This window comes from Episyrphus balteatus, chromosome 2 (assembly GCF_945859705.1).
Source record: "Episyrphus balteatus chromosome 2, idEpiBalt1.1, whole genome shotgun sequence".
In the NCBI taxonomy this organism is placed as follows: domain Eukaryota; kingdom Metazoa; phylum Arthropoda; class Insecta; order Diptera; family Syrphidae; genus Episyrphus; species Episyrphus balteatus.
Window position 1 is genome coordinate 55205979 of NC_079135.1, and position 144179 is coordinate 55350157.

The following is a 144179-nucleotide window of genomic DNA, read 5'->3' on the forward strand; positions in this document are numbered from 1 at the left end:
TTTTAAAATGTACATATATTTGAATATTGTAGGTGTTGCCGTTGTGTTCAAATATTTTTTTTTGTGTTTGAAGTCAATTAATAAGAAAATTGCATCTATCGCTTGAACTATGGAAGATTGTCACTCACTCCCATAAATTTTTTTTCCTTGAATTTCCTAGACAATCTTTTGGTAGCAATTAATTTATGAAATTTGAGAAAAAATTTGTTTTTGTTCACAAAAATCTTCAATTAAATTTAAAAAATCAAAACGGCAACACCGGCAATTTTTAATCTATAGACTTTAAAGTATTTTTAATTACCGACGACGTTTGAAAAAAAAAAAATCATCAAAATCAAAACGGCAACACCGGCAATTTTTAATCTATAGACTTTAAAGTATTTTTAATTACCGACGACGTTTGAAAAAAAAAATCATCAAAATCTAAGCTGGCCGGGTTCCCTAATAGTGCCAATTTTTGAGCTTTAGTTACTCCACTATAATAAGTATCAAATAAAACAGAAAATCAATATGAAATTTTAGAACAATTTCAAAAAATAAGAACACAAAATTTTTTGGAAAACACAAATTACGGGCAGTAAGTTGTTCGTGGAAATTGTGTGAAAACGTGAAGGATTAATTTTGTTATATTGAAAATAAACGAATGAAAAAAAAAACACATACATATAGGAAAAAAAATATGAGTCTATTTTGTATAGATTCAATAGTAGCAGCTAGTTATCACTCAGAAACTCCTTTTCGATATAATTCGGGGTTATAATTCGTATTCTTATAAAAGTCACCTAAATAAAGGTAGGTACAGCATTTCAAATCCTCATAATAATATCGAAATTAGTTTTTTTTTTATATAAATTTAAACACGTGTATAAAGAATAAAGCAGTAGGCTATTAGATATTATATCCACCTATATAAAAATAATCAGTTCTTGTGACGTCATTCACTAAGAAAAGACAGTACAAGAAGTGAAAGTTTTCAAAGACTAATCGCCTTATGTAACTGTCTTTCGCGTATAGCTATATAAATGTAATATTTTTCTATTTTATAATATTATAAGAAAAAGAAATAACCTAACTACGTCAGCCACAATAGATGAAAAAGAAACGAGCGGAATAGAAATCATATGAAATTGGAATAGTGGAAGTTTTGATGTATTACAAACATACAGCAAATGCAGCACATGCGCAAGATGTTAAAATCTAAGGTCCTTGCAGACGTCATTGAAAGTAGGTACCTAAGATAATTTGATATAAACTTTCCCCTAAACCAACTAAAACTCTTGGGGTTGATTTGATTTTAGTGTGGTGGTTTCCCCTGTAGCAATGAGCGAATCGTTCCAATAATATGTAATATTTTTTATAGTAAATTTTCCATTTACCAGATTTTTCTTTCTTTATTGTATATGTATATGGTATACATGCAGCATTTTTGGAATAAAGAATTTGCTTAATGAAATAAAGAAAAGCTTTCGAGCACCTGAGTACTATCTTTGAATAGTTTTTACGTAGCATACGTACGTAAGACAAGAAGCCATTTGTCAAGATGAAGATTGTAGGTACATGTGTAGTGTAGTTCTAGCTCTTTGTTTTAATGTTTAAAGGATTTATGAATCCAAAAATTATCACATTTGCATGGAGCTTAGATTTTCCTAAAAATGTCTCAAAAGATTTTCATAAGAATATATTCTAATAGAAATAATTTAATTTTTAGCTGGAGTTACTCCACAAGACAGGGTTTTTTGTTTTTATATTTATTATTTATTTTTATATTAATTATTTAAATCTTAAGAGCTGCTGTCGAAACAAGTAGTTAAGTGTCTTCATTATGTATGAACCAGTGGCGTAGATAGGGGGGGGGGATCAGGGGGATATATCCCCCCCATTGGAATCGATAAATTGTACAGTATAACCAGTCATGAACAAATAAGTTGAAGAAACGCACTCTGAAAAAAACGCTATGGATTTCAAGTTCTTGATTAGCTTAAAGGTTATAAATATGGTTTACCAACTATCGTTGTCATTAAGTCGGTGTTTCAAAGAGTGAGTTTAGACTTGGTCTAAGCTATTGAGCTCGTCAAAGATTGAAGGGATCAACTAAAAATTAAACGGGCAGAAGACGACTCATTTTCGAAAATGTTTGTAGTTTTGAAAAAATAGCTGAAGTCCTTGGCGTTAAACATAAGAGAATAGGGAAGCGACAAAAGAATCATTCGAACCCTTCGGTTCAAAGAACAGAAAAGAATATTTTCGTGTTACTGTTGTCAATCTTTTCCTCGATTTCTATGTAATGGACCTCGGAGAAAAATGTACAAACCATGAAAACATACTAAGGGTTTTCGGTTCTGTCAAAGGATTCTTCGTCTGAAATAGACAAAGCAGCTAAAGAGTTTAATGAAACTGTTTAGTTTTACCACACATTTGGCTCAAGGACCATCTTCTATTCTTCCACAGAGAAAACTAGACCACATAAAATAGAACAAACTGTTGGCAATGCTGTACAAATTGTACCAGAAGAATCCTCCCGTTGAGCTTACAGCTCCAAAAAGTAAAAATGGCGGATTTGAACTTCCGCCTTTTACAACTTGATTTACTACCAGCCGCCATTGTGAAAAAATCACTTAAAATTAAATCTTAGCTTAAATCTTAAAAACTAACTTAAATATACTAAGATACCGATTAAACATAAAGAAAATAAAAAGAAGAAAAAACTATTGTAAGTAGTATAAAATAATACCTTTCTATGTAAATATATTAAATAATTTATTTTAATAAAAGGTTAAAACTTCTGCTTGAAGATTCAAACAAGTTTTTTCAGTCGGAACCAATACGTTCCAACATTTTTTAACAATAGTGCACCCCGATCAAAAAGGCCAAAACCACAGCAACTAAAGTATGCCGCCAAAAAAGACCCAAGATGCCTTCTTCAAATCCAACAAGACACGCAGATCACCAATACAAGATGAATTCAATTGCTGCTCATGCGACCAACCGGATTCCTTTGAAGACATGGTCCAATGCGACAGATGCAAATCGTGGAGCCATTTTACATGCGCCGGAGTCGATAGTTCGATACAAAATCAACCTTGGACATGCGCCACGTGCACGACAGGTAAGTCTACTCATTTACCTATTAGTACAAAAGTAGTTTTCGCGTCTGCTGGTCAGGATATTATCCCAATAGAAAATATTAGCCAAACCCCTGTCGTCAATATTGCTTTAAATACTACGTCTTCATCAAATATAAACGCCTTAACCTCCGATGACATAATTTCATTGGTGCGTGCTACGACAATCGATTCGAATCAAAACGTCACATCAAGCCTAATGCATGAAACGAATTCTGCAGTTTACACTACATCTGGGGTGGAACCTACAGCGAATGCAATTGGTCTTGCCTCTACATACGATGCGTTGACGTATACTGTAGATTCCGTCAATGCCTGTTTGCCTCATGCTTCTTTAAATGCCCCATATGATCAGTCTATATTCACTTCAGCCAATAGGGTATTTGTATCTTCTGCCTTTGGTGGAAAAACAACATATACTACAAACGTTAACCCATATCCTAACGAAACCCTTCCAATAAACAGTCGTCTAAGCTACGCAGCGTTTCCGTCATCGAATGTTGCTTTGAGTCTCGCAAGTACCATCAACCCAATATCATCATCAGTCCAAATTACATCTTCCTCTGCTATGAGTAGTACCCAACTTCCACAAAACCATATGCCTGCTTCCCATGCGACCATCAAAAAATCCAATGTTCAGGGTAATACCTCAAAGAGTTTGTGGTCCGTTAGCACCAGAGGTTCTGCAAAGCTAAAACTTGAGTTGCAGATGTTGGAGGAGGAGAATCTTTTGAGGGCGAAGCGTGATCAAGAAGAACTGAAACTGAAAGAAACACGGGATAAGGAATACTTGCAGAGAAAATATAAACTCCTTCGTCAGCTAGCGGATAATACATCAGAATCTGAGGAGGATGACGCCTCTTCATCAATAACGAAAGTTAAAAGCTGGCTGAACAAAAATCCGAACGACAATCTCGCATCAACAACGATCAGCTATCCCCCAGCGAGCAATACACAGATTCCACACATGCCAAAACATGTGCCTCCACCGCAACTTAAGAAGTCAACATTGCACCATCAATGCGCGTGGCAACCTGAGCAGCCCTCTCGACCACTAAATCAACCACACAACCATGCCTTTCCACCACCGCAGCAACAGCACTCGTTTGCCATTCTACCTTCGCAGCAACAGCAGTCATTTGCTCTTCCACCACCGCAGCAACAGCAGTCGTTTGCTCTTCCACCACCGCAGCAACAGCAGTCATTTGGCATTTACAACACCCATGCTCCTCTACCACCCCAACAACAGCATTCATTTGACATCTACAACTCATATCGCGGCAACTCTTCAACTCAACAGATGTCTGGCCTACCTCCGTTTGGACTGTCCAACCATCATGGACTTTCAAAAGCCAATATAGCGTCTCGACACCTGATATCACGAGATCTACAAAGCTTCGCAGGAAGCCCAGACGAATGGCCATTGTTTATTTCGAATTTTTGTAGAAGTACCGAAATATGTGCCTTCACAGATGAAGAGAACCTTGTAAGACTACAAAAATCGTTGAAAGGAAAAGCTTTGGAAGCAGTTCGAAGTCTTCTTATTCAGCCGAGCTGCGTGCCTCGCGTTATATCTACACTCAAAATGCTATACGGAGACCCAGAACTGGTTGTTCATGCACTGACACAAAAAATACAATCAACACCAGCTCCCAAAAGTGAAAAATTGGAGACTCTTGTGAACTTTGCGCTTATTGTCCAAAATCTATGTGCAACCATTGAGGCTTCGGGTTTAGTAGCCCACCTTAACAACGCAACAATTCTGAATCACCTAGTACACAAACTGCCTCCGACTATCCGCCTTGATTGGGCGAGACATAAACGAGGAATACCAGATTGCAACCTGTCCCATTTTAGTATGTGGATATATGAGCTTGCTGAAGCTGCGAACAGCGTTCTTTTACCTGACATTCCGTCATTCACATCCGAATATAAACAACAAGGAAAAAAAGACGCTAAAAAAGGTTTTCTCAATGTCCACGATGATTATGCAAGCCCTGATGTCCTACAAGTAATAAAATCCAGATGTTGTATATGCCAAGGAGATTGCGAGTCGGTCGTCGACTGCAAAGAATTTTTGAAACTCAACCGTACATCTAAATGGGCAGCAGTAAGAGAGCACCAGTTATGTCGCCGGTGCTTACAAAAGCACAGTAATAAATATTGCACTTCCACCACTGTATGTGGCAAAAACGGTTGTACATATAAGCACAATAAGCTTTTGCATAATGATGAACAACTGACATCTAAGGCTGGACAGATTCTACTCCATAGGCAAATGTACTGCAGCGCTCACAGCAACAACTCGGATCTCATCCTATTCCGTGTTGTGCCCGTAGTGCTTTACAGTAGAAGCAACAAAATTTACACCTTCGCCTTCCTAGACGATGGCTCCTCTCTATCTTTAATAGACGAAGATATTGCTAGAGAGCTGAAGTTGAAAGGAACTCCACGGCCTCTTTGCTTGCAATGGACTGGGAATACCCACAGGTACGAAGATAACTCAGAAATAATTTCTCTTCAAATATCTGGCACAGCACCAAAAGCAGAAAGATTTACCATTGCAGATGTACACACGGTCAAGAAGCTACAGCTGCCTGAACAATCTGTAGACTTTGTTCGTCTTCAGCAACAATATAAACATTTGAGTGGATTACCAATAGAATCATATGAGCGCGCGACACCACGATTGCTTATCGGCCTGAATAATTCCAAGTTGAGCCTTCCCTTGAGGTATAGAGAGGGAAATTCGAATCAACCAGTTGCGACTAAAACACGTCTTGGTTGGATGGTGCATGGCTGTTTTGGTGCAAAACCTGCCGACATGACATGCCCTTACGAATTTAATGGCTTTCATTGTTGTGAATGCGACGATTCTGAATTACAGCGTTTGGTGAAAGGGTTTATTTCAAGTGACACCTTTGGAGCTACGAACCTTGAAAAGACAATTCTATCAACTGAGGATCAACGTGCATTACAATTGCTAAATACTTACACCATTCGAAGAAAAGGGCGCTTCGAAACATGTCTTCTGTGGAAGACCGATGAAATACATATGCCCGATAGCCTTCCAATGGCCAAAAAGAGATTGTCCTGTCTTCACAAACGCATGAAAAGAGAACCACATTTAGCTGAAACACTTGACAATAAAATTAAAGAATACGTGTCCAAGGGCTATGCAAGAAAATTGTCTGCTACCGAATTATCTGTTGAAAACCAAAAAGCTTGGTATCTTCCGATCTTCCCGGTTTACAACCCAAACAAACCAGGAAAGGTGAGGATTGTGTGGGATGCGGCAGCTAAAGTTCAAGGCGTATCCTTAAATTCAATGCTACTCAAGGGTCCAGATCAACTAACCTCACTAACCTCGGTTATATATAAATTCAGAGAAAATCCCATTGCAATTTGCGCAGATATTATGGAAATGTTCCATCAGGTACAGATAAGGAACGAAGACCGCAGTTTTCAAAGATTTTTATGGAGCAAAAGCGATAAACAAGAGCCAGATGTATATGTGATGAACGTAATGACCTTTGGGGCGACATGCTCCCCTTGTTCTGCCCAGTTTATAAAAAATAAAAATGCTGACGAGTTCAGTCAAGCATTTCCTAGAGCTGCCCGTGCCATTAGGGAAAACCATTATGTCGATGACCTAATGGACAGCGTAGCTACCGAAGAAGAGGCAATTCAACTGGCCAAAGAGGTTCGATTTGTGCATAGTCAGGGTGGGTTTAAAATAAGGAATTGGATTTCCAATTCGACGTCGGTCCTCAAAGCACTGAACGCAGAACCCACAGATAATAAAGATTTAAACATCGATGTGGAACTGACCACAGAAAAAGTTCTGGGAATGTGGTGGTGCACGTCAGTAGACTGCTTTACATATAAACTTAGTAAAAGCATAAATAATTCCGAACTGCTTTTCGGTGTCCGGCGTCCCACGAAACGTGATGTTCTTAGGATTCTTATGATGATTTTTGACCCTTTAGGCTTGATAGCCCATTTTCTTATGTACGTCAAGGTTCTATTACAAGATATTTGGCGCTCAAAAGTGGACTGGGACGAAGAAATCAAAGATTCTGAGTACACGAATTGGCTGAAGTGGGTCAAATTCTTGCCTTCAATGGAAACGCTCCAAATTCCTCGATGCTACATCACTCATAACCCAAAAAGCGACTTTGAAAGACAGCTACATGTTTTCGTAGACGCTAGTGAAAACGGATTTGCTGCAGTAGCATACCTGAGAAATGAGACCGTTGATGGAATTGAGTGTTCTCTTATCGGCGCTAAAACAAGAGTTGCTCCTCTGAAAAATCTTTCAATACCCAGACTTGAGTTGCAGGCTGCTGTTTTGGGTGCCCGATTTGCCCAGAGTATAGAGCAGTCGCATAATATGAGCTTTTCGAAAATTGTTTTTTGGTCAGATTCAAAAACTGTACTCAGTTGGATTCGATCGGATCACCGAAGGTATAAACAATTTGTGGCCGTCAGAGTAAGCGAATTATTAGATCTCACTGACATATCAAAATGGCGATGGGTCCCCACGAAGATGAATGTAGCTGATGAGGCAACAAAGTGGCAGAAGATCCCAGAATTCAAAACCACGAGTCGGTGGTTTACTGGACCCCAATTCCTTAAGCTACATCAGGAACATTGGCCACAGGAAACTCCCATTAATGAAAACGATACAGAAGAAGAACTTAAAACATGCTTCCTCAATATCCACACATCTAGAGAAAATATATTTCGTTATAATGAAAACTCTAACTGGATACGGTTGCTGAGAAGTACAGCTTTCGCACTCCGCTTTACTTATAATGCGCGTAGTAAGAAATTTAAATATGAGAGATCGGTCGGACCCCTTTCCCGAAAAGAACTTCAGTCTGCCGAGGTTGCACTTCTTAAAGAAGCTCAGTATAGTGTGTATGCTGAGGAAATCGCAGACTTACAAGCTAACCAACTGATAGAACGATCTAGTATATTATACAGTCTTTGTCCAGGTTTGGATGAAAATGGCGTCATGAGGGCAGTCGGAAGGATTCAGTATGCAGAAGGGGTCGATGAGAATATGAAACGCCCAATTATCCTTCCAAGAGATCATCGAGTGACCTTTCTAATTATTATGCAGGTACACTGTAAGTACCACCATCAACACCATGAGACGGTAGTCAACGAAGTTCGGCAAAAATTCCACATATTACAACTGAGAGCTGCTCTAGCCGCAGTAAGACGGGCCTGTCAGGTATGCAAGAACAATAGAGTTAAGCCACTTCATCCTATTATGGCCCAACTTCCACCAGCCCGGCTTGCTTCCTTTTGCCGTCCGTTTTCTTTCGTCGGAGTAGACTACTTTGGACCAATGAACGTAACCATTCACCGAAGAACAGAAAAAAGATGGGGTGTGCTTCTGACATGCCTCACAACTAGAGCGGTACATCTTGAGGTAGCACACTCACTGTCATCGGACTCGTGTATTTTGGCGATCCGAAACTTCATAGGCCGTCGTGGAACCCCAATCGAAATGTACAGCGATAACGGGACAAATTTCGTTGGGGCTGAGAGAGAGCTTCGGGAAGCACTTCAAAATATAAACCAAAACAAGCTCATAGAAACCTTTACTTCAACATCAACTAAGTGGAAGTTCATCCCTCCAGGATCGCCGCATATGGGAGGAAGTTGGGAAAGGCTAGTAAGATCTGTAAAAACTACACTTTACCAAGTTATGCCAGACCGGAATCCTTCCGACGAACTTCTCCGTAGTATGCTCATCGAGGTAGAAAATATCGTTAATTCACGACCGTTAACATACATCCCTATCGATAGTGAAAACGAAGAGGCACTTACTCCTAATCATTTTCTGCTAGGCTCTTCGAGTGGTTCTAAACCACTAGCAATATTTGATGACGACATAAGGGTGCTAAAAAATAATTGGTTAATATCTCAGCAGTTCGCGGAACACTTTTGGAAACGATGGGTACGAGAGTATCTTCCCACAATAACTCGTCGTGCAAAATGGTTCGAGCCAGTAAAACAAATAGAAGTCGGTGACATAGTAGTCATCACAGATCCAAACAGCCCCAGAAATTGCTGGCCAAAAGGTCGAGTGGTACTGACCAAAACTTCCAAAGATAACCAAGTCCGCAGCGCCTTTGTCAAAACACAGTCGGGTGTTTACGAAAGACCTGTGATTAAACTAGCGGTCCTAGACCTTACGAATTCTCAAGATGTAAGTCCACGGAAGGATCTACCTGGGGGAAGTGTTGGCAATGCTGTACAAATTGTACCAGAAGAATCCTCCCGTTGAGCTTACAGCTCCAAAAAGTAAAAATGGCGGATTTGAACTTCCGCCTTTTACAACTTGATTTACTACCAGCCGCCATTGTGAAAAAATCACTTAAAATTAAATCTTAGCTTAAATCTTAAAAACTAACTTAAATATACTAAGATACCGATTAAACATAAAGAAAATAAAAAGAAGAAAAAACTATTGTAAGTAGTATAAAATAATACCTTTCTATGTAAATATATTAAATAATTTATTTTAATAAAAGGTTAAAACTTCTGCTTGAAGATTCAAACAAGTTTTTTCAGTCGGAACCAATACGTTCCAACAAAACACAATAAGATTTCCTTATGGTTTTCATCCAAAAAGGAAATATTATTTAAGCAATCGGGTTTTCCTTAATTCTTTTGAAATATGTACTTTTGTAGCGTTTTGCCAAGAAAAAAAAAAAAAAAATAACATCATGTCGGGGATCGAACTAAAGACCTTAACTCTCTAGTGGCACATCTTCCACCTATACCAACTCAGTATAGAAATATTGGTCACAATTTTTGTTCTAGTGCCAAGTTGAAAAATTCGAAATTATGAAATTTTTACTAAAATTTTAAAAAGATTTTCTCCATGAAAATAATATTTAATAATTAATTGTTGATTTTAATGAAGTTTTTTCATGAAACAGTTTAATAAGAAAATCTGTTAGTTTTAAGGTGGTCCTGGTCATATTTTTCTCTGTGTGAAGAATTAAAAACTCAGAAAAGATATTTGACCAGAAGGAATAATACTTCCTTTATGAAAGCGCTCGATAGGTGCCCCGAAAAAAGTTTTCATACTATGAACTGACCATTAAGAAAAAAAAAAACAATAAATAAATATAAAGGCTTGGCCACACTGGAGGGTATGCGGTAGCGGTACGGGTAGCGGTGAAGGTACTTGTATGAAAAAAATTCCAAACTGACACATCAACGTTCAGGTGTGGAATTTTTTTAGTACAAATATCGTTACCGCTATACCGCATACCCTCCGGTGTGGCCAAGCCTTAAGACTTTTATTCCTTTTAATTAGATTAATAGGCCAATCACTGAGACAAACAAATTGCTTAAGGTCTCATAAAGTTGACCAATTCAAAATGCAGTTGAGTAGAATCATTGCAAACTTTCGAAAAATTTTTAACATTTGTCAAGACATTACATATATTATAGTTTTAAATTTGGAGGTCAAAACTGTCAAAATAAATTCAATTTGCCTCATTTAGACTCTAGTCGAAACAGACTATTATAGTCTAATGCATGCCTAGAATACTGCTGGCGCGAAACGAAAATTTTAATAAAATTAAGCACAATGCAATCTTGAAAGAAAACTTATGTAGTTATGCTTTTCGATTACACTGGTCAACAAGGTTTTTGCCACAAGAACCAAAATATACTTTTCTAGTAGTTTTTGATGTGCTGAACTCGAATCTGAAGTCAGAAAATTGTCATTGGCCTCCGTTTTTGAAATATTACCGTTATAAAATGCTAAAAAACGTCATTTTGGCTGTTTTCGAGGTTCTGTTTTAATGTGGGGTAATTCATTACAAACAAATTTGTAAAGGTGATTATAAGAACAGATATTCTTCTTTCAAAAACTGTTTAAATCTTTCCGATATCTCTTTTAATGCCCGAGATATTTAGAATTTAAGTAGCGGTCTTTGAATCAGAAACAACACTGGCCAACCAAATCAAAATTTGTTTGCCACAAGAACCAAAATATACTTTTCTAGTAGTTTTCGGGGTGCTTAACTCGAATCCGCAATCAGAAAAATTCTGTTAGCCTTCGTTTTTGAAATATTACCGTTATAAAATGCAAAACGGTTATATTTCAAGAACGAAGGCTAATAGAATTTTTCTGATTGCGGATTCGAGTTAAGCATCCCGAAAACTACTAGAAAAGTATATTTTGGTTCTTGTGGCAAAAATTCTGTGACCAGTGACTTAAACTTTAGATTAAATTTAGTTTCTCTTTAGCTTTTTAACTGAAACTTAAGATATCTCGAGCAATAAAAGAGATATCGGAAAGAAAAAAGTATATTTTGGTTCTTGTGGCAAAAATTCTGTGACCAGTGACTTAAACTTTAGATTAAATTTAGTTTCTCTTTAGCTTTTTAACTGAAACTTAAGATATCTCGAGCAATAAAAGAGATATCGGAAAGATTTAAACAGTTTTTGAAAGAAGAATATCTGTTCTTATAATCACCTTTACAAATTTGTTTGTAATGAATTACCCCACATTAAAACAGAACCTCGAAAACAGCCAAAATGACGTTTTTTAGCATTTTATAACGGTAATATTTCAAAAACGGAGGCCAATCAAATTTTTCTGACTTCAGATTCGGATTCAGCACCCCAAAAACTACTAGAAAAGTATATTTTGGTTCTTGTGGCAAAAAAAAAGTTAAATTTTGTTGACCAGTGTTATTTAGAGAGTTTTTTTGACGTTTGCATACACATTTCACTTTCCCGCACATTTTTCGCAGACGAAAAGAGTTTTTATGGCACACTTTTTCTTAACCTTTTTTGGTAGGTATATGTATGTGTGTATATTTTGACAAAAAAAGTTTTCCGAAGTTTTTTAAATTTTGTTTTGTTTTGATTTTGACAGAATACTCGACGTTATTTTTCAATTGTATTTTCGATTTTACGCAGTACGCAGCTGAAGCGAAACGAAATTTGCGAAATTATCCCATTCGAGCTCTAATGATTATGTCATAAGTGTTTGAAGGTGGCCATATTGAATTTTTTTCTATTTTTTAACCGACTTCCAACTCGTCAGTATTTCTTTTTTTTGTGTTACGTCATAACTTTGGATTGAGTGAACCAATTTCGATATTTCGTCCAGTTTTGATAGAATCCATGGAAAAGGTAAAAATCTATGTTTCCTTCCATGGAAGTCGGTTTTGCTACTTTTTTTTTTGATATAAATGATTATTTTAAATCAACCTAAGAAACTTTTTTGTAATTTCCTAATTTTCTTAATTTATCGACAAAACCTTAGTAATTTTATGTTTATACTCGTTTAATAATCTTATCAAAATTTATTTAGGACTCTTTTCTGAAAATTGCATCGCGTATATTTCGAAATATTAACATTTCAATGCAACCATGCCAAACTAATTTTCGCTTTTCTAATAAAGCTTTTTTAAAATCTCATTTTCTCCTCTTTTTTTTATACTAAATATTTTTGAAACATTTGATGATTACCTATTAAAATCCACAAAATAAACAAATTTAAAGGTAGAGGACCGGCCTGCCGCCCCTTCATCTGGTTTGTGCTTCATTGAAAAATTCAGGGCAAAATATCAAATGTCACACCCGTAAGGTCTACTTTTCACACTCGTAAAAGTATGAAAGGAAATATTTATGATAGTTTTTCACTGGCTTGAACTTTTAAGTTCACCAATGAGAGAAAGCTTAATTTGGATAGCCATAGCCTAGATGGTGTACACATCGGTTTTTCCATTTTTAATCCCAGAATCTATGATTTTCACCGAGGCGAAGGTGGGAAAGTGTATGAATTGGCAAGAGCGCCGGTTTTCCACATTTTCTTTGGTAAAAATGGCTTAAGTCCGACTTAATTATTTGCTGCACTTGTTGTACTCCCACTACCAAGTTTATTTTCTCGAAAACTTCAATTGCTGTCAAATTCTCACGAAATTAACTTCATTTTTTGTCACTTTTGGCGCTCTCTCGACCAAAAGTTTCCTTCCTGATCGTTTTAGCTAACCATACTTGTCACCTTTGTAATTTAAATACACAATCGGACCTTTCTAATCCTCCAGATTTTTCGCGGTTGGACAAGCCCTCTTCATGGTAAGCCTTAATTTTGCCCATTTCTGCCTGTGTCAAGGGTTTTTCACGCTTTATTTAAAAATAACCGACAAATTTTACTTATAAAATTTTTATAATGGGTTAAAATTAATTTGCCAATTGTTTTGCTTACTTTTGGTTACATTTGATTTCGATAAACCACACTTTTAATGTGCCTTTATAATTATTTCGCTCCGGAAACGCAAAAAATAATTGTTTAAATTAAGTGTAACGAATTAAAGAAAAATAAAGGGTGGCAAACAATCTAGTATATACTTGTCTTCTTATTCGTGCAAGGAGTAAAAATTAAATATCCTTTATATGGTTTAAAAACGAATAAAATCGACTGCCTTTATAATTATTTCGGTGGGTGTATTGAAATTTATGGTTTTTTCGTACAAATCTATTTTTAAGGAATTTTATTTTGGGTCCAATTGACGAAAAGCTATTCATTTGAGGGTATGTAAGTCAGTGGATTTCAAATATGTAATAAAATTAAAGAGTTCCAAAGATTTTTCTGAAAAAAAGTTATCAATAATTATTTACAATATCTATCTTTGATTTTATTTATAAAACGGAGGTTGATGTTACTTTCCATAAAACCCAGTTTAAATTTAGATTTTCTCACTAAGAAACACAACTAGCTTAGGAGAGGTTAAAAGTTGCAATTTTCGTTGAAAAACAAATAAAATAATTACTTGTTCGATTTTTTGCATCACAAACGCAAAATCTTAAAATATTAGTTCCGTGAATTAACCAATTTGTGGAGAAATCAACTTTAACGACCATATTATTCACTAGTTTAAAAAATACATCTGGATGTAAAGAAATTGAAATGTCAAAAATAAATCCAAATCCATAATATTCACTATCACACAAAGAAAAAAATAGTCATTTTAACTATTTTTAACTATTTCCATAGTTAAAATCGGGATAACTATTTTGGATTTGGATTTATTTTTGATATTTGACAATTTTACATCCAGATATATTTTTTAAACTAGTGAATAATATGGCCGTAAGTATTTTCTAAGGTAGTAGGTAGTGAATTTGGCCATTAAGATGGCTGCATTTACAAAAATTATTTTTTTTTTGATTTTTTTGACTGGCAATTTTTTCTTGTATAGATTTAAAGATTTAATGAACGTTTAACGGATATATTATTTACTAGTTTAAAAAATACGTCTGGATGTAAGGAAATTTAAATGTCAAAAATAAATCGAAATCCATAATATTCACTACTTAAATCCAATCTTAAATCCAATTTTTTAAACTCAATCTCCTTATATCTAAACAAATTTAAACTGCTCTGTGGAGCTCTATTTAACTTTATAAATACAGATGAAAAGTTCATTTTCACAGTGTTCTGTTGTTTTTTCAAGTATTTTGTGGAGGAAAAATAAAGATAAATGCAAATTATACAACATTTATTGAATAATCACATAATTTTTTTGAGTGAATAATATGAACAAAAAATTAAATCATTGGATTTGGATTTATGAAATTTACATAGGTTTAAGTGATTGGATTTAAAATTTACTTTTATCCAAACTTAATCCTCAGTGAATAATATAGCCGTAAGACTCCACTGATTTCGTTAAACGTGTATTGATTACGTCTGTAAACCAACTGATATACCTTTTGAAAAAATAGTTTATATTGAAATGCCATGCATTTACACGTGCTGTTACAAGACATTGACACATTTGGCTCACTACTCACTCTCACATGTTTATATTCATGGTAACAGCTTTCGGACCTAGGTCTTTCAAAATGAATCATGCGGCAATGTGGCTTTGAAACAAATGTACTCTGTTGGAAAAGGGGGATGCCACTATATCATATCACACACATGTGTAGTTTTCTATCCAATTTTTTTTCAACAATTATAGGCAAGAAAAAGGAAAAAAACATAATAACTAACGCGACAATCAACCCATCCATTAATCCCGATCTTTGCGCTCGTCAAACGAGCTAGAGTATACCCTTACAATAACAAAATTCCATATTCTGGCATCCCTTTTGAAATAGAAATAGGAATACTGAATACAATAGACAAAGGATAACCAGTTTCCTAGAAGGTAGGCCATACGCTAAATCCACAGATCGGACATAAATTCGTATTCGGAACACCGGTCGATGCGATGGTAATAATTGTGTATGCTGCTGCTTCTGGCTGATGATGATGTGCGTTCTAGGGTTACTTTCATTATAACGAGGGGTGAAAGAACGATAAGCAACCCGAGGGTAACATTTTTTTTGCTGTCTAATTCTAATTCCTATTTCATTCCCCTCGCTATTATATATAGGATCAATAAAGAGGTTTCTATTCCAACACCGCGATGGGGACCATAAGACCGGGACAGGGACACATTTTCCATGTGAGAATCTACTTTCTCTCTATCGCATGTGTTATGGAAAAAACTAAACTAAACTTTTCAAGAAATTCGTTAAGTTTTTTTTTTTTTTCGTTACACATTATCTCGATGTTCTTTAGGGGAAATCGTTCTCTCTTCAGAGATTTTCATTCTATGAAAACATACAACCACTATGATGTCAATTTTCCTCTTCGTTAGATTTTCACACACAGTCTGGTGTTGCTCCTCATAGAATTTTCCTCACCCTATATACATACACACGACAACAACAAACGCATATTGTACGGAAAAAGGACGCTTTTCACGCACATTTTCCTCTCATCCCGGGTTTCTTTTCCATCGTTGGTCGAGAGTTGTATAGTTATCAGTGAATCGACACAAGAGAGTTAGAAGTACGAATCTGTAGCCAGCCATTTTGGATTTTCCACGTTTTTTTCTCAAAGCGGATCTAACAAAAAAATTATTTTTAAGAAATTATTCTTAAGAAAATCATTTAACAATTTAAAGAAAATCTGGAAAATTTTAAATTATTTTTAGGAACAAACTGGATAAATCAATTTCCTAAATAGTTTAATATTCCTATTATAGACAGATATAAGTCATATCAATTACGCGTGTGTAACCGGTAAAAAAAAGTGTGAATATACGTGAATACTAATAATATTCACTTAGTGAGAGGAAATTTTTTTCTGAAAACTTAAATATTGTGAAAGTAATTCAAAATAAATAATAAACTACCCGAAATTGAAAATTTGAAATTCATTATTTCAAAAATTGTATTCAAATTCATCTGCTAAATTTATCTGTGTTTCGGCCGTTTATCGTTCGTTCGTCATCTGGTCTTATATTCTAATGTTCACAATTTTTAGCCGTAGTCTTGTTCTCCAAAATTGTTCGTGTTTAAATATTACCAAATTTTGTTGAATTGAATAATTTGATCAACCATATGTGTATTATTTGTTCACAATCAAGTAGTACGCAAATTTAAAATATAACATTCAGTGAGTTTGGTGAATAAACTGACATACATAAATATAGAAATTCTCTTTTGTTAATACATAAAAAAGATCAAGTCTCAAAAAGGATATCCCTTTTTCAAGTTCGTGGATAACATTGATAAAAGCAAGGTTATGCCATCAAATTCTGACTTTCCAGAAGACGCACGTCAAGATTCATCCTCGACTGGTTCAGAAAGTTTAAGGTAGGTGTCTAATTTTATTTTCTTATAAACTGAAAAATGTATTCTTTTGTGAAAAAAAATAAGTTCTCAATTATTTATTCAACCTTGAAAAATCGATTATTATTAGTTACCTTTACTCTTGTTCATCTTCTTTTTCCTTTTCATTTTTTACTATAATGTTGTTACATAAAATATAAAATGTATACCTATTCTTCACATACAATATATTGTAGAATAAAAAAGCTTATTTTCGTCCCTTAACCTTTTTGTGCTTTTCGCTTGAGACGTATACAACTGCTTTTTACTACAAAAGTTGTGGATATCGAACATTTTGGATTTCCTTTCATTAAAAAAGGCCTTTCTTAAGTAGCTAAAAAAAACTACTACGTATTACTACTATTGCTGAACAATGAGTTTTACATATAGATACAAATCGAGAGTTGTAGATTAAGGTATTAATTGAAGATCTTACTACAAATGCATTTTGTTAAGTACAAATACATTTTTCTGTACATTTGTGCTCCCTAGAAAAATATGTGTACAAAGTGTTCTGTTTTGACTGTCATGTGTAAGACGTTAGGAGTTTATGCCTTGATTTACCGTAGAACGATTTACACTCAGTCACAAAAGTAAGTATACACCCCTAACTTTGTTTAACCAAGACCTCAAAAAAAAGAATCTAACACATTTTCGAAAAAAATTTAAATGTGGTTTTATTTTATTAATCATTGCCTACATATTTACAAAAAAAAATTTGTCAAATAATCAATACTAAATGAAAAAGTGACAAAAAATTAAACACAGTACAAAATTTCGCATTACAAAAGTAAGTATACAGAGAAGAAAAAACTATGACAATCGATGTTAAAAGTATAAATATCTAAATTTTTTTGGGAATTAATATATTTTAGGCTACCCCCTAGACTTGACGAGTCAAACTCACTTGAAGGCATTGATTTTACTAGATTTTTTGCAACTTTTGGGCCGAATCTTTTCCACTCTTCCTAAAAGACTCGTTTCAGCTAATCCTTTGAATGCTTCCTTACTTTTCTCACCAAATGGTCCAACAGATGCTAAATAGTATCCAAATCGAGTGACTGGGGGACGTTTGGATCTGGTTTTGAAAGTTTTTGATCAAAAATTCACTCAAAAATACCGAGTTTTGCTTAGGGCCGTTACCTTTATTGAAGAAAATCAATCCATCTTAGCCTAATTATTCGACACTCTGGTGCAGGTTTGTCTATAAAATATCTAAAAAACAATACTCATCCATTGTTTCCTCAAGGAGACCAAATAACCCACACCAAAAGCTATAAGCAAAAACCCCCATACCATAAATCACTGCCGTTTTTACCAGTACCTTCCTTTCTTTTCGGATCTACTTCTTTTATCGGTTTTCTAGAAATATTGCCACATCCATAACTCATATACACGTAAGACAAAGTGTACTGCTCAGATGGACCTGGTAAAATTTGGAGAAAGATACAAAAGTAACAAAATCCCATCAAAAAGCTGGTACTGGTAAAAACGGCAGTGATTCGTTTATGTTATGGCTTATGGGGGTTTATGCTTATAGCTTTTGGTGTGGGTTATTTGGTCTCCTTGAGGAAACAATGGATGGGTATTGTTTTTTAGATATTTTATAGACAAACCTGCACCAGAGTGTCGAATAATTAGGCTAAGATGGATTGATTTTCTTCAATAAAGGTAACGGCCCTAAGCAAAACTCGGTATTTTTGAGTGAATTTTTGATCAAAAACTTTCAAAACCAGATCCAAACGTCCCCCAGTCACTCGATTTGGATACTATTTAGCATCTGTTGGGCCATTTGGTGAGAAAAGTAAGGAAGCATTCAAAGGATTAGCTTAAACCAGTCTTTTAGGAAGAGTGGAAAAGATTCGGCCCAAAAGTTGCAAAAAATCTAGTAAAGTCAATGCCTTCAAGTGAGTTTGACCTCGTCAAGTCTTGGGGGTAGCCTAAAATATATTAATTCCCAAAAAAATTTAGATATTAGATATCGATTTTCATAGTTTTTTCTTCTCTGTGTATACTTACTTTTGTAATGCGAAATTTTGTACTGTGTTTAATTTTTTGTCACTTTTTCATTTAGTATTGATTATTTGACAAATTTTTTTGTAAATATGTAGGCAATGATTAATGAAATAAAACCACATTTAAATTTTTTTCGAAAATGTGTTAGATTCTTTTTTTTTTGAGGTCTTGGTTAAACAAAGTTAGGGGTGTATACTTACTTTTGTGACTGAGTGTATGTACCTATACCTACTTTCATATAAAGAGAAATGAATACAATAACGAAGAAAAAAAAATAAAAAACAAAAAATAAAAAAATATAAAAAATTATTAAAATTATCTTTATTTTAATTGGAGCGATTGAATAACATTCAATTTATAATTTGAGTGACCTCAACTCCAAAAAAACTGATGAGCCCACTGTCGTACCTGGGCGAAACGCTTTATAAATTTTTGGAGTTGAGGTCACTTGATCTTATAAATTGAGAAATGAATACGGTATATTTTATTTGTGAGAAATGTTTATGAATTTCCCTATGATGTATCTCATATTAGAACCTTTTAAATAATGGGTCATATTCATAGATACTGTCTTAGCTGCTCCTAAGAAAGACTGAAGTTTATCCTATTCAAATAAAATATTGGATAAACCATAGTCTAAGATAAACTGATGTCTAAAAACGAATATGAATAAACCCCAATATTTGTCACAAACATAATTTTAGAAGGTATTTTTACTACTGCGAGCATATTTCACAGATTAATGTATTGTAGTTCAGTCCAACATAATTCATACACAAGAAAAAAAAATTCGTGTGTGTTGTTGCGTTGACTACGATCCGAGGTATTGAAACCAATTTTAAAATATTCGGCCATACATTCCGAAGGAACTGGCCACAGAGGCCCTCGGTCTGTAAAGAAAAAAAATTCTTGTGTGTTGTTGCGTTGACTACGATCCGAGGTATTGAAACCAATTTTAAAATATTCGGCCATACATTCCGAAGGAACTGGCCACAGAGGCCCTCGGTCTGTAAACACGATCTAGGCAGAAAATTGATATGATAATTTCTGGATAGATGAAGGAATGTTTGCTCTGATTTAAAAGCTCAGTACTCTATAATAGCAATTTCAATATTCATCTGTCGCTCATTATTTTCAGTATGTTGGAGTAAGGTCCTTTTAAACAGAGCAGGCCCATCAGGGAAAACCTCTGTGTCACCTTTTGATTCTAGCTACTATGGCTGGGATTGTCCTTTTACAAGAATCTTTGTTAGATACCTTAACAGGCGGTTTGCATTTTTATAGCCCAGTAAAAATAAACATATATTTTTTTGAAGGAAAAAATTAGTAGCTGCCAGATTTTTGGAACACATAAAAAGTCCGAAGTTTCTGTTTATTCCACTTATTCAATACTTGGTATTGCCTCCTCTAGCACATATGAAGACGTCTGTTCATTCTGCGAATTAACTTTTGAAGGTTTTGTTGTAACTCTTCTTTCAACGCAGTTTTCAGTTGATCAAGACTGCTTGGAGGTGAATTTCGTTCGAGAATGCATCTTTTCAACATTTCCTAGACATGTTCTGTTCAAAGCTGGCATATTAAAGTATTGAAGATATTCTCAAACCACTCTACCATGCATTATCGTGCATCACACTAAACTGTGGACTAAATCCTTGGGAACTCAACGAAGGTCTAGGAGAGCTTACTAACTCCGTACGTGTTGTAAAGGAGATTTTACTCCATGAAAATGTATGACTCTTAACTAAAAGGTTGACAGACAGATTCAGCAAATCTCTCCCCAAATCTTCTCACAAACATTTTATTCAATAACTTGAATTTAAGATCACTCCTGTCTCATTTGAGAAAATAATCATGAAGTAATAAGAGGACTTTTTCGTAAAATACATAGGGTATGCATTAAGTTTGAGCGGGCGTGTATATGTAAAGTTAGCCCAGCTATAAGATTGTAGAAAATTTTTTCTCTCAAACCTTATATCAACATTTGTGGCGATTGATGAAATTATTGCGAAGTATCTTGCACTTAAATAATTTCCATATTTAATTTTAACTAAGGAACATTTTTAATTCAGTCACAGATTCTGTGCAAAGTTTGTTTATCGAATGTAAACAAACTTTTGAATATTAATGGGTCAAAATCGTGGAGGTGGAAAATTTGATATATTTGTTTCGGTTAGAAAAGTTTAAATTTCTTTTTTTATTGCATCTTATATACCCAAAAACAGAGTTTCCGGACATGTTCATAACTCAAAAACTGATATTCAAATGACGTAAAAACACATTAAAGTCAATTATTTTTAAGTATTTCTTTTCTAAATACTACATATACACAATATTTTTTATGAATTGGTACATCTGTTGCAAAAAAATTAAGTTTTGTTATTTTTTATACATTAATAAAAGTTGTTCCAAGAAAAATGACGCATAAAACCAACATTTCTTAATGTATCAATATTTTAATCATCTAACGTACAAATTGTGCTGCAAGCAGTTTTTAAAGCTGATTTTATATATCTACATAGATTTATCATTCTACGCTTATATTTATGGATATATATAAAATGTATGTAAGAAGCTAGTTTTAGTTTAATATCAAAGTAGCGTACATCAATTAACCGTCATTCCGGGAACGCTTGTTATAGGGTATAGTTAGATTGAAATTTTATTTACACTACAATAAAATCTCAAAAATATTTCGTTTTACTTTGTGACATAAAAAATAAAAATAAATTATGGTCAAAACGTCATTTCCGGGAACGCTCTTAGGATCTGAATAAATAATGTATTCTTACACTCATAATTTTGCATTTTTTGGTTTTTTTACTCAGTATCCTATCGAAGTATGGCTGTAATATACACTTTTATCAAAAAAGTTACAAAAAAAAAACAAAAGAAAAAAAATGACTTATGCCCTAAGTGTTTCGGACGTGCATATAACCATTTTTTTTTTTTTTGTTGAAATCGGTCTCTGATCCAAGAAATAAAGTTATATTTGATTTATTTAAGACCCACTATCTTAATATAATAATATATCATTCACATTAATACTATTTCTAAACCCCTAAAGTCGTTTTGAAGAGATCACCACCATTTCGAGGAACGTTTTTCTAGTACCTACTAATTTTTGGGGTTTTGCAGTAAATTGAAAAATATACATTTTTGTGCTCTGCCCGTTCATGAACCGACAAATTATGGCTAAAGCGAACATTTGAGCATAAAATTTTTATCATAAAACAAAGTTGATTTTTTAAGAATTCGGTCATCGAAATTTCCCACCTCCATGATTTTGACCCTAATACTTTAATAGTGCTTGAAAATGAAATCAAATCACTTCTGTTTAAGAAATCAATGTAGAAGATTCAGCAATTAAGTAAGAAAGGAACCATGTCAGCGAAGTATGGTAAACTTATTTGCGGACCGCAATCAGCCCCAATAAGTCGCCTTAATTTCAATGAGTTCGAAAGGAATATCATATCTAATATGAGTATTTTTTTTATTTAGTGTAATCTGAAATGCAACCAAACATTTATTTGCAACACAGAAAAACTCTTGTATCTACCTTTCCGCATGGAATCCAAAGTGCCCCAATATCTCAAAATGCATTAAAAAAGGGCACCATTGACTTGTTCAACTTCCTCATTACTTTGAAATAATTGATCCTTTAATTCCATAATAACTGACATCGACAGAGAATCATTTGTTTAATTTTGCCTCGTATTTTGCCAAAAATTATATTATTAGGTAAATGCAAAATAAGTAAATCATACAATTTTCTACAAGAAAAGTTATGAAGCTCACAATTCGTTATTGTTGATTTTATAAATATTTAATAGCTGAATTCATCATCCAATTTGTGTTTACTTAAGAAAAGTAATTTTTAAACATCACAAAAGATCTATTTGAAATTTTTCTTGATTCATTTTACAGATCGCCTAAGGAATCTATGGTAACGCTAACCAAATGAAAAAAAAAACTTAATTTTCTCAAAATCGGCTCTAACGATTTTGATTAAAATTTGTATGTTTACTTCAATAAATAAGATCGTATAGTACTTAAAAAATTTTTGAACCGTTATTAACTGTTGGTACTTGTCATAGAAACCTTTTCGTTTTTGACTTATTCGTAAGGAATTCAATCGACTTAAATGAAAATAATAATACAAAAGCTTTCTGAGGTGATAATGTCTTATGAACACTGGCTCCATGCACGAAAAAGTGTGACTCAGGTACCTTCCACTTCCCCTTAGCAATATGGTTTCGCTTTCGATAAATTACAATTTAATTTTAAAGGCCAAGTCTTATGAGGCTAAGTGCAATTTAAGACATTCAATACAAATAATATGTATAAAGTCAGCAGCTCAGGTGCACATGAGGTCGAAGTTTCGATTCCTAAGAAGGCCAATACTTTTATTTTTTTTTTTTTGTATTTTCTTATGACGTTATCACGTACAATTTATCGTCCGTATACTGACTTTAAAGACAACCAATTTGTTTAACTTTGTTTTTATGTGCCAATAAATATTTTTTTTTCGGCGATCAATAACAACATCTTTTTTTTTGAAAAATATTTTTTAAATAGAAAAATAATTTGTTGTTTTTAAATCAACAATTTTAAGAATTATTGTTCTAAAAATTCTTTCTTGTAGGTACTAGAAAATATGACATTTTCCAATTTATACATATAGGTAGATTCAATTAATTAAGATACATACTGCAAAAACCGACTCTCTCTGTAAAAAAATAAACTTATAATGAAATAAAATAAATTTATCTAGATATGTTTGATAGAACATAATAAATAAATATATATAATTATTTATTAATTACTTGAATAATGTTGAATAAATCGATCGTTTTTAACTGAAATGATTCAGGCGCAATGGCAACAAACATAAGACCCGATAAAATGGCGAAAATATCTAAAGAACTACATATTTTTTAATTCTATTATTCAACTTATTTAATTCCCTTTAAAAAGTTAATATTAAAACTGCCTATTTTAAAAACCTGTCAGTATACAATTATAAGAATTATTCTTTTTAATAACCTATTTTCAATAGTTAAACAAAATATAATAAATGAAATAAAATGAAATTAAAATAAACGCTGCATTTTGAACAAAAACTAAAAAAACGACGCATACATAAGAGCACCTATAGAAAAATATATCTCATTTCATGAACACGAGTTTTTCTCTTTGTCGTTTAGTTTTTTTTTTTTTTGCTTCTTAAAGCTTATGTGTACACTCTTTAATAGTAAAATTAAATGACTCTCTTTGTTTGAGGTTTTTGAACTTTGAATATTTGAATGTAATTTAATAATGATATAGGTACACTAAACTCTTATACATCTATCAAAATAAGAAAACTCACACAGATACACACATTATACTGCTTCGATCAGATATATGTAGCATTAAATAAACTTATTATACGCATTTGAAGGTATATTCAATGAAAGAGCTTTGGAATTTTTTAGATGTTGGCAGACAATAGAAAGTGGCAAGTAGGTACCTACCTAGTTTAAAAATAGAAAATCCTTCATAAATCGACACATTTATAAAAATGTACTTACTTATAAATGTGTATTATACTTACCTACCTACTCACTATATATTAAAAAAAAAAATGCATGAGATTTCTTAACAAATTCAATATCAGAACATTCTTTAACGTAGTATGATTTTCCATTGAAATAATTTACTTTTGGAAGAAATCCATTGTCAGGGTCATGAAGAAAACACTCGCAGCTTAGCTATAAATGGTGTTAATTCAATACTAAAATAGTCTCAAAATACACACAATCAAGAGAAATAGCAGACTCTGCATCACTGCAGAGTATCACAGAGCTCTTGTATCATAAGTATCTCACTTACACCATTGCAAAATTAGTGACAACGACTCAAGCAAAATTTTTCACGTAAAAAAATATATATTTTTTAACAAACAAAATTGTTACTGGGAGGGTTGGTGAATTTTACTCCCCCTCTGGGGGCTTTAATGAAAGATTGTAGTTTGGTGTTGTTGATGAAATGACATAGACGTACCTATTTTTTTTGTAGAAGTGGGGTTGGGGCTGTTTGTTGATTGCGAGCAACTTAATCAAGAAATCAAACGAGAAATCATTTTTTTTAATGAATGAACCATCCACTTTGTCTGCCCGACAAATATTAATCGAAAAGAAATAAAAAAAATATATAGGTATCTACATATGTGTCCTTAATTATGAAAGTATACTTAGTCACTTTCTGCATGGTTTCAAGAAAAACAAACCTTATATTTTTATTATAACCGTTTAATGTTATTTCTTTCTTGACACAATTGAAGAATTAATAAACAAGTCTGTTTACTGCAATTTTACTTTGAAATAAGGTTTAATCGGGATCGGGTCAAAATTCTGGCTTCAAAATTCTGCTTTTCAAAATTCTGCTTTTTCAGCGAAAATTCTGTTTTTCAAAATTCTGCTTTTTTCTATTCTGTTTTTCAAAATTCTGCTTTTTAAAATTCTGCTTTTCAAAATTCTGCCAGCATTATATTTGAACAAAAAAATTCTGCTAATTCTGTTTTTTTTTTATAGCATATGCGCTGGCTAAAGTAAAATACACCTCATTAATGTAATTCAACATTGGTACTTTCCTAAATTTTTTTATTTAAGTGTCGCAAATATTTTTTGAAATGCATATACTGACTTTCTTTCAAATAAAATATGTATACTAATTGGAACCGATGTTGTATATTCCTTTTCTTATTCAAATTTTTGATATTCATCTTTATTTGATAAATTAATAAATTTTTAGTTATTTTCGGAAATGTTTAATATTAAAAACCTTTTCTTAATATTTTCAAATTTATTCATTTATAAAACAAAAATTAATTCGCATTTAAAAAATGACAAATTATGTAGGTAAGTAATCAAATAAGCAGATAATTTTTCAAAAAGATGATTTTACAGAATTCTGCAAAAAATTAAAAAAAGGTTTGGAAAATGTTAAAAAGCGCGCGCTTTTTAACATTTTCCAAACCCTTTTTTAATTTTTTGCAGAATTTTGAAAAGCAGAATTATGAAAAGCAGAATTTTGAAAAACAGAATTTTGAAAAACAGAATTTTGAAAAGCAGAATTTTGAAAGCAGAATTTTGTAAAGCAGAATTTTGAAAGCAGAATTTTGACAAAAGAATTTTGACCCCGGCAGAATTTTGACCCCAACCCGGTTTAATCGTTAAATTATACCTAGTAAGTTTTATTTTAGTTTTAATTGTTTTGTTTTTTTTTAGGAAATATGTAGGTACATAAATACTTACACTGCCCAACACAAAAAAATGTTCCTCCATGTCTTATTCAATTGATTTTACTGATTCCAAAAACATTACGAATTCTACAGCAACTCTGTGTTTAAATTATTCATACACAAAAATGCATAAAAATTCATATATTTACTTAGGTATTCATCCGAAATTCCAAAAATAGACTCCGACTCCTAAAAAGAAACAAATGTAATTTTAAGGCTTTCTGAGACCAACTACCTATATTGAATTTTTTTATAATTTATATAATTTTTTCTGAAAAAAAGACCCTTAAAAGAGACTTTAAAATTAGAATCAACATGTACCTACCCAATAAAAAATAAAAATATGTATTTCAAAAACAAGAGCTACAACAATACAGAAGAAGCCAATGATATTTGGGTAGTATCCATAAAATTTGATAAGACTCTGAAAAATTTTTAAAAGTTGAAAATTGTTATCTAGTGCATTTATACTATATTGAAAATTAAAATACAAAATTAATAGTTTTTAGCTACTGCTGCGCACAAACGACATACCTGGACATAGTTGTAAAATAAGAGTAAAACGGTTGTTTTTAGTTCCAACTCCAATGTTTTCTTGAAACCGTTGTTTGTTTTGGCTGACCCACCAAGAGGAAAATAAAATTTTCTAGCCGAAAATTAAGTACCTACATAGGTATAAAAAGGTATTTATAAACAAGCTAATTTTGTCAAACACGATTTGAATAATATGTCCTAGACGAGTTCACATTAGCTTCACTACGCGCGCCGCTTCATTTTGACAGCTATGTGAGTCCGAAGATTTTAAATGAAATTAAAATTTTCTGCCTCATTTGGTTATCTCTTTCTCACAGTCAAATGCAAATGAGAAATCAACATAGAAATGTCAAAATAAATCGGCGGAGGGAAGGTTATGTGAGCACCGTGTTACATATTGTAATAAAGGCTTTATAAATGAAATAATCGGTTTTGGTTTCACGGATTTGAATAAATTTGACCTATAACTTTTTAATTAACGTAATGTGATTACTTTCCTCCAGTTTTTTTAGGTTTTTTTTTAACTGTCAAACTGACTAAAATATTATTTTTTTTTTCTTAACCTCTTATTAACGTACAAGAGTTAGTAAAGTCACAACTTGTGTTTTTTTTTTATTTGATTGAAAAAAAGAGTAGTCCAAAGGAAGGGGTTTCTTTGCCCCAACCAGCGACAACACAATTGAATTATATCTATTAGAACCAAAAGTCTATGACATTGGAAGAATATTAGGATAGATTTTTACGAAGAAATATTCAAAAAAAATACGGCAGTGCCAGTAATTAAGTATTCGGACGTGTCTTGGAAAAAAGTAGAATTGCGGTATCCCCATAAGTTGTTGTTGTTGAATTCGTAACATCAATTTGTTCATTCTTTAAATAAAAGCATTCACCAAGTAACGGTGGGTTTTATGAAATTTTAATTTATAAAGTTTCACGTTTTTAAAAGGAAAAACGTTATTTAGGCTTTTTTTTTTGTTATTGTCATACAAAAATAATTTGAAACAAATTGAAAAAAGCTCTCCAGCTCTCGTTAACTATGTGCCGAAACCCAAATAACATTTTGTGGTTAAAAAGCGGAAAATAAACCGGATATTTACTCTGGTTATTTAACGGATAAGTTACTAAACTCGTTAAAAAAACGTCTTAAAAACGTTCCAGAAACGTCTCCACAACCGAAAATGGTCAGTTATTTTTTAACTTTGTCTAAATCGGGTTTTTAAAAAACCCACTTTTTTCTACGAATACTGGGTTTTTAAAAACCTAATTTTTACGGTTATTAAATAACTGTTTATTTTTGGTTAAAGAAAAACTTGAAATAAACCATTTACGGCTATTTTATAACCGTTTACAAACCGTTAATATACAGTTTAAAAAAAACCTGTACTGAGTTATTTGACGGTTTTTTTTATAACCGTTTTACTACGGTTATTATAAAACCTGTAATTTACGTTATTACAGGTTTTTTTGAAACCTGTAATATAACAAGTTCTTATAAAACCAGTTTTAAACGTTATTTTACGGTTTTTTTTATAACCTCTTACCTATAGGTTTTTATAAAACCTGTAATAAACGTTATTTCACGGTTTTTTTATAACCGTTTTCCTCCAGTTTTTTTAAAACCCGTAATAAACGTTGTACAGGTTTTTATAAAACCTATAATAAACGTTATTTGACGGTTTTTTTATAACCGTTTTCCTCCAGTTTTTTTTAAAACCCGTAATAAACGTTGTACAGGTTTTTATAAAACCTATAATAAACGTTATTTGAAGGTTTTTTTATAACCGTTTACCTACAGTTTTTATAAAACCTGTAAATAACTTCGTACAGGTTCTTATAAAACCTGTAATAAACGTTACTTGACGGTTTTTTTATAACCGTTTATTTATAGTTTTTTATAAAATCTGTAAAATGTTATTTCACGGCTTTTTTATAACCGCTTATTTACAGATTTTAAAAAACCTATAAAATGTTTGCTTACCAACATGCTGAAAACCACAAGATTCTTTCCAGCTGAAAATTTAATATTTGAAATAAGAACGCTGAAATTTAAGTTTAGTGAAACATTATTTAATGAAGTAAAACTAAAACTAAAACTTAAAGTAAAAGTAAAACTAAAGCTAAAAATAAAAAATAGCTTAACTTAATTATGTTGTGGATTGCCCGTCAGAGGCAGGAGCTGGTGTTGGAACTGGTATTTCTGTAAAGAGAAAAATGTTAACTTAAATGTTGATTATAATTTTATTTTTTAACTTACGTGGACGGTTTTCCCATTCGAAATGGGGCTTGCTTCAAAAACCCTTTAAAAAATGAAGCACCCTCGGCTTCACTATAGGTGGGGTACCTTGATCGGACCGCTTCCAATATAGTTTTATATAGGAACTTGTATTGGCTGAAACTTTTTTTGGCATTAGTCCCCAGCCAAGAATGTTCTGCCAGTAGTGGATCTGTAAAAATGCACTTGCAAATAGTGCGGATCGTTTTCATTCCGTTGACCCCCCCATATGAGCTCAACTTACGGACCTGAAAGAAAACAAAAATATGTTTTAAAAATAATGTGCTTTAAAGTGTGTTAAGTTTCGCATCTTTGAGTGCAATATGACACAGACTCCTAAACTTTTAAATTTTCTGAATTAAAGCTGAATACTTCTCTGAAGAAAGGAGACGACAAGTGTGACATAATTATTTATTATTTGTTAAAATCATTTGTTGAAATAAATGTAGCTGATGTAGGCACAGTCCCAGCTCTCGTTTATGAGATATTCCAGGTTATTATTTTTATTTTAATTTATCTCAAAAACGAGGGCTGGCAGGAAGATTCTGATTTCGAATTCTAGTTCAGCACATCAAAAGTGGCTTTGTTTAAGAAAATTTAAAAAAAATCAATTTTATTGGTCTGTGTTATATTGCATTCAAAGATTTCAGGATAAAAATAACCTATTAACATAAACTTAATATTTTTAGAGAAGTAACAAATGAAAATGAAATCAATATAGAATCTATTGATAATTATAAATTCAAATATTTCATATATTTTGGTACTTACCAATTTTTTTTTTAACAATCCATTTTGATGGAGTTTTTCCTCCATTTCCTCATTTTGTTGGACAGAGGTAAGTGGGAAAATTTCATCAAGTTGCAGTTCCTCATCCACTTCCTCTGCATTGTCATTTTCAATTTTGGACGCCAACAAATTGACCGAAACTTCGGACTTCGCCATGAATGCCTCCAGCATTCCTTGCATGGCCTGCACCTTCACCTCAGTGGAACGCTGTCTTTCCAAAATTTCGTCTATTTTGGACTATAGTTCCTTGAATTGGGTACTGGTGCTGGGGCCTATAAACAATTTAAAATAAGAGTTTACTATAACTGCAAAAAAAAAGTAATACGGTTAGTGAAAGAACTAATATGCTATCTCAGCTGTTACTAAGAGGGACTGGGGTTTATCCTATTCAAATAACATTGGATAAACCCCAGTCTAAGATAAGCTGGAGTTTAAAAACGACTTTGAAAATAGTTATTTTATTTATTTTTCAAACTCAGAAGTTATTTTCCAAACTCAGAAGATATTTTTCAAACTCAAAAGTTATTTTCCAAACTCAAAAGATATTTTTCAAACTCAGAAGTTATTTTCCAAACTCAGAAGATATTTTTCAAACTCAGAAGTTATTTTCCAAACTCAGAAGATATTTTTCAAACTCAGAAGTTATTTTCCAAAATCAAAAGATATTTTTCAAACTCAGAATTTTCCAAACTCAGAAGATATTTTTCAAACTCAGAAGATATTTTTCAAACTCAGAAGTTATTTTTCAAACTCAGAAGATATTTTTCAAACTCAGAAGTTATTTTTTAAACTCAGAAGATATTTTTCAAACTCAGAAGTTATTTTTCAAACAATATTTAAAATAAATTATAAACATATAACAATATTTAATTAAATTAATGATTATTTGACCAATTATTTGAACTATTAATGTTTATCTTGAATCGGGCTCTTTTGGTCACTTCCTTTTATATGCAAATAAAATAAAAAATAAAATAGTATGAAATAAAGATTTTTATTTGCATATAAAAGGAAGTCCGATTCAACATAAACAACAATATTTAATATTTAAAATAAATTATAAACAAATAACTTACCTCTTAATAATTTTTCACAGATAGATATTTTTTAAAATTTAACTTATATTTTTTCACAATAACTTTCGCGCACAATAACTTGTCACAACCAGCCACAAAAGAATACTGAGAGATCTGAGAAAAATGAGAGTCAAAAATATGATGGGCGACGCGCGACGCTCGAGTATGGTGAATGTGTATGTGTGGAGAGTTGTTGGTTAGTTGAAATTGGGTTGGAACTTAGTTGACAAATAACCAGGGTTGTTAAAAGGTAAATAACGAGTTGATTAAAAACTTATACGTACTTATAGTAGTTATTTAAAAACTTACTTTAAACTTAGGATTTATAATGGGTTAATTTTAAACCACTAAACAACTTTAATGGTAAAAAGTCAGTAATTTAAAATCTCGTTTCAAACTTAAGGTCAAATTTGGTTAATTTCTAGTCTATAATTAGCTTTTTGTGTAAAAAAGGAGTTATTTAAATACTTACTTGAAACTTGTAATGAAAATCTGGTTATTTTTTAGCCCATAAAAGACAAATAAAGAAGTTAATTAGAAACTTACTTTAAACTTAGGATTTATAATGGGTTAATTTTAAACCACTAAACAACTTTAATGGTAAAAAGTCAGTAATTTAAAATCTCGTTTCAAACTTAAGGTCAAATTTGGTTAATTTCTAGTCTATAAATAGCTTTTTGTGTAAAAAAGGAGTTATTTAAATACTTACTTGAAACTTGTAATGAAAATCTGGTTATTTTTTAGCCCATAAAAGACAAATAAACAAGTTAATTAGAAACTTACTTTAAACTTAGGATTTATAATGGGTTAATCTTAAACCAATAAACAACTTCCATCTTAAAGTGAGTAATTTAAAAACTCGTTTCAAACTATAGATAAAATTTGGTTAATTTATAACCAATAAATAACTTTTTGGGTAAAAAAAGAGTTATTAAAATACTTATTTAAAACTTTGAGATCAGATTTGGTTAAATTCTAACCTAAAAACAACTTTTTGTGCGAAAAAAAAGTTATTAAAATACTTACTTCAAACTTGGAGTCAAAATTTGGTTATTTTTTAACCCTTAAAAAACAAATCTAGAAGTTGTTTAAAAACTTATTTATGACTTTGTGTCAAAAACGAGTTATTAAAATACTTTTCTGAAACTTTTGAAGAAATTTGGTTATTTTAAAACCAACTTCAAACTGAGGTTATAATTTAACCAAAAAAATTGGGTTGAAAAAATAACAAGAATGTAACCTGGGTTTTATAAAAGTAAATAAATAGCCAAAATATTTCCTTAGTTTAAAAATGGAATTTTTGAAACTAATTTATGACTTAAAAGTTTATTTTACGTATAATTTTAACCCAAAACAAACCTTCGAAAATACTGGGTTTTTTTTCTAACCTAAAATTACCCACAGACTTTTAACAACCCGTTTATAGCCGCTTTATGACCGCGGTTATTTGCAGTTATTTTATAACTTTGGTTATTTTGTAACCGAGGTTTGAAATTGTTACTTGGGAACAGTGTTCAAAACTTCAAAAAGATCGGCGCAGTAGTTTTGAAGTAATGAGGAACACGAACTTTGAAAAACACTAAAAAAAAGTTCATATGTAAGTGAAGTACCTACCTATTATAATTATATTAGAGAAAAAATAGTACGCATACACCACAGTGAACTTTTTAATTTGTAATTTGGAAAAAAGAAATCCACATGGTTTTGAACTATGGGTGGGCTAAGGAAAAATAGTGACGTAATTTGTTGGAGTCACCATGGTTAATTGAGAAAAAGTGTAAAAAGGAAATTTTTTACACTGAAAAAAAAAATTTTTTTTGATTACGTATTAAGAAGTTGGTAATTTGAAAGAAGTTTTTTCTCATAATTTTTGAACAAAGGGTAGGCTAACGAAAAAAATGATGGAATTTGTTGGAATTAATTAGTTGAGAAAGGTTTAAAAAGTACTATTTGTGAGATGAAAAAGAAATCACATCATACACCATTTTATATGTGTTGTACCTCTTGAAAAAAGTTTGGATATAATAATGCTTATCATGTAGCTTTTCTAGGTCCTCATATGGCAAACCAAAAAAATTTTTGATATTTACACTTGAAAAAATATTTGTATTTTTTCAATTTTAAAATGAAATAAAACAAATCAACTTAAGCTTCTTATAATTTATTTTATATGGACTATATTCAATCAAGTAAGAATTCTTAATCAAAAAAATAACATTTGAGTCGCAGCAATGCATACACCAAGGGATTTACTTATTCCAAATTATAAATTAAAAAGGTCACTGTGGTGTATGCGTAATATTTTTTTCTTCTAAAAAATAAATGAAACTAGTTGGCCTTTATAACCAAGTAAAGTTGGGATGACGAAAATAAATGGTGGTTTAGGCTGTGTTAACCTTGGGCAAAAGAACCACAGTGTTAAATCAACGATTTTTACACTTAACAAAAAAAAATTATTTTTTGTGGTTTTTAGGGGGAAAAGTAATTAAATTCGTTATAAGTCTAGAACTAGAACTAAGGATGGGCTGAAGAAAAAAAAGTTGGGCTATTCTGAACTAACCCTTTGCAATCGAACCAGGCAGGTTTGAAAAGAAAATTAGCATTTGGGGTGCCAACTACACATAGCCCATCGATGGATGAAGTGGAGGAGAGATAAATGTGTCACAAGTCACAAGCGAACAACACAAATTTGCTTCTATAAAGCTTTATAGGTGGTAATGTAGCTCCTGTAAAGCTTTATAGAAGGGATATTGTTTGTTGGGCACTTGGGCCCAACTGTAATGGATACTGGAGCCTAGCTGCGAGGACTATTTTTTCTCAAACTAAAAGATAATAATTTATATTTGTTTGAAGGAATCATAAAAATGAAAAATTTTGAGACACTTCTAAACTTTGAATGAGATACATAGTTTTGAAACCATTGTTGAACCATTGAACTTATAAAAAGGTGTTGGTAAAGCAGCAATCAAGAAGGTTCCCCTTTTACTAGCTTACCACACTTGCGTTTACATTAACCAAATTAATCTTTTCATTTGAGTGCCGGCAAATGGAGCAACGCCTTTGACCACCACTTATTCTTTCACTTCAACCCAGGTCGTTAATGTAGAATTCTCCTTTCAATTTCAATATTTATGAAGATGTAGTTCGATTAAAAACAAACTCCAGGCTTGAAGTGTGTTTAAAATCCCCGCATACAGCATTCCTTCAGAAGGAATTTGGGGGAGTTATTTGCTGTTTCTCCGGAGTTACCTCCAAATATTAATATACATATTTTGACACATTTTTCACTCTTCTGAAATTGTCCCGAACTTTTTTTAGTCGAAAAGATTGTTATTGAAAACAGGAAGAAACAATACTATTAAAAATCGTTATCAGTTCCGATTTTAGGGGCAAGGCCGCGCTGAGACCACAGGTTAAATTCGCCATTCTTAAATTGCTTATTCATCTGTAGGTTTATCTCCAAAGTTATAGACAAAAGAAAGTAGATTTTTGTGGAAAAAATCTTTGCGGCTATGACGTTTTATTTTGTATTTGTTTGGTGAAAACACTACAAAAGAACAGTTGCAAAACAATCTTTTTTAAGGTTCCAATTAACATTTTTTTATTTTTTGGAACAACCTTTCTATCAAAAACCTAATTTCAGAAATATAGAATAAAGCATGTCTCTGCTGTTACTATCTTGCGTTACAACAATGAAATCGCCATCAAATACATTTTCATTGAAAAGAACCCGGACAATGCTTTTTTGCGCTCTTACGCTTACGCCTTTTAAAATGAGAAACCAAAGAAAACAACAAAAAAATCACCTTAATCTTCATACTGCTTACAATAAAAGTTAATTCATTGTAGTAGGCCTCATCTACGTAATCAAACAAGTTCAACAATTTACTCTCACCCATTCATAAAAATGCAATTTTCAGTATCACACTGAAGTGTAGGACATCATAACACAAAGGATGCTCTACACACAACAAGGTGGCTCATGGCACGAGGCCCAATGAATCGCCAGCAAAAATTTAGTTTTTAAACTCAAGGGAGAAAGGGCAAGGGAAGGAGCAGCACTGTAGTTGATGTCACCATTGCATTCTGTGTCTATAGCCTGAAGTGGTGTATCGTGTCGATAAGGAAGGCAAGCGTACAACACATTGCGTTGCGTTGCATCAGTTTTAAGGTATGCGCACCACATACAGTTACAAGTTCTCATTTTACGATTAATGCAACGGAGGGCGTCCTGGTCCTATCATCACCTCAATGAGAAGGGGCAACAAGGCATAAAAGGATTTTTTGCAAGGAATCACACTAACTTGGATGAATGCTGATGCATTTGCCTTGCACTTGGCACGCATGCGTCTTGTGCCGCGCCGCACCACCACCCGTTTTTGGTCTTGCCTTGTACTTTTAGATTCATCGTCATCCTCATCAGCTTCGTGTGCTTGTGCATTTGAATGGACTCTTGCATAGATACCTACAAGTGCAACATCAGCAGCACCAAAGAAACAAATTGCACTTGATGGGGGAAATGTTGAATTTGCATAAATGCGAAGCATACGGAATAGATGAAGGGATGATGATGGGATTTGTTATGGACTTGGTAAGGACATGGACATGGCGAGCACAGACTTATCCTATTGGGTATTGTTGCTTACAGCCAGATTGATTGCAGGAATTCTATATACCTACACGGGTTTATATGGTGGCGTTATGTTTCCTATCATGTTGCATTTCGTATATCCTCTTTTTGAAAAGAAACAAGGGTCATGTCCATGACAATAGTGGCTGCATATGCAATCCCTCTTTTTTGATTATCAAAAAGCCTCGATGATAGGCTTTTGACTAGATTTTTAATCCTATGGTCACTTTTTATTTGAAGGTGGAGTCGTAGCTCGGGTAAAAAAAAAAAAACAAAGGCATGTGCAATGTGCATTGCAAGGAATATCATAAATGATAGGGAAATTTGTCGATTGGAAACAACACCAATCATTACTTGAGATTTTGTTTTATTTACTTACGAGTATGTTTTGACAATAGTCAACATAAGACCCAAATAAAGTGCGTGTTCAGATGCAAAATAGAAACCATAGGTACCTACATAAGTGGTTGTACTTTTTTTATTATTTTTTATTTTGGAGTAACAATGAATTTTAGAATTATGAAGGTCTGAACCAAAGATTTTTTATTTTAGATTTTTTCAAAAGAAATTTAATTTTTTTATAGTTTTTTTTTATTATTTGAGGTTGTGTGGCATCATTTTATATTGAATATGCCATAGAAAGGCAAAACGTTGTTTATAGTTTGCACTAACTACATACAATGTAAGTAGTGCAGTTGCCTTCTTATGAAATTTCAATACCAAATAAACACGAAATAAGTTAAACAACAAAAGCCAAACCAAAGAAAATATAAAGAAAAGAATAATCACCGAAAGTTTCTTATTCTAAAAAAATATTGATAGTTAAAATTATTATAATTTTCGTTTTAACTAAACTAAATGTCCACGACAATGTTCTAAAATTTTTAATGATCCAAATATTTGCAAAAATTTATTAGTTCAAAATCAAATTAATGTTAAAAAATTAATCTCATAATATAGTACCTACATTATAGACGCACAACAAACTTTGTCATGTCTTAATTTATTTATGTTTATTACTCAGTTGAACCAAAATGATTTTTTCAAACTTTTGAGTCTAAAATTACTTACCAAACTGTATTTATCAACTAAATTCTTAGGACACTAAAAGAATATGCTTTTGGTTTAAAAAGAACCTAGGTATACGAGGTGTGTTGTTAATTATATAAGACATAAATATCTAGAACTGTGAGCTTACATGGTGTAGTTGATAATCCAAACAAATAGCAATTCAACCTTCAAATGAATTCTAAGCTAAGCAATTTAAAATTTAACTAAATAGTTAATTGAACTCTTTTTTAATTTATTGGAGTGCTAGAGCTACTGCATTTATCTAAGAAGTAAAATGCATATGAAAGCAGATACTTTTAGATAAAATATGAATGTTCGATTTATTAAACAAACAGTGATAGCTTTGTTTGATTTAGTTTGTAATTTTATTCTTAAAATGTTTGTATTACTGATTTTTTTGAGATAACCTTTAGTTTTCTAGATATTCGAAGAATAATTTTATAAAAATTACGTTTTTCTGTCATATTTTCGGGAGCTTTGCATTTATTCCCATGCCTACTTTATATTTTTCTCAAGATTTCTATTTCCTGATCTCTTATCCTGCCACATATTTATTAAATCAGCAATAAATTTAAAGAATTTAAAAGCAAATTATGAAAAAGAAAAAGGACTTTTCCAGTTCTGAGATCGAATTTAAATTCAAAAGATAAAATTCTTTGAGAAATGTTGTAATAAACCTCAACGTTTTTTAATTACAACTATAATAAATCACTGTTAGTTTCTTTAAAACCTTAAATTATTATTTATATATTTGAATTTAACTATTAAACAGCTGTTACTTCGAATCCTTTGGCATTCTATACCTACCACTTATTTAATTTAGGAAATCGTTTGAATATATATTGTTTAATTTTGTTTTTGTTAAAAAAAATATTTCCAGTAAGCAACCAAATTAAAAATAATACATACATTGGTTTTCATTGGAAAAATTCGTTTTAAATATAAACATACATATATTCGGTGATTTATAGTTGTATGTAAGTGCAATGCCCTCAATATAGGGAAACATTCCTTGCTGATATTTTCTAACATAATTGTATGGCTCTCTTTGTCTTCCCCCAATTGTTATTTATAATTTCTAAAAATATTTCCCATTTCCGCACGATCAGTTCCGCTCCTGAATGGCCCCCCATTATATAATATTAGATGAGTAGCATTTTCATTCTCTACATGTACCTTCCGTATGCCATCTCACAATGCATTGCCAACATTGCCAGATACTTATAAAAACAAAAAAACAACTTTTTCTGGCTTTTTTTTCAGGCAATTTAATTGAAAAGTACTTCATTCAATCAATAGCCGTGATTTATAAATACACTAGGCTCTCAATTGGTATCATTTTCATTGAGCCAAATGCCAAAATTAAGTTTTTTTAGTTTGATAAACGGATGTCTTTTGTAAGTCAGTAAGGGTAAATATTAAAGATGGAGGGAGCATAAGTTGGAGTGTTGGAAAATAAACTAATATTAGCGAAAAAGAGATGAGTACATATACAGGGTGTCCCAAAAGTTAACGTCGAAACGAAAACGGTAGATAGGGTAGGTGGTGACAGTTATCAGAAAAATAATTAAAAAAATCGAAGCCATATATTTTGTGAGTTTTGGGCATTTGAATAAAAGTCGAAAAAATAGTCACCCTGTGACGGTTTTTTATGTGCCGTGACTACAAATCTTAATTTTTATCAATTTTTTCTTTTGTTACGGAACCTTGAATAACCCTGCTACCAAATGCATTAAAAAAATTTTACTCAGCTGCATCAGTTTTAAAGAAAATTTCACTTTTTTGCCCAACTAAGTACTAAAAAATATATACCTACAAATCAGTTTCAATATTGATCCTGTAGGTTTTATTTTGTAATCTTAATCTATGTACATATATTGGTCATACAAAAATACAGCTTACATATATATAGAACCTCCATTAAGTCTAAGGCACTGCTTCATTTCCCCCTCTTGTTTTCTTTTTCCAATTAAATACATCTCTTGATGATCTATTAGAAATATGAAAAAACGTCTGATTTGGCAACGCTGTATTCAAAGTTGACTTTTGCAAAAGGGAATCCAACATTTAGGGCTAGGGCCCCACATACTATATAATTAACATCAGAAATTCCTTTATAAAAATAAACATAATCATTAAAATACACGCATGCACGATCGCAAGCAAAACACTGCGCTCGCACGTCTATAACAAAATATATACATATATACGCTCTAGACGGGCGGGCGCGGGTGGGCGTGCGTGCGAACCATAATAGTAAACAGTAAACAAAAACCACGTGCAGGGGAAAGAAAACGGAAAAACTACTTTCAATTCGATTTGGATCAGTCTCTTTAGAGTTTTCTTACTAAATGTTCGGCCTAAGAAAATAAAAGATGAAGACTATTGACGATACTATTTTCGTATTTTAGTCATAGACTGATATGCAATGAATGATAATATCAAAAATTCTTGGTTCGGAAGGAACCCCAACGAACAGGAAAAAAATAGATGTAGGTACACACAAATGAATTTGTAGGGCAATGTTTTTTTTATGGAATTTAATATACAAATTTTATTTAAAAAAGTCTTTTTCTCTTACTTCCGAAATATCCTAAATTCACAATCACAATATTATGATTGTAAGTAATTGAAAAAATATATTTTGACCATATTTAACTAGAATTGAACAAAAATTTGCCACAGATGTACGCTTTCATGAGATGAACGAGTAGTTTTTAATCTTAAATACCATCCTCCATCAGCAAAATCATTGGATCCTTCTCCTTGGATCCTATGAGAAATATGGTTTTCGGGATGAATCAAGAACCTATGTACCTTACCAAGATATTTCTGGCTTTCAAATACCTAGGTATAGTTAATTGTATACTAAATTCATCTTCATTCAATTCGAGGATTTTCAATTCATAAAATTGAGAATTATTTCAATAAATAAAATAAAATAAAATAAAATAAAATAAAATAAAATAAAATAAAGTAAAATAAAATAAAATAAAATAAAATAAAATAAAATAAAATAAAATAAAATAAAATAAAATAAAGTAAAATAAAATAAAATAAAATAAAATAAAATAAAATAAAATAAAATAAAATAAAATAAAATAAAATAAAATAAAATAAAATAAAATAAAATAAAATAAAACAAAATAAAATAAAACTTTAAAAATTAAATTAATTAATATATAAAAAATATGTATACTATTCCTGCTTAACATATCAGGATTCTAATTACTGCATAATTCAGTTATTAAAAGTTACAAAGCATTTTGATATGTGTATGATTAAGATCAAGCTCTTTTTTCCCTTCAAGACAGTGCAAGCAAAACTGCAGGTTGTGTCATAATATGATGAAAATCAGATTGTTTTTTTGGTTTAGGATTTAAATATTTTTGGAAATAAATAATTATTAAAAAAAAAAAATGGTATGTTCTGGCTAGTTTTATTTCATTGCTTGTATGTAATCAATCTTCCAAAGCAGTAAGGTTGACTAAATAAAGCACTTCGCTATGACTGAAATAACAACCAGGCCTCAATTTCATAGGGCATTTCGGTTAACACAGTGTTAGTTATCCTTAATGAATTTTTATCTTCATAGTAAACTCAACCCATGTAATTAAATATACAATAAACCTGTTGTTCAGTTGCTTGACAGCATAGCTATTAAATTTGGTTAGTAAACTTTAATTAAATCCGAAAGGAGTTGTTTTTAGTGGTTTTTAACTTATTAGAAGAATTTTGTTTAGCTCAAGAAGAACACTGAACTTCAAGGAAAATTAAGTATTCATTATTGAATATAGAACATATTTAGAGATGCAAAAATAGTCATGAAAAAATTGATCTTATTAAAAAAAAAAATAATATTCATCTTATAATCCTGCCAAGGAAGTTCAACAAATCTGTATTGCTTCTTCATTTTTCGCACAACGAGTTTTCTAAAACGAAAAATTCCAATAGGTATTAGAAAACGAGACCACCACCATCGCAATAAACAGGAGGCGAAAGGAAGAAAGAAAGACACGAAAGAAGAAAATAGAGAAAAAAAAACCAAATAGGCACAAAAGGAACAAAATTTACAAGAAGTACTTTGATTCTAAACAAGGCTAAGGCCAAGGGTTCCTTTTTCCGTTCTCTCCGTTTCCCTTCACCAACAACCCTGCACAACATACAACAAGGATAAGGATAACGATGTTGATGATGATGGTATATCGTTGGTGTATTCTGCGGGTTGCGGTGTGAAGTTTTGGTCTTCTTTTCTTCCTTCTTCTAAGACCGACAAATTTCGGGTGTATGATGGTGTGTAAAACAAATGGCAGCAGCTCCTTCGCCGTTTTTTTTTTTTTTCATTTCCAACACACAATTTCAACTCAGCACTATTACTCCAAGTGAACTTTACTTACGACAAAATGGTCTTGTGTGAGTGAGCTCAACTACTATCAAAACCATGCGAGGGGAAATTGCCAAAAATTGTCTTTGCTTAGAAACCACCGTTCTTCTTCTTCTTGTACTTGTTTTAACATTTTTCTATTGGGGTTGCCTCTTCACTCTTCTCTTGAGTTTTACACTTGGGCATGGGCACTCTTGGCAATGTTTGTATGGTGGTTAATATGTCGAAGATGGAGAGCTCTAAAGTCTTACTTTTCGATTCACATTTTGTTTTTGTTACAAATACTTGAACACAAATTCGGATAGTGACGGTATACGTATACACACCCGGAGATCCAAAAATTTTACACATTGTCAAAAATACTTCGTGTGAAGATGGAAAAGAAAAAAATACAAGCAATATTTTCGTTTAGTTTGGTAGCCCAATGAGTTTTGTATTTGAGCGCTCTCGTTTAGTGTCAAAAAACGTTCCTAACAGAGAGCAGCGTACGAAACGCAGTTCCGTGTGCCTCTTTTTTCTCATTTCTCAAAAAAATTCACATTTCCCCCGTTCTCCGGCTAACCGTTTTTTTTTTTTGTAATTTTGTGTTATTTTTTTTGTTTTACAAAAAATATAAAAATTTATTATTTCGGGTTGCGTGATTTGTTATTGTATAAAAAAAAATTATCAAAAACAAAACATAAAAACAAATCAAACTAAAATTGGAAAAAAAATATAAAAGTAGGTTTTTTCTCAAGTCGGAATATTTAGATACCAATAAATGTGGATTAAAATAAAATATTAATAAAATAACCAACTTCCCAAACTAGAAAAATGTTAAAAAAAATTATTTTATTTAAATGAAATATCCAACAAAAACCCAAATTTTTCTCCGCGTTTTCTTCATTGAAAGTTGATGGGCCAAGTAAAAGTGAGAGTGTGTTTAAATAAAATACCTACACCGTAACATAAAAGTGTAGGGGAATTTGGCATATTCTCATATACAAAAATAAAAAATAGAGAAAGGAATAATACCCACTTCGTTGTCGTTGTCGTCTCCCACATACTAATAATTTTTTTAGTCATGACCGTCAATCTATGAACAGTCACAAAATTGAGATAAGTGATGGTGTCACAGAGACCAAAGTCGAACTCGAAATAAGGATTAAAAAAACAACACTGAAAATCGATCAATGAAAGACCCGCTGTAATGGCTGTTCCATAATATCTACAATTTTCAGCAGCCCCTACTTCAACTGTCAGCTGAGTTTTTGCCATCATCATCACTGTTTAAAACCTCTCAACACTTTGACAGATATCATTGTTACTGTCAGTGTTATCAAATCTAATCAAATGGGATTTGCATTTTTTTGACACATCGCACCGGGTTACTATTAAGTGATACTTGTATTATTTTGTATAAACAATTCGTTCTCTTTGATTTTTTTTTGTTGTTTAAATTCGCTCTAGGTACATACTAATACAAATTTATTGAAAAAGCACAAAAGACCTACTTTATTAATAAATTTTAAGAGGAGATCTCATTATGGCGCCGACTCTCCCTCTCTTTAATACATAACTGGCGCCCAACAGAGAAGCACAAAAATAACAATAGAACGTGACTTTATTTTTATTGTTCCTCCCACTTTTATGTCTCGAAATTTGTCCTCTCCCTTGTGTATACGTAACTTTATGACTTTATTTTTTAAATTTTTGTTTTGTATACACTTGTGGATAAATTTAAACAAAAAACAACAATTATTTTTTTTATATTTTAAATTAATCGCGTTTTTTGTATCTCTACAAAAATTTAAAAATTAAAAAAAAAAAAATTATCAATAACAAAATATTTTTCTTTTATTTTTTTCATTTTAGATTTTCCTTTTTCGAAATTAACGTGTAAAAAAATATTGAATTAAAAAATAAACAACATGAACAGCAAATTGAATGCTCCCTTCTAAATAAAAGTTATAACAAAAAGGAAAATATTTATTAAAAACCCTCTAAAAAAAATTGTTGTGTAAAAAAAAGAAGTCATAGAAATAAGTGTGTCACTCCAAAGTTGTTTACTATTTTTTTTTTTATCAAAAAGAACCTTGTTTTCTATTCATTATTTGTAAAGTTAAAAAAAAAAAACAAGTGTGAAAGTCAAACGTTATTTGATATATTATTTATAAACTTTTTGAAACATAAAGAAATATAAAGTATAAAACACAAAAATGACATCCGAATTAGACCAATTTGCTGATTTGGAATTATCCAAAGAGGATCGTGAACAAATTTTCGATCCACCCTTAGATCGACAGCAGATGGAAGGTGCTGGCGCTATAAGGTACAAAATATTTATAAAAATTTCATTTATTCACTTCTTTATGAAAACTGTATTTGTGCATGGATTTTAGTTTGAAAAAAAAACGAAATGTTTTTTTCGCTTATTTCTTTAAATATTTTAAATTATTAATCAAAATTTCAAAGCATATACCTACAAAAATAAGAGGGTAGGTAGTTGGTTTAGTTTGCGAGTTCCAAAAAAAAAATTAATTTATTATGATATTATCAAAATCTTACTTGATTTTAATAAGAATAGAAGATCACAAATTTAAATGATGTTTCACAATAACCATACATTTTCAGGCTAGTAGGTGCCAATGGCAGTGGCGTAGCGAGGGAGGAAATGGGAAAATAGGCCCCGAGCAGCGTTTTGGGAGGGCGGCAATTTAGAGCTTTTAATTTTTTTGTTAATACATATAATATAAAATTTTTATTTCAGACCAAGAAATTCATTGAACAAAAATTATATGCATCAAGCATTCCAATTTGGGCATCAGGAGATTTTAACATACATACATATATTAGACAAAATGAAGAGCAATTTATTTTGTATTGCCTCCTTAGCTCTTATGACAGCTTTTTATGGATTTCTCAATGACTTGATGAGTTTATTGACTGTATCCTGAAGGATTCTTTCCCATTTGTCTATCCCTGAGGTCTAAAGTGCTGTCACTAACTTATCGCTTAAGCACGTCCTATAAATACTGAATTGGTTTTAATACTTAGATAGACCCTGCCAACTTTCCTATGGAGTTCGGAAAGTTCCCACGATTGTGACATTTAGCGATATGATCATAAATATAAATCGATCAAAAGGATCTAAATTATCTGCCAGAATATCGGAGATCTAGCGCTTCAAAGATAAATCTCCTTACGGGCACACAAATTAGCTCGCCTATATCTTCAATTGGAATGCCCCTACCCTACCTCTATATCATAACATACCTTCCCCGTTAGCCATGGTTTCTGCAAAAGTAGATTGGGCGAACCGCTCGCAAGACCTACTGTAGGTATAAAAAGTTTGAACTATGGTGATAAACATAGTTGTATAAAAGTTATGCAATACTGCAAGCACGTTCGCACTTTTGCATAAACGGCCACAGTGCTACATAGCTCAGATGTTCATGGACATGAACACCAGTTAAACAAAGATTTCGGAGATCACTTCTTTTAAAGCTGAGATCACTTCTTCCCTAAAGCGTGGACGTTACTCGTGCAAATTTTTGTTGTCCTTAATACTATGAAGTGCCTCAATGTAGCACCTACATAATATGTTAGACTTTTTTTCTAAACTTGTGCATGCGAATTTTTTAAAACATTTTGCAAAACTTGATTTTAAAAATTCGATGTCTCCTGAAGCACTTTTAATCGTTGCATGAAGCAAATAATGGTCCTTATTTGAAAACTGGTCATTACGACCATATCTCTTTTTTTAATACAGATGCGATAACTTAGAAATTAGATGAATTCATAATGATGTTATAACGTTTCCCAAAGATAAAATGTCATATATGTACATTGAGAACAATAAATCAAAGAAAACCACTTTCATTTAACTATTTTGAGATAAGCTTTGATATTAGAGCGCAAAAATATTTTCCTACATACAAAATAAGGAACCTATTATTTCTATTCCACCCTTAAATTTATCCGAAAACGAATTTCGAGTGAATTTTTTACAATATTACAATTTTTTACAAACCAACTTTTGATTGAAATTGTAGTGGAAAAAATTTCATTGTCAACTTTGAAAACAAACAGTTTTCACCCTAAAATTGAATATGTTTCAACGTAGAATCAAATATGACCATGCTTAACGCCATACGTTGCGTTTTTCTATTAGTAAGTGATCTTTGAAATACGAATTGATCTCTAAGCATTGGGTGATAAAAAAAAAATATTTATTTTTACTAAGAAGCAAATAAACATGTTATTTTAAAGTTGAAGTGAACCAGAAAAGAGTATATTTAACCTATTTTTATGGTAGCACAATAGACGTAATGGAAAATGGTTAGTGCGATAGACTCCAGAGGTTCAGAGCTCAAATCAAATTTTTAAACCTTACTTTCTACTGCGAGAAATTGACAAACTCTCCGAGAGTATCTCTGCATCTCAAATTAGCCGTTTGGACTCCATTCTTTTATACTTTGTATACGCACATAGCAATTTTTGAAAGTTGTAAGCCACTTCTGCCCGGCTCTTCATTGACTCCTAGTGACAAAAATGTACGATTTTGATAATATTTTATTCAATCATATTGGACTCAAATTTTAAAGTTAACTGAATAAAATATCTGGAGACTCTATCACAAGAATGGTTTAACCTGATCTCGTGCAAATCTTTCATTCCCATAATTGAAATAAAGCCCGGTTAACATTTCGCGTGCAAAACAAAAATGATTATAACTTAACTTTGAAAAAAAAAAAGAATTCTTTAAATAAAATTTTATTGTTAATCGTTTCAATTTTGGAGAATTTGGTTTTGTTTTTAAAAATTAATGACTGTCCAATTTTTTCTACATCTGAAAAGCTTCTCATTTTTTTATTTTATTCAACAAAACAAAAGAAGAAGTTTGATTTTGTTGTACCTACGTTTTAAATGAAAAATGAGTAACTAGCTATTGAATTGTAAGTGAACATTCTTGTTAAGAATTTTATTGCACTTGAAATGTAAACTATACTAAACAATATTTACTTCGGAATATAAAACAAAATTCTTCCTTAATTTTATTTTATAAGTATCTTTTGGTTTCTGGCCAATTCTCTCATTAATAATCTTAATTAAATTCAAATGTTTTAAACAAATTGTATAATATTGTAAAGTAATAAGACAATTAGTTCTATGAGAATTAATCTCTAATTTACAATAAAGCTATATGCTTTATTATTATTTAGTGGAGGCTTTTTTTGTAGAAAAATTTAACTTGACATAATTTCTAAGAACTGCTTTTATTTGATGATATAAATATATATTTGTTAAGTACTGTATTGAACTATACAGAACCTTTCGTTATCAACTACACTGGTCTACAAAATTTAATTTTTTTTTGGTGGCGAGACTATGATATACTTTTCTATAAGTTTTTGATGTGCTGAACTCGAATCTGAAGTCAAAAATATCCTATCAGCTCTCGTTTTGGGAATATTACCGTTAGAAAATGAAAAAAAAAAAACGTTTTTTTACCACTTTTGATGTTATGCCTTAATTTGAAGAATTTTTTTAAAAATATAAATCACAACGGTTTCTATAAGAACTATTTTCCTTCTTTAAAGACCTGTTTAAATCTTTAAGCCAAAAAAACTGACGATATCTCGAACAATAAAAAAGATATCGAAAAGATTTAAAAAGATCTTGAAAGAAGGAATATAGTTCTTAAAGAAACCGTTATAATTTATATTAAAAAAAAATGTCTTCACATAAAAGCATAACCTCAAAAGTAGTTTTTTACATCTTCTAACGGTACTATTTCAAAAACGGGAGCTGATAGGACATTTCTGACTTCAGATTCGAATTCAGCATACCGAAAACCTATATATCATAGTATATCATAGTCTCGGCACCAAAAACCTTGTAGACCTGTGCTATTATTTCGTTTAAATTTATCTTTCATAAAGCTTTTAATTGAAAACAAACCTATAATGCTTACTTACTTTTTTGCTTGTTTATTTGGATAAGGTTATATACTTGAATGCATTGATCCTGACTCTTTCTTTGAAAACAGTCGAAAATTGAATAATTTAATTTTGTTGAGATTTAAAGCTTTTTTTTCTTCAATCTCAATATTCTTTTATGAACATAATAACATAGAACTGGCTTTTATTTAGGCTACTGTTAAAAATGAGAAAAGATTATGTTTTTATTTTTGAATTTTGAAATCTAAACTATTTGACGAATATTCACAGATTCAGTATGTACATGAAGAGTTTGGAATAAAACTGATGTATGTATGTTTAATTTTCACATTGGGCGCCATTTAATGTGTTTTTGTACGAAGCTTTTTCCCATATGATTGGAACCCACTTAAGTCAAAATTGCAGCCAAAATGGCAGGAAAAATAATGCTTGTAATGCATTCCACGCTCGTGTATTCCAGTTTAAAAGACCTCCACAGTTGAATCTAAAAGGACTATTTATACGGTACAATTGTTTCAAATATTTCATTTGGAAAATATTAAGGCGGTATTACATTGTTAAATTTATAAGGCTAATATGGCCAAAAATTCTTTGCAAAACTGACATCGGAATCATCAGCAGTTGCGCCATGTCAAATTTACCTCTATAATTTTTAAACGAATACAATTTTTCGATTCTAACCACCTGCTCATGTGTGAAAATTACACTTGAGCTTTGTAGATTAAAGCTAGATTAGATTGAGAGAACCTAAGCATCGAATTTGGGTAAATCGTAGTTATATATTGCACAAAGGACCAAAGGAGGTAGTTTGGCACAAACATGGATAGTAGGTTGGGGTAGGTTTCAATTTAAAGACTGTAAGCTGCATTGAGTTTTTGAAGTTAAAAATTCTACTTGATCCAGGCTAAAAATTTCAAGGTTACTACAAGGAATTGATAGAGCCTCTTAGAGCAGTGGTGTATTGAAGAAGGGGCTCAGAGTGTACAAGCCCAACGCAAACATCCAACATAATGTTATTATTTAGATGATTTGATCATAATGTACATGACATGACTTATATTTTTTTAACCAAGAGTTAAAATCGAAAATCAAATATAGAATAAAACAGCAGTTGCAGTGTTTAAACGAATATTGATGATAGTTTTTTATTGTTTTCTGTATAATTGTGGGAGGGATACCAAAGATCAATAAAATTATAATTCGAAAAGAATTTAATTTTGAATATTATAAAAATATAATTCGGTTTTTAATTTTATTAATTATGAATAATGGCCGAATAATTCATAAAATTATGAGAAAAAGTGTCACGCCCGTAACGATTGAATTGATAAGTAATTTCTTTAATTCTTCTTCCTTTTTTCTCGGCGCTGTTATGATCTCGATGTCGAGGGGATCATAACCTTCCCACGTTACTGCTTCACACTAGTGATCCGCCTGTGGGGTTCGCCGGGTTGACCTCAGAAATCGGCGGCAAGCCTCCCGGTTTTGTATTGTTCCGTTTCTGAGGCCAACTGAATGCTGGTGTTTTTGCATTTGCTTGTACCAGGAGTTTTTAGGCCTACCTTTCTTTTTATTTCGTAATTTCTTTAATATTTAAGTAAAATACGAGTATGTTCAATCTTCGCATACATATCTACATATAATCGCACTTAAAAATGGGTCATTCCAACTGTTTCATAGATATACTTATTTTGAACCATGCTTCAATTTTATTATTGATCTCTCGATCAAAAGGTATTAAAAAATACTTTATCTCTTTAAAGACAAAAAAAAATGGATTTTTATTGTAGACTTTATGTAAGTCGATTTTTTTTTATTCTTGTTTTCGGCGCAACGTGTCGGAGATGGTTATCCCCTTCATCAGACCTTTAAAACAACATATAGGTAGCATAAAATTTCTAACCTAAATTTAATTTAATACTTACAAACATTTGAAAATAAAATCAAACAATTTTTTATATAAAAATACAAATGTAGAGTACATTTTTTAGATTCTAGCTAAATAGCTATAAATGTTACTTAGTCATCATCACGTTGCGCCGAAAATAAGAAAAAAAATTGACTTAAAGCCTACAATAAAAATGATTATTAATATATTAATAAATAAGTAAATAACTTAAGGAAAAAATTGAATGGTTTTAATTAAGAAAAATCATTTTGTTCAAGAAATTGGCCCATTGTCTTACAACATGTTTGTGATGGCATATGCTACCATCCTGCTGAAAGTAAACATCCAACTAACGAAGAAATCATTGAAAAGCTATACAGATTGATACTGAAAATCTATACTGATGGATGCTGATCGATTCTTGAGACTTATCGGAAACGGGTACGTTTTCAATTTCACCTGCAAATCTTGAGCACTTTCTATTAAATGAAGCATTTCCCGAGTTCCCAAAACTTCTCACTATGAGAAGAATCATATCGCAATCTCTATAAACATTGTCACAATAACTATATGACAAACTGAGAAGATGAAAAAAAACAAAGAATCTATCCACCCCTTCTCTAACTTACAAAAAAAAAAAAATATTTTTTTTTCAGTAGTGCCCAATTTTAATACAGCAATAATTAAGCCCCTCGTTTGATTTTATTGCAAAATAATTGAAAACTACTTAGCGGGTACCCTTTTCCAATCTTAAGAAACATCAAGTTTTGAACACATTTACATATACAAATGGTTTATTAAAAAAAAAAAACGAAAGCAAGAAATAACCTTCACAAAATGAGCTAATTTTCCAAAGAAAAATTTATTAGGCAGCTATGGTTCACCTTCCGCTCCTCTCAAATCTCAAGTATCGTTCAGTAAAGATTCACTACCGATTATCATCTTTCACGTTGAACTATTATAACTCACCCCTTCGTTTCGCTCTCGATACATGTAACTTGTTGTTATTATTACTATGCATATAAATTGTATCTTTGTTATTATTAGTACCCAATTGTCCACCTAGGTAAAAGATAGAACTTCATTCACTAGATCCGTTTTTTTTTTTCTTTGACATAACATTTATACACTTTGACAAGGGTTGGAATATGATATCTCTTTAGTAAAATATTTGGTTAAGGGCAGTTAGTTTAAAGAAGAAGGTCGTAGGAGCTTATACTACTGAAAATAAAAATCCCGAAGAACCAAGACGAAAAAATAAGTTGGCAATGGCAAAAAAACTATGCTGGAGATTATGATCGAACTAGTTCTGAATGTTCATGCTGTTCATTCCTTGCATCACCCTTTTTGCCATACATAAAATTTGTATCCTCAATTCGTGCGTGCTGATGCTGATCATCTTATTCAAGATCACCCCCCTCTATATATGTATTTCGAAGGAAACTCCTCTTGTCAACAAGGATAATTCCGTGAAATTCTAAAGGAATTCGTACACAAAAATATCACTGTTTCGTATGTTTATTGTTGTGTGTTGAAAAGCAAATGATGTTTTGCTACATTTTCAGCAAACTAGGTACAACATTTCTAATGTATTTGAATTCCCTTCCTTCAAAAAATTCAATTCTTAATTGTTAAAACAAGTAGGTCGAACAGTGCAGATTCATTCAAAATAAAAATAAAGAAATGAGAAAATATTTATGATATCTATTTCCCATCGATTATGTAAGTATGCAAATTACTTTTGGGCAATCTCATTTTTACAATGTGTACTTGTATACGTTGGTAAGTTATTTTGTTATTTTTTGACTGCTACAAAATGTTTCTTATTTTTAGCTCACAAATATTTTTTTTTAAAAGACTTCAGAGCCAGACATCGTGGGTTCAAACCCAGCGGTCGGCTCAGAAGTTTTTTCTAAATCGCCAGCTTAACTGAAGCCACCTGTGCGATAACATGAGACAATTCACAATTGTCAACGATGTCTCCCCTCTGTGCCAAGTAGTTATGTGTTATAAGTGTTTCTGTTGTTCTTTCTATTCTTTGTCTCTCTCTCTCTGTTGTATAAATGTCTTGTGCTGTATCAGCCAAATGGACTTAGTTTCCGAAGCTGTAAGTGTGTCTAGTCCGTAGATTCATCTTCGGATTAAATTATTATGTAATGTAATGTAGAATTTTGTTTTCAATTCCGATTCAGTTTTTCGGCTAACATTTTTGGGCATTAATTCCGATTTTAAATTGATTATATCTTCTTAGTTAAGAATAATAACATTTATTAAAGGAATGGTTTACATTTGACAGTCGAAATCGCGCCGAAACCTATTGGTTGGCTTAATTTATGTTTTTATTTAATAAATGGATACACCTATCAAAGATATAGACATACATATGAAGTAAGATATCAAATGAAAAAGATAGTGTTTTTACTCAAAAACATCTCCAACCATTTTGATTTAAAAAATCAATTGTTATGCAACAAAAAAAATCGTAATTTTAAAACTAAAAAATTAATTTTTTAGGCCGTTATTAACGGTACTTACCATATGACGGTTTTCTTGAATTCTGACTTTCTCATAAACGATTCAAGCGATTTCAATGTTGTTGTAGCTTCAATATAAAAATTTTAAAAAAATGTAAAAAGACATTTTTCGTTTAGGAGTTGTTCAAAAAAATTGTTCTTAGTTTTTCAAAAGTAATTCAGTTTAATTAGGTATAAAAGGCCAAAAAAATGAAAAAAAAAAATGTTTAGATTAATAATATTTAGGTCCTGTATTTTTATCTATGCCATGCCAATTTCAGTTAAGAATTGGGACCCAAAGATAAATACAAGACTTATATTAGTTGACTAAGCTCCCTAGTTTTAGAAAAAATCGAATCCTTCGCCTCGACAATTCATTTGGTTTTTGTATTTTTTTTTTAAATATGTAATAATATTGCCCTCTATGAGTAGAATTAGTTAAAAGCGGCATGAAAAGGTAAACTAAATTGAGAATATATAACATTCATGAATGAATTAAAAAGTTTATTGTAACATTTTTTCGTGTAGCATCATCATCAATAAAAATCAATAAATGAACAAAAAATAAAAATTAAAAAAAAAAAAAAAAGCAAATAAAAAAACATTTGGATTTTTTCCATGAGAAACTTCATCGATACAAAATGAAATAAAATAACTAAAATAAAAAATAACATACGAATTAACATCCAAAGAACGCCGAAAAAGAAAACGACACAGCAAAAGCAAACCAAAGTAAAGGAATTTATAAAAAAAAAAAAACATAAGAACACCTCAAAACACATTATCAAGGTTCCAAGTCCCGTTTTGTAAAATTCTCGGAAATCTCCACGGGATAAAACAAAAATAAAAAAAGAACCTAAGTTAATCCCATAAAAGAAGAGGTGTTTGCACAAACAGCAGTCAACCAGGCAAGCATACCAAAAAAAAAAAAAAAACAAAATGCATATTCCTTTTTTTCTGGTCGCCACTGCGTCGCCAGGTATTTTCTAAGCAAAACGCTTCCACAATTCGAACACAAATACTAATACAATTTATTATAAAACTTGTATTTTTAAACCTACACAATCTTAAAAGGCGCTTCCCATACCTAAAGGAACAATACTACCAGGAGAAGAAGGAAGCAGAGGAGATTTTTGATTTTTTTTTTTTTTTCAAAGCATTTAATGTGTCCCATACTATACGTCCTATATAATTCCTAAACTTTTCTACATTACTTAACCTACTACCTGCTTAAATGCAGCACGGCAAAGTATATTGAAGTAGATGAGAAAAAATTGGGGAAAACCCACGCCAGGCATCAATTTCATTTGAAAAATTTCAACTTTAGAATTTAGAACCTTTTTTTTTTGTGTGAACAGTAGAGTCTTGATATTTACGACAGTTGCTGAGCAAAATCTTCTTGATATATGAGTCGAAAACTTGTGAACAACAAAAAACTGACAACAATTGCATTTGTAAACATAAAGAGATAGTACAGGTCTGCACTATCTTGATCCACCAACACGTTCAACAACCTTGTTGAATTGTTTATCTTTTCCATGCTTTCTTAGTCAATGTGCAGGCGTACGTGTGACGCCTGTGACTTATGCATATAATAGTTAAGACTTAAAATACACATTTTAACTGTTTAGACCGTTCTAAAAAGTTTGATCAAAATTGACACCTTTTATTGAGGAGACAAACAAAAATTGTAGTGTTTTGTTGTGTAAAATTGATTTTTTTTTTGAAATATAAATCAGTAGGTCTAGGTACCTACATTAGTTTTGCCGCTGTATTTTGATAATAATTATAATAACAATACCCCAAACAAACAAATTATTTGAAAAGTTTTTTTTTTTTATAAATTGCTTATTTTTCCTTCCAAAACCAACGATTAGGTATCATAATTAAAAAAAAAAAACTAAAATCGTTGATGGCTATTTTATAACTTTTTTATTTTTTAACACAAATTTCTATGCAAAATTTTTAAGGAGATATTAATATGCACCTAAGACTATAATTTCAACACACATGGACTTTTTGATTAATTAATAATAAGGTTGCGCTTTTTGAGTAAATATCCAAATTTAATTACAGCAAAACCCGGATAAGTGCCTCTCGCTTAAGTGCCTAACCCGCATAAGTACCTTTGTTTTTTTAGAACCAAAATTTTAAGGATTTTTTCACATAAAATTCATCTTTTAAGTACCTTTCGCTTAACTGCCTTCCCCGCTTAATTGCCTGGCTTTTCAAATACTTATAATTGAATTTACTTGCAAAAAATTCTTTTAAGTACACGTTTGAAACAAGTTTGAACTGTAAGAAAAATTTCGTTTCCTTAACCGCTTTAAAATTCAAAAATTCTACTAAAGTTAGAAATTAACTAGTTAGCTATTTTAAACTTTCAAAGTAATTTTGTTTTGTGAAGATTATGTTTTTAGTAATCAAACATGTTTTTTTTTAATTATGAAATAAATATAGAGATAACTGCCTATGAGCACTTAAGCGGGTTCTTGTAAGTACCTTACCCGCTTTAGTGCCTATCAAAATGGGACATTTAAGGTGAGGTACTTATCCGGGTTTTACTGTATATGTATTATATAGGTATTCAAAATCCAGTACCTATGGTGGAGTAACGTTTTAAAGATTTGTTCTAAATTTCTAATGAAAGTATTCAAAACAGCTTGAGCTAATCTGTCTACCATGGAAGTAATGATTCTTCAAGATGTGTGACTCACGTGTTACTCACGCCCAATATTTCATTACAATTCTTTACAAAATATCTTTAGTTCCTTGTGTATTCCTTAACGCACTTAAGCACTTGTAATAAAAACTCGCACAGAATGGGCAGACTCATTTTCTGAAGGTGGATTGACATGTATTTAAAAAACATGTATTAACTGTAACTCGTATAAATGGGGCATTGGGATCTGTCATGCTTTCAAATTCTCGTTATTCAATACATCTGTTAAATGTGCCTGTTCTGAACAGCTTGGTACAGAAAAGTTTTTGATGTTTAATGTGAAATTTAGAGCTCAGCAAAGCATTTATTAATATTTAATAACCTCATCTGGAACTGTTCGGAACCCAAATTTCTACACATACTTTGACACAAAAGTTTTGAACATTTCTGGTGTTAATTTTGTAGGCTCCTAACGTAAGTGGTGCATGAGGGTTTTGGAAAGGTTGTGGTGGGACATATCACAAAAATTGTTGGGAAACACCGGCACTAAACCTTTAAAAGAAATTGTCAAATTTAATATTTCTGAATTGAAAAGGCAAACATAAATAAAAAAACAGGCAATCTCGTGTAAGACCCGAAACGGCAATATCTGTTACATTTTGGCAGCATCAAAAATCATTATTCTTCTTCCTTTATTTGATGCTATTATGATCTCGATGTCATGTCGAGGGGATCATAAATCTCCCACGTATCTGCTTCATACTAGTGACTCGCTAGTGGGCTTAACCGGGTTGACCTCAAAAATTGGCGTCAAGCAGGCTAGTACTAGGAGGTTAGGTTAGGTTAACCAAACCTTGTACTAGGAGGCCTTCCTTTCGTTTTAATTTCGCATCAAAAATAATTAATTTTTTCAAAAGATAAAACTACACAGTGGAACTTCCATAAGTCGAACTCTCAAAAGGAAGAAGAAAAATTCGAGTTAGAGAAACCCATAAACTGTAAGCAAAATTTAAAAAATTAAAGTATTTAATTAATTTTGTAGTTAATAAATTTATTTGTAGGTACATAATGTACAGTATACCTACCTAAGTAAATTCTATAAATCATTTTTTATAGAATTTTGGACAGGTGAAGAATTTTTAACCTGAACTCCATTCAAACTGCCCCAGTGTGCGTCACCACGTTTCAAAATTCTTTGCGAATCTGTTTTTCAATAGCTCAAATCTTTAAGCTCTTGTTTAACCCTCTTATAGCTTCACATTTATTATTCTATTCTTTGCTCAAGCTAAACATGTGTGTGTAGTTTTTTAGAGGTAGGTTAGGTACCTAACCTTCGTTTTAACACCAATTTCAAGCCGGAACGACTAAATAAAAAAAAACTTATACCTATTCTCAAAAAAAAAAAAAAAATAAAAAAAATTGAGAATGAGATTGAGGACGACTACGGGGATGAGAATGAGGACGAGGCAACTAAAAGGAATGGGAACCAAGTGGGCAACATGTAGAAAAAATACAACAATCACTTTGAACATTTGGGTATTATGCCGACACGCATTCTGTAACAAAAGCATATGGAGTGTATGTGTGTTAGAGATCAATGTAGGTATATGTGATGGATTCGATTCTACACACATATTCTAAGCATATCTATGTTCATTCAAAACACAGAATTTCCATGATAATCCCAAAGAGATCCCAGGTAGCCTGCATCATCACCAGTAGAATCACCGATTAAGTGTGTTTTTTTCCAGGAAAAAATCCTCACCTCAGTTATTAGTGATGATGTTAAGCGCGGGCGCAACACGCAAATAATTTTCAATAGGAGGGGTGGTGCGGTCATTTGGTGATGGTTTGAATTCTTGAAACACAAACATCCTGTATCGTTGATCCCTCTTCTTGTGTCTTAAACAAGACACATGATTTTTCTGAAAGATTAAATCCAGGATAGAATTACCTAAGACAGAAAAAAAAAATAAGTAGGAATTCGCGCTCATTTGAAAATTGGGTCGAATTTCGGAAAGTCTTTTTTTTCATTGTTTTATTTGATTGTGGATATTTTTAAACTTATTTTTGAATGTCGGTATCTAAGCTGCTTGTTCTTTTTGAAATAGTTAATTGGATTATAAATCAATGTTATTTGCGAATTTTTTATTTTATTTTATTTACTTTTTTTAGATATCATAGATCGTATGGCACCTATGCAATTCCAAAGTAGGTAGGTAGTCATTTAGTTTCAGAATTAATGCTTTAAACATAATGGGGGCTATTAGTTTTTTACTGGTTTATACACTTAGGGAAAAAGCGACAGCAAAACAACGTAATATAAGTAAAAACATATTGATTTAACAATTATTTGGAATGATGTAGCGTTGAAGATGAAGATTTTAAAATCAACGTGAAAAAAAATAATACTTTTAAGTGGGTTCCTTCTTGAAGGCAACATTAATCAAAGAAGTTGTTGATCTTTGAAACAAACACGTTTGAATTTCAATTGGTTTTGTCCAGCAGTGTACCTAAAAGAGTACAACCTTTTTTATTGGGAAGGTGAGTACACTGAAAAAAAAATCGCAACGTAATATGTAATAAGGTCAACGTTAATTCAATGTTGAAAATAACTTACATAAAATACCTTAATAAAAGTTGAAACCACTTTAAAAAAATTAAAATTTTATGCAGGCTCCAGCTTTATTTGCAGTTTATCACAATTTTTTCTATTATTTTTAAATTGGTTTACAAAGTTAGTAGGTAAAAAAAATACTTTAAACTAACCTAAAATTAATTTCAACGCAAAATCAAAAAGGTTTTCGTTAGTTATGTGGATTTTCCTTCAGTGTATAACATCTTAAATTATGTTCCTATATAAACTTTATGTATGTACCTGTTCCTCTATTCTTGCAAAAAAAAAAATTATAGATATTTCGAAATATGTATGTACTTTTGGACCACTGTGGTTGTACCTATGTGCCTTAATATAATACCTAACTTCACAATTAACTCGAAGAGCCTATGTAGTAAATTCAGTTATTCAAAATACATTTACCTAATCATAATTCCAAATTTCACCAAAGTCAAAACCTTTAATTGCAACATATGCTCAACATTAAGGTGTAAAAAAGTGTGAAGGTGTACGTAAAAGTGCATCGCGCACGAAGTCCAACTGCAGCGGCTTGTATTGTTTTTTTTTTTTTTTTTGTTCAACTGAGTTTTTTTTTAATGTATTTTTTCGGAAGTTCAATGCCCTAATTCACCGGTCATTTACTTAAATAGTGTCTTTCAGGGTTTTTTTGGTCGGCTAAGGTGGTTCGCGCGCGCGTAACTACCATGGACGGCAGGTTGCAGTATCATTCCATTGAAAAAAAAAGCAAACAGCTTGATGTTTCCCTTCTCAGTTTTTGGCTGTTGCACATTACCTCCAAAAAATGAACATACCCGGGACAGGGAAAGTACCATGGTTATGCGAGACAACAGACAAGTTTCAGTAAGAAAGCGCACGCATGATGTTCTTCATGTTGCTTGTTTTTTTTTTTTTTTACTTTCTTTTTATCATCACCTTCTGCTGTTTAATAAAAAAAAATGATGGGCATTTGGATATTCTATCTGAAGAAGCAATTTTAATTCAATAGAAATAATTATGACGCTCAAGAGGAAAACTTTGTAGGTTCGTCCTATTTGTGTTTTGAAGTTAGTTATTTTTTTACTGTGTTCCGTGGCGGGAACATATCATCGCATTCAATTGTTAAATACAGTAGAACCCGGTTAAGTACCTCACCTTAAATCCCCCATTTAGATAGGCACTAAAGCTGGTAAGGTACTTACAAGAACCCGCTTAAGTGCTCATAGGCACTTATCTCTATATTTATTTAATAATAAAAAAAAACATGTTTGATTACTAAAAACATAATCTTCACAAAACAAAATTACTTTGAAAGTTTAAAATAGCTAACTAGTTAATTTCTAACTTTAGTAGGATTTTTGAATTTTAAAGCGGTTTAGGAAGCGAAATTTTTCTTACAGTTCAAACTTGTTTCAAATGAGTACTTAAAAGAATTTTTTGCAAGTAAATTCAATTCTAAGTATTTGAAAAGCCAGGCAATTAAGCGGGGAAGGCAGTTAAGCGAAAGGTACTTAAAAGATGAATTTTATATGAAAAAATCCTTATAAAATTTTGATTCTAAAAAAACAAAGGTACTTATGCGGGTTAGGCACTTAAGCGAGAGGCACTTATCCGGGTTTTACTGTAAGTGTTTTTTTAACTTCCGTCAATTTTACCTTACTTCTAAAGTAATATGCTTAATGTTATGTCTAGCAATTGTTTACCAATGTTGTCAAATCAGTTTAAAGTTTATTAAGACTCAAATTGAATGAAAACAGTCCAATTTTAATGCTTTTTGTTAAACCCACAAACAAAATCATTTCATTAATTCTTATTAATTCAAATTTTAAGTAAAATACACTGATACATTATATAAAAATAATATTTTTATTCAAAGTAAAGCTCAAAGCTCAAATTTGTAAAAAAAAATAAAAAAAATATGTTGTCAGTAACTTGCAAACACAAATGATATTTGAAATAGTTTTTTTTATAGAATATTAATTTATTCCCATCAAACCAAAGTCATTTATTGCATATACATTTATTGATACAGATGAGAGTTATAAGAAATAAAACAAGAAACATTTTTTGTTTCTTCAGCATTATTCAAAATGGGAGAACACGATCCGCTGTTTGTTTCTATTCATTATTTTTGTACTCTTTTATACCTACATTTCAACTTAAACTTGATTACCTACTAAAAATTACTCTTAAGTACTCTTATCTCTTAAACTGTTAACAACAACAACAAAAAAACACTCTTTTTTATAATTGAGAAGTTGTTTCTGATATGGACATGCGCACTATTTATAACATAAAAAAAATTATTTCTAACATTTTGATTGGGAGGAAAAATGAGATGGAACGATCGATGAAGTCTACCCAATAACAAATTGACTTTCATCTAAAACAGGGTGATATTTGCTGATATCTTCAACAAAATGAGAATAGCAACAGTTTTTTTTCGTTTTATTTTAAAGCTGGACTTATGTACATTTAATTACCTACATTAGGGCGTTCTTTATTTATGAATCAAGTTCCTAAGTGGAAAAACTGTTTCTAAATAATAAAAAAAATCCTCTAATTTTTTCAGATTTTTATTTTGACACTACATGGCATGTCCTGACTATACCCCTGGTCATAGAAAAATGATTTACACCTTAATTATTATTAAACATTGTTTAATATACACAAGAACCTCATCAACAAATTTTAATTTTAAATTATATATGTATATAAAAAAAATGGCCTCATACACTGAGGGAAAAGCCACCATAAAACAACGTAAAATTAATGAAAACCACATTGATTTAACTATTATTCGGTATGATTTTGCGTTGAAGATGAACATTTTAAAATCAACGTGGAAACAAATTTAATTTTTGATGGTTTCGTATCTTAAAGTTACATAAATCAAAGTAGTTCATCTTTGAAACAACGACGTTTCAACTTCAATTTATTTTTCCCTCAGTGTAAGTCAACACATACCTATTTCAAATAATAAAAAAACGTTAACCCTCTTGGGGTGCAATCTAGTGTCGAAAAAATAATCTGTAAAAATTTGAGGTTTTTTTTTATTATTTAGAAACAGTTTTTCCACTTAGGAACTTGATACTCGAAAAAAAACCTAAATAACGAACGCCCTAATGTACATCAAGATCCTTCATTTGTTCATCATGTGTACTTGTGTTAACATTCACAACTGACAAACAATACCTTATTAAATATTTTATGTTTGGTAACATAACAAAAATAATATTACGGCTTATTTCTCTATCGGTTTCCCCTTTCTCATGAGTTTTTCAAACAAAACTTAGTCAACTTTACGTTTTAGCCAAAGTACTAGTATCTATGAAATTGAAGTTAAAAGTTAACTACGACTTTAAATAACTGATTTCTTTTTGTAAAGACCATTTTTATATTTTAATGATAACAATGTTCTTGGGTAGCTCTCGCCTTGATCGAGGGTTTTATTTCTGTTTTTCTTTCAAGCCTTAAAGTACGAGACTTTTGTTATTGAATATCTCCCAGGTTAGTTTAATATTAACTTAAAAGCTAGATACAACCAAACTAAAAAAAAGCTATGAATTTACGAAAGCGTACTAGAATTTGTATGCCTCACAATTTTCAGGAATCTACGAATTTATAATCTTTGATTCGAAAGAGTCAAGTTTTTTTTTTATTTCTACCAACCTAATTTTTTGTGTTCCAATCTTCCAATATTTTCCTCAAAAGCTGGTAGATTAACTGCTGCACAGACAGAAATATGCTCTTTCTTAATTGCATGATTTCTCTTCTGCTCTTTCTTAATGGTTGTTTGTGGCGAGACCGTCAATGTTGATGATAAAATATGTCACAATGAAATTCTTTTTGCAATTTTTCCTTTTTTGTTAAACATTATGTTCTGTTTATAAATTCTTATAAAAATTCAATTTTACTAAATCGGCCATCCAACCTAAAGAATATTTCGATGGGGTCTGTTTCGCCTCAAGAAATATGTGTCTGCAGTTTTTCGACTTTTCTTATTTCCCACATCCTTAAGTGTGGGATGTAAAGTTATGTTAAAAGCTTTTTTCTGATTATTAATGTACTAAATCCTATGAAAATGTTACCTTTCTGCCATAGGGACAACATATTTTTTTTCGAAAAGAACACACAAAGGTACCTGCAAAGTCAAAAATGTATTAAAAATACCAATGGCAATTTGACACTTATTCAATCGAAAAAGTAAGCTAAAAGCATATCTCGCTCGCTGTATTGTGGTTTTAATGAGAATTTTGATATGAAAATAAATTCGTTTAACCTTTTTTTTACTATGTTTAGTTGCTATTATGTTTATGTATGTTTTTGAAACAAGAGAATTGATTTTTTCAGAAATTTGGTTTTTAGCTGATTAAATAATATCTAAATTAGGTTAAAAGCCTTTCAGATCTATAAAAGAAGTCAAATTGTAGTGGAAAACAAAAAATGATTGCAAAACAAGATCATAATTTAAGTGGCAGCACTGCTATGTTCTCTTCAATTTTTCTTAACTCTTAAAAGTTTCTAAAGTCAAAAAGTTGCTACAATATTATATCTCTTTAACATTGAAGATTGCAAGACTCAAAAGTATCTGCGATATAATGTTCTCTATATTCCCATTCCCGATGGATAAAGTATGGTTAGCGAACCACACAAGTTTATCATCCCCTTTCCTTTTTGAAATTGTCAACAACGAATATCAGCGTCAACAATTTATTTTGTTGCCTCATTTTCCATTCGTAAAAACATTGTTTTTTCTCCAATTTCGCTTACCATAGCTGTTTCTTTGTATCTACTTGTTACTACTTCGCCTAGGTACCCATATTAAAAGTTTTCATTTTGGGGCTTGGACAACTTTATGCTTTTCGTTTTCGCGTGCTGCTGTCGCTGTGGCTGTGGCGGAGTTTGAGTTTTATTTGTTGCGAAACATATCGGTGGGTCACTTCATCATTGGCATTTGAATCAACTTTTAGTTTAGTTTAGTTCACAACTAAAGTCGGTAGTAGATTAAATTTTGTTTGTAAATCGCGAGATAAAACAGATATTTTTTTTCGTTTTGTTGCTTTGTTTACTTATTGGTTCAAACGAAAGAAACAACATTTAAGGCGACGACGGGTTTATAAACATTGTTTTTTTGTTACTATTATTATTATTTTTTTTTTGTTGCGCGCATGATGTGCATTAATGGAAAAACATCATTTTTCGTATGCTAACTTTTTATCTCTCATACCTTTTTTGAGCAATTTTGAATTCAATTAATTCATTGACAGAACTTTTTCGACAGATTGGCCCAAAACCGGATAAAACAATATTTACTAGAACAAGTGTTATTGCAAGAAAAAGTTGACAGTATTTCTCATTTAATAAAATTAAACCAGAAATAAAGTGTAAAAAAATATAACTTTGGGTTTTGATGTACTGGGGGAGAGAGAGTATCGTTTGTATTTTTTATCTGTGTGCGAAACGTCGCGAAATTAATTTTGTTTTTGTATTTTTTTCCTAGAAATACATATTTAATGCACAGGCCAGGCCACTTAAGCTTACGAGCAACGAATGGGTATTACGCGTTTCGATCGATTCGAGGATAGATCACGCATCTTTTTTCTTCGATCCATCAAATTTGTTGAAGATACTTTTTATTAGGTACCTATTTGTTTGTGCAAAAAGTGAATCAGTCGAAAAATATTATTATCATTTTGGTTCTTGATTTGGAGAGAGAAAAGCAGAAATAGTATTTTATGCGTTTAAACAATAATCGCTTTCAGCAATTATACTTTTTGTGGTGCGTTTTAAATGTGATAAGAGATAAGCCCGCTAATCCGGTTATATTGTGTCTGTGAAATTTCCTTTCAGTTCTCTAGTATTTATTCATTCTTTGACTTGTCGGTGTTGTTGTTGTTGTTGGTTGTATTGTCATTTGTCACATAGAAACGTGTAACACCTTTACATTAGAGATTCGTAGAATATTATCTCCCTCTATTTCTCCATACATCACAGAAAAAATATCATTACCGTGTTCCCTGTACCGTCGCCGTCTTTCCTACCTGCAAAACTGTGAGTTGCGAGTCTGCGAATGTGACGGAAGAGAATAATTTGTGTTTAGGTACATTGCTCTCGTGTCTCGTGTTATTACAACTACTGTCAATCGTGATTCGTAATTTTCTTCTGCACAGAACGTCATAGATAACCGAACCGAACAGAGAGAAGAGAATGTGAATCATATTCAATTATTAATTTCCTTTCCTAGTGTCATCTCGATTTTATAATTGAAAAAAAAAGCTATTTCATAGTGCAAAGGGAATGAAAATATAATAAAATTTCTCTTCGTGATATTGTCGTCTAAGAGTACTATAATACAAAACGGAGTGAACATTTCGTAATAAATTAGATTAATTCTTTAGAGAAACAAGTAAAACAGCTCGAAAGAAATGGTTGAATAATTCATAAATTGTTTTATGTAATTTTTTTTTTGTTGGTGTTAATAATACAAAAAAATTGGTTGTGTTTAAAAATTATCAAAAACAAGAGAAAGTTTATTTAAAATTTAATATTTGAATTTGTTGTCCATACAAAAAAAACACATTGTTGGTTAGTTTGCAAAAAATTCTGTGAGAAGTCTTAATTTGAAGAATATTTTTTTTTATTAAAAACGAAAAGAAATATAAAAATATCAGCAAAATGTCAAGATTTCGGTGAGTTGATTATTATTTGTATTATTTTTTATTAGAGAGTTTTACCTACTCTGTATGTAGGTGTTGTTTCTATTTCTAATGTCACTTCTTAAAAAAAAAGTTAGCCATTCTAACGATCACGATCGAAGAATACATAAAACCGAAATCATACCAATACATTCCAGGTCATGTGTGTATTTGTTTATGCGCAAATGTGTATGTTTCGCAAATCTAATAATAATCGCGATTGCATTTGTATTTTTCCGAAACAAAAAAGAAACACAAACAAAAAAAAAAAAAAAACAATACACATGAAAGAAATGCGGGCGGTATTTTTTTAAATGCAAACAAAAAAAAAATCTAAGAAATGAGATGGTCGTATATTGTTATTGAATGCGTATATTGGTCTGTGGGCTTCCCTTTTTATTTATATGAGATAGAGATATACATACATAATGCATATATAGTGTATATTAGTGATGCACAAATACTGTATTTTGTATTTATTTATCTAAACTCCATGTCCTAACAATCTTAATTGTAATTATAATCAAGTCATGCTTATTTGTAGTATGTTAACTTTCAATAATTTCGGTGACCGACATGTCAAATATATTCTAGTTCAATGAGAATCCATTGATTCTCATTGAGAATCAATGAAAAAAGGAGCATTGCTCCTTTTTTTAAATTCAAAGGATACAAAAATCAGCAATTTTTGATCCTTAGTCGAGGTTCTTAGTTATTATTTTACAATTGGCATTCAAAAAATTCAGGTGCATATGCTTGATCAAACACACATTCAAGGATCACTAACGGCCATATTATTCACTAGTTTAAAAAATACATCTGGATGTAAAATTGTCAAATGTCAAAAATAAATCCAAATCCAAAATAGTTTTCCCGATTTTAACTATGAAAATAGTTTAAAAAAAAGTTAAAAATGACTACTTTTTTCTCTGTGTGATAGTGAATATTTTGGATTTGGATTTATTTTTGACATTTCAATTTCCGTAAGACAATGCATAGATTGTCAGGGATTAGGATACTGTGAAACAAAGTATAAAGGACCAAAATTTATAATAAGATCACCTGTTACGCCCCAACAACAGTAAAATGTCACATGGTATTGAAACTTTGGGTTCGGATTTCATAATACACAGGTTAAGTTCCAAATTGTAGAAAAAAAGGTTATACTGTTACATGCCTATGAAATCTCATGCATCCATATCATCTCAAGATCATTTTTTTTTTTTTTTTTTTCATAATACCACCTTATGAATCCTCAAATCATTAAGGAGTTTGTCTGAAGAATGAACCCATCAAAAACGTAGGTATAGCTAAATACCTAATAGTTTCGAAATAGTTTTAGAGATAATCCTCGATACCTGCGTTTGCTAAGTTACCTACCTAGGACAGATTTGTTAATTTTTGTCTGAAATGCATAGCATTGTGATGTCATTAACAACTAAGAGGAATGCATATTAACATTTATGCTTTAAAGTGCAATTACAATTTATTGTTTTTATTTTTCACAAAAACAGGTAGGAAATTGTACAAGTTTTAAGATCTTTAGAATTTCTTTGTTTTTAAGTAACAATGCTTTATGACACTTGCAAATAAACTCTTAGAGGCATTTATAAAAACATTAGGAAAACCTTATTTCTGTGCTAAATGATATCTTTCGGTGAGAAATTATTTTTGGAAAAGAATATCCCTAAACCCACAGGTAGATTATGTACCTATAGCTAAATATTTTCAAAAACGAGTTCTGTTGTATCCTCGAGGTAAGCGATAAAGCGATATAGAGCCAGAAATCCAGCTCCATCGACAGTAAATGAACTTTAAACGGCAAAAAGCTCATCAGGTCAGTGCAAAATGGATGTGATATAAGCACTAGTGGGAAATAAAATGCTCTTGATTTGGTTAAAATATTTAATTTTCGGCCACTCCTTATTTTAATTTCACCCATTTTTTTATAAAATGTTTCAACTTTTATGATTATCTTTTAAATTCCTGGAGTGATTGTTATGGTTTTATTCTTGATTTAAAGCTAGTGTAATTCCTGTCTGAACTCTTAACATAAAGTCCACACTTTTCTAAATTTGTATATACATTGAATACATTTCTGTTGTTTTCTTGTTTAAACTATGGTCCATGTTGTAGTTCTTTGCCAAATTGTGTTTTGTTTTTCTCTTTTCCAAACAAAACTAAAGGTTAAAACTCATTTCTTAATCAACTATTTATGAAAATCTGAATAGGTAGGTACATATTACGAATAATAGTTATTCTTATTCAATTGTGCATAGCTGCTCAAATTCTGAATTGTTTTCTTCTTTCCTTCTTAAAGATCCAATTATAATCAGAAAGTCTCATCTAGAAAAAGGAGTCTACTTTACACCTTGATACATTTTTTTAGTTTCTTAGACAGTTTTCAAACCGAAACCTTCTACAGTTTACTTTTAGCCAGAATTCATAACAAAAATATTTCTAACTTTAAAACTTGTCATACATCTTTTTTTCAATACTTTTAATATTTCGACATTGTTGGCATAGTTTTGTTTTCTATTTAATTTTTTTTACAAATTAGTCTTATGAATGAAACCACCACTTCTACATACAATCATTCGATGATGAAACTAATGAAACGGAAATGCCATAGATTCCATGATATATTTTTTTTTCCAAAAATGCACTTTAAACATTCGATGCGTTGGCTCTCATCGCAGAGACCATTCAATCCATCAGATAACGTGTTCAAATATTGAACTAAACAAAATCGAGTGTTAATAATAACAACTTTGAACACTTCTGATAACGTTTCTTCCTACTAAAAGAAGCAAACAAAAAAACAAAAAATTATGAAAAAAAAAAAAAATGTGACGACGACGACGTCCGGGAACTTAAAACGGGCGCCCCATTCACATTTTTGTGTTCAGTGGTGCCCATAATAATTCTCCTCTAAAGAAGATAACAGAAGCACGCGAGAGAATGAGAAAGAAATCTTTGTTCAAATCGAGTAATAATAAAACAAAAAAAAAACTTTTTACATTTAAATACATACGACAAAACACAAAACGACGCACGATGATGAAGAATATATTCACAAAGTGTGTACAAAGCAACTTAAAAAAAAGTTCATTCATAAAAATTTAGCTTGACAAGCCAAAGGAACGGTTACAAGATATTAAAGTAGCATCTCTCTAATCGGACGGACTACACAAAAAGTCCAAATGTCTATATTATGATATGATACTGGCATTATTTATGCCCAGTTTTTAAAATATTGTATCCAGTTAATATAACTTATGGCTGTTTTCATAAACATTTCACAAGCTTTTAAATTTTTAAATGAGGTTTTTTGTATGGAACAAACGTAAAAGCCTGATGAATATTTAAAAGGGCTTTATGAAATTGGCCATTAGTGTACCATTATTTTTGGCCCTGTACCATTATTTTTGGTCTCACATGAATAACTGAAGCCTCTGAGTGCCAGCTTATGGATGCAAATTAAGAGAATCCTGAGCTTGAACAATCCCTTGAGGAAAATTTCAACTTTAGCAACGACTAAAGGTCTTCTTATTTTATCTTTTTTGTTTTGTTTTTTTTTTTTTTTTTAACTGCATTTGATAAAAAAAAATACAATTTATGGATATGAAGTAATTTTAAATACACTTTCAAAAAGTTTTATAGCCAAAAATCATAAAGCTTAATAATTTGCTGAATAAATTGCATACGATTAAAGTTTGAAAAAGAAGCAACTTTAACTTTTTCACTATTGAAAGTTTATTCTCCTGAACAATTTTTGAAGTTATACCTCTATTGCGGCGTTTGTAAAGAGTGAAAATTTACTTTTTGACAATGTCAAAGGAATTTCCCGCATTCAAAGCAGGCCATCTGAATTAATGTCACCTAAATTTGTATGACATCTAACCAATCAAGGGCTTTAAAAATTCTGTACTTGTTCAGGTCTCCTTTGAGCCCGAGCATTCACTAGTGATCATAGCTCCATAGTCCAGTGCATTTATGATGTTCATATATGGGCGACCCATCAGTTTGTACCACCCCCAACATTTTTTTTGCTCATTCGTTGGGGAGCATTGGCTGAATATCATTACCCTGATTTTTCGCACTCGCAAAATTCACCTTTCGGCCGCCATCTTATATTTTAGTTTTTTTTTGAATATCTCGATTTCTATTTATCCTACAAAAAATTTGTGTATACAAGAAACGTAGGCAATTAAATTTCGCGTCTTTTATGTTAAAAACACTTTTTCGATATTTTGAATATTAAAAAAGTTACAAGCCAAAAAAGTAAAAAAAACCGTAAAAAATGACAATTTTAAAGATTTGAGCACTTTTTATCAAAATTATGAAAAAACGTATCGAGAAAAGATTATTCGCCTAAAAATTCTCTACAACTCTGCTATAAAACTTTTTTTTGTATCGCTATCATTAATAAAGTAATTAATACTTTTTTGTTAAAAAATACCCCTTTTTTACGCAATGAAGAGACTTAAATATAAAAAAATTGCAGGTCCTGAATTTTCTCTTGTAACATAAAGCTATAAAATACTCACTAATCATTTAAAATTCAAGATTTGGTAAAAAAAAATTAAGAAAAAAGTAAAGATAAAAAACACAAACAAAAAAGAGCATTTTTAACAAAAAAAAAAAGTATTAATAACTTTTGTATTTATAGCGATAGGAAAAAAAGTTGTATAGCAGAGTTGTAGAGAATTAAAAGGTGAATAATCTTATTTCGGAAGAATTTTTCATAATTTTGATAAAAACTGCTCAAAACTTTAAAATTGTCACTTTTTCTGTTTTTTTTTTTTACTTTGTTGGCTTGTAACTTTTTTTATATTCAGAATATCGAAAAAGTGTTATTAACATAAAATACGCGAATATTAATTGCCTACGTTTCTTGTATACACAACTTTTATGTAGGATAAAAAGAAATCGAGATATTCAACAAAAACTAAAATCCAAGATGGCGGCCGAAAGGTGAATTTCGCGAGTGCGAAAAATCAGGGTAATGATATTCAGCCAATGCTCTATCGAATGAGCGAAAAAATTTGGGGAAGGTACAAACTGCTGGGTCAAATTAAATTAAACAATTTTAACTGCTGGGTCAGTTAAACTCCATTTTACAATTAATCCGTTAATAAGTTCGAAGAGTGTATAGTACGGAGTTTATTGATTTGATTTTTGTTTAACAATATCGTGGTTCGGTAGAGCGAAGTTGTACTGTAAGTGCTTTGGACAGCGTTACCGTTGAAATTTTTTGAAAGGTCGCTAAAAAAGTCGCTTTTAGAAAAAAAAGGTCGCTAACCTGAAAAATTGAAAAAAGTCGCTTTTTTGTCGAAAAAGTCGCTATTTTAAAAAAAAAAAGTCGCTAAATCGTTTTCATATGTTTTTACATAGAAAAATAAACATAAGTTATTGTCTTGAAACAAAGTTTTTATTAACAATAACGAAATTAGAAACTAAAAAAAACAGTCTTCATTTTAGGATCTTAATAGGCTATTGGTTATGTAGTTTAGAAAGGAACTATGACGTTCACGGATTTTTATTGCAGGAATCGTTGAATGGGTTATAAAAGAAGATAAAATCGCGGAGTGCTATTAAAAGAGGGTGGAAACTGAAAACCCTTTTTGGTTTTTTCAATATACCTCGTAAACCAAGCAAAATTTTGATATATTGCATATAAAACTTTTTATAGAGAATTAAATTTCCTATTGGAATAATCTTCTTCTTCTTCCTTTTTCTCGGCGCTGTTATGATCTCGATGTCGAGGGGATCATAACTATCCCACGTAACTGCTTCACACTAGTAATCCGCCTGTGGGGTTCGCCGGGTTGACCTCAGAAATCGGCGGCAAGCCTCCCGGTTTTGTATTGTTCCATTTCTAAGGCCAACTGAATGCTGGTGGTTTTGCATTTGCTTGTACCAGGAGTTTTTAGGCCTACCTTTCTTTCTATTTCGTGTTGGAACGTTGTATGATATTGCTTTTTTGACGGGGTTCTCAGGATCTCTCCTTTGAACATGGCAATACCAACTGAGTCGGTCGTGTCCAATTTTTTGGGAGATGGTGTTTTTAACATGAAGGCTTCCTCGGATCTTCGTACTTCTAATTCTATCAAGCTTTGTTACTCCTGCTGTCATACGAAGCATCTTATTCCTATTGGAATAATGTTTTTTAAAAATTGACAAAAAAAAATTCCCATACCACAATAGTCGAAACAATCATAAAAAAAATATCAAAAAAATCGATTTTTTTAGTTTTTTTGTTTTTTTAGTTATACATTTATTTTTGGGTTGAGATAGACATAAACATTGTTCCAAAAAAAAAAGAAGATTAAATTGCCTTCAAAATGCTGTGCTCACTAAATTTTTTCATTGAAAATTAATATTTTTTTTTCATTGCATTAACATTTTCTATATCTTTTTTTCAAAACTATGACCATATATAAAAAAAAATGTTTGCAAAAAAAAAGAAAAAAATGTGAATATCAGTCCCTTTTTCGATTAACAAAAATTAAAGGTATGATATTTGACTAAATTTTTGTAATAATCCAGTAGTTTAATAATTCCATTGTTAGTATTCAAGTTTATTTCTAATGTAAGCATTTAACATATTAAATAAATAAATAGGCATTATTATCTTTCAATTAAGCCATCGAAACCTAAAAAAATATTTAATGGAATATTTTTTACGAATTTTTAAAAATATGTTACATGAGAGTAACGCTGGGTTCAAAAGGGTTAAATAAAAATAAAAAACTAGAACGACTACTGCACTCTTACGCCATTATTTTATTTGTTTGAAATTTTTTCAATTTCACTTGCTAAATGCTTTTGTTCAGCCTTCAGCATTCAACTCGTTCTGCTCAGTTATTTTATTCTGAGTCCATCGATGGTGCTCTGAACTAGCTCAGAATACGTTCAGAACGAAAAAAGAAACACAAATTTGAAGCTCTAAATGTTCAGAATTAAAAAAGAAATACAATTTTTAGAAAGAAAAAAAAAAGTCGCTATTACGAAATTAGTGAAAAGGTCGCTTTAAATAAAAAGTCGTCGCTTGGTCGCTAAGGCTTCAAAAAGGTCGCTAATAGCTACTAAAGTCGCTTAACGGTAACGCTGGCTTTGGATAAATAGTGTTATACTATATATTATACTATATATAATAGTGTTATATAAAATACCAAAATCCTTAATCTGAGGGTAGTTGATAGGTTGGTACCCTGACATTGGTGCTAGCTGTTGCTGCTTTACAGTGCGACGCATAACCAATTAGAACTGCGTCTTACTGAATGGTGCTGCATTTGTCGATTGTGCCATCATGTATCTTAGAAAGTTACACACGAAATAGTTGATTTTTGTTGAAGAAGGCAATGCCTTTGTTTCTTATTTTAAGAAACGGTGGCGCGATGGTTCCTTATCCATAAATTGGAAAATACATAGTACGTGCGTATATGTTGCTATATGATCATATGGGTATATGGTATATTTATCTTCTTCCTTGCGACCACGTCCGAATGGATAACACCGCCTTTTCCGTTTCTATTTAAGTTGTCTTTTTTTAATCTGGTTTAATTTTTTTGTTTTTTTTTTTTTGCAAGGCGCATTCGTCAGTAAAAGTTCACAATCTCATTGAATTTTTTGGTCTATGTTGAAGCCACTTCTGCCTCCCGCACATCTTTCCATAATTACCTACCTTCAGGGATTCTTTTGTGCCTGGTCGGCTTTTGTATGCGCTAGCATGATGACAAAGAAACACTATCTTATGTTTTCTTGTGAGTAGGTACGTTTGTGTGTATTTGTGGTTGGATGATATTTTGTATTCCTTTTTTCCATGCTGGAATTTGGTTTTGATTAAATTTCTGTGGCACATATATTTCTCGGAACTTTGCTGGAGATTTGCTCAAAAAAATTGTGTACGGTCGTCAGTATTATTATATACAGATGATTCACCCTTCTTCTCTCATCTCCTCTCCATGTTCGTGTGTATAGTCGTGGTAAAAGAATGACAACATTTTATAAGGTTTGCTTGCGCCATTTTGTCGGTAAAGTTAATCAGATGGCGCCAATTTTTATCGTTTGAAAATATTGTTTGATATAAAACTGTAAGGAAAAACAACAACATTTTATATTTATTTTATAAATATGTAATCAATTTATATTAATTAAACTCTTAAACGGAGTGTTTAGAAAAAATACTTGAACCTCACAATGCACGACTAAAAATCTAAAGTTTTAGTTTGATCATAGCGAATCGCGATGTATGACTCAATTATAAACTGATAACATTTAAAGGGAATATTTAATGCGAAATAGAAGGGAGAAGGTGTTAAGGGCTCGAAAGAATCATACATTATTTTATAAAAACAGCTTTCCAGTAACGTACAAAAAATTTTAAATAAAGTACACCCATTTGTTTTGAAGAGTTTGGAAGTTTGTTCCTAACCTTTTGAACTTCCAATCTTATCCAATCTTAGCAGTTCGTCGCTGAAGACATTTATTCATTTGTCCATTTGAAATGTGCTAACAAACAGGCCCAAAATCACTTGGTATTTATTTCTTTATACCTACTAAAGTCACTGTGCCATTTACGAGAATTATTCTATCTTTATCTTAAATAATATATCTTCAGCTTCCAAGAAAAAAAAAAATGTATTGCTTTCGTCGGTATCTATTATGGAGGATAAGAAATACTTTTGATTTTTGTATGGCGCACATAATCCTTTATATTTTACTCATGGTAAATCGTAGTAATAAAATCAAACTTCTTGTAAAATTGAAACTGGCAGAAATTAAATTACAAATAGAGAGGCGGCTAAGCAACAAAATCGTGCACTTTGTGATAAAAGCATGAAATTAACATCGTTGGTAGTACTCAATATAAGAGTTATTTTGAGATATTGGGCCAACTTGTATTCCATCCGGAAGGGTAGATACAAGACTTTTTCTGTGTTGCACTCGATTTGTTGCATATCATAGTTTAGGCAATGCAAAATTTGTATTAATATGATACATGATTTCGAGGTATTTTCTAATGCCCGATAGAATAAAACCAATACCGAAATGTCTCCACCATCATGTAAAAAGTTATTGGACTCTTTATGAATTGTCTTTTACTCAAAGAGCAAGAGTCAGAATATTACCAAGAACTCCTTGAAAAAAAGTGGCAGGTTGATGAAATTTCGTGTGGACGTTTCATATACCATAGAAAAAATAATAAAATATGTCCATCAAAAAATTTCAGGTCAAAGGTTGTTTTTTTCTAGCGAGAAAGAACACTTTTGAAAGGGTACCATTTCACCACCGGGAAAATGTATGAATTTTTTTTAACTGCATATACATATATTTTATACATCCTACGAGAATTAAAAATAAAAAAAAATGAATTATATTTATATACAAATTAATGTTTTGAAGGAGTGAAGTGCAAAAGTAAAAGTATGAACAATTATTGTGCAGTTTGTGATGAAAGGATCAAATTAATAGGATTGTTAATACAATATATAACCCTCATTTAAGATATTGGGCCACTTTTTGGAAAATTTTGGAATAAACCCTACGAAATCCCTAATTATAACGATTTTCCGAAAGGTGGCCGGAAACTGGGGACGACCGAAAATAGGAAACTCTACCGTACTTGGTAATATTCTGACTCTAGCTCTTTGAGTAAAAGACAATTCATAAAGAGTCCAAAAACTTTTTACATGATGGTCGAGACATTTTGGTATTGGTTTTATTCGATCGGGCGTTAGAAAATACCTCGAAATCATGTATCATATTAATAAATAAAAATGTTTCATTGCCTATACTATGATAATCAAAAAATCGAGTGCAACACAGAAAAAGTCTTGTATCTACCCTTCCGGATGGAATACAAGTTGGCCCAATATCTCAAAATAACTCTTATATTGAGTACTACCAACGATGTTAATTTCATGCTTTTATCACAAAGTGCACGATTGAACTCTTTTTTTAATGCTAAGCCGCCTCACTAGAATGATTGTTGGAAGTAGATTTAACATTTCTCCATCCGGATCATGCTTCTCATTAAACTACAAAAGCAATCGAACCCAGGGGTATTTTAACTTTTCTGATTTCATAAGCAACCTCGATAATCTCTATTTACCCACTCATAGACAAACCATTTTCGGAAGTAAAAATGTTATAGAATTGTTTTCTTTTATTATTGAATACCTACAAAAAAGAGTCTACATTCCTCTAATCCTACTCACTTTCTATATCGGGATAAGATACAGATTGAGTTCAATATCCGCTTTTGCATCTTTATTTACTACATCCTTGGAATTTCTGCAAAAAACAAGCATACAAAAAACTAAACCACATCGCATAAACACATTCCGCGCCTTTCCGCAACATAAGGAGTGCGAGAAGAAAAGTCAACCTGAAACCTATGGCGATAAGTGTATCTACACGTGTGCTCCCAATGGAACGACGAGGCGGTGGTAACTGAGGATATATGACCCTTTTAATTAAAAAAAAAATAATAATAAAATACAAAAAATCGTGCTAAAAAATTAATTCCAAGAATATAAACCCGCCTAACCGCACCTCAGGCATACGCTCCACTCACTCAACTCAAATTCAGGTCTCGCGCAAAACAGCAAACAAACAGAAACAGACAGCCACAAACAGAAAATGCACGTTCAAGATGTTGCAAAGTTGCAATGCAAATCAGTACACAAAGCCTCAGCAACAACAAAATGCTACATTGCGGGACAGCGCGCAGCGTTGTTATTATCGGCATTCTCTCTTTGCCTGTTTTCTCGTGTTGAAGAAGCAAAGAAACGCGGATGCGGGCGAGCTAAGCTTGTTGATTGCCAGCCTAAAATTTCATCTGGGTGCATGCAGCAGCAGCATACCACACTCCACACTCCATGCAACATGCAGTATGAATTGTGTGATACTAGGACTGGCGCACTCACGAAGGCACTGAACTGATCAATATTATCATTATCAACAACATTATGATATAGACACACAACGAGAATCATCATCATCACAAAATCAGGGCTGCCACTTGTTTGTGATAGTGAATGAAATAGGTGTTCAATTCATTTGTGTTATTTAGGGTGAAAATTATTATAACAAAGCTTGGTCAAAAGCCAGTTCTTACTTTAAATTCATATAGTTATTTTTTTAACTGCTTATCATTAGATTGAGTCTGGTCTCACTTTTCTTACCTACAAACCGCCTTAAAGCCTTTCTTAAACATCTTAGTCCAAGGTCATTCATCTTACAGACAATAGAGTGGCACATCGAACTCACTAAGACCCAATTTATTCACTCTCCATTGTATTTAAAAAACCAATAATAAATTAGGAAACTGTCGCATACAAATTTTAAAATTTTCTCTTTTTAATGCCGACTTTAAGTTATTTGGAGTGTGAATTAATTGGGCCTAAGTGCGCTTAAATGGCAATTAATTTGCATACCATATTTTGTAACAATTTCATCAATAAAATCATACAGATTGTTTTTATTGAAGCCACGAAATTTCTTAAAGTGGCAACTTTGTCACAGACTATATGAACTGCTCTTTAAGTTCCCATTCCCAATAAGAGGAAGTCTAAAGAATGCCATCTATGATATAGAGAAGCAGGAAGATGGTAGTATGGAGAGGGGGACTTCTTTCCGATACCCTCGGTATGTCTGAAATGTAGTAATGCTACATGTGTCTCGTTTAATGCTTGCCTTGCATTCGCTGGAGCTTCATTCTTAACTGCATTCTTTCAAAAGTTGTTTTCGAGGTTTGTTTTGCAATTATGGCGGAACACATATAACTTCTTGGGTGTCGTCTCGTTGTCGTCGTTGTCGGTCGTCGCAGCAGTAAATAAAAGTAAAAATAGTATATGTATATACTCAATACTCATACACTTGGCTGCATAGATATGTATAAATAAGTATGCGCTTCTAGTTTGTAAACAACTTACAGTCAGGAAATTAATTATATATCCAGATGATTTAAAAAAGAAACACACTAAATTCTTTAAGTTTTTAGGATTTGCATTTGAAAATCGCACGAAATCCAAAAATTTAAATCAAAAATGGCAAGATTCAAAAATAAAAAAAAAATGGAAAATCGCGATTTAGTCGTTTTTTCCTCGGCATTGAATTAATGTGATTGCTTACATATAGACTTTCTTAATGCCTACATTGTGACAAATAATATTGATTTTCTCATCTGGAAACCCGCTTATGTATTTGTCATTTAGGTATTTGCTATTTATAAATTAGCTGAACAAAAAGCCAAGTTTTATGTAAAATAAAATGACGCATACTTTTTCTCAAAGTTCTGCTCAAACTACCTACAAGTTTAATACCTTACCTACATATAAATGTATAATAACTCAAAACAAAAATTGGAGAAAATTTAAAAAATCAATTTTTCACAAACATGAAGACAAAAATGATAGTTTATATCTGTTTTGAAAAAGATGTGCATTAAATTAGGATAAATAAATAAATAAAAAATATGTCAATTTAAAAAAAAAAAAAAAAACGGGAATACAATTTTGCATTTTTCGAGTTCTCCAGAATGATTAAAAATGCAGTTTCACTGTTATTAATTTGAATAAAATCTTTTAAAAGTTTTATTTAAATCAAACGAGTGAGAAACAAGTAGTATGAGTCGCTAAAACCTAAAACTGAACAACTTTCTAGATTCCTTAAAAATCATACACAGAGAAAAAATAACTATTTTAATATTTAAAACCGGGATAACTATTTTAAATAGTCATTATTGAATATTTAAATAGTCACATATAACTTTTTTAACAGTTCAAAATGACTATTTTATAGTTAAAATTGACTATTTAATAGTTAAAACTGACTATTTAATAGTCAATTTGGAGAATACGAGTATTTCGATTGACTATTAAAATAGTCAAAAATAACAACTATTTTTTAACTATTTCAATAGTTATCCCGATAATAACTATTTTGTCCTCTGAGTGTATAAATTAATTCTACCCATTTGCCAAAATGTTTACATAAATGCACGCACATGTCGACGCCGAGTTTCCAATGTCGTTGTGGTTTTTCACAACTTAAAATGTGTTTTTGACAACCTCGATTTTATTTTGACACGAAAATATTACATATTGATTTTATTTACATATCGCTCATTTACTTGAAAATGTCATAGGTAACTTAAAAATCACGAGTTTTTTTGGAAAAACAAGTTTTTTTCAGTTATGACAGTTTTTAAGTAAATGAGCTATATCGTCGGTCTCATGAGAAAACCTCGTAACTCCCAAAATCAAAATTTTACAGGAGAGACGAAAGAGTAAACAAACAACAGAGTAGTTGGGAAGAAACGCGCTGTGCACAATTTGAATTTAAGTCTATTTAGAGTTTTCGGAATGACCCCAAATTTTCTGGGTTCCTCCGCTGACATATTTTCTAAAGAATGTCATTCAAAAGTCATTTTTGAAAAAAAGTAGAGTTACGAGGTTTTCTTATGAGACCGACGATATGTATATTAAAAGATATGTTTTTAGCATTTCAGTTAATTTTTTTTTAAATTTATTTCAACATAATTTCGTACATTCGTTGGCCAATAACAAACACAACGCCTGGAGCTTTTGCAATTACACCCACTGTAAACCTGGCTAAAAGTATCATACTTCTCTGCCTTTTTGTTTTAGTAATCAAATCGTCTGTTCCTTTGAAGAAGCGCTCTCGCTGTTGTTGGTGTGGTTAGCTTCTGCTGGAGCCAAGCACCATATAAACAAATAATATTGTAATATTGATCCTCGTTTTCGTTGTTGTTGGTCTCTGCTTTAGAGTCATTCTCCTTTTTTTTTTTTGTTATTTTTGAATTTTGTTTTGATCATTTGTTGTGGATTGCATTTTCAATACTCAAAAGTTTCGTTTCTGTTTGCGTGTGTTGGGTGTATTCTTTCAATTTAGACTAAATTTGTCTTTATAAGCATTTTTTATATTGCCAGCCACTTTGAAGCCCCAACTTCTCTCTATCCTCTCTGGTCCTCTATACTTACCACTGTAATACCACCGGCATGCACCGCCCGCCTGTCGCGCCTCCCGATTCGCATTAGGTTGGTGATCTTGGTGTTTGTCTTTTGCGGTGCAGTTTGTATCTATATAGTAAGAAGGCCAATGGCAGAATCAAAACAACATCAACATTGATGGTAAAGTGATGGTGTGGCCCGTGAAGTGGTAGGGGCAGTTACGAGACGCGAAAAAGAAGCGTATCGAAAAACCAAAACAACTTCACAACGTTCGACCGATGAATTCCATTAGCATTGTGGCACTTTGAGAAGGAAATTGTAACGTATTACTAGTTGGTTATATCAAAATAGCATAACTGCATGCATGCCACTTGGTGTTTAGCGTTCACGCTGCACAGTGGACCATTTATTTCTTGGAACATGACATCTATTTTATTTTTAAGTAATAATTCATGTTAATTTGGACAAAATATTTTTGTCGTAATATCGCAGGATAAGATTATTGCCTAATGTCACACCCGTTACATCTTTCTCAACATATTTTTAAGAAACAAAACAGATTTTGATAAATATACTTTTTAAAATCACAAACATTTTAATTCATTACTTTACTGATCAATAAGTACCGTAAATTAGGATTTTGTGTCACACCCGTAATGGTAATACCTTTGAGAATTTTAAATAGGTACCTATTTGAAAATAATCTTAATCTGGAATTTTACACAATGTCAAACGATATACATATGTAAATACTTAACCCAACTGGCTAAAATCAAAAATATTGTATGCAGTCAAGTGAGGGTTTACATCGAACATTTAAGAGCATCTACTTTTCCTTGACTAATATACCTACATATAAAATAAATATTTCGAAAATATAATAAACACCAACGTTACTTATCCGATGCAGAAGTTAAATAATAAATTGGTTCTTTTTTATCGTCTACGCAAAGAATTAGTAGTTTAGTCCCTTGGGAAATATTTTTTATTCTCAGCACATGTTCTAAAAAGTGCAGCGAGAAGTCCAACGGGCAGTACCTATTGATTTTCAAAGTAGTTTTTGTAACTAATGTCATTGATGTAGTTTGCTCTGAAACATGCTCCAGATCGTGCGTAAGTGTGTCCGTCCGAAATACTATACCTACATATAATACTTACCATTATCATGTTGTGAGGATTTTTGCTTTTGAAAATGACTATCATGTTTTTAGTCATGTTTATTCCACTGTAACTAGGTGGAGTACGACAAAGAGGCTTAAGGAAAACAAGAATGAAGCTGAAGAAGATCCCAGATCCAAGATTCAAAAAGGAGAAAGAAGCGTTGAGTGTGACTCGACTGCTGAGCGTTGGGGCATGGTTTTAGCTTTGCGCACTCTGTGTGTACTGTCTGCGCAAAGAATTCCTCAATCGAGTGAAGGGAAACGGACGCACAAGGATGTTTGTTGTTTTTAAAATGAGGGTTCATCGGCGCGACGACGACGACGTTGGAGTTTTTCTTTTTATTATTTTTAGGTTTTGTTTTGATTGTGTGTTGTTGTTTCTTGAATTAATATTTTTTTTTTTTGTATTTTGTTTTTGTCGAAGAAGCGCTTAAAGTATAAGTGACCGCGACAGGACATTGACATGATGCTTTAACTCATGCTAGGGTATTGACTTGGTCAGAATTCAAATTTGGAACGACAACACTAAGTTTTTAATATTGACCAATAAACATTTTTCCTAGCTTTCTGTTTGAAGATTTTTCAATCAAATTCATTATCGTTTTATTTTATCAGAATAAAATTTTCCAAAAGCTAAAAGTTAATTAAATCGAATTAGCTTTTGTTTTGGCAGAAACATTTGTTTAAGTTATTTCTTATTAAAAAAAACACAAGTCAGAGTTTTATATATGTATTTTAACTTGCTCTATAATTGGTTTCGTGTGGAAAAAAAATAGAGTCTTAATTAAAACCGAAATTAAGGTGATGGGGAAGTTCAAAAACGTAGTTTTCGTCATGCCATCCGTCGATCTGTACATTGAGCTAGGGCATAAAATGATCAATGGATTTCCTTGAAACTTGGTACAAATGAGTTGTTCGTAGTTTCCAAGACCAGTTTTTTTCTTACTTTGAATGTACTTTGAACTATAAGAGCAAGTTCATACGACCCAATGGTGCTTTTTATTTTTATTAAATCTATAGCTCAATGCTGTAAACAAAATTGTTCAAAAGTTAGTTAGGTACCATAAATGTTGGATTTTGTTTTATATTTTTTTTCTCCTCGGGACATCCCCTATTTTATACTTAGAAATGCTAACGTGCCATAATCCAATGAAGAGACTACACAAACATAAGTATGAACCACATGGCTGTGTAAATTCAAGGAAATAGCGTTAATTTCATTAGTGAGCGTAATGAAAATAATTTTGTTGCTGTGAGCACTCCCATACCGTCGTTTCTAGGCATATACTTATGATGAGTCTAATCTTTCATTAGCCTTGTTTCGTGCAAAACTTAATACAGTTTTTGCTATTGCTATTTACGTCAGCAAACTCAGAACCTCCATTTTGCTTTAAGTAGGTACACCTTACCTACATGAAAAAAGTCAATTTCTTTTAAACTAAAGCATAGATATTTAATTAGATATAAGATAAGATCTGGTAAAATATTCTAGGTGAACTCTAAAGGCCACGTTACACGAAAGACGTTTTTTATTAATGTGAAGTTAATTTCAAATATTTCATTCTGTATTGAAAACTAGAATAATATCTGAAAAACTATGACGTGAAAATTATTTGAGAGAACGATGTTTGCTTATATTAAAAAATTACTTATCAGAAACTTACTGACACATTATGAAAATTGCAAATTCTTGCAAATACGCAGTAGAAATTTAGATTTTTACATCAAAATTTTACTCCAAGCTGTCTTGGAAAAACATTAAAATCTTCCGCTTTATACTACATAAAAGTAATGCTGACCAAAAATAAACTTAGATCTATTGTTGAAATTTAAAAGTAGCTAAAAATATATTTCCATCTTTTTGAACGCTTTAAAAGTATTTCTTACTTCCTCTTTAACTGCATATTTTATTGAAAAGCCTATTTTCGCAAAATATAAACTTAAATGATCATAGTCAAAGTATTAAAAAAAAAAAAAAAAAAAAACAAAAACAAAACACTTACACAAAAGGCTTTTAAAATAAAATCAGATGATACACACACATAAAATTTACATTTTTTTTTATTTTGTTATCCTTTTGTTTTTCTTGTTGTTCACAGTGTTTCATCAAAAATTTTGATTAGCGGCATTCCGCTGCAAACACGTTTCGAAGACATCGAACCACTTCTCAAGCCATTTGGCACCGTCAAACAGTGCGAGGCTGTAACTAGTAAGGATCCAAATACTCAGACTGTACATATAACGTTTGAGAATCCTGATCAGGCACAAAGGTATCATTTGTTTTTGTTAAAAAAAATAAATGCGTTTAAAAATGATAAACAAAAAATCATATAAAATTCGATTGGGAAAAAATTGAAAAATAAAAAGATACTTTGGAAATATGTACTTTGGAAAAAATTACATTTCAAAATTATATTTAACTTTTTGGCTAAAAAATCAACATTTTTGAACTCAAAAATTTTTCCTTCTGGTCCCTTTTCATACAAAAAAAAAATCAATCCTTTATATAACTTCTAGTTTTAGCTTTTTGTTTTATTAATTTATTATATCGATATTTTCAGAGCTGCTGGCGGTCTTAACGGTGTCGATTTCGAAGGTAATAAGTTGCACGCCGAGCAGCTTGACAAAAATCAGCGCCGAAACGCACGTAGCGCTCGTAATCAATACGCTGGAATGCCAGGTCCGGGTCGGCAAGCTGATTTTCCGCTGCGCATATTGGTTCAAAGTGAAATGGTTGGTGCTATAATTGGTCGTCAGGGTAGCACGATTCGGACGATTACTCAACAGAGTAGAGCTCGTGTAGATGTCCATCGGAAAGAAAATGTTGGCAGTGTAGAAAAAGCTATCACCATCTATGGAAATCCTGAAAATTGCACAAATGCCTGCAAGCGAATTCTAGAGGTGATGCAACAGGAGGCCATTTCTACAAACAAAGGGTAAGTCATCAATCAACAGTTTTAAATATTTTACTTAGCAAAATGGTATTATATATCCCTTTCACACGAGCGATTTCATTTCTTAAGAATCTATCTTTATTAAGAAAAGTACGTCTTTCTCTCAGCTCTTCTTATAAAAAAATCACAAGAAACGAAATTATCTTCGTGTGAAACAGGACTAAGGCCGTAGAAAATTTAATTTCAAATCCTATAACTCGTATCATAATTATTATATTTTTATATTTTAGTGAAATTTGCCTTAAAATACTAGCGCACAATAATTTAATTGGTCGCATCATTGGCAAAAACGGTAACACTATCAAACGGATAATGCAAGAAACTGATACGAAAATAACCGTTAGTTCAATTAATGATATAAGCAGCTACAATTTAGAGCGTATCATTACTGTGAAAGGTCTTATTGAGAATATGTCCCGTGCAGAAAGTCAAATAAGTTCCAAACTACGACAAAGTTACGAAAACGACCTACAAGCAATGGCACCACAAAGCTTAATGTTTCCTGGCTTGCACCCGATGGCAATGATGTCCACACCAGGCAACGGAATGGTTTTCAATCCAAGCATGCCGTACACCTCATGTCCGGCGTTTCCAATGGCTAAGACACCAGCGGCAGTTGTTCCTCCCGTCTTCCCGAATGACCAACAAGAAACCACATACCTTTATATTCCTAATAATGCAGTTGGTGCTATAATCGGAACCAAAGGCTCACACATTCGAAATATAATGAGATTTTCGGGTGCGTCAGTGAAAATTGCACCGCTGGAGACCGACAAGCCATTGGAACAACAGACCGAACGTAAAGTTACAATAATTGGTACGCCCGAAGGCCAATGGAAGGCACAATATATGATTTTTGAAAAAATGCGTGAAGAAGGCTTTATGTGCGGTACTGATGATGTACGGTTAACGGTAGAGATATTGGTAGCTAGCTCACAGGTAAGTTTGACTATAAGTTAATAATTTTAAGTAGATTGACAGTTTTTTTTTTTATGAAAAAAAAAAATGGAATTGAAATCAAGAAGTGCAAATTTATTTAGTGATTATTTAAAGAAATTTAATTTAGGTCTACCATCGGCATCGCAAAGAAATTATTTCTGATCAAAGAAGAGTTATTGTTTCAAGAACCAACATATATCATACATATCGTCGGCGGAAAGCAAAAATTGTTCTAAGGGCCGGTTTGTTCACACTCGATTATCTTTTAATCAAAGATTTTTCTATGGAATAATCCTTGATTAAAAGATAATCGACTGTGAACAAACTGGCCCTTAGTCACAAAAATCTAATTTTACAGGAGACTATTTTCGAGTTTAAAATTGATTGAAAGCGATATTGTTTTGCTCGTCGGTGATTCAAGTTATGTATGTTTTTTATAAAGTTTTTTCTTTCACCATGATCTCATTTTCGGAAAAAAGTGGATTTAGAACAATTTTGCTTTAAGCTGACGATATGTCGAATCTTTTATTTATAAAATAGTTATTTTTTTTACTCTTATTTGGCAACGATATATGTATAACTTACACATCAGTTCTTAGTTCATGCGATGGATAGCTATTATTTTCATTTATTTCCACTAAATATTATAAATTCAAATTATTTTCTGGATCAACCTACTTTTAATATAATTCATTTGAAAAACATAATCTTTTCAACCTTTTTTTCTAAAAAAAAATTTATTCTGCTCCTCCTAGGTTGGACGGATAATTGGCAAGGGTGGACAAAACGTCCGAGAATTACAGCGGGTGACAGGTAGTATTATTAAACTTCCAGAACACAATGTTACTCCAGTGACGGGTGAGGAGGAAACAACTGTTCACATAATTGGGCCGTTCTTTAGCGTACAGGTAAGTCCATATATTTTATGTAATAAATTCTTACTCTTCTAAATTTTTAAACAAAACAAATACATTTTTTTGTATACATTTTTTTTTAATCTTTTGTTCATTATGAATTATGATTAAAGTATGTATTAGGAATCTGATATACCTACTTTCAGGTTAAAATGACAATAAGAGTCAGCATTTAGACTATTAACAGTATCTATTAAAATTTAAAAAAAAAACTTCAATGCGATGAGGCTCGTTGGTAGGTTCGGAATATATGTACCTACATATGTATAATCGATCTAATGGTAGACTTTATTTTTTCCTCAAGAACACATACGCGTTTCCCAGTCAGCTGGGATTTTCTTCTGCAGTACAAAACAACTATTGGTTTTTAGAACGGTTTATTCTGCATAAAATGAGATACGAAAACTTTTTTTATTTTCATAAAACATTTCTATGATTTTTTTTATGCCAAAAAATATGCTTTTACATTTATAAATATGATACGTATACATATTTTCTGCAAAATTTCCCATAAAGCAATCTGCTCTGAATATAAATACGTTTACTACAAAAAAAGTTAAAATAAAAACAAAAAAACATTTAATGCAAAAAAATACGTATACACCACAGTGAACGTAAAAAAGGTTTTCTTTTCTCTAAAGACCTTTTTATTATTTTAAATTTTTTTTTATAATCTGTGCGCACTAAAGGGGTTTTGGGTACCCTTAATATGTATCAACACAGTGCGAGCGTTAGGAAAAGAGGGAGGGGTTTGTAAGGAGAAACCGATGTACATTAGTTTTAAAGCTCTGGACATTAAAATGGGAGGGAAAAACTGAGCCGGGTAATGCATTCCACATTCTCGTAGTGCGACTAAAGAGAGAATCTCTGTATTTGACGGTACGTCCGAAATTGGGCTCAAGTGTAAACTGATGGGCATTCCTTGAAGTACGAGTATTACGGTTGAATTGTTTAAGGGGAGGAATGCAGCTAGCTATTTCATTAGAACATTTTTTTAAAAAGTACCTATAAAATAAGGACAGGCATGATACATTCCGGCGGTGCTCAAGAGGTGGGATTGTATCAGTAATGGACCTATCACCTATCATTTTAAAAGCTCTTTTTTGAATTCTATCCAAATAACTCAAGTGGGTCTTAGGAGCACCTGCCCAGATATGGGAATTATACTCGAGCTTTGGACGAATATATGCTTTATAAATTATAGCCAGATCAGAAGGAGTGAAATATTTCTTACATCTTCGGAGGAAACCTAAGCATTGCGCAGAGTTTTTGGCTACATCGAATATGTGCTCATTCCACAAAAGGTGGTTTGAAATGGACATACCTAGAATCGAAAGCTGATCAGTTTCCTCGATGCAAGTACCACTCATGAATAGTGGCAAAGGGGGAAGGTTTTGTTTTAATGATAGTAAGCAGCATTGTGTTTTAGAAGCATTAAATTCTATGCGGTTTCTTATTCCCCATTGGACAATGCATTCGAGATCAGAATTTAATGAGCTTATCATATTTTGCCGTTGGAGTTCCACATCCGAAGGACATGGGTGTGAATCTTCAAACGAATATGAAAAGCTGAGGGTACTATCATCAGCGAAACAATTTAATGGATTAGAAGCTTCAGAGAGTAGATCATTAATGAAAATGAGAAAGAGGGTCGGAGACAAAACGGAGCCCTGGGGCACACCAGCGTTTATATTATGGGTTTCAGACTTGAATCCATCCAAAACAACTTGAATTTAACGGTTCAAAAGGTAATTTCTAATCCAACGAAGAAGAGATTCATCAATACCGAATGCAAGCATTTTCGATAAGAGAGCTTGATGCCAAACTCTATCAAATGCCTTTGAAATATCAAGCGCAACAATCTTACTTTCTCCAAAACGATGTAAAAATTTGTTCCACTGATCGGTGAAATAAACCATCAAATCACCAGTGGATCTATTGCTACGAAAGCCATACTGCCGGTCATTAAGAAGCTTTCGTTCTTCAAGATATTTCTTAAGCTGGAAATTAATCAGCTTTTCCATGACCTTGGAAAGAAGGGACGTAAGTGCAATCGGACGATAATTAGAGGGTGAAGATTCGCCTTTTTTTAGGGACAGGCTGGACAAATGCTGTTCTCCATCCACTCGGAAAGAGATCTGTAGAGAAGGACAGATGGAAAAGCTTACGCAGTGGTTTTGCCAGCGTAGAAGAACACCACTTCAGAACTATGGGAATGATACTATCCGGGCCAGCGGATTTGTGTATGTTAAGGTCTTTAAGAACTCTTTCCACTGCACGAGTACGAAAAAAGATAGGTCCCATAAAACTATTTACTCGCTCAAGTGAAAGGGGAGTCATGACACTTTCTGTTAATGTTGAATATGCAGCGAACTGCCTGACGAGAAGGTTAGGAGTGTAAGGAGTGTCGTTATAGACGAGAGTTGGAATCGAAGATGTTGTAGAGTTTCGAATATTTTTCACAAATGACCAAAAATTTTTACTACCTGTGGGACACTGTAGTATTTTTTGTCTTAATTAATAATGGTAAACCTCCACTAAAAATTATTATTATAATTTATTTTCTCTCAGGGCTTTGTTGTTAATGTATGTAGTGTTGCTGGCTAGAAAAAAATGAAGAGAATGAAAAATATAACAGGATTAACTAAAAAAATCAAAATCATCGTATATGGATTTATTTTACTTTGCGTTTTCAGTTAAGATAATATTACTAAAACTTTTTATTGGGCCTCATTTCCGACAAATGTAATTCTCAATTTCAATTAAATATATTGAATATGGTTAGAGTTTGTTTTAACACCGGTTTAAAAAATTGTCATGTACACTTTGGATTTGGTAGTCAATTTTGCACGCCCTAATTGTGTCAAATTTATGACCTCTGAAATGGTTTGTTCGCCTTTTTTTAAATTTTATCCTTCAGGTTCATTTTCGATACAAACTACTAATATAAAAACTATCAAAAACAGCTATTCAATCGGATGACAGAAAAAAAAGACTGAAACAGAGTCCAATTTATGGACAATATTAGTGTTTTGTCATATATTATTTGTATCAGTTTAATAGTTAAATTATCACTAAAAACCCATTCGATGCGATGGTACAATGATTTAATTTCGCATGAATATACAGTAGTCCCTCGATAATGTGAACTAATTAAAACAAGGCGTTTTCGGATTTTAGAGGGATTCACATTACTGGAACTTTTTCCAATTCTAACTAAACTGATTAAAACAATATTTATAAGCAGTGTATGTAGCACAAAATATTTTTTTTAAGCTCAGTTTAAAAATTTATTAAAAAAAATTTCAAAGATAAATAAAAAATCAAAAAATAAAATTAATTACGAGTACACTCCATTTCAAAACTTCAAAAAAAAGTCATCGCATTCAATAATTCACATTAGAGAGTCTAAAAACTTTCAAAATTCACATTATAGAGATGACAATGAAAATTTTTGGCAATTCACATTTTAGAGAAATTCGCATTATCGGTAATTCACATTATCGAGGGACTACTGTATTTGCCAATGAAAAGTACTTTGAATTAATGTGTCGCGTATTTTTCTAATTTTATAAACTCGAGATTTACGGACATGAGATTTGTGCAAGGCTTCCGATATTAAGAGCTCCTCTTATTTATAAAAATTTAATTTTTTGACTTTGCTATCCAAACCCCCATATATTATTTATAACATTTAATTACATATGCCGAAAAATTGAATATACATTTATTTCAAGCTACGTATACACAACAGTGGACTAAGAAAACCAAAATGGAATAAAACATTATTTTAAAAAAAAAATAGAATACCTATACACTACCGTGAACTTAAAAGTTTACCTTTCCCATAAATATACGACTCAATTACAGCAGTATTTATTATTTAGTCAGCTCAGTAAAATTTTACACAGTCAACAACAACAAATGATTTCTAAGGATGATCAAAATACCATAAACTCTGGGGAGACTTTGTGCCAGATTTTGTTTTTTTGTTTCGAAACATAATCGTTTCTAATTTAATTTTAAAGTTCAAGTGACCTCAACTCCAAAGCGTTTCGCCCAGATCACTTGAACATTAAAATTGAATTATATTCAATCACTCTAGTTAAAATAAAAATAATTTTTATTATTTTTTTCTTCCTTATCATAATATTTTCTCTTAGTATAAGGAAAACAACTAAGTATTCCAAATTATTCTCAGAACACTAACATGTAGAAATTAAAAATACGTTCTTAAAATTTCAAAAATCACACAGTTTTAAACCTGTAAGCCTTAAAAGTTTGGTAGGATTTGGGTAACCTAGGATTTGGGGTTACTTTTTGCCACTGAAGAAATCTGTAAGAAATCAGAACTACAAGTCTTGTGCTAGAACCAAGAAAATTTTCATATAGGTATATTGTGTATTTGCGCAAAACTTCTCATACTACAAGATTCTCTGATTTATCAACTTTTACTTTCCAAACTCCCTTATATTAAATTCAATTATAAAATAAATATTCTAGAAAATTGAATATACCTACTTTATTGCAAAAAAAAAGTTACGTATACACCATAGTGTACATATTTTTTTCTTTTTTCATTCTACCATTGTTACAACCGTTCATAAATTAGTGATAAACATTTCAAATTTTTTGTTTACATGGCACAAGTCACCTGTCAATCACAAAGTCACCCTGTTTTACGGTATTTGTAGTTTACAGAGATTTTTTTTTTTTCTAAGCTTATGCTTTTTTGACTCTACAAACCTCAACAACAAATGATTTATTAATATTAAATAAAAGTAATCGTATAAAAGAATAAAATGTTTACACAGTAAAATAATGAGCTACCAAAAAAACACGACTTGCATTGAATATGCTTTAAATCGTGATTAACACATTTTAAAAAAATTGTTCAGTACGTTTTGGGTATTCGTGCCAATTTTGCCCGTCTTTTTCACAGATAATCGTTCTTTACATATATGTAAGTAAAATTCTGTCTCATGAATATTTTCGTATCTTTCTAATTAGTGCCGTGCAGTTGAATTTAAAAGACCTTAGGTCTTACAGGCATATAGTTAAAATTATATATAGCTAATATTTTTTGAATGTACATAGCTATGTATTTTAATTTGATGAGTTTGGGTTTTCCTTAAACAATTTATGTTAAAAAAATTGAACTACCAGAACTACAAGACTTATGCTAGAACCAAGAAAATTTTCATCATATTATGTAGTTATTTATGCAAAACTTTTCATATTGAGAGCTCCTCTGATTGATCAACATTTTGGCTTTCACTATCCTTTATATTAAATTCAATTATTATAAATTGAATATGCTTGAAAATTGAATATACTTTTATTGCAAAAAAGTTACGTATACACCACAGTGAACCTATTTTGTTTCTTTTTTCATTCTACCATTGTTACAACCGTTAAGTGATAAATATTTCAAATTTATTGTTTACATGGCATACATACATATTTGTCTTGTGGGTTTCTTTTTTGAAAAATGTTAGACTCAATTAATCGTCTTTGAAAAATAGTTCTGTAAACTTTTGTTTTTCTTGTCACTTTCTGTCCACCTCATTTTTGACAAATTTTTAATCAAAATCCTTTTTCCACATTATTATTCTTTATATCATTTTACTTTAAATTAGAATATAGACATATTTGGGAAAAAATTAAGGTTTTAATGGAAATATCCTTTGAAAATTTGTTCAAAACTTCCGATTATTATATCCATAAGGGCCTTTTGACTTTTTCTACCTAAACAACATTTTAAAATATGTACCTACCTACGTAAGTGTACGCTTAAAATCAAAACATTTCGTACATAAATGTTGCGTATACGCCATCTAGAATTTAAGAGTTTTCTTTTCTATTATCTTGCGACTACCGTTTTTTTAAATCATAAGAAAAAAAAAACAGGACTCCAGTCAAAGCACGAGAAAAAAGCCCCTTATCGATTCATAAAATAAAAACAGACAGTACCTCTACGCGAAAGGTCAAATGAGCGTTTGCTAGAGTAAAATTAAAATTTGAATTTTGAAATTCTTTTTTTTTTAGTAAAGAATTTTATTAGAATTGATTTATTTGTTTGGAAGATTAACCATTATGTATAAACAACCAATTTTGTTATTATTATAATAATAAATCCATTGTTTGTTTTATTCTGTTTAGTCTGCTCAGCGAAGAATTAGAGCGATGATGATGTCAACAAATCCACCTCCAGTAACTAAAAAACAAAAAGCTGCTAAAGAACAATCATCATCAACTAGTGGGACCCAATCACAGACACAACAGATCCCGCAACAGCAGCAACAACAACAACTACAGCAGCAACAATCTTCTCCACCTCAACAACAACATCAGCAATCTTCAAGTTCGAGTCAGTAAAAGTAAATTGAGAGTGTTTTATTTTTTTTTTATTTTTTTTTATTTTATTTTTTTTTTTTTCATAAATTAGTAATTAAAACATTCGCAAAAAATAAAGAGATAATTACTACCATTAGAAATTAACTCTAGTAGATATATAAAAAAAAACACACACTCACTAAACAACCACTTCAAAAATACCCCACCCAAAAAACAAAACGCAAAAAAGTATATTAAACCATTTGCATATAAAACTATAGCAAATATGTAAATATAAAAGTGCTTTTTTTAAATATTTTTATTTATCAAAACACATATTTTTCGCCGTGAACCCACACTGTATAGGTTTACTTAATAAGATTACCGAAAAAAAAAAAAAACAATTATATATATAAAAATTAAATGGTATTTTAGAAAGTCCCGAAAGAGAAGGTTAATTTTGTTGAATTAATATAAAAGCGAAGATTACAGAGAAAAAATACTTCTTAATTTAATAGAAGATGCAACAAAAGGAAAGTAACACTTTAATAAAAAAAAAACTTAATTAAACTATAAGAAAATAAATATCAAAATGATGTTGTTAATATTAAATAAAACAAAAATAATAATTAAAACTAATCAACCATTCTAATATAAAAAGAAATGAATTGCCTTTTAAACGGTGCTGAAATGTAAATGATATTTTATTAATTAATATTAATTGATCTACTTACTTCTATTCCTATAAATATTAAACATAGTGTATCGTTTTCTTTTTTTTTTTTTTCAAAAACAGAACCATTGTTAATTCTTGTATGTTATTTAAACAATTTTTCTTTTTTCCTGTTGATCACTTTTCCTTAAACTAATATAAATAGTTCACCAAACCACCAACAAACAATCAAAAATAGTAATAGAATGTTTTTTTTAATTGTCAATCTGGAATTGATTGTCATAAACAATCAAATCCAATTTATCATTGTAAACCTATGTAAAATTTTATTTTTACAATTCCTAATAATAGCTGCAGTTATTTATATACGTTGTTCTATAGACATAATTGAAAAAAAAAAGTTGAATTGTTAATTCACTGTTATGTTCATTCTAAGAAAAAGTTGTTCAATAGTTTAATTGTTTAAATTTAAATGAATTATTTAAACTTATAGAGATTAATTAAAATCTAAATAAATAAATCACCAGCCACAATATTCCGTTCTACAAAAAAAAAAATCTAAATTTAACAAACACATTTTCGGCACTAAATTAAAAAAAAAAATTGTTCAAACATTTCGGCAAAAAAAAAAAACACTCACACCCATTACTGAATCCATCGGAATCAATCTAAAAACAATAAGACCAAAATAAATGGAATTTTTCATAAAAAGTTTCATTAGTTATAATCACTGTGACAAATTAAATCATAGTCATAACTAGATAACGACGGATTTCAAGAAACGGGTGTGAATTAATTATATCAAAATTAATATTGTAAAGAAAAATCAAGAAAACATAAATTAGGAAATCTACAAAAATTAAAACCAATAATATTAAAACTATTTAAATGAAATATAAATACCTCAATATAAGTGCATTATCTTATATAAAATAATAAATTAATAAAACAAAAAAAAAAACATATTAATGGTTTGGAAACTTAAAAACTGTATGCATGTCCCTGAATTGTGTCACTCAATCCTAAACCATCTACTTAAACTTAAAAAATTTTAAAAATTAAGATCAATAACGCATATCAGTTTCATTGTTTAAATGAAAACAAAGTTTGCAAATACATTAAAAAACAAAATAAAAAGACAACCAACTACAGACAACCAACAACAACAAAAATTATATAACATAATTTACCATTGAAGCTTGACTCTAAACCGAAATTTTAAACTGAAAAATAATCTGAAAAAAAAAATCTACAATACTTTCGTGGACAAAAACTACTATCCCTTGAATATAATAACATAAACAGACTTTACTTTCTTGTGCATCAAAATACTGCTTTTTATGTTACTTGTCATTTTGAAGCAACAAAAAAGTATACAAACTTCACGAAATTATATTTGGGCTATTTTAAGAAGAAAAAAAATATTCAAGAAAATAGCTTGTGTAATAGAAAAAAATAGTATAGTAAAACAAGAAAATAAAATAAAAAAATACTTTGAAGTGGGGTTCAATCTATAAAAAAAAATTAAAAAATGAAAAATAATATGTAAACATAACTTTTTTAACATTTTTATATATTTATATTTATATGAATATATTCTATATAAAGATTTTATTTTGTTGGAAAAATCGTATATTCAGAGAATAAATTTTTAATATATTTTATATATTTAATGAGAAAAAAACATAAAAAAATTATAAAGAAACAACAATTTTAACTATTTAAGGATACGTATCGAGGAGTTGCTTTCTCAAAATATAAATTTGTTTCCTAAAGAACATTGCAAAAGCCTGAACGGCCAACATCATTTTGAAGCAACAAGAAATCTTCCAGTTCTTAAAAAAAAAAAAAAAAACAAAAAAAAAAACTTAAACAAACCGGGAGATTTATACCTAAAGTGAAGACATTGAAAAAAAAAATTATATATTATTAATGAAAAAAAAGAGAGAAAAAAGTATTTTTTATAAAAGTAAAACTAAAAAATTGATTCTTATGGAGAGAAAAACTTTTTTAAATATTTATAGTGTTTAGAGGCTATTTATATCGTTATATATTTTTATTGTAAGGAAAAATGTAAAAAAAAGTTTTTATTTATTATTTAAAAAAAAAAATGCGAAGGAAACACTAACTTAATTTTTGTTGATTTGAACGTGTTGTTGTTTTCTTTCTAAAATATTTCTTGAAGGGATTTGTAAATTAAGAGTGTATAAGTTGTGCCAAGTACTGATTAAAAAAGTTAAATTAGTGTGATAATTGTTTTTTTAAGATGCGACTTTATTTAATTAAAAATTTATAAAAAAAAAAAATGATATATAATATTATTTGGATAATTTTTTTCTTTAAAATTAGTGTTTTTGCTAATCAAAATTAAATTTATATAAAAATCGCCAAAGTTTTTTTTTCTAAAAATTTAAACATAACTTTTAAACTTTGATTTTAATCGTCATAATGACAGGTGGAGTTTATCACACAATTATTGACATCGAATAAATATTCAAAGGAAAAGCACACATACAAAGATATCTCTCTTAATATACCTAAGACACAAATATATAAAGCCACCATCATAAACAAAAAAAAAATGAAAACAACAAACATACTTTTAAAATATTATAAAATAACAACAAATTACTAATTTTATCCCAAATTCATTTCGGTTATTTTTTTTTTTTTTCAATTTTGATATTAAACAAAAAAATTATCTAAAACTTTTTTACTTAATATAAAATCCTTGGTAATTTTTTGAACATTTCAAAAGTTTTTCACGTACAAATTTCAAGTACAAATTGAACAGTAGAAAAATTATACATTTTTAATTTTCTTAAATTTCAATTTATTCATATAAAAAAATCAAAGCACCAAAAGTGCAATGACAAAAACAGCAGAAAAAATACTTAGACATTTAGAAAAAATAACGATATAGATTTGCAGACGAGAAATTCAGCCACTATAAAATGATAAAAAATACAACAATCGAACAATTTTTTGTTAAAAAAAAACATCAATCAAATCTTACCACCAAAAGAACCACTCCACAATAAATAATATAAAATATTTTTTTCTTCAGCCTAAAGCAAACAACAATCAGAGAGCAAGTCCATTAAAAATAATAAATTGATTCTCGAACTATTAAAGGCATACAAATAATACAAAATAAAATAATATAAACTCCCATTCTGAATTGCGACGGAGTTGACATTGCTTTCTAAAATGTTTTGTATCAATTTTGAAAGGACATCGTAGAATATCCTGCTATTTTGTGATCGGTTATCAAGCTCATAATTGCCCGATATTTGTAACCGACTATTTTCACTAAATTTCATTCAAAAGATATAAAGATGCATTTCTGAAAAAAATTTCACATCTGTCAGATTTCACGATAGGGACCATTACTGATTGTTTCAAAACAAAATAAGGAAAGGAAAACCCTCGATTTGAATAGAATAATTTAAGATTTTCAAAAAAAAAGAAAAAATTAACTCAATACAAAAACCAAACATTATTAAGTACCATTTGTACTTTAGCCAAAACGTTAACTAACTTTTTCCATACAAAAATTAAGAAAATCAAACAAATTGGCCAACATACAGAATAATGCGATATTAAAGAAAAAAGTACGAAATAAAAAATTAATTAAAATTGAAATTAGACACAACACACTGCCCAAATTATATAACAAATTTCAAAACATTGAAGAAAAATGAGTAGTTACTTGGATTTTCAATTACTTTTTAAAGTACTTGTAAAAAAAATATAATAAAAAATAAATAACAATAAATACATATTTCTTTTAGGATTATAAGATATTGACATAAAAAATAATATTATCAAATCTATCAAACAAAACAAAAATCAAACAAAATATTATGTAAAAAGTCGTGGGTTTTTCGTATTTTATATGCATACACAAAACTACAAAAAATAAATTAGAAAATAGATCATGAACGTTTTATGGGTGTAAATTACTCGAGAAATAAGAAAAAAAAAACTACATAAAATTAAAATTGCAATCAATGTGCTTATCAAATGGACATTTTAACAAAAAGGAATCTTAACTATAACCATCGTGACAGTTTAGTTTTTTTCGAATGCTTATTAAAATCTTTATAATTTTCGTAATACTTAATCAACCATAAAGAAACAAACATAAAGAAACAAAAACTAAAATCTAGTCTTATTAAAAAAAATATTATATTTGTTGTCCATTCTATAGCAACACTTTGATTGCTCTCGAGTTAAAACCAATACAATTTTATTATATTCTCTTATTCATGTTTGTGGAGGCAAAACAAAAGTCAGACTATTACAATAAATACATTATATATGAGCAAAAAATATATATGTTAAAATTATAAACAAAAAAAAAAGAAAAATAAAAAAAAACACAGAAGTGTTTAAAACAAAAAAGGAATTTCAAAAAGATAACATTCATTAAAATAGAAGAGAATTTTGTCTTTCGTAAAGTCCACTTTGTTTTATATAATTCTTTTTTGGCATTATTCATTTAGAAAATAAGATACTAAAAAACAAGCTAAATAATGATAAATATAACTAATTTTTGTTATTTCACAAAGAAATAATTACACAATGAAATTATAATAACACAAAAATGAAAAGAAAAAAATTCCAATTCAATCCAATAAACCTATACTACACACCAATATTCCGACACTATTATAGTTGTACACAGCAGACAAACAAACACACCAAATCCAAATAAATAAATGCAAATATTTAAATACATATACAAATACATACATAGATATTCAATATAACTTATATAAAAGCCGCACAATCAAAACAAAATACCTTTACAATAAAATGGATTTTTTTTATTTTTATAATGTTATTTTATCAGTTTTTATTTGATTTTTTTTTAATTATGTAAATATTTTAAATATATATATATTTATATATATAAACGTATATATGTTCTATTTTAACACTTTATTTTTAATATTAAAATTAAAAATACATCGAAGATAATGCAAGACCACAATAATTTCTTGGAGACTGAGCTACAACATATTTATTTTATTTGTGGTTTTGAATTATTTTCTTATTCTTACATTTTTTTTTATATATATATATATAAATAGTAATACAACTTATGAATCCAAAATCAGATTTGTACATAACAAAAACAAATAAATCTTTATATACGCATACCTTTTGTATGTATTTATCGTTTATAAGCATAATAATTTTATACACATTTAAGTATTTTATAAAACTTGTTTTACAAACCAGATAAGATACAAAAGTTAAAACAAATAGTCTTATAATTTCTTCAAAATAAACTATCAATTTATAATATAAAAACATACATTTTCTTATTTCAAATATTTAATCATGTAAAGGAAAATTGTAATTTTTTAACAAAAAAAAAAAATAATATTACCTCCAAACAATAAAACTACAAAAAAAAAAAATAATAATTTGCCTTTTACCTTATTATATTTGTTGCGCTGAAAAATAAAACAAATATATGAATATACATTTTCATTACTTTCGCATTTCAATTATTATTAAAAACAGAAATAGAAAACTATCAGATCCAAAATTTTATTTTATAATAAATTTAATTTATATTATGTAAATTGTAAATGAAGAAAATACTATACCTACCCAATTCATCTTTTACACAAATTATGATGTTCTGAAATATGAAATAGAAATATTTGTTAGCATTTATATTAAAAGTTAATAAAACAGTAAAACAAACAAAAAAAAAACTTTAATTATAGAACATAAAATAGAAAGGCTTACTGGTAATGTAAAAAAAGGAGGGTTACAAAACAAAAAAAAAAAAAACACAAATTTCGATTCAAAGCATTTCACATTGGGCGGCTTGCCTGTGTGATAATAGTTTATTTTCCAGCCGTATCTTTTATTCTAATGTGATATGTTTCGAAACGAAAGCAATTATTTTTATTAAAGATAAATTTAATATTAAAAAACGTACTAGTTTCTTACTTTTATTTTCACAGTTTTAATATAAATGCTATGGAATTATTTTTTTTTATTTTGTTTACTTTGTTGTATTAAAATTATGTATACACATCCATCTGCAATAGGTCAATGAAAATAAGAAAGATTTAAAAGATTCAAAAATTAATTTAAAAAAAAAGTTATTCAAAAATAAAAACAAATCTATTTAAGAAAATGTTCCTTGATTGTGACAACGATTTACACAACAAAGATGTTTATACGACGTCTTTTTAAACACCTACTAACCAATTCCTTACCGTAATAGTAACAAATTATTGTGTTTGTCTTTTTTTTTTTATATAAATGTACTAAATACACATATTCAAAATACAACAAAAAAAAAAAAACAAAATGTATAAAGCCAAAAATATATAACTAATAAAAAGCTACAAAAAAAATATAAAATGCAAAAAAAAAACAATGAAGTAAAAGTAAATGGAAACTACCTCAAAAGATATAAAAGTCTATATATTAATTACATATATTACTAAAATAAAACACATCTAAATTGTACTATATATATTAGAAAAAAAATGCCGTAAAGCAGTTTATTAAGAGTAAATGAAAATCTTTTCTAAAAACAAGCCCAACAAACTAAAAAAAACTACCAGAAAATAAAAAGAAGCAGAAAAAAAACTATAATTTAAAAAATATCTAGGTTTTAAATGTAATCAATATATGAAATAAATGTACGTTATGTTTCTGGAGTTATTTTGTTTAATTTTTGGTCTCTATCGAACATTAAATATTTACAAAAATAAAAAAAAACACAAAACAAAAATAAAAATAAAAAAATAACTTTAGCATTTGCTTTGAAAAAATATAAAGGGTTTTATATGTGTTTAATTTTTATTTGAAAAAAGCAAATACATATATAAATATACTATGTTTGGCAATGATATTTGTAGCATATTAAAAATAAAAAAAAAAAAAAAAAAAAAAAAACAGAGCAAAAATTATGAATTCAATAAAAGTAGTAATCATGTTTTTGGGATAAAATAATTGGATTTAAAAATTTTAAGCATAATTCTGTAAAATCAATATTTGGTTTTACATGCGGCATAGCATACAATTCAAAATAGTATACTTTTTTGGTCAATGAAAAAATAATAATCAAGCAAGAATTACTACAAAATGCTATGTCAAATCAATAATCAATAATATCTAACTGTATTCATAAAAAATGTCCAAAATTTAATTAAGCTATCTTAAATAAAAATTGAAGTTTTTTTTTTATGAAAATTAATTTTGTTTTATTTCAATGAATTTTTGTTTACTAATTAGACCTATAGTTCCACGTACATAAATAAAAGATACTACGTGGGGAAATTGCATTTCACATTCCAGCGTGCGAAAAAAAAAAAATTCATGCCACTAATTGAATGTTCTTTTTTACCAAAATTTTGGAGGTGAAAATTGCACCTGGTTTAGCGGAAAATGGAAAATTAATTTCAAGCTTTTAAAGTTGTACATGAAAGAAAGACTTTTTCGTGGAACGAGATATAGTAAAGCTGATTTTTGTTTAAATCTGAAAAAGGGTTTACGGTTAAGTCCTGGTTCTCCGGACACCACCCTTCTGGCGAACTCCGCCATTTTGGAAAACGCGAATTGGTCCTTATCTCTCAAACTTTTGGTATGACCGAAAAAGTTATTGGATCAAAGATGAAGGTAGATAATATAAATATCTTTTTTTCTGACTACACTGTTTTTCTGTGAGAACGATACTACTTATGAGGTTATGTCATTTTATTTTTTCTGTTCTTTGAATTTTTTTCTGACCCTAGGATAGTTACATACCTAATTTTTTCTCATAATGAAAGTTGTAGAGCATCAAATTTACAATAGTTTGGTATGTTTATGATGATTACGTGATTTTTCAAACTAAAATCGTTACGGAACTTTAAAGAGCAGTTCACCTCAATATGATTAAACAACATAATATGAATTTGCAATTTTGAATAACTTAAGTTCGTTTTCGTTTCGTAAAAATAAGGCAAATATGATATGAGAGGGAATGATTTAGGTGGGATGGCCAATTTTCTACAAAAATCCTTAAAATTAGAAAATAATAATTGTACTACCAATATCGTGGTTTATTTTTTTTTTTTTTCTAAAGTCATACATTCATTCTTCATTTTCTTTAACATATTAGCAAAGTTCTTAAAAAAATTAATTTTTTTTTCAGATAGAATTCTTCAGAATGTCGATGGTTTTTGTATTAATTAAATTGATTTAAATGTTTTTAGTTAAAAATTTAAAACTTGCACAAAAATGTTCTTTAAATTTTTTTTAGAAAAATTAATCATAAGAACATATTTTTATGAAACTAACTTTTTTATATCGACCCCTTCCCGCAAAATAATCGTAAGCGCTAAATTGAATTTTGAAATATGGACAACAATTAATTTGTATTTGTTCAACACTAAGAACTAATAAGATATAACTTTTATGTGTTAATGTAATCAACAATTGTTTTAGAATACATTCACATCAAAATTGTCTCCAATAAGTCTAAAAACGAAAGAATATAAAGATTTTTCTGTAAACGAAAAACATCGTTCGCTTACGATAATTTGGCGGAAAGGGGTCGATATAATGTATGTATTTAAATACAAATTGGGGACCCCTTAAAAAAAGGGTTTTCATTTATAAATTTGCCTTAACTTCTAATCAAATTAATACAAACAGGGTGTGTTGAAAGGTTTTATTTTTATGAAAACTATTTTTTTTTAAACTTTAATACAAAACAAATTAATTTACTAAAAAAAACATAAGAATGGATATTTGAATTTCAAAAAAAAAAAAAAATAAATAAACCACGATATTGTAAGTACGTACAACCATTACTTTTTTAAAGTGATTTTTTTTTAGAAACTTGACCATCCCACCTAGGGGGAAATACACCCCCTCTCATTACTCCAGTCAAAACGTCGGAAAAAATGGCCTAATCTTGCGAGCATAGGCATAGGTGTCCTACGGTAAAAAATTAAGAAATTAATTATATAACTTCCTTTCCATTAAGTGCACATTATTTTTGTTTAAACAAATAATGAATTAATAATATACAGGGTGTCCCACAGTCACATCCCCAAATGAAAACCACGGATTCCTGAGGTCATTTTAAGTCGAAAAACTTAAGAGGTAATTTTGTCGTTTTCGTCCCGTTTTTGAGTTACCACGGTTTTTATAATTTTTGTTCTCTTGTCCTTTAACTGGCCTTATCTTTGCCAAACTACGTTTTATTTGAAAGATTTTTTTTACAACCAATAAAGAATTTATTACAGTTTCAGTTTGTCTCAAAACTTTTTTTTCTGCGGACAACCGTTTCTCCACAATTTTGCATCAAACACAATTTTCTTTAAGTTGTTTTTTAAGTTGTTTTTTACACTTTCATATCATTTAATTCAAAAAACACGTTAATGAGTATTGCTTTTTTGTGCTTTTTATTAAAGCCCACTTTATTTTCATAAAAAAAATAAGTTTTATTTCATAAAAAAGGCTACTGAAAGTAATTAAAAAAAATAAACAAACTGAGTGAATTAAAAAAAAAAAATTTAAATAAAAAGTAATTTAAATGAATTAAAAACATTATCTGAGCTATTGTGGTTAAGAAAAGAACAAATAGATAAAGCTCAGAAAAAGTTTTAATTCATTTAAATTAATTTTGTATTTAAAAATTATTTTTATTTTAATTCACTCAGTGTGTTTATTTTTTCTCTATACGACCAACGAGAGCCGAGCAATGACTACTAGAAAATTCATAAATTGAATAATTAAGGTGATCGCACCTTAATTTAAGCGGATTTCTACATGGTTTCTTGCTAAGATGACTTTCACCTTAAATTAATGTGACATCACCTTAAATTAATGTGACATCACCTTAAATTAAGGTGACAAGTCACATTAATTTCTTGAATGCGCAAATTAAAAAAAAAGATGGCAGCCACCGGGGATCGAACCTTACCGTTGGGTTAACAGGCCAGTGCCTTTTTACTGTGCTATCTCACTGTTTGAAATGAGTATGATACACTGCAGGTAAAGCTAAGGTGTGACTATAATTTTAAAATTTTTATTTTTGGTCGGTTTTTTTAAGATGAACATTCACATTAAAATAAGATGAAGTTCACATTAAATTTAACTTATTTTAAGCGGATATCACGTTCTTATGGGTGCCTTCACACGTTTAAATTGAAAACGTATATGACGGTCGCCGGCTATGTGTTTTTTTTTTTTATAATGAGCGCGCACTAAAGGGGTTTTGGATACCCTTAATATGTATGTATACACAGTACGAGCTTAAGAAAAAGAGGAAGGGATGTAAAAGGAGATACCGATGCACATTGGTTTTAAAGTTCTGAACATTAAAATGGGAGGGCAAAACTGAGGCGGGTAATGCATTCCACATTCTTACATCTTCGGAGGAAACCTAAGCATTTCGCAGAGTTTTTGGCTACATCGAATATGTGCTCATTCCACAAAAGGTGGTTTGAAATGGACATACCGAGAATCGAAAGCTGATCAGTTTCCTCGATGCAAGTACCACTCATGGATAGTGGCAAAGGGGGAAGGTTTCGTTTTAATGATAGTAAGCAGCATTGTGTTTTAGAAGCATTAAATTCTACGCGGTTTCTTATTCCCCATTGGACAATGCATTCGAGATCAGAATTTAATGAGCTTATCATATTTTGCCGTTGGAGTTCCACATCCGAAGGACATGGGTGTGAATCTTCAAACGAATATGAAAAGCTGAGGGTACTATCATCAGCGAAACAATTTAATGGATTAGAAGTTTCAGAGAGTAGATCATTAATGAAAATGAGAAAGAGAGTCGGAGACAAAATGGAGCCCTGGGGCACACCAGTGTTTATATTATGGGTTTCAGACTTGAATCCATCCAAAACAACTTGAATTTAACGGTTCAAAAGGTAATTTCTAATCCAACGAAGAAGAGATTCATCAATACCGAATGCAAGCATTTTCGATAAGAGAGTTTGATGCCAAACTCTATCAAATGCCTTTGAAATATCAAGCGCAACAATCTTACTTTCTCCAAAACGATGTAAAGATTTGTTCCACTGATCGGTAAGATAAACCATCAAATCACCAGTGGATCTATTGCTACGAAAGCCATAGATCATTAAGAAGCTTTCGTTCTTCAAGATATTTCTTAAGCTGGAAATTAATCAGCATTTCCATGACCTTGGAAAGAAGGGACGTAAGTGCAATCGGACGATAATTAGAGGGTGAGGAAGATTCGCCTTTTTTAGGGACAGGCTGGACAAATGCTGTTCTCCATCCACTCGGAAAGAGACCTGTAGAGTAGGACAGATGAAAAAGCTTACGCAGTGGTTTTGCCAGCGTAGAAGAACACCTCTTCAGAACAATGGGAGGGATACTATCCGGGCCAGCGGATTTGTGTATGTCAAGGTCTTTAAGAACTCTTGCCACTGCACGAGTACGAAAAAAGATAGGTCCCATAAAACTTTTTACTCGCCCAAGTGAAGGGGGAGTCATGACACTTTCTGGTAGCGTTGAATTGGCAGAAAACTGCTTGACAAGAAGGTTAGCTTTATCAAGAGAGCTAACAAAAGGAGTGTCGTTATAGAATCGAAGATGTTGTAGAGTTCCGAATAGTTTTTACAAATGACCAAAAAAGAGTGTGTGTACACATGTACACTCGACTGAAGTTATACTTCTCATTCAGTATATATAAATACATTTCATTTGATATTTTTAATTTCTATTATTAAATTAATTAATCCACACTTCGTTTTTTACATTTTTATCAAGTGAACAATAAATTAATTCTTTCATCCTCCTTGCGTCCATGTAGTTTTCAATTTAATCTGTGAACTTTACTCATGTTGTGCGGTTCAGAACGTACTATATATGGTTAACGAAAGTAAATGATTGCGCATAAAATGTGCGATATGGTAATTTTATGAGAATTGTGTGTGCTTCAGCACTAGTAGTAGCAATATGGAACTTGCAGGGTTGCTACAAAGCTCAAAAGTGAGCTGAGCTCAGCTCGCAGCTCAGCTCAAATTTTGAGCTAGCTCACTTTTGAGATATGTACCATAGCTCAGCTCATTTGAGCTGAGCTGAAAGTGAGCTGAGCTGATGGTTGAGCTGAGCTGTTGGGTGAGCTAAGGTAAAGTGAGCTGAGCTGAGCTGTGATGGGTGAGAGGATACATTGATTTTTATTTGGAAAGTACAATGAAATATGAAGATATTTTAAACTTTTATAAAACACCATAGCTTAAGATGTTTGGTTCTAGTTATTAATGGAATTATTTTAACACATGGATATTTTTATAAATAAGACAGATAACTTTTCGTGATCTTTTCTCTTGGTTTTTTTAATGGTAAATATATTTCTATTTTTTTTAGTAAAATATTTCTTTTTTTATCATAAAAAAAAATTCCGGTACAATCCGGTTTTTCGACTTTTTTCAAAATTCCGAGAAAATCGCGTTTGAAAGTTGGGGTAAATTTTTTTTTCGAAAAATCCATGAATCTTTAAACGCTCCTGGAAGCTAAAGTACTTTAGAGCAATTTTTGGGAGTGATGCCAAATGATAGCTTGTGTCATGGGCCTACGCTTTGCACATTGTCAGATTTTTAAAAAATCGCCTTCCATGTTAAACCGCCACATCATGCCTTTTTTTCAGAATCGCGCCTATTTTTTTTTACTTTTAAGTTCTCCCGGTTTGAGAACGCGTGGACCTACAGGAATGGGAGTTGTACCCAAATGTAGGTTAGAGTCCCCGCTATCTTTTGGCATCAAAAATTTTATTTTCATTTTCTTCAAAATTCCGCGATATAGGCGTTGGAACGCTTTGATCTAGAGACAGGGGAGTGGTGCCATATGAAAGCTTATATTATAATCCGGTTTTTCGATTTTTTTCAAAATTCCGAGAAAATCGCGTTTGAAAGTTGGGGTAAAATTTTTTTTCGAAAAATCCCCGAATCTTTGAATGCTCCTGGAAGCTAAACCGCTTGAGAGCAATTTTTGGGAGTGATGCCAAATGTGCTTGTGTCATGGGCCTACGCTTTGCACATTGTCAGATTTTTAAAAAATCGCCTTCCATGTTAAACCGCCACATCATGCCTATTTTTTCAGAATCGTGCCTATTTTTTTTTTTTACTTTTAAGTTCTCCCGGTTTGAGAGCGCGTGGACCTACAGGGATGGGAATTGTACCCAAATGTAGGTTAAAGTCCCCGCTACCTTTTGGCATCAAAAAATTTTATTTTCATTTTCTTCAAAATTCCGCGTTGGAACGCTTTGATCCAGAGACAGGGGAGTGGTGCCATATGAAAGCTTATATTCTCAGCTAGCCGATAGTGGTATAATCCGGTTTTTCGATTTTTTTCAAAATTCCGAGAAAATCGCGTTTGAAAGTTGGGGTAAAATTTTTTTTCGAAAAATCCCCGAATCTTTGAATGCTCCTGGAAGCTAAACCGCTTGAGAGCAATTTTTGGGAGTGATGCCAAATGATAGCTTGTGTCATGGGCCTACGCTTTGCACATTGTCAGATTTTTAAAAAATCGCCTTCCATGTTAAACCGCCACATCATGCCTATTTTTTCAGAATCGTGCCTATTTTTTTTTTTTACTTTTAAGTTCTCCCGGTTTGAGAGCGCGTGGACCTACAGGGATGGGAATTGTACCCAAATGTAGGTTAAAGTCCCCGCTACCTTTTGGCATCAAAAAATTTTATTTTCATTTTCTTCAAAATTCCGCGTTGGAACGCTTTGATCTAGAGACAGGGGAGTGGTGCCATATGAAAGCTTATATTCTCAGCTACCCGATAGTGGTATAATCCGGTTTTTCGATTTTTTTCAAAATTCCGAGAAAATCGCGTTTGAAAGTTGGGGTAAAATTTTTTTTTCGAAAAATCCCCGAATCTTTGAATGCTCCTGGAAGCTAAACCGCTTGAGAGCAATTTTTGGGAGTGATACCCAATGATAGCTTGTGTCATGGGCCTACGCTTTGCACATTCTCAGATTTTTAAAAAATCATCTTCCATGTTAAACCGCCACATCATACCTATTTTTTCAGAATCGGGCTTAACTTTTTTTTTACCTTTAAGTTCACCCGGTTTGAGAACGCGTGCACCTACAGGGATGGGAGTTGTACCCAAATGTAGGTTAGAGTCCTCGCTACCTTTTGGCATCAAAAAATTTTTTTTCATTTTCTTCAAAATTCCGAGATATAGGCGTTGGAAGTTGGGGCGCTCACTTTCAGCTCAGCTCACTTTCAGCTCAGCTCAAATGAGCTAAGCTATGGTACCTAGCTCAAATTTGAGCTGAGCTGTGAGCTGAGCTGAAATGTGAGCTTTTTGCAACCCTGGCAACTTGCCACATGGAAATTACCACATGCAACTTGCCACACGCAACTTGCCACATGCAACTTGCCACACGCAACTTGCCACATACAACTTGCCACATGCAACTTGCCACATACGACTTGCCACATGCAACTTGCCACATGAAACATGTAACTTGCAACGTGTTGTGTGTTTTATGTTTGCCGTACAGTGGCGTACTGCATTTTTAAATACTAAAGTACTGCCTACTCTAAAGGTGAAACGACAGCCCTGCTACCCAGGGTGATCGCGTCATAATCCCTTTGACATTCTTGTCAAAAAGTAAATTTTCATACCCACCCTCCCATAAGAAGTATAACTTCAAAAATTTGTACTACCTGTGGGACATTGTAGTATTTTTTGTCTTAATTTTTGCTCATGTAAAAATTTGATTCGTCGAATATGGGCGTTGCTGGCCTTCCTAGCTTGCTTAAACTTTATTCGATTTTCCTCTATGGGGTTGGCTTTATAATAACGGAACCTTACCTCTTTTTCCCTAATAACCTCTTTACAGCTCGAGTCAAACCACGAATTCTCTTTCGGTTTGATTGTGTTAGCCCTATTCGGGATAAAATTTCTCATTCCGGAGAGAATTAAGTTTGTGATCGAGGAAACATAGCGACCAGTTAAAGTTTTTGAAAAAAACGTTGAGTCCCTCCCCGTTGGCTTTCTCATATTGCCAAACAGTTCTCTTAGGAGTTTTTTTTCTTTAACTGGATTTTTGAAGCACTAGAAATTCGCAGATATGACACAATGGTCTGATGTGCCTAGAGGCGATAATACACTTACAGTGTATTTATCAGGGTCAGAGGTAAGAAACAAGTCTAGAGTATTTTCAGCCCGACCAGGGACGTCCGAAATTCGAGTCGGCTCGTTAACTAGTTGAGTTAAGTGGTTTAACTCAGCAAAAATCTCAACATACCTTCCTTCGGGGGTTGTCTGGCCCGAAAAGCGAAGCCAAGAAGAATTGTGTACATTGAAATCGCCCGTAATGACGATTTCAGTGCGAGGGTGAAGGGTTACAATCCTTTGATTGTAAAATGTGTGAAATGGGCCTAATAGTTCTCTTTTCTTTAGAAGAGAATTTGTTCATTTGAAACTTTCTGAAAAAACCATTGATATTGATTCGAAAGATACAAACAAAAAATCAGGCATTTTGTGATCCCGTCTGCATTGATGGTAGTTGGAGAAAAATAAACAACAATAAAATGTACGGGATGGGTTGTACAAGGACACTACCTTAGCCAAACGAGTAAAGTTGCAGCGGCTAAGGTGGCTAGGTCATGTCGAGTACATGAACAACAATGCTCCGGCCCTGAAACTTTTTGACTCCCACCAAGAGGGATGGGGGTGTAGTAGAAGAAGATCTCGCCTTCGGTCTGCAGCCAACAAAAACCTATGTCGTCACATTTCGAAGATAAAAACTAATCTTAGACTTCTTGAAAAAGACTAATTGAAAAAGCTTGACCTCAAAGACATTTTTGAATGCGGATTCGAAATTTGAATATTTTCGCTCGCCATTTTGATACCGTTATTTGGAAAAAAGGAGTGTTCAACCCTTTTTGTATGCTTCATTGTAATATCCTTCATTGCACCATATTTTATGACTTTTCGCCAAGAAATGGCCGTGCAAATGATTTTTTGCACAAAAGCACCAAGCACTGGTCACTCTAAGTAAGTAAGGTCATTTGAACAGTGTTGTCAATTTTTGGTTTTCAATAACCTTAATATTTATTGAATTCAAGGTATAACCATTATTATATGTAGGACTTTACTTTTTAATATATTAAAAGTCTTGAACTATATCTTCAGTACTGGATACAAATTTTAAAAAAGAAAGTGCAATGGGAGTTCGATATTTTGAGGTAGATACTAGATTCTCATAGAATCTTATTTATTTAGTTCAATATTTTGAGGTAGACATTAGATTTTCATAGAATCTTATTTATTAAAATCTAGTTTATTTAAAAAGGGCTACACGTTAAAGCTACCGTTATTATTCCTTATCTACCTACCTACCGTTATTATTCCTTATCATCAGGGATAGGATGTTGTGAAATTTGCCTTTTTTTCTTGCTTAATCGTACGACATTAAAGTTTAAAAAAAAACACGTTTCACTTCCCCCTCGTGCCAAATATATGTATTTTATTTTGCCTTTTCTTTCGCTATTGCCTTTTTTTGCTTTTTCTCTTGTTATTGCCTTTTTTGTCTTTTCCTATGTTTTTTATCTTTTTAGCGTCTTTAAAGTAATGCCTACACACAAAACACTCAAATATACAAACAAATAGGAAACTTACTCAATATATCTATATTAAGGATCATTAATTATTAACCCCCCACTAACGAACTCGAGTGAAAAGATCTACCTGCAGTCCAGTCATAATATTTGGAAATGCAAAATGAACCGAGAAAGCTTTAACATTAAAAAAAATTTTTTTTAATCAAGAAAATACGATTGGAGAAATTCTCCAGATTTTGGACAAAATCAAGAGAGATTTGGAAGCCGGGAAAGGGGCAGTCGCAAAAGATGTTATTGAGAAGTACAAATCATTTTTTTTGGCAAACAAAACTCGAGAGAGTTGAACAAATACATTGAGAAATGAATGGGGACACAAATCTAGAGCTCCCGGCGAATGTTGCAGTGGGTGATGTCGAGTGCTTTTATTTGGCTCCACTCGTCTCTACAGTAGAGACATCTTTTAGCTCCTTTAAAGCACTCTTAAGAGAAAAACTCAGGTTGCTAGAAATTACTGCAATTAATTTTTATATTTCATTTTTTTTCTCAATAATTGCCTTTTTATGCCTTTTTCGGAGTTTTATTTTGCCTTTTTTTAAGTTTTTAGGTCCACAAGATCCTATCCCTGCTTATCATTATCAGTATCAACATTTATTTTATTTGACACCAATTTTGACATCTAAACTCATGAGCTGAGGTCGGCTCTTCGCACAAAAATGGTTAAGTCGAAAGCACTTAGAATGCAGAAGTGGGAAACAGCTTTGCATAGAACTATAAGGAATGTTTTTGTAACACAATAGCTTAAAAGTATTCTGAAGGTGACAACTTGATTTCTCACTAATTTTGATGATAAGGCAGCGTTTTGTTTTTTTTCTTGTGGGGGTGTCAGCAGTCGGAAATTTATTTTGATGATGCTCTTTGCTATCATTTATTATTTCTTAAAATTTTTGAACAACTGTGCGCTACCTCCCTTTGGCTTGATGGTCTTTCGGCAGGATTTTCCCTGGCACTGTTAGTGTTTTTTAAATATATTTTTATAGCAAATCATTTATTAGATATTAACATATAAGTGTTGTGTAGAAAATACACTTGAAAAATTAAACTCTTCAAGTTCGCAAGCGGTATTTTTATCAATTCCTTTTTTCAATGATATTACATCAGTTCATACAATTTTGTAGAACTCGTTTGACGTTACATTCAACACGACAACACCCCATAAAGGAGCAAGGCCTATTGACTAAAAACTTCTTAACATTCCTGTGTGCATATAATCAATTTGCAAGAATGGAAGGGACCGACAATTTACCACCAAGTCTGAACGTCTAGGATGAACTTTTTCGTGGCCATGATAATCTTGGAGACTTTGTCAATTCCTCAAAAGGGTTAGTACCCCTGAAATATCTTTTTATTTTTCGGTGGTGAAGGCTGAGAATCGAACCAAAGCCTCTGGTGTCCCAAGTCCATCGCACTAACCACGGATTACTACTACCGACAGATATTCACTTTTATCAATTTTTTTTTCCTGCACATGTGATCATGCCCTTTGAAACTTAGTTGGTCCACACCATTACAAACAAAACTGTTTTACAATCATGAGAAAGTGCTAAGATCACTTATTAATCCTCCTGGTATTATTAGTAAAAAAAAATTAATTCTTTCTCTGAACAAACACGCGTTTAAGAGCGGAATTCATAGTCGTCACTCAAGTTCAGAAATATCTTAAGCATTTGCACAAGCGAATCCTATTTCATAGTCATCACTGGAGTCGAAATTTTTCTCAAGTGAAGGTCTATGAGGAAGCTTTTTTACTTGAGAAAACGCTTAAGTTTTTTTTTCAGTAAATTGACATTAAAACGCAGGTGTCATTGCGAGCGTTTGTTTTTTTTTTTAACTTAGTAATTAAAATTTGTACTTATTTTATAATAAAATAAATGAATCGCGAATATTTGTTTGAGTTGCATGACTGAGACGATGAATTCATAGTAAACCGATGGCGAATTATTAAAAAAATGTTTTTTTTTATGACATTTAATTAAAATCAGTCAAATTTTCGAGTTTGAGAAAAAATTTTCCTCAAGACACTATTTTTCTTTACTCAAGTGACAGTCCTATTTTCAATTCCTTTGGAGCGATTGCTTGTAATATTTCTCAACTTACTGGAGTTGAGAAAAATTTTAACTGGAGTAACGACTATAATTCCGCTCTAAAAGTATAACTTCCAAAAAAAGTGCACCGTACCGCTTAATGTAAAATGGTCTTACGACAGTTGAGTTTTCAGTAACTTAATTTCATGAGGAAGAATTTAGTAAACGTAAGAATCGTCTTGGAGTTCAGGATATAAAAATCGACTTAAACTATTGTTATGACAAGACAACTTTTCCAGAATTTAAAATGGAAAAGAACAAATTAATTTATAAAAAAAAGTGTCAAAATGTGCCGATTCTTCAAAGCAAAGTTCACACAAGATTTTCTCCTCAAATTCTAGTACATACTTGTGCAACAAGCCGTGAAGTGAATCCATAGAATTTTTTTTTTTTTGTTGTGAAGTAGTTCACGTGCAAAATGTACGGGAATTTTTTTCACGCTATGAATCTCCTCCTGTATATTTTTTGGAACAAATGAATTATGTATTTTTTTGTAATGTGAACGTGTCAATAAAACATTGTGTACCAGCGATGAATTTCAAATGTTCAGAAGTGGAGATGTGTCCTTGTTCACTTCACATGAAGTATGTATGCAATATATTACACTGAAATAAACCAACAAATGTGATATCAATTCCCGATTTGAACGGTACTCTCACGTACTTCAGTAGTCCCAGATTTTTTTAAAGAAATACGTTCAGGGTTCTTTGTGTACATACTTGTAATCTGTGACGAATTTACACATTCTCTTATTTTGTTTGTATTTTTTTTTTTTTTTCATATTTTTAAAAGAACCAAAATATAATTCGTTACTGTCTTATTAAAATGTAAATCTTAAATTAAGAAAACAAATTTAGTTATTGGTAATTTTTTTTAGATTAAAATCAAAAATTTACAAGAATAAATATCTTTATAAAATAAATATCTTTATATCTAGTTCTACACTCTTTTTTCGAAGAACTTCAACGGCGATTTAAGTTAACATTTTCTTAAATGATAAAAATGAATTCTATGTACAAAAACTAATTTCAATCTGTTTTAAATAACAATATTTATACATATATCCGTTGTGGTAAAAAAAAAACTTAGAAAAACCTCGATGGTCACGAAAAATAAACTAGTCAGATTTAAACCAAAACAATTCCAATAATAATAGTGATTTTTTGGAAAAAATAAACTTCATTCTCTTTTTTTTAAATTAGGGTTACCAATGTGTATATAGGCAGTAATTATTTTCTTATACGATATTTTTTCACAATTACACAGAGTTGTCTAGGTATTCTTTAGTCCTATATCTATGAAGGTATCTACAAAAGAATAAACAAATACTTTATTTTTATTCCACGCAAGAAGATAAGTTTATAGAGCGCAAAATATTTGTATGAACACCGAGACGATTTCGTAGATACATACATATATGTATGCATATTGTATTCAAATTAATTTTGAGAATGTATATATTGCTCATAAAACACCGGCACTACCGACACGACAACGTAGACATACCGATACCAATATAAAATTTGTATATTGTTATCAACAAATAATGAATTTCGGTTCTAAGAGTTGAATTTAAATTTCTTGGTGTGTACGTACGTATGTATCTTAAATTTCGTCATTATTTATTTGTCGAATCTATGAAATATTAAGCTATGAATTCATTCCCCATTTGGATTGAACTTGCAATATAATTGAAATTTAACGTCATATCTGCCGCAATATAAAATAAATGAAATTAAATATATATTCTCACCATTTCTTTGGTTTGGTTAGCCGACAGTTCAACCTTTAATGAAAAAAAATATAAAATTTTACATTAACAACAAAAGAAGAAATAGCTGCATAAAAAAATAACAAAAAACAGCAACAACGTTCAAAGCTTAACGATTAAAATTATTGCTCTCCCTCTCTCTTCTGTCTGAATTTACTTTATAGAATTTTGGTGGTGTAGGTTTGAGAAATAGTAATAGTAGTTTAAATTTTGCCCAGCAACAGCGTCTATTTGAAGCTTTTTTTGCAAAAATTCATAAAAGCCATGTATATAAAGTCTATAAGATACATTTTCCGAGAGAGCAATAATGAAGCAGGACATCTTGCATCAGCAAGTTTCAGCAACAATATGTCAAAACATTGTTAATGTATATTCATGTTCACAACATATTGATATGGGAATTGTTGATAAGAAGTTCAATCAACAAGTTGATGTTGCAAAGTCAATATTTTTCTTTGGAATTCAAGTGACATATTGCAATAATAGAGTTTCTATTGGTACTTGTTTGAAAACATTTCCAATGAATGTATATGAGTATTTTGTTGCTCGCTGGCATACTAAGAGCTTTTTTTGGAATAGATTCGTTTGGCCATACACAAAGAACAAGATAGGATACTTTTAGGAACTTTTAATAATCTTATGATTGAGACACATAAATATTATTTATGTTTAAGTGTTAGTTCGTTCAATATTTTAAAATGTTTTTCTTCACCTTTGTGTAACGGAAAATATCTGTGGCAATATGATGAATTTGTTTCCAATTTTTTTTTCGACTTAAGCTACTCTGTCTTATTAAATATAATAGTGCTGTGAAAAACATTTGTAAATATATTTCAACTTACAATTTCGTATTTATTTTATTTATGTATGTTTCTGCTCATAAAAGAATAATACAAATTATATGGGTTACGCTCTAGGCGTATACTTTGTATCTCTCAACTTTTTATACAAAAAAATAATTCTTCAATGGATTTTAAAAATAAAATAACAAAGAATCATTAAATTTGTCTGTGCAAAACATATGCAATTTGTCTTCCATTGTTACGAAATTTTTGTAAAAAGCACTTTTACGGGTAGATTTGGAATGGAATTGAATTAACTTATTATAACAAAGGTTGTTCATTAGTTTTTTTCAATTAAGACTTGTGGGAAGTTTCTTTGTCACAGTGTTTCGAAAACAGGTACCTCAGAACATTGAGCTCAACATAATTAATAAATATAACGGTAACAAGTCTCAAAATTCTATATACACTGAATGTTACAATAATATGTCAAATATTTCGCGTCAAATCAAACAATTAAGAACAACATGGAGCGATGGCAATAGATATTTGTCTGGTTAATATTTCAAAAAAACATGTTGGGCCAACGGACAAAGTCGCACTTTTATAGGAGAACAACCTTTATTTAGTTCAAACGAATGTGTTAAATGATTAAAATTTAGTAAGGATACAACCACGATTTGTTGACATGCATTTAACAATTAACTAAGAACATTACATGCCATACAACACCTACCTTCTTAGAAAAAACTGAATTAAAAAAGGGCTGCTTTTTTGAAAAAGTTTGTACATATTTAAGCAAGGAAGTCTATTTAATTTTTTTTTGTTTAAATTTTTCTACTTTATTCTATTTATTATAGTGGAGCGGAGCGGCTTAGGATCATTGTATATGAATTTTCATAGTACTCTCATTGTACATTGTATATCTATCCAAAATACAATGATGCTAAGCCGCTCCATTATAATAAATAGAATAAAGTAGAAAAATTAAAAAAAAAAAAAATTAAATTGAGTTCCTACACCTTAAATTCAAAAAGTACTTTTTCAATTCTGTTTTTTGTAAGAAGTGAGGTGTTGAATGGCCTTGAATTTCCCGATTTTAATTATAAAAATAGTTAAAAAAATAGTTATAACTATAAAAACATTGTAATTAAAAGAATCAATGAGTAAATAAAGCTTGAAATAATAATAATACAAATAATTGACTAGCTTTTATTCAAACGCTATTCAATGCATCAGAAATTCCGTTTTTATTTATTATTTCATTTAAAATACCTTGGAATGACTTTGGATGCAAAGCTAAAGTGGAAAGAGCACATCAAAAAGAAAAGAGGAAAAAAAAAGAGGTTACGTGGTAACAACTCTGATTTATCAACCCAACAGAAAATAATGCTGTATAATCAAGTACTAAAGCCTGTTTGGACCTATGAAATCCAATTATGGGGTTGTACAAAGAAAACAAATACCGAAATCATCCTGTATCGCACAATCAGAGACTGCAAAGTCATACATACTAATTCTGAAATGGAGTCCGTCTTGAATATTAGAAACCATGTTCGGAGATTAAGAAGAACCAAGCCTCATTCATAAGCTTATGGTCTTAAAAAACATGGGAAAGTATTAAAAGTTTAAACTTGACCCAAAGTGATTTTACAAAGTTAACAAAGAAAAATCTGATGTCGATCTTTCAAGATTGGTCCTGATTAAAAGGTGGTTTTAGTGGTTGAGAGTCCCACACTACTTGGTGTCCAATACTGCCAAGTGTCTTTTGCAGATTTCCTCCTGTCGAAAAAAAAAATTATTTTTAATTTGATTAAAGATCAATAAAAATATTTAAAATCAATAGTCGTTTGACATATCAAACTGATGGAATGCATCACCAACAAGAAATAAGTAATGCATGCACAGTTTTTTAATATGTACATATATTTTTTTTTGTAGTGCGTTTTCAAAACTGAATTATTAGGTCTGTTTAATAAAAAAAATCTAGGACAGAACAGACCAGAGCAGCACAAGTTTGCAAATACTGTCAGAACAAAAAAGAACAGAAAAGTTCTACTAAGTATTTAACAAGATTGACAAATATCTACATCACTTCAAAATTTTAAATTCAAAAATCATTTCTTGAAACGATTTTTTACTAAAATAAATGATTTACTAGCACTCGTAATTTGTTTTTGTTATTAATCAAAAATTCTTTAAAAAATCAATTTTATTTTCTCTAATTTTTATCACAATCACACAAACAAATGACAATTGACACTTTTCACTCACTTGCTCTACTCCAAAAGTAGGTGCAGAAAAACTTGAACTTTTCTGCGCAGAACAACTTCATGAAACATAAAATGACAGATTGTAGATCAAGTTGGGGTGAGATTTTTTTCATGAAACACAAAAGCTTGTACTTTTCGGATCTTTTCTGTGCGGATCAGATTCATTAAACAGACCTATTATTATTTGATTAAAGACCAATGAAAATATTTTAAATCAATGGTTATTTGACATATCAAACTGATGAAATGCATCACCAAAAAGAAATAAGTAATGCATGCACAGTACATTGTGGTGTATACGTGTTTTTTATTATATATTTTTTTTGTAGTGCGTTTTCAAAACTGAATTATTATGATTTGATTAAAGATCAATGACAATATTTTAACCCCTTGTAGCCCCATGTGACATTTCTGTAACAAACCGAAAAAGATCGCCCAAAAGCTGTAAAAAACATATTTTAATTCTTTTAAAGCTTCTTACATAATCTTTAAGAATTGCTTTATCGAAATAATGCGCCATATTTCTAATAAATAGCACCAATAGTTTTTAATTGGCAGTTAATGTTGAAAGTTCGGCTTTTTTGGAAAACAAGCAAATTTATGCAAAAACAACGAAATTCAAAAAAAATATTTTTCGTGCATAAACTAACGGGGTTTTATTTTTGGATTTAAGGAATGCGCCTAAAAATAAATATTAGATAGCATTTTGTTTGAATTTTTGCATTTATATACAAAAATAAATTATTTAAACTTTTTTTTTTACTGCGTAAATTTCGAAATAACTAAGCAAATAATGAATTTATTGAATTTTTAAAAAATACGTGTTTTATTATAGCTAAAGCCCTTTCGATTTACATCATTAATTTTAAAATTTACGATGTTGGGTTACAAGGGGTTTAATCAGTGGTCGTTTGACATATCAAACTGATGAAATGCATCACAAAAAAAAAAAGTAATGTATGCACAGTACACTGCGGTGTATACGTACTTTTTAAAATATTTTTTTTTTTTGTAGTGCGTTTTCAAAACTGAATAATTATGATTTGATTAAAGATCAATGCAAATATTTTAAATCAATGGTCGTTTGACATATCAAACTGATGAAATGCATCACAAAAAAAAAATATCGCAAGTAAAAAAAGTAATGTATGCACAGTACACTGTGGTGTATACGTACTTTTTAAAATATTTTTTTTTGTAGTGCGTTTTCAAAACTGAATTATTATGAAAAAAAAAAAAAAAAATAAAAAAAGAAACTTTTACTGAAAAATAAAGTTTTTTTTTAGTTCATACAAGATTCTGTATAAGTTATAATATCGATTTACGCATTTATGTATCAAAAGCAAATGAAATCGACTTTGAGCGTGCATTAAATTACCCATAACGACAAATTTACATCTACACAGAGAGAAAACAACGGTGACGTGAAATAACGCCCTACGAAATAAGGCCGCATCGGCCCTTATTTCCATTTGTAATGGAAATAAGGCCCTGACAATGCTTGCGGCCTTATTTCCATTTCTACTTGGAAGTAGAAAACAAGAACATCTGAACTTCCAAACTTCATTCTTTAAAAAAAATTTAAATGTTATTTGAAGTTCAGAGCGTATAAACGTCAGATGAATAAGCGGGGATGCAGCCCCCTACAACGCCTTTCCCCCTTCCTAGGACATATTATAGGATTTGGGGTGGAGGCAAGGTTGAGTGAATTCAATATTTCTTTTAGTTTCCTAGAAACTTTAAAATTTTGAAGAAAATATGCTCACACCCAACCTAACACCCACCTTGAATCGGTGCAGGGAACTAACTTAAAAATTTCATCTGTTGTGCGTAATAATTCTACTTTTCTGTTATATTCCATCATTTATGGTGGGAAATAAGTTTATCCAAATGTGTGTCAAAATATTTCTCCCTTCAACTTGAAGAACAAAAATACATTTAAGAAATTCAAAATAAATAAAATTGAGTTATATACTTACTCGTAGTAACATAAGTAGATTCAATTTAATTCCAATGTTCAAATGCGAAGCGGAAAAAAATTTTTCTAACCCGAATTTTAATGCGAAGCGGAAAAATTTTTTGCCCACGTGAGGATCAATTTTGAGGTGTGAAAATTAAAAATTCTACTTATGTTACTACGAGTAAGTATATAACTCAATTTTATTTATTTTGAATTTCCTAAATGTATTCTTGATTTTACTTATTTCTTAAAAGTTTGTAATAGAAAAAAAGAGTCCCATTTTCATTTTTCAGTGCAGACTTTTGTAAAAAAAATGTGCCAAAGACACCTCATCTAATAAGATACAGTATTACAAAGAAAAATTATTTTCCACCTCCCACTTCACCCAAAAATGAATTTCGTTCCAAAAAAAAAAAAAAAATTGTTGTTCTCACATTCAGCGAGAACTAACTTCCCAAAAAAAGTGAAATTATTTCCTACTCTTAGTGAAGTAATGTCCCATAAGAAAGCCGCATCCCCCTCCCAATATTCTTCTCACTTATCACTTTATAGGTAGGTACTATGAACACGAAGCAAGTTTTCGCTTCCTCCAGAAATGCGGCCTTATTTCTATCTCGAATGGGGTCTTATTTCTATATTGCAACTGAAATAAGGCCCGTCGGGCGTTATTTCGGTTTTTCCATGGAAATAAAGCCGCATTTCAAATGGGGCCTTATTTCGTAGGGCGTTATTTCACGTCACCGAAAACAACACCATGAATAACCAGAACTTATTGACTTTTTCGTAGCTAAAGGAATCAAACGAAATCACAAATGTCAAAGGTAATTATGACCTGTCATCAGATCATACTCCATTGATTCTATCACTAAGTGAATCTGAAGTAATAGAAAAAAGTAATCCAAAGCTTGTAAATAAGAAACAAACTGGAGTGATTTATAAATTTAAGATCTCCCATGGATACAATCGAGCAAATTGATGATGTGCAACAGGCCGCTGAAGAAAGTAGGTACTCCAACATTTTCTAACAGAAGACAAAATGAAATAAAATATCCTTTATAGATAAGAGAGTTGATAATAGAGAAAAGAAGAGCTCGAAGAAAATGGCAAAATACTAGATTTCCAGATGATAAAACAACGTTAAACCGTATAAGCAACAATCTTAAAAAACAAATTTATAAATTTAAAAATGATTCACTCAGTACATTCCTAAAGAATTTAACGACTGATGCTTCAACCGATTTTTCGCTATGGAAATCAGCCAAGCGCCTGAAAAGACCGCAGTTACAAAACTCGCCCTTGAAATCTCAAGATGGGAAATGGATCGGTAACCCAAAAGAAAAAGCTAACCTTATCGCGGAGCATCTTATGAATTTTTTTAAGCCATACCCAACAAACGCGGCTGAAAATAGGTTAAGCTATGATTACACGGTCAACGAAATCGGTCAACGCTTTGACTCTCTGACGTCAAGAAAAAATTCATATTCTCTCTGTCACATCACCGTCAACGTTCACAGTGTCAATGCATAAAAATTGACTATCACACGATTGACACTATTGCGTCAATGTTGTCCTAAATTACGTTGACGCGCAGGTGTGTCAACGTGACGTTTACTTAGCAGTGTCAACGCGCTGACTCGCAAAACTTTGTTGATCACACTGTTTGACACAAAGCAAAAATTTTAATTTTCCAAAAATATTAAAAAAAAAAAGCGGAGAAAATGAGGTTTGAAAAAGCTCTCAGAGATAAATTAAACGAACATTAGACATGGTTGCATTGAAATGTAAAAATTTCGAGATATACGCAATGCACTTTTAAGATGAAAGTCTTACATGATTGCTGATAAAATTGTTGAACGAATATAAATGTAAAATTACCAAGGTTTTGTCGAAAAATTAGAAACAAAATATACAAATGGTTTTTTGTATCCAACATGGATGTCATGGCCATACGGAAAAGTTTTTTTTTGGAAAAAAAAATAACAAAAAGGTGAAATGAGAACCCCCCTCCCTCCAAAACGGTACTCCATTCAAAAAATCGAAGTTATACCCAAGCAAGGTAAGCCTCCTACAGAAGTGACGTCTTACAGACCAATATCGCTTATAGGCCAAATCCAAATCATCAGTTTGGCTTTAGAAATAAACATTCCACGATAGACCAATAGATAGAACAAGTATGTTCAGCTATTTTCTTAGATGTTGCTCAAGCCTTTGACAAGGTTTGGCATGAGGGACTTGAGTACAAACTGCAAAGGGATCTTCCCAGACAGTACTATGAAATATTAAAATCGTACATCTCAGACCGATTGTTTAGAGTAAGGTACGATCAAGAATATTCGGAATTGAAGAAAGATAAACAATATTCCAATATTCATTAATAAATCAAGCTGTACCTTACGCCAATACGGCCAAATACCTTGGAATGACTTTGGATGCAAAGCTAAAGTGGAAAGAGCACATCAAAAAAAAAAAAGAGAAGAACTAAACTTGAAATATAGAAAAATGTACTGGTTACTTGGTAACAACCCTGATTTATCAACCCAAAACAAAATAATGCTGCATAATCAAGTACTAAAGCCTGTTTGGACCTATGGTATCCAATTATGGGGCTGTACAAAGAAAACAAATACCGAAATCATCCAAAAATTCCAAAACAAAGTCCTTCGTGGAATAGTTAATGCACCTTGGTACATAAGAAATAGCGATCTACATCGTGACTTACAAATAGAAACGGTTACAGAAGTTCTTAAAAAATACGCTGTACCGCATAATCAGAGACTGCAAAGTCATACCAATTCTGAAATGGTGTCCGTCTCGAATACAAGAAACCATGTTCGGAGATTAAGAAGAACCAAGCCTCATGAGCTTATGGTCTAAAAAAAAACATGGGAAAGTATGAAAAGAAAAATCTGATGTCGATCTCTCAAGATTGGTCCTGATAAAGAGGTGGTTTTAGTGGTTAAGAGTCCCACACTACTTGGTGTCGAGTACTTCCAAGTGTCTTTTGAAGATTTCCTCCTGTCAAAAAAAAAAAAAATTCAAATATCATTTTTACTTTAAGAACAAATTTTATATTAATCACCGATTCTAGGCAAGGTTGTTTATCGAATGTAAACAAACTTTTTACTATTAAAAAAATTAAATAAAATCAGGGGCCAAATCGTCGCATCCGTTGACGAAACCTCAAGTGTACGAAAGACAATTACGTGATACATTAAATGAGCATAGCGATTGAGATGACGGCATACGTTAGCAAACAGAACATAATTTTTGGTAGAATCTACAACTGCATAGGCTAATTATAATTGTGTGACAAATTTGACTTCGTCGACCCCTATGTGAGGTTGGCCGAACGGTCTAAGGCGCCTTACTCAAGGAGCAATCATGCCTTCATAAAAGATATGGGACCGTGAATGGCGTGGTCGAGTCCCATTTTTGGCAAGAATTTTTTTTTTATTGTTTTTTAATACATTCTAAGAGTTATATTATTTTTTTGATAATCACGTCGTTTTAGTCTTATTTGAGGATTTTTTTTTTAATCAATGGTCTGAAATAGGGGTTGGTGCTGGTGCTGGTGCTGGTGCTGGTGCTTTGAACTCTTTTGGTCAAATTTTATTTTATTAATTATGCCCTAATGTAAGTTTTCGTGATTTCCAACAGTTTAATTAATATTAAAATAAAATATATATTTTTTTTACTTTTTGAACCCGTTAACAATTTGTTCGAAAGCTTCAAACCAAACGAATGACATTCCGTTCAGTTGAATACAAAATCGTTTGCTGTACGTATGACATCATGCCAAATGACAGAGTTCGTTCACGAGTTACTCATTAACGTATGCGACGCTTTGACCCCAGTTCTATTTAAGAATTCAAAGAAGTTGTTTCCTTACATCCGCAGCTACTACATTGGTGACCCCGAGTAAACACTCTAATATTTATCGCTCGACCAATGGTATGGTACCACAGGTGCTACTAATGTTTTTGGCTAAGAGTAATCCAGTTTTGAGAGGAGCATAATGATGATAGCACCTGAGCATTCGGGGTACACCATTTATATGCATATCCCAAGACAATGTACCTACTATTAAATAGCATCTCAAGATTTTGGGCTGAAGAAACTTAAGCAATTGGTGTATTATTGATAGACAGACTTTTAAAGTAATCGATTTTCAAGGTTTTTTTGCTAGTAATAGTAAAGGAAAGTTAGTAAAAAATAGGCATTTTGTGGAACGAAATATATGAAATCTGATTTTTTAAATCTGAAAGACGGGTATTAGAAAAGCTTAAGTTCTGGTTTTCGGGACACCACCCCCCTGGCGAAATCCGCCATTTTGAAAAACGCAATCTCCCAAACTATTTGTTTGGCCGAATAAGTTATATGAACAAAGTTGTAAGTAATATAAATATCTTTTCTCCTGCATACACTGTTTTGTACTTTAGTATTTTTGAGGGTATGTCGTTTTATTTTTTTATTTTTGTCGGTGTTTTTAATTTTGCTCAGTCACTATGATTGTTACATTATTTTTCCTCACCATAAAAGTTGTAGAGCATAGAATTTCAATTAGTTTTGTATAAATTTGAAGCCTAAAGATTTTTCAAACCAAAGATACGGAACTTTAAAACGAATCGATCTTAATATGATCATATAAAATACTAATATGATTTTGCATAAGGTATCGAAAAAAGCCAAAATCGTGTGCGTTATGTAAAAAACAAAATAAATATTATATGATAGGGGATGTACTATTGTACTTACTATCATTTAGTTGAGATACATTTAAAAAAAACATAAGTGATGCATTCATTCTTGTCTTTGCTGTACTATGTTATACATATACATATGTATACATATACACTAGCCCAAAAAATTAAGGGAACAAAAAAAAATTATGATTTTTTTAGTGATTTTCGACAGGCTGTATCTCAGTAAAAAATGATCGCATCATGACAAATGAAAAAGCATGTGAAAGCAACATTCTTCTAGTTATAGGATTTTATGACTAAATATTTTATTTCTAACGGTAAAATAGGTTAATCGTTGGAACTGTTTAAAAACCAACATTTTCAAATTTTTTTGTTTTTACTTTTCTCATAAAAAAGTGGGAACATTTTTTGTGATGAAGTGATAATATGTAATTTTCAGAAAGGATATTTATTTGGCTTCAAGACAATTTTTGTTTCAAAATTCTACGATTTTTTTAGACTACAATATCAGTCCTCGAAACAAAAACCATACTTTTGACTTTGACTATCAATATCTCAACAACGGATCACTCCACAGAAAATTTAACGATAAATTTGAAAATTTCATTTTATTCTCTACAAAGAAATTAAGTTTGCTTTGTTAAAAAAAATGTTTTCGTACATTTGATATCAATTTAGAAAAGCTATCAAAATAGGCCTTTTTACAGTTTTTTAAAAAATGTGCCGCTATATCATAACTATGGGTGATAAGAATAAACTCAGGCTTAATTATTGAAGCTTAGTAGAACTAAAATTAATTTGCAAAGTTTCAAACTTATTCATTAAACGGTTTTTCTGTTGTGAGGGTTTGAACTTTTGAGATAATTTAAAACACCACATTTTTGCAGCTAAAAATGACTTACTTCTAATGACTTTTTTATGAGCAAAATCAAATTCTTTTGAGTTTATTTGAACATTTTATTAATAAATACCGTTTAAATTTTAGATAAACCACTATACTATATAATATAATAATATTATAATAATAATATTTTTTCGCTTATTATCAAAACCCAGCTCATACTGAAAGAATAATTTCAAATAGTGGGAAAAGAATAAACAAACTAAGTGAATTAAAAAAAAAAATGTTTCAATTACACAGTACACGACATATTAATAACCCTTTATAACAAGTATTTTTATACTCAAACCATTCCAGCACAAATGCTATCAAAAACAACAACCATTATTTCAATACAAAAAAAAACTCCAGGTACCAGAGAAAAGAACAGCCTCTATACAAGACATATAATTACCCTTTAGAATTAATACTTCGATGCACAAACCTTTGTTACCTACATACAAAGCACAAACCATTCCAACACAAATACTACCAAATACACCCACCATCATTCCAACACAAAATATAATAAATTCCAAGTTCCAGTACAATCCTGATTCAAAAACCAAAAAGGTTTAGGTTTCTGCTTATTTCCTGCAACACCCCTAAATTAGACCAATGACAATAATATTGTTATTAATAATATTATTTAGTTCGTATTAATCATGCCATCTATATTTCAATATAGTCCAAATAATTTTTGGTGAAATGTGTATGATTTATGCATTTAGGTACTTAATACATTGTGTATATATTTCTATAGTACTATCAATTGAAGAAAATACTTTAGCGACATCTTTTGGTAGATCTGCATTTCAATTTTTTGCATAAGGTTCAAATATAAAATAAACTAGCGATCCCAGCGGTGGCGACGCAAAACAGAAAATTCTGCTATGGAATTTGGAACCGTTGTACGTATTTGTTGCAAGGTTGGTTGCCATTTTGTATCAAATTTGGTCATTTATTTTTTACTTGGTCATTGGGTTATTTTTTTGTTTTATTTGGTCATTTTTTCTGAAGATATAAAAGAAGTACAACTAGAGTTACAAAAGTGATTGAGATAGTGTGTTTATTTGAGCGTAAATAAATGTGAATTTAATTGAAATAAAGTGTGTTTATTTGAACAGAAAGAAAAGGTGTAAATTAAATTAAAATAAATAAGTTTAATAGCAGTACACTGAGGGAAAAAGCAACTTAAAAACAACAGAAACCACGTTAATTCAACTATTAACAAAGTAAAACATCGTTAGTTTAAAGTGGTTTGTAGTTATAATACATCCTTAAATCAAACTTGTTTCAACTTTGAAAAAAAAATATCAATTTATATAAAAAAAAAATTGGCAGCCACTGGGTCACAAGCATAGCCGTATTTAGGGGGGAGGGGGTTTTGGGTGTTTAACCCCCCCCCCCCGAAATTTTTTTTCAGAAAATCAAAAGATACCTATATTATAAACATATACAAGTCTAAAATGTGCAGCACTAAATGATTTGTTTTTGTATTTTAGTGATTTGATTACCTATATGAAAATCTCCCTTAAAATCACTACCAATTTTGCATCGTTGCAGAAGCTGTCGATGAAGTTTGTATAAAGGAAAACAAAACTTGTTTGGTCCATTACAAAGAGTTCTTATCTCTTTGACCATTTCCTTAAGCACTATGCTAACACCTTAAAATGCTCTTTTAAGAACCCTTTAAATACCACAAGTACTTATGCAGGGTTTTTGGTGCCAAGACTAAACTATGCTTTTTCAAAGGGTTTCGGTGGCCGAACTCGAATCCAAAGACGGACTTATTCGATCACATCTCGTTTTTGAAATCTTTCAGACATCTTTTCTACTGTCATTAATAAAAAAGTCAATAAAACGCCTTATAGTCTTGTTTGATTTTCAGACATTTTTTTTTTTTTAATTTAATTTTCTACTGTCCGAGATATCTTCAGTTGCTTATTCTCCCACTTTTGTTCTATGTTAACCTTAAATCCAGTATGTAAGCGAAAATAAATGTATCGATTTATTCAGAGACTGTAGTACCTACCAACGCTAGGAATAGGAAATAACCTCGAAAACTGGTAAAAAGCGGGATTTTCGATTTTCTAACGGGAATATCTCAAAAACGCGATGTGATAGAATTTTTCTGAGTTCGGATTCGAGCTCAGCACATAAAAAACCTTTAGAAAAGTATATCTTGGTTTCTGTAACAAAAACCTTGTTGGCCATGCTCAAAATAAAAAAAATGCGATTATACTTTTGCAATGGAAGAAAAACGTATTTTTATTTCTAAAAATTATAAGAGAAAGTAACGGGACATTTTGTTCTTCTCAATATTCTTGTTTTTTTTATTTTTTTTAAATTGAATTTGTAACAGTTTCTAAAAGAATTAAGTTTTGTTTCTCTAAATCCGTTTAAATCTTTTAAATATCTATTTTCTTCCTCGAGAAATCATAACTTGAAATCAAAGTGTTTGGGGCATCTCATATTTATTTGCTTTTAATAGCAAATATCGAAAAGTTCTGTACCAATCGCTTTCAAATTTTGACACAATTCTTTTAGAAACTGTTACAAATTTAATTAAAAAAAAAAATAAGTAAACGCTAAAAAATAACTTTGAAAACTGGTAAAAATCGGCATTTTCGATTTTCTAACGGGAATATCTCCAAAACGTGATGTGATAGAATTTTTCTAAATTCGGATTCGAGCTGAGCCTATAGAAAAGTATACCCTGGTTTCTGTAACAAAAACCTTGTTGACCAGTGTAATTAGCTCATGTCAAACAACTTGGATTATTTAAAATTTTGGGTTTTAAGTATTGCTAATTTCATTTATAACTCAATAGATAGAATGTACCTGTCAATTTTCTGCTACAAAATTTCAGTGCAAGAAAAAATCCATTTTTCAATGTTTTATATGGTGAAGGGAAATAATTCCACGGGAATCTGCTCCACATGGGAATTTATTCCACCTCATGTGGGAATCTGTTCCACTTTTTGAAGTGGAATAAATTCCCGCCTCGAGTGAGAATTTATTACACTTTTTATTGGGAAATAACTTCACCTTCAAATTTGATGATTTATTCCTTTTCACGTTGGAGAATGATTTTACTTTATATTTGTATTGTATGTGCAATGTGGAGAAAAACTGGATTTTGCGGAAAAAGAAAGTATCTTCAGTTTATAAGGTACAAATATCGTATGTAATTTTGAATGAAAATTATAAGCTTAATTGATTTTTCACCTTAGAAAATTGTTTCAAATAGTCAGAAATTTATAAACCATTTTCATGCCTAGAAAAGTAGAGCTCTTTCCAATTCGATCTGGGAAAATATTATATATTTCATAGCAAAACAATAGTTTACTGAAAAGAGGAAGAAGATTTCTTTCAAGTCTCATAGATTTCAGTTCGCGTGATTTGAATAAATATCTTACAAACAAAGCGAACAAATAATGAGAACTTAATGATCAAAAACATATCAATCCTTCTTGTAATAATTGGTTGAAAGCGAAGGGGAAAAAAATTTGCTCACATGAGAATCTACTCAAATTTCACAACCGAAACGCGAAGCGGAACAAATTTTGACCACGGGAGAATCTATTTTGAGGTGTGAAAATAAAAATTCGCGCGATTCGCGTTTGCCGGATTATATGACATATACAATATACATAAATGTACATTTGTGTTTCTATTAAATATCAGTATGTATGTTATTAGACACATATAAACTCAAATGTCCCGGCAAATTTATGTCCAAATGCCCCCTTCGGGTAGGGGAAAAGAAAGAATATACCCGATGTTTGAGACTATGTGCACAAAGTGCCCAACATATAAAATAATACCCTATGAATTCTAAACCTAAACCTTATTTTTAATTACACTCAATTTAATTGGAAACAAGAGAGTAATTTACTCCGAAAACGAACTGTAACTTGTTTTGATCTTTAATTTTGCTTTGTGCTCTTTTTTCGCTTTGGTAAATTCTATTGTAATTTTGTTAAGATCTTCCCTTTTCATTTTGGACCATCACGGAGATCACACCTAACATTATAAGTATCATTCAATTAAATAATTATATTGAAACTTACACAAACATTTTTTTACTGTCTATTTCTACATAAAATACAAACTACCTAAACAAATCAAACATTTAAAATACAATCCATGATTTATTATTGAACATTTTCTGGTCCTTCGAGCCGGATTAAAATTGAATTTAGGAAGTGATTGTGAACATTTTAATGCTAAAAATTAAATCAATTGTACCTACAATTTACTGTTAGCTGAATACGTATGAATTTCATGAATATCATATAAATTTTTGTGGTTTTATTATCACTGCATGTGCATGAGAACATACACCCAAACATTTTTTGATACAAAATTTTTGCAAAATCAAACGGTAAAATACCACTGATATTCGATTGGTAATCTATGGCATGATTAATCCAATGCATGTGTTTTTTTTTTTCTTGCATGAACTCTTTACAAACTTTTTATGAACATTTTGATTTGATGATCGGTTATTAATTATAAAAAGCAAATTTATTTCTTTTTGAATTTTTTTACAAAAAATTGCATTACATAGACTATAAAAATGAACATAGTTAAAGTGAGATGTGGCCATGCCAAGGCGGGAATAACTAGGGCATTATCATTCGCATTGACAATCGATGATTCCACATCAATCGATTTGTTGGAAATTCATATGACTCGGCTTACGGACGCCTGGTCTAATTTCACAACTCACCAGGATAGCTTGTATGAATTTTGCGATGACGAAGCGTTTGTAGATCCAGAGGAAGAGTTTGCCGAGTACGAAGATAAGTACTGTCAGGCTTATGCTTTAATACAAAATTCAATTCGCAATCTCTCAAAGTCTAGTTCTATAACAGATCAATCGTTAGGTGATACATTAGCGTCTCAGCAAGCTTCAATTCTAAAAAAATTAGATGCAAATCAAGTTAACCCCAAAACTGTCAAATTGCCAGAGTGTAAAATTCCTACATTTTATGGTGATTACAAAGACTGGCCTGGTTTCAGGGATCTTTTTACTGGAACAATTGATCGTAACACTTCGATTACTGCAACTCAAAAGTTTCAGTATCTAAAATCTTTTTTGGGTGGAGATGCAGCAAACCTAATTAAACATATTTCATGTTCCGAGAATAATTATTTAGAAGCGTGGGATAAACTTGAGGCGCGGTTCGACAAGAAACATTTAATTATTCAATCGTTCATACAATCGTTTATTTCGTTGCAATCGTGTAGTTCTAACAACGTGCAGTCTCTTCGAAAACTGACAGATGGGGCTGACGAGACCATACGAGGTTTAAAGGCACTTGGTTCTGAGTCGAGAGATCCTTGGCTTATTTTTATTTTGCTACAAAAAGTAGACCACGAAACAAAACAGGCATGGGCAGAAGAAATCGGTTCAAACGATGAATGTACTATTAGCAAATTTCTTGAATTTTTGGAAAACCGCTGTAGCTGCCTTGAATCATGCTATACGTTACCTGTAACTCGTTCTTCTAAAACAACCAACAAGGCTCAAAGTAGTGTTCGAACACACTTGGTGGAAACCAAAATAGGGTGTCCCAAATGTCAAGAAGACCATCTTCTTCCTTCTTGTAAGGCATTTATGGGCTTATCGGTGGATGCACGCCGTAAATTCGTTAAGGAAAAGTCTTTATGCTTTAACTGTCTTCGATCAGGTCATCCTTCCAACAAATGTCATTCTAACTTTCGATGTAAGATGTGCTCTACTCGTCATCACACTCTAGTACATCCTATACAAAACGCAAACACGTCACATTCAAATACAAGTTCTAATCAGGATGAAAAGCAATCTCCTCCTTCTTCGTCACCACGACAGGATACTATTGATCCCATTGTAATTAACCATTCTCTTGAAGCCAATCATCATACAAGTACTATTCTTCCTACTGCTGTGGTTAGAACTCGTGATAAGCAAGGAGTTTATCAAAATATTCGTGTACTACTTGATACAGGATCCCAAGTTTCCTTCGTGACTGAACAATGTGTTCAACGACTAGGGCTCTCTCGGAAACGAATACGTATTCCTATTTTGGGAGTCGCATCTACTTCGGCAGGTGTTACTAACGGTCTGGTAAACCTGACTATACATTCCACACATGATTCAAATAATATTGACATCGATTGTTACGTCATTACAAAGTTGACATCGTTGCTTCCATCAACTGAAATAACAAATATCGATTTCACTAAAATATTTTCCATGAACCTAGCAGATCCAGCCTTCAATATTCCTGGCCCAATAGACATTTTGATTGGATCAGATAAAGTGTTTAGCATTATTAACGGACCATCTGAAGCAATAGTTACAGGGGGTCCTAAATCAATTCCGACTATATTCGGCTGGGTGATAGCTGGAAGCTATCAGCAGCAAGATTCACGAGATAAGGCAGTAAGGTCATTTTGCACTCGATTAGACTACTCGCAACATGTCGATTTGGAACGCTTTTTTCGACTAGAAGAGGTTAATTATGAACCATTTCTATCGGTTGAAGAGCAACAAGCTGAAGAGCATTTTGCTTCAACACACAGACGTCATGAAGATGGAAAATACATGGTTGAGTTACCATTTAAAAATAATGTTATTCTTAATGAAGAAGGTTCACTTCGGTTGGCATTAAATCGACTATTTTCTATCGAACGCAGATTCTTATCTGATCCAAATCTGAAAACATCGTATTCAAAATTTATGGAAGAATATATATCGCTTGGTCATATGGAAGAAATTCCACCAAATGAACTACAAAAATCAACGCCACATTATTATTTGCCACATCACCCAGTTATAAAAGAAGATAGCACCACAACCAAGGTGCGCGTGGTGTTTGATGGTTCTGCTAAACTGAATCACAGCGGCACCTCGTCTTTGAATGAATCACTTCTCGTTGGCCCCACAATTCAGCGGGACATATTTTCTATCTGCCTAAGATCTCGTCGTCATTCATATACAATTACAGGGGACATCGAAAAGATGTACCGCCAAATCTGGATTTCCCCTAAGCACACAAATTTTCAGCGGATTATTTGGCGTGACAATCCTGAAGACCCTATTAAACATTTTAAGCTTTTGACGGTAACGTATGGTACTTCAGCTGCTCCTTTTTTGGCAGTACGAACTCTCAAACAACTCGCATTAGACGTCGCTGAAAGTAACCCACGCGTTAGTTCGATTATTTTAAACGATTTTTACGTTGATGATATAATAACCGGTGCTGACTGTGTTGACGAATTGATTTCTCTTCAAAAAGAACTGGTAGATGTGCTCCATAGCGCCGGTTTCAACCTTCGCAAATGGACCACAAACTGCTGGCCTCTTCTACTATCACTACCAGAAGATCAACGACAGATGTCGCCAATTGAATTCGAAGATTCTAATATGGTTAAGGTGCTTGGGTTGCAGTGGTGTCCATCAAAGGATTCTTTCACGTACAAGGTCAAATTTCCTAACAAACTAAACTGTACAAAACGCGGAATACTTTCAGATGCTTCAAGAATTTTTGACCCACTTGGATTTGTTGCACCGGTTATAATCGCAATCAAGATATTCTTTCAAGACCTTTGGCGAGAAAAGTTGGGCTGGGACGACCAGGTTCCGGAGGAAATGGCACTTCGTTGGACTACCATTCGAGATCAGCTTCATCTCATCGAGTCTATTTCTGTCCCTAGAATCATATGGACCAACAAAATAAATTGTGAACTACATGCCTTTTGCGATGCTTCTTTGGATGCCTATGGAGCTGTAGTGTATTGCCGTAGTATAAGCCTAAGTGGAGGTATTTCTGTGTCTTTGGTGGCCGCCAAGACCAGGGTCGCACCCATTAAAATTCTTTCTCTTCCTAGGCTCGAGCTATGTGGAGCCTTGCTACTAACACACCTAATTAATAAAATAAAACTATCTTTACAGGCTGATGATCTAAGAGTATTTGCGTGGACAGATTCCGCAATCGTTTTGCATTGGTTATCTGCAACCCCCAAAAAATGGTCTGTTTTCATAGGCAATCGAACATCAGAAATTTTATCGTCAATTCCTCGAAAAGCATGGAATCATGTAAGGTCTGAATGTAATCCAGCTGACGTTGCATCCCGTGGAATCTCACCACAAACCTTAACGTCTTTTAGCATGTGGTGGAATGGTCCAGCTTGGCTCAGCAAAGAATCTAGTGAATGGCCACTATCACAGTATGGTATACAAGATATATGTGCAGATCAATTAGAGGAACGTAAATCAAATAATGTTCAGGTATTTGTGTCCAATATAAAATATAAAATTCGAGATAAAATACTACAGGAAATCATCGCAAAGTCATCTAATTGGATAAAATCGGTGCGCGTACTAGCCTACATATTTCGTTTTATAAGAAACTATCTCCATTTACCAAAAGCTAATGATTGTAATTATCTAACTACAGAAGAAATCGCGGAATCAAAAACTCGTTTAATTAAATGTGCTCAGAACTCAACTTTTTCGTCTGAAATTGAAATTCTTAACAATTTTAAAGAGCTGCCGTCGCGTAGTAAGCTTATATCCCTGTCTCCGTTCCTCGATCAAAATAATGTGCTTCGCGTTGGTGGTCGCCTTTCTTACTCGGACTTATCTTTCAATGAAAAGCATCCTATAATCTTATGCAAATCGCATCGAGTAACAAAATTAATCGTTGAATACACTCACACTCATTATCTCCATGCCGGTGTATCTCTAGTGTTTACAATACTTAAACAAAACTATCACATCATTGGGTGCAGAAACTTGTTGCGAAAAACAATACATGATTGTGTTAAATGCTTTAGGCAGCGCAAGACATCATCTACTCAATTCATGAGTGATCTTCCAGTTGAGCGGGTACGATTTTCGCGTCCCTTTAGCAAAGTTGGTTGTGACTATGCAGGCCCTATAACTTTGCGTTTAGCTCATGGGCGAAATCCAAAGTTTATAAAGGCATACATAGCTATTTTTGTATGTTTCGTTACTAGAGGTATACATATTGAACTTGTCGGAGATCTTTCTTCAAACGCGTTTCTCTTGGCTTTAGATCGGTTCGTGTCACGTCGCGGAAAGCCTTCAGAGATATGGAGTGATAACGCAACAAACTTCCATGGCGCAAAAAGAATCCTTGGAGAGCTTTACAATCTTCTCCTCAGTGAACAACACCATAATATAATCATCGACCATCTCTCTAAAGACCATATAACCTGGAAATTTATACCACCTTCCGCACCTCATTTTGGTGGATTGTGGGAGGCTGGTGTAAAGTCTGTTAAAAACCACCTTAAACGTGTAATCGGAGAAAATAGACTAACATATGAAGAAATGTATACTCTGCTTGCTAAAATCGAGTGCCTCCTTAATTCTCGCCCTATGTGGCAAACTTCAGACTACGAACCCACAGCCTTGTCTCCCTCCCACTTTATGATAGGAGAATCGTACTCTGCAATCCCTCAACCAGATCTTATTCATTTAAATATTTCAAAGCAAACTAACTGGTATCTTTTACAGACATTGATGCAAGGGTTTTGGAAGCGGTGGCACCAAGAATATCTGACGTCTCTACAAAATCGACCCAAGTGGAAGAAGTTCCAACCCAACTTACAAATAGATGACATTGTTTTGCTCAAGGAACCTAACTTGCCCCCGTCTAAATGGATTCTTGGCCGCATAATCAACACACATCCGGGTGAAGACGACAGATGCAGAGTTGTTACCGTGCGAACACAATTTGGCAATTATACACGCCCTATAGTAAAAATAGCTCCTTTGCCAAAAACTGAAAGACCGGAGTCTTCCAGGGGGGGCTGAATGTTTGAGACTATGTGCACAAAGTGCCCAACATATAAAATAATACCCTATGAATTCTAAACCTAAACCTTATTTTTAATTACACTCAATTTAATTGGAAACAAGAGAGTAATTTACTCCGAAAACGAACTGTAACTTGTTTTGATCTTTAATTTTGCTTTGTGCTCTTTTTTCGCTTTGGTAAATTCTATTGTAATTTTGTTAAGATCTTCCCTTTTCATTTTGGACCATCACGGAGATCACACCTAACATTATAAGTATCATTCAATTAAATAATTATATTGAAACTTACACAAACATTTTTTTACTGTCTATTTCTACATAAAATACAAACTACCTAAACAAATCAAACATTTAAAATACAATCCATGATTTATTATTGAACATTTTCTGGTCATTTTCTGGTCCTTCGAGCCGGATATGAACCAGCGACCTATGGATACAGTCGAGATAATCGGATTAAAATTGAATTTAGGAAGTGATTGTGAACATTTTAATGCTAAAAATTAAATCAATTGTACCTACAATTTACTGTTAGCTGAATACGTATGAATTTCATGAATATCATATAAATTTTTGTGGTTTTATTATCACTGCATGTGCATGAGAACATACACCCAAACATTTTTTGATACAAAATGACCAGAAAATGTTCAATAATAAATCATGGATTGTATTTTAAATGTTTGATTTGTTTAGGTAGTTTGTATTTTATGTAGAAATAGACAGTAAAAAAATGTTTGTGTAAGTTTCAATATAATTATTTAATTGAATGATACTTATAATGTTAGGTGTGATCTCCGTGATGGTCCAAAATGAAAAGGGAAGATCTTAACAAAATTACAATAGAATTTACCAAAGCGAAAAAAGAGCACAAAGCAAAATTAAAGATCAAAACAAGTTACAGTTCGTTTTCGGAGTAAATTACTCTCTTGTTTCCAATTAAATTGAGTGTAATTAAAAATAAGGTTTAGGTTTAGAATTCATAGGGTATTATTTTATATGTTGGGCACTTTGTGCACATAGTCTCAAACACCCGAGGTAGGCATGCCTGTCGTAAGAGGCGACTAAAATCCACCCTCCGTATACTGAGAATGACGTATACAAAAATATGGAATGAATAAAACAGAAAGATATAGTACCCCAGGTGGCAATTCAGATTTTCTGGAAAATCCACCCTCTTCGGAGGTCGGCTCTAAGGATTCTGGGGAGAGCCAATTATTCCAATTCGAGCACTTGATAAATCCGTTTTCAAGAAAAAACATGATAACGCGATCACCACCACCAACATCGAGTGCAACCGGGCAAAAGAGTCTGCCTAAACTGCCAGAGCGTGCAAAAGAAGACTCAGAGAAAAAAGATAATCTTGAAAAAGACAATAACGATCTTCGTCAAAGACTCGACGAAACATTGAAAGTTGAAGAGTTGAAAGAAGAAATCAATTTTCTAAGAATTGAAAATGAGGCCTTAAAGAAAGCCCATCAAGAAATCGATCTTCTCCGCAAGGAAAATGATATGTTAAAAATAGCTCAAACACTTAAAGAAACAAAAACAACTCCACAGCAAGTGGTAATTCACGAATATAAAACAGACGAAGAAGAGCTAGAACGTGAAACGGAAAGATCCTCCAAAAATTCAAAAAGACGTACCAAAAAACGTAAAGTTTTCTCCTCACCAGAGGGTGCTTCTTCTTCCGAGACAGAAGAAATAAAAGAAGTAAATGCACCAAAAGATACAAATATCAAAGAAAAACCGGTTAAAATAAGGCCACCGCCACCGATTAATGTTGTCGGAGTTGCGGAGTTCAATAAATTACAAACCATTTTAAAGGCGTTACCGCCAACGAATTTGAAAGTTATCTCGCTTAATAACAACAAGTGGAAAGTTTGTGTAAAAGACTCCGATAACTATCGTCTCCTTTCGCGAAGACTGAATGAAGAAAAAGTAGAGTGGTACACATATGAAAACAAGTCGGAAAGACCCCTACGCGTCGTGGTGAGGGGCTTACACTCTTCATGTCAAAAAACCGACATCATTAATGATCTTAAAGAAAAGAATTACAAGATCTTAGATGCGGAAAACATAGTAAAGAAAGAAAGACAACAAAAAGATAAAGAAACAGTCGTGGTACAACGTGGTCTTCCACTATTTATACTCACGTTCGATAAAACAGAAAAACTAGAGGAAATCTACAAAATCAAAAGAATACTTAGCCTCGTAGTTAAGATCGAACCTCTAGAAAAACATACAAAACAAGTTCCTCAGTGTAGACGCTGTCAAGGGTTCAAATACACACAAACTTATTGTAAAAAAGAACCAAGGTGTGTGAAATGCGCGGGAAAACACTTAACCGCAGATTGCACCGGAAATAGCAAGAGTCCAGCGAAGTGCATAAATTGCAACGGAAGTCACCCGGCAAGTTATAGAGGCTGTGAAGTAGCTAAAGAGCTACAAAAACGCCGAGAAAAAATTCATGCCCAAAGAAAACCCACAAAGAACGAAACTTCTAAGACCCCTAGAAGGGTAAATACAACAAAACCCGCCACTGGTAAAGAAAATCAAACGCCAACAACATCAAACACGTCTCCAAAGAAACGTAATGGAAACTCATACGCTGAAATGGCGGCTTCACCCGTAATCAAAAATAATTCCGAACCTGTCGCATTCTCTCAATGCTTGGCTATAATTTTGTCAAAATTTGAGGATCAGTTAAAACTTAACAAATTTATGTCTGAAAGGCTTTCTAAACTCGAAGATTTTATTTTATCCAACACTATTCAAAATATAAATGATGGAAAAGCTTAAAATTATAACATGGAACGCCAACGGATTATGGCAAAGACTTGGAGAATTAGAAATGGTTATGCGGGAAAAAGATATTGACATTTGTCTGATATCAGAAACCCATGTTAAAAAAGAATCAAATTTCAATATAAATGGTTTTCTAGATTACCACGCAATTCATCCGTCGAACAAAGCAAGAGGCGGAGCATCATTATACATAAAAGATTGTGTTAAACACTCGACAGGCCTTAAGCTTGAGCTTGAATCGATGCAACTTATAAGTGTGCAAGTTGAAACTAAGCATGATGTACTTAATATCTCATCTATATACTGCCCTCCGCGGTACAAAATTGATAAAAATGAATTTTCAAACTTGCTAAAATTACTTAGACCAACTTTAATTATCGGCGGCGACTTTAATGGGGTTCACGTTTTGGGGTTCTAGATGTATATCTCAAAAAGGCCGAGCGTTATACGAAGCCGGTATGGAGAACAATTGTGACTTTCATTCTACTGGGAAACCAACTTATTGGCCGGCAGATACCTCCAAAATACCTGACCTGATTGATTACTTTATAGTCAGGGGAATACCGTCAAATCGAATTAAAATAACGGAATGCTTTGATCTTTTTTCAGACCACTCTCCCGTTATACTCACAATCAGCGAAAGTCTTGTTAAAGTTGAAATGCCACCTAGACTAACAAACGGTAAAACTAACTGGGAAGGCTTTAAGAAAGATATTGAGGATAATGTTGAATTAAGGGTATCACTACAGACACCTCTTGAGCTTGAGAAAGCGGTAGATAATTTTGTGCATGTTGTTCAAAAAGCCGCATGGAACAATACCCCTTGCCAAAGAGAAATTTCAGGGTACAAAGATGCTAAATATCCCCAAGAGATAAAAGACGTACTTAAAGAAAAGCGAAAAGCGCGTAAAAAATGGCAACAAACTCGTGCTCCTCAACACAAATCTAATTCAAATCGCTTAAGTAATTTGCTTAAAAAAATGATATCAGATTTCAAGAACCGCGAAGCTAAAAATTACCTTGAAAATTTGACGGCAGGTAAAGAATCTAACTACTCTCTATGGAAAGCTATAAAAGCCACGAAAAAACCTAAGCTTCCAGCACCTCCGATTATGAAAGACCAAAATGCATGGGCAAGAAGCGACAAAGAGAAAGCAAACGTTTTCGCTGATTACCTAGAGGACACATTCAAACCATTCAATGGGCAAGCATTGAATGATAGTATAAATATGAATTTAACGTCAAGTGAAAGCTTTATCACAAGAAATGTTACACTCGCCGAATTAAAAAAAGAAATTAAGAAGCTAAAGCCAAAAAAAGCACCCGGATACGACTTAATTACAGCGGAAATTCTTAAAATGCTCCCACGGAAAGGTTTAATAAATCTCCTCTATATAATGAATGCCACTTTAAGGTTAGAATACATTCGAAATCAATGGAAAGTCGCAGAAGTAATAATGGTCTTGAAACCTGGCAAACCATCACACGAAAAGAAATCATACAGACCCATTTCACTGCTTCCTGTAGTATCGAAGGTTTTTGAGAGAATATTTTTGCAGCGACTTCAGCCAATAATAGAAGAAAAAGGTCTTATACCTGAACACCAGTTCGGTTTTAGAAACAAGCACTCGACGATAGATCAAGTGCATAGAATCACCGATGTCATTGAGAGAGCTCTCGAAGAAAAGAAAATTTGTTCAGCGGTCTTTTTAGATGTATCTCAAGCTTTTGACAAAGTATGGCACGAGGGCCTCAAATTCAAGTTAAGACAAGTCCTACCTGAAGGACTCTTTACCATTCTTAGAGAATATCTAGAGAACAGAATTTTCCGCGTCAGACACGGAAATGATTACTCAGACTTTAGGGAAATAGTGGCTGGGGTACCACAAGGTAGTGTTTTAGGTCCTATTTTGTACCTTCTATTCACACGCGATATACCTCAAACAGAAAACACAATTGTAGCTACTTTTGCTGATGATACCGCAATACTTGCAGTAGGCAAAACAATCAACGAGTCGACAAGTAAATTGCAAAATGCCCTTAACAATGTCAATGAATGGACAAAAACGTGGCGAATAGCGCTTAACGAATTTTAGTCAGTCCACGTGGACTTTACATATAAGAAAATAAATAGACTACCTGTTTTTATTAATACTACTCAAGTCCCATTTGCAAATGAGGCAAAATATCTCGGGATGACTCTCGACGCGAAATTAAAATGGAAAGCGCATGTTAAAAATAAATGTGATCAATTAAATATGAAATTGAGAGAAATGTACTGGTTGCTAGGACAACATTCTAGACTAATTATCGAAAACAAATTATTAGTTTACAAGCAGGTACTAAAGCCTGTCTGGACATACGGTATTCAACTCTGGGGTTGTACACGCGATACAAATTTAAATAGATTACAAACTTTTGAAAATAAATTATTAAGATCATTTGTAAATGCGCCGTGGTATATAAGAAACGAAGATCTTCACAGGGATCTTGGAATCCCCACGGTTCGCGAAGAAATAAAAACGTTTGCCCAAAAACATCGAAAACGGTTAGTCGAACATACTAATAGAACAATACTAGAAATTCTCGACGAGACAAACTTAGTACGACGTTTGCGAAGGACTAAACCTTCCGATTTGGTACAGTGAAATTTTTCAATTTAATTCCTTTATTTCGAAATATCGGCATTGATTAATATAAATTTAAATGTTTTAGAGATTTTATTTATTTAACTTCCTTTAAAATATTTTTTTGATAACAAAAATTTAAACCATTACTTAATGATTTAATTTAAAACAAAAGTTATTTATTTATTTTTAAATATCATCAGTAGGAACTTTCATCGGAAAGTTACCTACAACACGTAACTTAACTTCGAGAAAGATAAATTGCTAGATAAGTTCCATCTGAACTTAGTTGCAATCGTGAGGAGGAGGTGGTTTTAGTGGTTAAGAGTCCCACATATCTATGAGCACGCGTTTTCCGGTCCTCATAGAATCTTTTGAAGATTTCAACACCTACCCACGGACAAAAAAAAAAAAAAAAAAAAAAAACTTAAATAAGACCAACTTGAAAGAAACCGTATTTTTTGAAGAATTGGAATTATATAAACATTTGTGAATATTTCAGTTGAAGGAAAAACTATTTAATCGTTTGTTTTAAAAAAGAATACAACGTCGTTTTTTAAAAACAAAATATTTTGGTAAAACTAAACCTTCTATTTCCGTATACATAAAGTATTGATTAACATGAATTAAAATATGGCTCTCAAAATTTTCAGAAATTTATCTATTTTTCAGATTTTTGGTGGGTAATAATTCCACAAAAAAATAGGTGTAATAAATTCCCTTATACGGTGAGAATTTATTCCACTTCAAAAAGTGTATTAGATTCCCACTTGAAGTGGAATAAATTCCCATGTAGAGCAGATTCCCGTGCAATTATTTCCCTGCACCGTTTTAGCTCATGTCAAACAACTTGGATTATTTAAAATTTTGGTTTTTAAGTATTGCTAATTTCATTTAGAACTCAATAGATAGAATGTACCTGTCAATTTTCTGCTACAAAATTTCAGTGCAAGAAAAAATCCATTTTTCAATGTTTTTATATTAAATTGTACGAAATAATTTATATCAACAAACTTATCACTCTTTGTACGTTGTACCTACAAAACTAGAGATGCCGCTGAATATTCGGCCATTTTTAAATTCGTTTACCGTAAGCAGGGTTTTTTTTAACTTTTAACTACGAATTCCTCTCCTTAAAAATACTTAAAAAGGATATTGGCAAATTTTTCGCTTCTACACAGTTCAAATGACTATTTGATTTAGCGGGATTTAGAATCGACTGCAGTTACATATAGTTGATACAAAGTATTGTGATTTCTAAAAAAAAAATTTGTTTGGTCTGAGCTAACCCCCCCCCTAAATATGGACACTTTTATCAATACATTTTCATATATTTTAGTTGACATAGAATGGTTATAATTTAATCTAATCTAAAATAACATTTGCACCCATATGTTTGAAATGATATTTCTATATTTATGACAGTTTTAACACAAAATGATCAAAACCGAACAAATGCGTTACTTTACTGAAAATTTCAGTTTTATTTGTAAAATCATATAATTAAGATCTCTGATATTCTTATTTGAAACTATAGGAACAACGTAAGTCTTCTATGAACTTAAATCACAGAAAAATTAATTCCAATTAAATATTCTTAGTATAATAATTGTATAATTATATTTTTGTGTTATCATGTTTGGTAATTTTTAGCTTCCCGTGATAAATTCAGTTTTCCAAAGATTTTTTAACAGACACACCGAAATTATGACTTGCAACAGAAGATGCACTAATTTCAATGTAGAGTTCCGCCGTTTTGCCCAATTTTGTACAAATCGGGGCCTTAACAAGTCTGTCAGTTTTATACGTGCTTGAAACACCTTACCTTACCAACGTTGAAAAAGAACGTTTGTCAAAATATTTTTTTCCCTCAAAAATTAGTAGGTACTTTTTATACAAAAAATGCAGCCAACTATATGACTGACATTGACCATCATGAGATTCACCATATGTTACTTAATAAATAACCGTCAACTTCCTTATTTTATGATTAACCGTTACAGATTATTCTCATCAGTTAGAAAAATGTTCATTTTGTCAAAATACTTTTTCCGACTGTTGTAGGTATGTATATAAAAACAAAAAAAAAAAAAAACAAATAAAAAAAAAATTAAATTCATTTTTCAAAACAATAAAACAATATCTAAAATCAAATCGCCCCACAAAACAAGTACGCAGTTATAAAAAAAATTTTCAAAATCGTTAGAGGCGTTTTTTAAAAAACTAATTTTTTATAAATAATTTTTTGAAAACAAAGTCTTAAAATAAAATTGGTATGCCATTTTGTAGAAATCACTAAACAACATCTAAAAACAAAATTTCAAAAAAAAATTCAATGTCCCGTTTTCGAAAATTTGATTTTTCAAAAAAAAATTTTCAAAATTTTTTTAAAAATCCAAAAAATATTTGTTTCTGGCTTATATTTAAAGTATATAAATGCTTTTGTATAAAAAATTTCGTTGAAATACAATAAGCAGTTTTGCAGAAAATCCGATTTGAAAAAAGTCCTATGGCAGGTAACGTTAATAATGATTTTCAAAAATTAAATTTTTCTGCAAAAGATAGACCTTGTTTAAAAAATAACATTTGAATTTTTTTAACAAAATCCTTGGAGCTGTTTTCGTGAAATTAAAATTTTATACGACAGGTACCTTTATTTTTGGTCCAAAAATAAAGATTCCAAAAACCCCTCTGGAGAGTCTCCAAAAACTGCTACATAGCAAGTTTGGAGTCAATCGGTCCATCCGTTTAGGCTCTAGTTCCTTATACAGACAGACAGACGGAGTTCCGGGACCCACTTTTTTGGCATTGTCTACCATCGTAATGTCATGGAAAAATGTTATCTCAACTTTTTTTTTTTTGTACGAATGCATAACTTGATATATAGTACCTATATCGCAAGTAAAAAGCATGCGTTTAAGAGAAATTACATAATAGGGTTATTCATGAAATCGCGTGAACGTTCCATTTCTAGCTCCAAATAGACCCCAAATAAATTGCCGTCGACCACATTTACTCATTATGATTTTAGGAGAGTTCATGAAACGTTTATGGCAAACTTTTCCATTTTGCGTTGTGGTAAAGAATACCCTCTAATATTTAAATCCATTGAACCTTAATCAAGCAAATCGGAAATTAAAAGTCTATATTTGTGAGGATTAGAATCAAAACCCATTTTATCCACTTTCAGAGATTTCGAGTAAATCGAGAAAAACAAAATTAGAAAATCAAAAAATTTATGGATTTTGCTATTTTCTACATATTTTGTGGTCTGATATCTTAGCCATAAAATACAATTTGGGATTCAAATTTGGCCCACGTATGCATTTGAATAATAAGAACAAAACCTCATACCTAAGTCATTTTTTTTGAAAAGTGGATATAATGGGTTTTGATTCTGATCCACACATTTATAGCAAATATCGCCTTTCTTAGCAGTAATTAATTTATATAAACTCGAAAGTGAGCTTTCACCAATTTTCTAGGTCACAGAATGATCAACAAAGGTCAAATTCTCTGATTAATTGCTCAAGAATAGAACTACTTGCATTAAGATTTGTTGAAAATAAAAAGTCACACATACACCACAGTGACCCTCTAAATTACTTCTATTAGAAAAACTGAATTTTACTGACCAATAACTGTCAAAACTAAATAGTTGTTTTTGTGGCTCAAATATCTCGGAAATCTAAAATTACAGAATAACAGAGAAATAAAACTACACCGAAAAAAATTTGATAATAACAGCTATCAAATTAACATTTTTGAGTGACAAAAGTCGTCCAACAATTAAAATATCAATTTTGATATTTTATCATATCATTTTGACATTTTTACTTGCGATATAGGTAGGGGAAATACGTCCAAAATGACATACACGGCCAATATGACATACCAGCTCTAACTTGAAATGTGTACCACGTGTAACCCTAGCTCCTATCTCAGTAGGTGAAACCAATGAAATTTGAAATTCTGTCAAAATAACAACTCAATTGACAGCCCCAAACCAAAAATATAAAGTAAAGTGTGTTTATAGGAGCTTTTTCATTTTTTATGGGGTTGGACTAATTTTGTTATTTTGGGAGTTGTATTTAGCTTTTTTGAATATTTTATTGGGTATAATGACAGTTTAAAATTTAAGGTTAAAAACTTATCAATATTTTTTATGAAATCAAGGTTTAAAACAGTGTTTTGTATAAAAAATTGTCAAAACTACGATGTATGGACAAAATGACATACCCTACCTATGGCCAAAACGACATACCTTAAACTTCATAGAAATTGTTGTTTTTTTTTTTTTTATTTTAACTTTAAATATGTCAATGGGGTATAAGCGAACTTCCGACCTCCAATCATGGTTCAGGCAATGCGGGGGCCATTGAAGCTGCCAATGAAAACAAAATGGGCGGGTTTGCAACATCAAAAACATTCGGTGTCCCGCAGGCTACATTAAAGTGAAGCATACACCAACAAGTTTTTTAAGTCCTATACAAAGATTTAGGTGGATTCAGGTTAGCTTTCCTTTGAAAATCTACACTTGCCAACTAATTTTTGTATTTTTTCATATAAAATGCCATATGTCGTTTTGTCCATATAACCTATGCCATTTTGTCCATGCCATATGGACAAAATGAATTTCGATACTTTTTTTTCAAAGTTTTAATTTATTTAAATTTATTTATTTTTTCAATACAAAAACTATTATAAAATGTTCCTAATAATATACAGAATGAATAAAAAATGCAAAGATTGTGTTATACACCACGGGTTTTATTTTATTGACGAAAAAGCTTATGGTATGTCATATTGGACGTACTTCCCCTACTATATATCAAGTTATGCATTCGTACAAAAAAAAAAGTTGAGATAACATTTTTCCATGACATTACGATGCTAGACAATGCCAAAAAAGTGGGTCCCGGAAGCCCGTCTGTCTGTCTGTCAGTCTGTCAGTCTGTCAGTCTGTCAGTCTGTCAGTCTGTCAGTCTGTCAGTCTGTCAGTCTGTCAGTCTGTCAGTCTGTCAGTCTGTCAGTCTGTCAGTCTGTCAGTCTGTCAGTCTGTCAGTCTGTCAGTCTGTCAGTCTGTCAGTCTGTCAGTCTGTCAGTCTGTCAGTCTGTCAGTCTGTCAGTCTGTCAGTCTGTCAGTCTGTCAGTCTGTCAGTCTGTCAGTCTGTCAGTCTGTCAGTCTGTCAGTCTGTCAGTCTGTCAGTCTGTCAGTCTGTCAGTCTGTCAGTCTGTCAGTCTGTCAGTCTGTCAGTCTGTCAGTCTGTCAGTCTGTCAGTCTGTCTGTCTGTCTGTATAAGGAACTAGAGCCTAAACGGATGAACCGATTGACTCCAAACTTGCTATGTAGCAGTTTTTGGAGACTCTCCAGAGGGGTTTTTGGAATTAATTTTTTTGGACCAAAAATAACGGTACCTGTCATACAAAAATTTCGGAAAAGTTTAATTTCACGAAAACGGCTCCAACGATTTTGTTAAAAAAATTCAAATGCTAGTTTTTAAACAAGATCTATCTTTTGACCGCTTTTTTCAAATCGGATTTTTTGCAAAACTACTTATTGTATTTCAACGAAATTTTTTATACAAAAGCATTTATATTATTTAAATATAAGCCAAAAATAAAATTTTGAAAAAAATAATTTTTGGATTTTTAAAAAAATTTTGAAAATTTTTTTTTGAAAAATCAAATTTTCGAAAACGGGACATTGAATTTTTTTGAAATTAAGTTTTTGGATGTTGATTAGTTATTTCTACAAAATGGCATACCAATTTTATTTTTAAACTTTTTTTTCAAAAAATTATTTATAAAAAATTAGTTTTTTAAAAAACGGCTCTAACGATTTTGAAAATTTTTTTTCTAAAAATGCACCTTAATATATCAAATAAAACTGCATACTTGTTTTGTGGGGCGATTTGATTTCAGATATTGTTTTATTTTTTTGAAAAATGAATTTTATTTTTTTTTTTGTTTTTTGTTTTTATGTACCTACATTTCCCAAGTTTCTATATAAAAAGTCTTAAAAATTTAAGCAACTTCAACTTCAAGAGCAAGTTCGTGCGACCCAGTCGTGCATTTTATTTAATTTTAGGTGGATAGTGAAAATTTCACTTTGACAATTAAAATATCAATATTGACTAGATTTTACATTTTAGTTTTAATTATTATAATGAAACCTATTTCTTTCTTTTTCTTTTTTATTATTTTTATTATTTTAAGTATTTCTTTCTTTTTTCAAAACATTACTGAAAGTGAATATTCTTTACAAAATAGTGGTGATATTATTTTTTTCTATTAAAGGTGATATAATTGTTTTGTTATTTTCTCCCAAACTATGTGAAGTAAAATCTTATTGCCGATCAAATTTTCTCAGTAAATCATACATTTTACTTCGAAAAAACACAAAGCGCCTTTAAATTAGTACACATTAAGAATTTTTTATTTAATATTTTTCAATAATTTGGAATGAGAAATTGATATGAAAAAATGATAATAAAATATCAAACAAAATTTCTAAAATGTGACATTTAAATATCATCCTGATAATAAAAATATAGTTTGAACATTTTAAATATCATAAAACACATTTTATAGAGCATTTTTGGCTGATATTTAAAAAATGTTAATTTGATATTTAATAAATGTAAAATTGATATTGGTTTTTTTTTCGGTGTAGTGTAGTTTTTATCCACCTAATAAATATTTCTGTGGTACGAAACAAACCATGAAGGAAATTAAACAGTATAATGTCGAGAGAGTTTTGTTATTTTTTTTTACGAAAAAGGCTACAATAGGTACAATAAATTTATAGGAACATTTTTACTTGCTCTATAGGGCAAGTATTGGTTTCGTGTCAAAAAAATAATTCGAGGTTTTAATCAAAACTAACATTACGATAATGGAGAAGTCTGAAAAAGTGGTTTTCGTCATGACGTCCGTCGGTCTGTGCGTCGGTGCGTCTGTGCGTCTGTGCGTCTGTGCGTCGTCAAAAAAAGGTGTACAAGAAGCTGCAGCCTAAACAGGTGGACGAATTTTCTTGAAATTTGGTACAGATGATTATTTCGTAATTTCCAAGGTTGATTTTTTTTTGTTTTTTAATATCTCGCCTAGAACGTATACCTCCCATACAAACTTTTCGAGGTATTGCAATTTTCTCGAAAACGGCTCTAACGATTTTGATTAAATTTGACACAAGTAATGCTGTACGTATATCTAATATAACTGCGTTTTTAGTTTTTCTCAAAAAATACGGATATTGGAAATATGACAATTTCTTTTTTTTTTTAATTGCTAATGTCGGCTCTTCCCGTGTATCGTTAATGAGTTATTGCAATTTTCTCGAAAACGACTCTAACGATTTCGATTAAATTTGGTATTCGTTATAGTCTTAATGAGTCTAACAAAACTGCATTTTTAGTTTTGCACAAAAATTTCCTAGAACGGTATGGCGTTGCCGTTTTCTGCCAAATTGATGTATTTTTTAGTTAATGTCGTATATTTCATCAAAGGCTAAGCCAATTTTATTCAAAATTTGCAGACAGATATTTCTTGTCATTTAGAAGTGTAAAATGTAAAAAAAAATCTAAAAAGTTTTGAAAAAAAAAAATTAAATGGAATTTTT

The 144179-nt window shown here is 31.5% G+C and overlaps 4 protein-coding genes and 1 long non-coding RNA gene across 13 annotated transcripts; 3 read left to right on the forward strand and 2 right to left on the reverse strand.

The window, feature by feature from the left end:
* The first annotated feature begins 2480 nt into the window (after positions 1-2480).
* LOC129909116 (uncharacterized) lies at positions 2481-9652 on the forward strand. Its single transcript, XM_055986077.1, has 2 exons — positions 2481-2710; positions 2773-9652. The coding sequence occupies exon 2, from the start codon at positions 2890-2892 to the stop codon at positions 9424-9426; it is 6537 nt and encodes a 2178-aa protein (XP_055842052.1). The 5' UTR covers positions 2481-2710; positions 2773-2889; the 3' UTR covers positions 9427-9652.
* A 6705-nt stretch (positions 9653-16357) lies between these two features.
* LOC129909119 (insulin-like growth factor 2 mRNA-binding protein 1) lies at positions 16358-96123 on the forward strand. 8 transcript variants are annotated; one of them, XM_055986084.1, is made up of 7 exons: positions 16358-16826; positions 42750-43206; positions 80457-80627; positions 80919-81293; positions 81542-82250; positions 83006-83158; positions 89327-96123. In XM_055986084.1, the coding sequence occupies exons 2-7, from the start codon at positions 43094-43096 to the stop codon at positions 89540-89542; spliced, it is 1737 nt and encodes a 578-aa protein (XP_055842059.1). In that variant the 5' UTR covers positions 16358-16826; positions 42750-43093; the 3' UTR covers positions 89543-96123. The 8 variants fall into 8 exon arrangements, with proteins under 8 accessions (XP_055842059.1, XP_055842062.1, XP_055842061.1 ...); XM_055986087.1 differs by lacking the exon at positions 42750-43206 and having other exon boundaries at positions 16359-16626; positions 16693-16826; XM_055986085.1 differs by lacking the exon at positions 16358-16826 and adding an exon at positions 41345-41615.
* LOC129909127 (uncharacterized) lies at positions 27745-30430 on the reverse strand. Its single transcript, XM_055986100.1, has 3 exons — positions 29717-30430; positions 28928-29193; positions 27745-28870 (listed from the first exon to the last, which is right to left on the reverse strand). Exons 1-3 carry the CDS (start codon positions 29912-29914, stop codon positions 28837-28839), a joined length of 498 nt encoding a protein of 165 aa, XP_055842075.1. The 5' UTR covers positions 29915-30430; the 3' UTR covers positions 27745-28836.
* Positions 69654-110898, reverse strand: LOC129909130 (uncharacterized). 2 transcript variants are annotated; one of them, XR_008771412.1, is made up of 5 exons: positions 110842-110898; positions 110667-110699; positions 95802-95832; positions 95624-95641; positions 69654-71309 (listed from the first exon to the last, which is right to left on the reverse strand). It is a non-coding gene; the product is annotated as an uncharacterized LOC129909130 (long non-coding RNA). The 2 variants fall into 2 exon arrangements; XR_008771411.1 differs by lacking the exon at positions 110842-110898 and having other exon boundaries at positions 110667-110785.
* A 14969-nt stretch (positions 110899-125867) lies between these two features.
* Positions 125868-129637, forward strand: LOC129909442 (uncharacterized). The gene is made up of 3 exons (XM_055986527.1): positions 125868-128711; positions 129231-129546; positions 129615-129637. Exons 1-3 carry the CDS (start codon positions 125868-125870, stop codon positions 129635-129637), a joined length of 3183 nt encoding a protein of 1060 aa, XP_055842502.1.
* The last annotated feature ends 14542 nt before the right edge of the window (positions 129638-144179 follow it).

Bases quoted from the DNA above. Each gene is read 5' to 3' on its own strand.
- LOC129909119 (XM_055986084.1), top strand. From the start codon at position 43,094: ATGACATCCGAATTAGACCAATTTGCTGATTTGGAATTATCCAAAGAG. The intron at 43,207-80,456 runs GTACAAAATATT...TGTTGTTCACAG, and splicing joins GAAGGTGCTGGCGCTATAAG to TGTTTCATCAAAAATTTTGA. The intron at 81,294-81,541 runs GTAAGTCATCAA...TTTATATTTTAG, and splicing joins GCCATTTCTACAAACAAAGG to TGAAATTTGCCTTAAAATAC.
- LOC129909127 (XM_055986100.1), bottom strand. From the start codon at position 29,914: ATGCAAGGAATGCTGGAGGCATTCATGGCGAAGTCCGAAGTTTCGGTC. The intron at 29,194-29,716 runs GTAAGTACCAAA...GTTTTCTTTCAG, and splicing joins GATTGTTAAAAAAAAAATTG to GTCCGTAAGTTGAGCTCATA. The intron at 28,871-28,927 runs GTAAGTTAAAAA...TTCTCTTTACAG, and splicing joins CGAATGGGAAAACCGTCCAC to AAATACCAGTTCCAACACCA.
- LOC129909116 (XM_055986077.1), top strand. From the start codon at position 2,890: ATGCCGCCAAAAAAGACCCAAGATGCCTTCTTCAAATCCAACAAGACA.
- LOC129909442 (XM_055986527.1), top strand. From the start codon at position 125,868: ATGAACATAGTTAAAGTGAGATGTGGCCATGCCAAGGCGGGAATAACT. The intron at 128,712-129,230 runs GTGCTTGGGTTG...CTATCTTTACAG, and splicing joins AAGATTCTAATATGGTTAAG to GCTGATGATCTAAGAGTATT. The intron at 129,547-129,614 runs GTAAATCAAATA...AAAATACTACAG, and splicing joins TGCAGATCAATTAGAGGAAC to GAAATCATCGCAAAGTCATC.